Source organism: Corylus avellana, chromosome 4, assembly GCF_965113065.1.
Source record: "Corylus avellana chromosome 4, dhCorAvel1.hap1.2, whole genome shotgun sequence".
Classification (NCBI taxonomy): domain Eukaryota; kingdom Viridiplantae; phylum Streptophyta; class Magnoliopsida; order Fagales; family Betulaceae; genus Corylus; species Corylus avellana.
The window spans coordinates 7,683,661-7,821,680 of record NC_142493.1 but is presented as its reverse complement, the minus strand read 5'-3'; the positions used below and the strand labels follow the sequence as shown (position 1 = coordinate 7,821,680).

Sequence of the window (138,020 nt, the reverse complement as noted above, 5' to 3'; positions counted from 1 at the left end):
AAAACCTTTTCAAACACAAGGTTTTGATTAATTTTCTGCTTACTTTATTCATAACATAATGGCCTTTAAATAGGCAAGCTATTACAATATTTTCTAGGGCTTAGACATCAGCTCTTATTGGAATATAAAATAGGGTTGAGTCATCAAGACTCTTACATGGAATAAAAAAAAGACTAGCAAATAAAAATAAACACAATAAAATACTCTACCGAATCGTATATTTTAATATATCATAATATTAATAATTGTTCCACATAAACTCCATTCTTGTAACATTTATTTTCCCTTGAAGACGTCATTGTCCTCAAGGACGAAATTTGTAAAGCGTGATATAAAATCAGCCATTATCAAAGAACATCTCTTCTTCCACATGTTCTTGGTCAATTACTTTCAATCTCTCTCTTTGCTTATGGATTTGGCTCTGTTGCATGAACGGAGTTAGTTGTTGAAGATTTTCTAAAAGTTGTATCTTTTGGTATAATTCTGCCTTGAAGTCCGCCTGATGGTGTTGATGTTTGATTACATGAGCCACCTCCAATATCAGAAATACTTGTGGCAGATAACCTTCCACAAAATCCTAAGAAAGTGCCATGTTAATTTCCATGCCTATTTCGTTGTCTCCACCAGACATGTTACTTTCACCACTAGGCCTTGCAGAAGATTTGGATGAGAAATTTGCTGACCAAGAGCCTCTGTTTGATCTAGCTAAAGCCATTGTAAAATCTGGCTCGTTTGGATGGACATCATCAAAAATATGAGCTTGATCGTCATAACACATAGTCGTTTGCCGATTAATAGATGTTAACCGAAGTTGACTAGGCAAGTGGGTCTGTGTAGCTATGGCCAAGGAAGGTCGTGAAGGTGTCGAATGGGGTGGTGTTTGGGGTTGTTCGCAAAGAACTCCATCCAATTTGGCATTAGCTTCTTCCATCTTCATAATCATACATTTCACCATGTTTTGAAGTTGATCAATTTGTTGCTCCAAACGATCCATTATTTGATCTGTTATCAAACTTGGCTCTGATACCAATGTTTCATGAATACCTTTACATACACGCAACGGAATAGATTGTTAGCTTTTGAAGGAACTTAAATCTTTTAGATTTGTTGAAGCGAACCTAAAACCTTTTTAAGCACAAGGTTTGGATTAATTTTCTGCTTACTTTATTCATAACATAATGGCCTTTAAATATGAAAACTATTGCAATATTTTTTAGGGCTGAATCATCAGCTCTTATTGTAATATAAATTAGAGTTGAGTCATCAAGACTCTTACTTGAAATAAAATAAAGACAATATCAATATCAAATAAAAATAAACACTGTAAAATATTCTACCGTATCATATATTTTAATATTTTCTAGGACTGAATCATCAGCTCTTTTTGGAATATAAATTAGAGTTGAGTCATCAAGACTCTTACCTGGAATAAAATAAAAACAATATCAATATAAAATAAAAATAAACACAGTAAAATATTCTACCGTATCATATATTTTAATATTTTTAAAGGCTGAATCATCAGCTCTTATTGGAATATAAATTAGAGTTGAGTCATAGACTCTTACCTGGAATAAAATAAAGACAATATCAATATCAAATAAAAATAAACACAGTAAAATATTCTACCGTATTATATATTTTAATATATCATGATATTAATAATTGTTCCGCATAAACTTTGTTAGAATATACAGAAAATATATTATTTTTCGTATATTCGATAATTATGTTGATATCATATATTCTCTATTTATGGGCTAATTGTAATCAAATCAAGGGAATTTGATTACTATACATGTATTTAGACATTACCCTATAAATAGGAACCTTTGTGTTGTAAACAAAAAAATTAATGAGCACAATGTAAGACTTAGGGGTATTCTGAGTGGTGGATATAGGTGTCTAACACCAAATCACCCGTAAAGTTATTTGTGTTCTAACACTGGTATTAGAGCCCAGGTTTACCAACAAGTTTTGGCTCAACAGTCCACGAGAGAAACAGATTGTCGCTACTTCGACCCAGGGCTTGATGTGTGAGGGAAAGATTGTTGGGGTTATCTCACATTGGCTGAGGAAGGGGCTGGTGATCAGTTTATAAGTGTGAGGGAAAGCCTCAACTCTTGAACTAGCTTTTAGGGTTGAGAAAGGCCCAAGACCACCTAACACTTGGTATGAGAGCCACTTTCTTGTGGTCTTCAACGTCACTAACATTTTCGGGTATTCTCTCAAATAATCTCATTATTCCGCTACATCTATCTGCCATGCTCCTCCATGCGTCATCACGCGCGCCATGCGCCAGTTAGGTTTGGTGCGCCGATTTGATAACCGCCCAAGTTGGCTCATTTTCTTTTTAGTTTTGGCCCAAGTCCGCCCTGGCCCATTGTCGGCTCCTTTTTGAAGTTTGGCTCATTGTCAGCCCTGACCCGTTGTCGGCCGCTTTTGGATTTTGGCACATCGCTGGCTCCTTTTAAAGTTTGGCTCATTGTTAGTCTTGGCCCGTTGTCGGCCCCTTTTGGAGTTTGGCCCATTGTCAGCATTCACTAGGCACCTGCCACCACTAGCCGCCCACCAACCTCTATCTCCTCAAGTAGTTTCCACCATCTACGGCTCGTTCTCGGTCTCCGCCACCGCCGTCATCATTGTTTAGGATTTCAAACTCAAGGTTCAAGAATATTCCACATTGAGTTTGAGGGGAGATGTTAGAATATATTTTCTATATATTCCGTAATTATGTTGATATCATATATTATTTATTTATGAGCTGATTGTAATCAAATATTGAGATTGTAATAAAATCAATGAGATTTGATTACTATACTTGTACCTAAACATTACCATATAAATAGGGACCTTTGTATTGTAGACAAAAAAGTTAATGAGCACAATGTAACTCTTAAGAGTATTCCAAGTGATAGGCGTAGGTGTCTAACACCGAACCACCCATAAAGTTTTTTGTATTATTTCTTTCTCTTGCTTCCGATTATATTTTCGCATCTTCATTTTTTCAACAAACTTCATTCTCGTAACGCAAAACCCATCTTCTTTTCCCCTCTTTCTACATTTTCCATTTACAGAAATGCTTTATCACTAGAACACTTGCAAAAGATCTTTCTAAATTTGTCCTTCTTGTTATTGGGAGCAAGTGCAGTCTGGTTCTTTAATTTTTAGAAGATATTTTATTTCCTTCTATTCCTTTTTTTCAATAATTGACAAACTCTTTATCTATGTGAAAACAAAAAAAACAAAAAAAGCTAGAGAAATTCGCAGCATAATTTTTTGGAGAAACTTCATAAAGTTGTTTTAAATTTTCACTTATTTTGACATTACCTCTAAAGTTTAGTTCGACCAACCTTAAGAGTGGTTTCCGAACCACCCCAATTTTTTTTTTTTTTTTTTTTTTATTCATTTTTCATTTTACTTTTTACAATTTCATTAAAATATCAAAACATATTTTCATATATTTGTTTCTTCAATATTCACAATTTTAAAAACAATAAAAAAAAAATACAAAAAAAAATCACACACTTATCAAGCCTAACTCTACACAAAACTCCCTGAAAGGCTGAAAATACAATATTCAAAAAAAAGGCCGTGTACTTGTTTTCTTTTTTCCCGAGCTGTACTAATGGCTGTCTCCTTAATTATTAACCTTTTTTTTTAAGTGTCTAAGTGATATTTATTTATTTACAGTCCACAAAGCATTTTTTTTCAATGTATAAAATAATTGTTTACACAAAAAAGTAAATCCAAACAGAAAGATTTGGGGGTGATATGACTGGTACGAGGGTACAAACACGTCATAAGCATAAGAGCTATTTGCACGGAAATCAAACCCTCGCCATATAAAATAAATAAAATAAAATAAGTAATAACCCATAAAAAGCAGCCACTTTGGCACATTTTGCCGGAGGACCGGACTGGGAAGGAGAAAAAAAATTAAAAATCAATTCTACTATTTATTTTAAAATCCATTACAATATATATATATATATTTTTTCATAATATCATACTTTTTTTTATTATTCAAATAAAAAAAATTACTGTAAAACTTTTTATTTTTATTTTTTTATACAAAATATTCTTACTCTTTTCCTCAAATCAATCAAATTTACTACTGTTTCGACCCACTTCCTTAAGTTCACTCTTTTACCAAACATAGCCTTTGATTATCTATCGAACCCACTTAATCACAAATTCGCGAGTAATTTTAGGTGATTTACTTGTGTCTTACTTGTGTCTCACTAAAATTTATGTGACTAATAAAATTACTATTGGACTTGTGATTAATTATTATTAAATTTTGTTCAAAGGATAAATTTTATAGCAACATCATTCTTAGTGAGACACAAGTAGAACACAATACCACCTAAAATTACTTCAGATTCTCATTTAATTAATTAATTAATTTCCGACGCCAAACTTGTTTTCTCTTACATCTGTTCGCTCTATTTTGTACACTCTCTTTCTTCTCTTTTAAGAAAAAACCATTGGTGGCTTTGTGCCTGGTTCTGTGTGAGATGTCAACATCACTCCAAACCACGATAACCTTGAAAGAGAGAAAAGCAAACAAATTATTCTTCTTCTTCTTCACCTCCACAGTGCTTGTGCAAAGTAGGGTTTGTTTCAGATTCTTGGCTAAATTTGGCAAAATGCGGCTCTTTAATTATATGTACTCTTTTTTAGCAAAACCCATGTTTCTTTTTCCTTTTTCCTCCATTTTACATTTACAGAAATGCTTTATGATCACTAGAACACTTGCAGAATTCTGCAGAATCGAAAGATTTTTGTGTGTGAAGAGGGAGATTGAATTTTATCTTGTTTTTTTTTCTTCTTTTTTTGGGAGCAAGTGCAGTGTGATTCTTAAATTTTACAAGATCTTCTCTCTCTCTCTCTCTCTCTCTCTCTCTCTATAACTTTTTATTTTTTGTAGAAAACAACCGTGGACTGATAAATTGGCATGTTTGATGTAAAGGGTCGGACAATTTTTCCCAGAAAATGATGAGAAAGAAAATTCCTGATCAAGAAGATCTACAGGACAAGGGCTGAGCTCTAATGGCTCTCTGTCTTTTCCCAAGGTTTCTCTTTCTCTCTCTCTCTCACACATCTTTCTACTTATAGAAACAGGTTTTATATACATATAACAAAATATGTCATTGTGTATGCATTTAGATCGTTTTATTCATCCATTCTCCGATGGTTTCATCAGTTTGTGTGTGAGAGATAGAGATGGTACGGCCAGCTGCTAAAAAATAAAGAACCATTAAGCAACAAGCCTGATTGAAAGATATGTACGAGGGGAAAATGCAGTTTACCCCTGAAGTTTCAGGAGTTTTTCAATTTTAATCCCAAAGTTCAAAAATTGGTAATCTACTCCCCTGAAGTTTCAAAAATTGGCAATTTAAACTTTCTGTTACTAATTTCCGTTAAATTGGACGGAAATGTTTTTAAAAAAAGCCTGAGGGTAATGATGTAATTTCATAAATTTTCGTCCATTTAGACGGAAAAATTAAACGGAGGGTTTAAATTGCTAATTTTTGAAACTTAAGGGGTAGGGTAGATTGCAAATTTTTGAACTTTGGGGTTAAAATTGAAAAACTCCTGAAACTTCAGGAGAGCAAACTGCATTTTCCCCTATCTACTATGATGCATCAAATAATACAAGAAAAAGTACCAAAAAAAAAAAAAAAAAAGTGTAACAATTAATCTAGGAAAAACTCTAATTACATTTGCCCTATTGCTCTAAAAACATAATTGGAGCTCACTCCATTTATCTATAAAGTCTAATTTCACATAATAAGAATCAAACTGAGTATAATTTCACATAATAAGAATCAACCTGAGCCCTCACACTGACGCGCAATTTTTAACTCACCCACCCGTTCAATGTGTGACTAACTTTCTAGAGTTCACAACTTGTTAAGCTTTTAAGAAAATTGGTATTTTAACATGATATCATAATCAAATGTTATGAGTTTGAACCTTGTCTTAATCATTTACTCTCAATTTTAATAAATATTACACGTGTTTGGCCTCTCTCCAATTGAAAGGGAGTTTGAACCCACACATAAGAGGGAGTATTAAAGTAATGATTAAATGATTAAATATACATCTTTGTATAAGCTTAATCTTATAAAATAAGTGGTGATTGAACTCAACTTACAATTGCCTATTAGCTTATAATTATTATTTTTTTCCCCATGTCATAGACTTGCATTTACTTATTGTAAAACTTTAATTAGGTGTTTCAATTCTTGCTCTAATGCCTAGAGATCACTGTATTTTTGCATTTCCCCTTTGTTGACAGCATTGCTATAAAGAAGTCTTCATAAAATATATAGGGTATATTCAAACGAATGATGTGATGCAATAATTTAGGAACATATTCTGGGATTAAAATATTTGATTTAGAAGTGAAAAAAGCGTAATTTAGAGGACAAATCATTATCTTGAACCCACCGAACTGTGCCGTCTTATTGATATCCACAATTTATACGTATCCCATTATATTGTATTTTCTTGGCTAGGTTTGGTTTTGTTAATTCATTCTCCTTACCTGGTAAAATCAATCAACATTGTTGTATATACTGTTATTTGACTAACAAATAACACCTTTAGACTCGTAATGTCAATTTGCGGAGAAAATTCAAAGTGCGTACAATCTATGAAGTAGTTGAGATTATCAATATTATTTTTGTTTGAGAAGAAAGAACATAATTATTCTACTCTACATGATAGACCAGTAAGAACAGAAGTAATACAACCACATTGAGAATTAGTCAAATAATATATGCAAAATAGAGAGAATTAGTAGGTTGGTTGTTTATAAATTTATTGTCTTGTTTGGGAGAGAATTTGTTTAATAGGCCTTAATATTTAGTTGTTCGTAATGAGCAAACAGACCCAGAAGAAAACGAACCCACAACAAAGAAACAATCACGCAAGCAACCGCTAGCACCAACAAAGGAGATTCAAACCACCCAAACGGCTAGCATCACAAGGCAAGAAATCAATTACTTTTCACTAGCATGTCATCCACAAACACCTCCATATTCCTCCAGATTTGGTTTTTGAACATTCTGTTTATCAATCTTTGGTACTTAGTCCCTGCATTTCTGAGCTCGAATGACATGACTTTGAAGCAATTCAATCCATGATCAATTATAAACGAGGACTTTTCTCAATCAATTATAGATTTGATTTAGGTGCTCGAACGGGTATCGAACGGATGACTCAGGTTTTAGTATGGGACTTCTGGAGGAGTGGCATGTTTGGACGGCCTTCGAACGGAGCATCGAATGGATGCCTCTGGAATTACTATGGAGAGTTTCCGAAAGAGGCCCGTTCGGACAAGCTATTGAATGGTGGTCTCTGCGACTGCTTTGACAGCCCTTCTGCACGTCTCTGTGCTCTTGTCTTGACCCTCTGGGGTCCCTTCATGCTTACATCTACTTGGGTTTTCCTCATGAAGTCCCAAGCGCTCCAATCTACATCATCCTCCCTAGGTTGGAGAGAATTCGTCCTCAAATTCGTATCCTCATCCAAAGAGTCACATGTGAACAGAATGAGGTGCTTGACATTAAAGACATCAGATGTCTTATGTAGCTACGAAGCTTCAACCGATAGGCATTCAGATTAATTTTTTCATTAATCTCTACCAGACCAATCTTGTGGGCAGCCAGCTTGTTGTACTCACTGACAGGGAACCTATATTGAGTCAAGACAGCCCACACAAAATCCTCCTCAAATTATAGAGCACATCGCTTCTTGTCCTCATCCGCCTTATACTTCGCCCTTGACTCTTGTAAATTGTGGATGGTCAACTGGTGGCCTTCTTGTATCTAGGCAATTAAGTCCTCGACTTTAACATGTATTCTCTTCAAGTCAGGAATAGGTGCCAAATCCAATGGAGCACGAGTATTACTCCCATAAATGATGGTGAATGGGCTAAGGCCAATACTCCAGTTAGTTGACCGGCTAAAGATGAACTCGGCTTAGTATAGCTTTTGATCCCATGACTTAAGATACTCCCGCACCAAGCTCTGACGTAAGGCCCCCAATGAATGATTGACGACCTGCGTTTGTCCGTCCGTTTGTGGGTGGTAGGCGCTGCTGAAGTCGAGTCTTGTGTGAGACAATAGCCATAAACACCGTCAAAATTGACTAAGGAACCATGTGTCATGGTCGGAGACTATGGACAATGGCAACCCTTGGAGTCGGTATCGGAGGTCTTTTTGCATGCAATGAAATTAACCATCTTAGAGAATCTATCAACTACCACAAAGATTGAATCATTACTCTTTTGGGTCCTTGGTAAGCCCAACACGAAGTCCATGCTGACGTTGGTCCATGGCCCTTCGGAAATAGGAAGTGGCATATACAATCCGGCATAAGTAGCCGTCCCCTTGGATACTTGACATATCTGGCAGCTCTTCATACACTTCTCCACCTCCTTCCTCATACTTGGCCAATAGAACTGTTCCACCACTAGTTGGATCGTCTTATCCCATCCCATGTGACTTTCCTTGTGATGCTTGCAGATAATCTTCAACCGTAAATTGCCTTCGAGAATGCATAGTTGAGTGCTCTTGAAGACGAACCCATTATGCAGACCAAAGTCTCCCCTCACTCCAAAAGTCACATCACTAGCAATAAGACCAAAGAACGGGTCAATTAATAGACAATGAATCTTTTAAGAGCTCAAAACCAAGTACTTTCATGTTCATCGTGGTCAAGAGTGTGGTCTTCCCGCTGAGGGCGTCGGCCACCTTGTTCAAAGCCCCTGATTTGTGTTTGAATGTGAATGAGAATTTTTGATGGTATGCAGCCCACTTGGCATGTCGAGATGAAAGCTGATCTTGACTATTCAGATACTTCAATGTTTCATGGTCCGAGTACAAGATAAAGTCACTGTAGGCGAGGTACGATCTCCAATGCTTCAAAGACTGCAACAATGCATAAATTTCCACATCATAGTTGCTATAGTTGAGCCTTGAACCACTTAAATTTTCACTGAAGTGTGCCACCGGCTTTCCTCATTGACTTAGTACCGCTCCAGTGCCTACCTTGGGCACGTCACAATGCAAATCAAACGGCAAGTTGAAGTCGGGAAGGACAAGCAATGAGGCTGTGGTTAGCTTGAGTTTGATCAACTCAAAGGCGATAGTAGCTGCGTCACTCCATGAGAACTTTCCTGCCTTCACACACTCCGTAATTGGCGCCATAATAGTGCTGAAATCATGAATAAAGCACCTGTAGAATGACACCAATCAATGGAAGCTTCGTACCCCATGTAGAGTAGTGGGAATTGGCCATTGTCTGACAACCTCCACTTTCGACTCATCCACTGCCAACCCATCCTTCGACACCACCTAACCAAGAAAGAGAATAGAGTCTGTCATGAAGGAACACTTGGCCAGTGTAGCAAAGAACTTCTCCTTGCGCAACATAAGGAGTACTTCCCGTACATGTCGAAGGTGTACCTCATTGTCGGAGCTGTAGATGAGGATGTCGTCGAAATAGACTACTACAAACTTCCCGACGAAAGGGTGAAAAACCTGGTTCATCACCCACACCAGTAGTAAAGCCTACAACCATTCACCATGTTCTCTCACTTGCCATGTTATTAGGCTGACCATCCATCAGATTGATGTTCATAATGCATTCTTGCATGGATGCCTCCCCGAAGATGTGTACATGACCTAGCTTCACGGCTTCATCCATCCTTAGTTTCTTCATCATGTATGCAAGTTACACAAGACACTATATGGTTTAAAACAAGCCCCATGTGCTTGGTACTCGAACTTAGTGATCACCTATTGGAGCTTGGATTTTTTGGCTCATGCTTTGACTCTTCCTTGCTCATTTGTTGCACAAATCAACACACTACCTATGTGACACCGAATAAAATCAAGATTGTTCTGATAGCGTAGGACAATAAGCAGAAGCTATAGATCGAAGACTATAAAGAGAACGCAGGAAGAGAGAAAATAACGACTAGGGATGATAAATGACTTAGTCACACACAAAAGAGAGAGAGAGAGAGAGAATAAGTCTTAAAGACTTAAATTTTATTGATACTCCTAAATTTAATTAAGAAATAACTCCTAAATTTAATTAAGAAATAACACAAAGCATATATGTTAAGTTTTGAGTGCTCTCTAAGCAAAACACTTGCAAAAAAAGAAAAAAAAAAAAGAGGAAAATACAAAAATAACCCTGAAACATGGAGACAAAGAAAAATACTTGTTGACAAAGAAAAAAGATATAATTATAAAAATAATCCCAAAAACTTATGCATGATTCTTGCCATTCTTTTGCTAATCTTTTTTGTCAAGATATTATTCCCCACCCATTTTCAAGCTATTGGGGTAACTGAAATCCACTATCTTCTATGGTCTGCTACTCTGTCGATCTCCATCTCAGACCCTTCAAGTATACTTTGATGTCAATTCGGCCGGCAGCCAAGATGACCAAAAATCAACAGCGCTAGCTGAATCTTTCTTGGCCCCAATCTCATATCTCGATTCTCATACAAAAAACAAACAATAGCCTGCTTTAGTAGTGAATTTGATTATGGCACCCTTGTTGTTATTGTTACTTAACACATCTGGCTTCAATCCATACTTCTGTTGGAAACTAAACAAATCAAAACGCAAGAGAGTTTTTTCTAAATGGTAGAAGTTATTAAGTTCTTTTAATTAATAAGGGCTTTTAATTTTTCTAAACTCATGTGTTTATTTAATTCTCAACTGAAGTCTTTTGGAGATGAGTTTTTGTTATTTATTACAATAAATAAGGAGAAGTAAAAGCCTTGTAAGTTAGTCTTTGAATGCCTCTATTTATAGGCTTCGTAAGATGTATTTTCGATATACAAGTGAAATACGAAGAAGATTTCCTCCACTCTTCTCTAGTCTAATTTTGCTATTTGTCTTTAGTAATAAAAGAGAGAGAGAGAGAGAGAAATAGAAAGGTAACTAGTTTGTAAACTAGTATTTTTTTTTTCCCTTCAAATTGGTATCAGAGCCCAGTTGTGCCAATTCCCATTTTGTCCTTTCTAGAAATGGGTTCCAACATAGTCCAGCAACAAATCCCTAGATTATCAAAAGATAACTATGGGTCATGGTCTATCCAAATGAGAGCCCTGTTTGGGTTTCAAGATCTGTGGGAAGTCATTACCGACGGATTTTCGGAACCCACTGAGGAGGAGGAAGCTGAATACACAGCAGATGAGAAGAAGACTCTTAAGGAACAAAGGAAGAAGGATAAAAAGGCCTTGTTTCTACTCTATCAAGCATTGGACGAGTCTACCTTCGAGAAAGTTGCCGAAGCAATGACAAGTAAACAAGCATGGGAGATTCTAGCTTCCATCTTCAAAGGAGACGAACGGGTAAAACGGGTCCGTCTCCAATCATTACGTGGCGAGTTTGAGGCTCTTCACATGAAGGATGGAGAATCGGTGTCCGATTATTTCTCACGATTGCTGGTAATCGTGAATGGTTTGAAAAGAAACAATGAGAAGGTCGATGACATCCGAGTCGTCGAAAAGGTACTTCGAACCCTTTCCTCTAAATTTGAACATGTAGTTGTAGCTATCGAAGAGTCTAAGGACTTGGAGAAGCTAACAATTGAGGAGTTGTTGGGTACATTACAAGTACATGAGCAAAGGATGCAGAAGAATGCTAGTTCTAGTGTATTAGAACAAGCACTAGAGTCAAAACTGACTCTAAATGATCAAGGCAAACTCAGCTCCTACTGTGGTCGTGGTAGAGGCCGAGGGCGTGGTATTTTCCAACAACCACGTCAAAGTCAACAGGAGACTCAAAGCTTCAGAGGTCGAGGACGAGGAGGCTATCGAGGAAGAGGAAGATCCACATATGGATGTGGAAACTCCAAGAATATCCAATGCTACAACTGCAAGAAGTTTGGACACTATGCCTCGGATTGTTGGCACAAAGATGATGAACAAGCAAATGTTGCAGAAGCAACACATGAGGTTCGTAGTGATTCTATTTTACTTCTCGCTCATGATGTTTCAGATTCGCAAGATGAGGTTTGGTACCTCGATTCTGGTGCAAGCAATCATATTTGTGGGAAGAAAGATCTGTTCGTTGAACTCACAGAAGGAGTTCGTGGAAAAGTGAACTTGGGAGACTCCACCAAACTCTCAGTTGAAGGCAAAGGGAAGATAAAAATCTATCAAAATGATGGTAAGAAAGGGTACATTTCTGATGTTTATTATGTGCCTAACATGAAAAGCAATATTCTTAGTATTGGGCAGTTGCTCGAGAAGGGGTACACCATACATATGGAGAACTACTCTCTCATTTTGAGAGATACGCGTGGAGGAATTGTGGCTCGTGTTCCAATGACCAAGAATCGCATGTTCCCGTTACATCTTAACACAAAGTCTGAGAAGTGCTTCTATGGACTCAAGGAAAGTGAGTCATGGAAGTGGCATCTTCGCTTTGGCCATCTACATTTCAGCAGTCTAAAGCTATTATCTTCATTTGGCATGGTGCATGGGTTACCAGTGATCAAGCCACCAAGCAACGTTTGTGAAGGATGTATACTTGGCAAGCAGGCACGACTTCCTTTTCCCAGCAGCAAATCTTGGAGAGCAACATCACCATTGCAACTGGTTCATACCGACATATGTGGACCAATAGAGCCCATGTCTTTGGGAGGTAATAGATACTTTATTACCTTCATCGATGACTTTAGCAGAAAACTTTGGGTATATTTTCTTAAAGAAAAATCAGCTGCCTTTATTGTATTCAAGAACTTCAAAGCCCTTGTTGAAAATCAAAGTGGCCATAAGCTTGTAACTCTTCGTTCTGACCGAGGTGGAGAATACACCTCAAAAGAATTTGATAAGTATTGCAGGGAACAAGGCATAAAACATCAGTTGACTACTGCTTACACACCACAGCAAAACGGGATTGCCGAAAGAAAGAATCGTACCATTCTTAATATGACCAGAACTATGCTCAAGGAGAAAGGGCTGCCAAAACAATTCTGGGCAGAAGCTGTGGCGTGCTCATCTTATCTACTCAACCGATGTCCTACCAAAAGTGTCAAGAATATGACACCTCAAGAGGCATGGAGCGGCCACAAGCCAAGTGTTGCACACCTAAGAATCTTTGGGTGTGTTGCATATTCTCAAGTTCCCCAATCCAAGAGGAAGAAGCTTGATGATTATGGTGAAAAATGTATCTTTCTCGGATATAGTGAAGAGTCGAAAGCATACAAGCTCTACAACCCACTAACAAAGAAATTAGTGGTTAGTAGAGACATTATCTTTGATGAAGAAAGTGTGTGGAGCTGGAGCGATGAAGAGAAGGCCAAAGAACAACAAGTGTTAGAGGAGCCTGAAGAGCTCTCAACAGAAGCTCCACCAAGTACCCCACCATCTTCTCAGCCTACCACACCGTCCGCAGCACAGAGGAACTCTACATCTTCTATGGGAGGTAGCAGCAGCAGATCCTCCACAAATCAAAGTAAGATGAGAAGTCTCAGGGAAATCTATGAGCAAACAGAAGATGGAGAGACTAATCTTTTCTGCCTATATGCTAATCATGAGCCTCTTACCTTTCAAGAAGCCATTGAAGAAGATTGTTGGAGATCCGCAATGGAGGAGGAGATACATGCTATTCAAAAGAATGACACTTGGGAGTTGACAACACTCTCATCAAAGCATAAGGCTATTGGTGTCAAGTGGGTGTACAAGATCAAACGCACTGCAGAAGGTGAAGTTTCTCGATACAAGGCAAGACTTGTAGCTAAAGGCTACAAACAAAAGTATGGCATCGACTATGAAGAGGTCTTTGAACCAGTTGCGAGACTTGACACAGTAAGATTGTTGATCGCACTTGCGGCTCATCACAATTGGAAGATATACCAACTTGATGTCAAGTTAGCTTTTCTTAATGGCATCCTTGAAGAAGAGGTGTATGTACAACAACCGGAAGGCTTCATAATGGAAGGAGAAGAAAGCAAGGTGTACCGCCTTAAAAAGGCATTATATGGCTTAAAGCAGGCACCAAGAGCTTGGAACGCACGCATTGATAATTACCTTCATCATAATGGCTTCACGAAATGTCCATATGAGCATGCTGTTTATATGAAGAAAAACCATCGTGGTGAATTTCTAATCATTGCCTATATGTTGATGATCTATTATATACAGGAAATAGTTGTGAAATGTTCAAGGAATTCAAGCAATCAATGTTTAAGGAGTTTGAGATGACAGACAACGGGTTGATGTCCTACTTCCTTGGTATTGAAGTGAAGCAACAACAGGGTGGAATTTTCATATCCCAAAAGAAGTATATGAAGGATATTTTAGAGAAATTCAAGATGGATGGCTGCAACTCTGTGAATACCCCAGTTGAAACAAGCATAAAGCTGTCAAAAGAAGGAGATGGTCGAGTTATTGAACCAACTCTTTACAAGAGTTTGGTTGGAAGTCTGAGGTACTTGACGATCACAAGGCCAAATATTGTCTATGGAGTTGGACTTGTGAGTCGATACATGGAGACACCAATGGAGACTCATTGGTTAGCTGCAAAAAGGATTCTAAGGTACATCAAAGGCACTCTGAATCTTGGTTTATTCTATGCTTATGGTGGTGAAGCGAAATTAGTTGGTTATTCAGATAGTGATTGGGGATGTGACCAAGATGAAAGGAAAAGTACTACTGGGTATGTGTTCTATCTTAGTTCTATAGCATTTTCTTGGACATCCAAGAAACAAGGAATTGTAGCCTTGTCTACCTGTGAGGCGGAGTATGTGGCGGCTTCGTCTACTGTTTGTGAAGCTATATGGCTAAGGAATCTCTTGAAGGAACTGGAACATCCACAAGAAGAACCGACTGTGATTTATGTGGATAACCAATCAGCTATAAAGTTAGCAAAGAATCCAGTGCAACATGGGAGGAGTAAACACATTGACACTAGGTTCCACTTTCTTAGAGACCATGTCAAGCGGAAGACAATAGAGCTCCAGTATTGTCACACCACTGAACAAGTAGCAGATATATTTACTAAGCCATTATCAGGTGCAATTTTCATGAGGCTAAGAGACATGCTTGGCATGAGGAGGTTTTGATTTGAGGGGGCGTGTTGGAAACTAAACAAATCAAAACGCAAGAGAGTTTTTTCTAAATGGTAGAAGTTATTAAGTTCTTTTAATTAATAAGGGCTTTTAATTTTTCTAAACTCATGTGTTTATTTAATTCTCAACTGAAGTCTTTTGGAGATGAGTTTTTGTTATTTATTACAATAAATAAGGAGAAGTAAAAGCCTTGTAAGTTAGTCTTTGAATGCCTCTATTTATAGGCTTCGTAAGATGTATTTTCGATATACAAGTGAAATACGAAGAAGATTTCCTCCACTCTTCTCTAGTCTAATGATGTACAAATTTAATTGTACTCGCAAGTGCACGAGTCGTGTGCAATATAGCGTGTGTGCAAGTGCGAGGTCGATCCACAGGGATTTGTGTTGTGTAAACCAATTTCTATTTAAACCAACTCTATTTTAACCTAGTTCCGAATTTTGTGATTTTTGTCGTGCAAAATAAAACATAAACTAAAGAAAATAAAAAATAATCAAAAGATAAATGACTAAGGTTTTAGAATTCACCTCACCAAATCAAAGCATACATTCTTATGTTTTCATTCATGCATCCGACAAACAATTAAACCCCATATATATGTTCTATTGTTTTTTTATAAACCAATTGAATCATTCGATGAATCCATCTCTATTACAAATCACAACGAATATCCAATTGAGATCAAATCATCCATTGTATCCGTAAATCACAATGGATATAAGTCTCAATCAAATCATTCGATGTATCCGTTGGATGAAACACAACGAATATCCAACATTTTTACGATTTATAAACAACAATCAATCACAATTTTGTCACACAATTGAACTGAAACGAACATACATTACATTAAACGACGGATTTGTACGAACGAAACATAAAAATATAAAACTAATCAATGGTGAGGCTTCATCTTCAACCTTAGTTGAAGAATTAGCCTCTCATGACAAAAGAAATCATAAAGAAACTAAATTACTTCATTAAAATTAAAAACTTACAAAAGAATTCGAGTTCCAAGCTACAAAAACCCAGAAAACACGGAAAGCGACCAAGAACGGCGCCCCCGGCGCGTCTTCGTCTCATCCCCTCAATTGTGAGGCTTAGAGGTCTATTTATAGGGCTTAAGAGAGTCCTAGAAGCCCTAGTAATCCTAGGAATTTCGGAGATTTAAGTCCAAGCCCAATTAGGTTAAAGAAAACCTAAGCCCAAATCGGAATAGGATTCGCCCAGAATTGCGGTCCTATCTTTCCAATGCCGCTTGAATCACCTCAATCGGATATCTGAGCTGAAAGTTATGGCCAAAATACCGAGACGTATTCAGAATCCAATTTTGCATCCAATCCGATTTGACTTCAAATTGAGAAATTCCGAATTAATCCTTTCCTTTATTTGATTAAACTTTAACCATGATTGGTTAAGCTTAACCATATCTTCTAGATCTTCCCAATTTGCCCTTTAAGCTTGAAATTTTTCCAGAAACGCTTTATTTTCTTCCAAAAGCCTATAAAACAAAGAAAATACAAAAAGGAAGTAAAATGGCCTAATTAACCAAAACTAAAGGATTAAAACATGCAAGTTAAGGGCTGAAAATATGAATATTCTAGCACTTATCATCTAATTTTGCTATTTGTCTTTAGTAATAAAAGAGAGAGAGAGAGAGAGAGAGAGAAATAGAAAGGTAACTAGTTTGTAAACTAGTATTTTTTTATCCTTCAACTTCGAGATCTTGGCATTTTTCTCCCCCCTCCTCCCACCTTATGCTATGATGATATCGGTGCCACATATTTGATAGCAAATCTATTCTTCCATGCACATACCAAGCACATAGAAATAAACTTTCATTTTGTTTGTGACAAGGTTGCCTCCAAAACCTTGGTCATACACTTCATTTCCAACAAAAATAATGTGGTTGACATCTTCACTAAACCGGATGTGTCTTCTCATTTCTTTCTCATGCGTACCAAGCTCAATGTCATCTGCCACTTTTCTTGTTTGTGGGGATCACTCAAGCAACGGCTAGAACCAACAAAAGAAACTCGACGGCTAGCACATCTTGACCTAAATCAATTATGTATTCTCTTACCGTTTTGTAATCACAACCAACTTGTATAAATTAACTGTAAATCAATAACAATAGTGTGCAACAAAATAAGTTGAAATCCGTGGTTCTATAGTTGGATAGCATATACAGTCTCCTAAAGCAGAAAAGAAAAAGAAAAAAATTGATCTCCTTCACAATCTGCGTAAGTTTGTTTAGTGCTTCTAGTGTTTTTTTTTTTTCAATATCTCCTACATCAGCACTGTAGGGAAGATCCTACTTTAATTGAATGGCATCATCACTATATCTAAAGAAAAAGAAAAACCCTTTTGCTCTATTTTATGTCCAGCACACTCGATTACACTGGAATCCAAGCTGCATTCGTCACCCACATTAAAGGAAGATTCTTCACGCACTTCAAATATTGGACAAAACAATTACTAACACTTTAATTCGTAGAATTAGGGTGTGTATAGAATTTACAACTAAAGTCTGGTTCTAACAGTTTCTACCTTTTTTATTTTGTCATTGCAAATGATCCATGAAAGAGAGTGCAGTATCATCAATTACTGAGGCTTTCATGGGTGGTACTGTAGGAGATTGTGGAAAATAAGTAATCCAGTATTTGGCTTCCCTTTTTCTGCTTTTTCTGCTTTTTCTTTCATTTGCTCTAGAAATAGATGATTGTTAGAGTAGAAATTAACCTAACTCTGTATAAGTTACAATTCTGGTGACTTTTCCCAGTAATTCCTAAGTTTATTATATATGTTGAATCAATAATAGTGGTCAAATAATTAAAATCAAATTGGTTCGAGCACCATAATTGTTTAGATTCCATGATAACTTCATGCAACTAGCAGGATGTTCCAACCTATGCATCTAGACACTTTATAAAGCCTCCGACCCCATGCAATTGATATGTAGATAACCTACTGGAGTGACAGTCATATGGCTAATATTTACAATTCTTCTCTACCAAAGAGATAAATATATCTTCTCATGCTTTTGTTTTGTCAATGCCCCTCTAGTCGCATGCATATTCACTTACTAGTCATGCATATAGCTTTGAAAGTGTAAATTGTTTCCTCTTATCGAGTTGCAGGTTTGTTGGTAGTGATCATTGGTTGCAAAGATAATGCACATGAAATATACAAAGTTACTCCAATATTTGATTAATGTAAAGCCCACTCTTATGCTGGAAGACTTTGGTTGATTACTGAAATTCTTTCTTCCATGCAAGTGTTCAAGGCTTCCCTTTTTATTCTTACCAAAGGAGTTATTAGTCAAGTAGATCGAGTAGATCGAGTAGATCCTCAAGTCTTTTTTATGGAAAGGAGGTTGAGATTAATTGCCTTCCCAAGAAAGAGGGTGGTCTGGGTGCTAAAAACATGAAGTTGTAGAATAAATTGAAAATGTTGAAACATTTGTGGCTTTGCTCCAATAGTGGTAGCTCTATCTGGTCCAGTTGGGTTAATTCAAATCTTCTCAGAAATAAAAGTTTCGAGAAAGTCATGCTACTAGGGAATTGTTCTTGGTCTTGGAGAAAGATTTTGGATCTAAAATGCATTATTTGGGATAAGGTGTATTGGTTGATGGCCTCTAGTTGAATCTTCTTGTATTTACGCAGGCACAGGAGAGTTTGCGGGACCATGGCCTTGAGGTGTTTGTGTTTGTTGAATCTTTTTGTCTTTGTTAGTTTCTCTAATAAATTCTTATATATTTGTAAATAAACTACCAAGCTAAGCAGAGTGGAAATATGCAAGTTTTTTTTTTTAAAAAAAAAAAAAAAAAAAAAAAAAAAATTGGCGCTGCATTCTCTGGAAATTTTTTCTTCTAGTTTGTGGCAAATCTCTTCATCATCTTTTGTATTTTTGCCATTATTTTGAATCTTCTTAGTATTTATTTTTATATGTGAATATATCCAATTTTGCATATATAAATCTTCACAGGATCATTTGTTCATTATTATGTTCTGCCTTAAATAAGAGATTCAAGTATCCCCATGCATGGTAATCCTTCCCTGTGTATTAGAAAAAGGAAAAAAAAAGGTAAGAGATTCAAGGTGCATGGCAATATCAAAAAGAAAGAAAGCAAGGGATTTGGTACACTGAATTTGATGAATTTGATTTTTTTTTTTTTTTTTTTTTAATGCTTCCTGTAGTAACTACGTAGTCAAAAAGTTTAATTAAGCTACTGCATTTGTGCTAACTTCCACTTTTTCGGCTTTCTGCAGAGGATCTCTATATCCACCAGGCACAAAAGCACACGATAATTGGTACTTTTCTCCTATTACCTTTCTCAATTGCCATAAAAATATCTTCCCATGAAAAGTGTTAAATTGCCTTAACATATGTGGGGAAGGTGCATCATTTCCTGCATGGTTGATGATTGAAGTGAACAATGCCTAGCTCCAATGATACTCACATTCTAAAGGCCCATCTCCGCAATCTTCGACCGCCATCAACTCTAGTCACCACCGCCGGCCGCCACTAACTTCAATGAGTTTCTAGCCTGAACAAATTCAAACTCAAGATTCCACAAATCTCTACCTTAAGTTTGAGGAGGGATGTTATAATATATTGTGGAAGTTACAAGAATTTATTTTAAATGTGGGAGTTACCTAAAATTTATTCTACATGGGAGGGTTACTTAGCATTTATAATGTAATTGAGAGTTATATGTGTGAGATTAATATTGGAAGTTAGAAGGATCCTTTGTAGTCTATAAATACCTATATAAGCAAGTCATTTATATGTTGTGAATAAGAGCAACAATGTAGTTCTTATGGCTTTATCCTGTAGATTACGTGATTCTAATGCCTATTAATAGAGTAATACTAGAAGTCACTCACTATGACGGACCTATACCACATGTTTATAGAGACCATAGCATCTGAAGCATTGTGATTGTGCTCAAGAAAACTCTATACTATGCAAAACAATTGCTTTTCTCATATATTCTTTAGTCTTTCATCTGTTCCCCACACTTCCAATTAAAGACATTCATATCCCTCCTCACTCAACCTACAAACCCTAAACTTTTTTTTTTTTAGGTGGGTTAAAACCCTGATTTATTCTTTTGTTCAATGTCATAATGTACCCCAAAATGTAGGTTTTGGCATGTATGGTACTTGGAATTGATGTGTAATAGATTATATATTATATGCACAGGAATTTATGTGGTTTCTTTTATGTTGATTGGGGAAGACTATCAGGTAAAAATTTATTAACAAAAAATGCAGTACATTAAAAGTCAAAACTTAATAAATCCAGTCTCTAACAAAGAGTTAATTTTATACCTACTGGCTACTGTGAGCCTAACCGTGATTAATGAGATTTTTTTTTTTTTTTTTTTTGTAGGTGATTAATGAAATTTCTTGCATTGTGCTCCTTTCTCTCTTTTTCTAATTTTCTATAGTAGGGTTGTTGTAAGAGCTTTTTCATACTCACAAAACAAAAATAAATATCAGTACTGTACAATAGTTTTTTGAAGTCTTCTCAACAAATTGAAAGTAGATTAGGATTGCATTTAGTGCTTTGACTTTTGTGGCTCTCCCTTGTTGATTAGGTGCGTAACACATCCAAAATCTTAAATTTCCCTCTTGCAGGCCGAAATAAGATTCAATCTATTTTCACCAAAATTAGGTGTTCCAATTATGTGCAAATCACAGAAAAGTGCCCCCATCTAGCTACTTAGTGAACTACATAAATAGTATTCTAATTTTTTTTTTTCCTGATTAAGGGAGCCACAAATCCCAGAAAAAGTGTTAGAAAGGGAAAATAAATCTGGCTCACCTATTCTTCTAATAGATCACAAAAAGATGAATCCTAGAGCTAAATATTTGGGGCTTCCATTGTTTATCAACCAAAACAAGAAGTCTTTTGAAGAAATTAATGCTAAGATTCTAAATAATGTCGGAATGGAGGGTCAAAACCCTTTTACAAGTATAGTAGTCAGAACTACATTAATAAAATTAGTCACACCTGCATTCCCTAGCTTCACAATGTCAATGTTCTTCTTACCTAAATCATTTTATCATCAAATTTGCTCCATTTTCAGGAGGTTTTGGTGGGGATTTTTAGGGGGGGGGGGGGGGGGGGGAAACACAATCTCATTCCAATGGCTTGGAGTAGAATCTATCTCCAAATTCTATAGGAGGCCTAGGAATGAGATCTATGGTAAGCTAAAATAAAGCATTGCTTGCAAAACTTGAATAGAAATGTTGAAGGGAAAAGGTCTTCATGGGATCAATGCTCTTAAGAACAAATATATTAAGAATTCCAATTTGTTGGCTGGCAAACCTTCTCTACAAGCTTCTTGGTTGTGGAAAGGTGTAATGCTTGATAAATAATTAACCGGTAACTATTCCACAGCATGCCTCCCCGTCGAATAGCACAAGAGATAAGGCCAAAGGATCATCAAGCCCTCATCATAGAGATTACAATGAAAGACTTTTCTAATGTATCAAAATAACTACTATCCATCCACAATATTGACAATACCAGAGCAAAGCTAAGAAACATCATAACATAGTGATAATCATCAAACGTCTGGATGCATGACCAATCATCAAATCAAATACTAAATTATTACAAGCCAAAACTAAAATCACAACCATAGTCCTAAGATAACCGAATCTATCGTGTCCTCAAACGGTTACAATAAAACTGATAGTACTCCCAAGGAAATCCCAATAACGTATCATGTAGAAGACTCTCAAAATCGAGCCACAAATTGCCACTTTAGAGTGGGTCTAACTCCCCAAAAATTAGTTTAGAGAGGCGGTCCAAAGCTAGCCTCATTTCCGGATCTCCAACATCAATCATTTATGGTTTAACAACTATAAAACACAAATGTTTAAGAGGTGGAAAAGATAAAGTGTAAGTCAACGACTTAGTGAGTAAGGATGCACAAGAAACTCATGATATCATATGAATTGAACTTAGTTTGTATATAAAAAGATTGATAAATCATAGGCAATAGTATGCAACATTGTTCCAACAATTATAACTCACGTGGATGTAATATAGATTTAAGATACATGCATGATAATCAAGTGAACATCCCATAGCCGTACTCTATATGATCTACCCGAAATATTAATCCCTTTTCAGGAGGGTTGACGTTATTCCGAGGGACTTATAGTATAACACCGATGCCCTGAATGTTGCCATATATTATCCATCATTAGTAGCTCGACCAGGTTCGACCTAGATGACCCACACTAGTAATGAAGTAAATCTATAGTGACCCCCCAAAGAAACATAGTTATATTGACCACACTATAAACCATTGGTACCAAGGCAATTGTAAACTGTAAATTGTGGACCATAGGGTATATAGCTTATATAATGGTAAGCTCATGGCCTCTATCCGTACATGGAGTGCCATGTCATATGATGCAATTTAGTCATTATCTTTTATATGAATGCATGTTTTCATAAAGAACTTACATGATGTAGTATTCCATTTTTCAAACACCTATTTACACTAAAATGGAGTTGACATTATCACAAAATCATATTTTATTTGAGTTGTAAGCGTGCATGTATGATACATAAAGTAATCATGTTATAAAATAATTACAATAACAAGTATCCGTCTGAGTTTTACTCACATGGGTCGTAAGACTCCTTCAAATAAACTCTCATATATTCATCATCCTCAAAATTTGTGAAATGATCTAATATAAGAAATTAATATAAGCTAAAATACTTTTAAACCTAATCTAGAGACAAAATGGTCATTCTAATTACACATCAAACATTTGTTGGTCTGGCAGAGACTTCCATTTCTAATAGCTAGGTCTTAGCTTAAACTATTCTAAAACAACTTATAGCTCTAATATGCTTCTTAACATTGTCCTAATTACAAATATAACATTCATACGCATTAATGCTAACCCATCTACATCAAACTTCTAACCCATCATGAAACCAGCCAAAAAACAATGTCTAAGCATATATATCAACATTGAATCCCCTGAATATTAAGCTAATCACAAAGGAGTAACTAAATATCACATGGTAATTGAAATCCATTATCCATCTAACCATTAACTATTATTAAACTCATAATACCCAACTTAAAAGCATAAATCTACAAACCTATATATAAATATACCATTATAAAGCTAATATAGAAAATAAACAGAAAGAAAACATGCTCATAACAATATTAGAAACGAGATAATAGTAGGAGATTACCTCTCTTGAAGGTAAACCTCTAGATCCTCACTCTTACTCATTCTATCTCCTCTCTCTCTCTCTCTTTCTCTATCTCTCTCTCTCTCTCTCTCTCTTTGGTTTTCAGAGGTTAGGGACAATGAAATGAGGGTTAAAGATTATAAGGATGAGTTTATACTTGTACCAAATACGAACGAAATGACTGAGATGTCAAATTTTAATTGCATGCAATAGTCATCGAACGTTAGGTTCTCGCATCAAACTTTTGGATGCAAGGGTTGCATCAATTAATTAATGGCCCTCATCGAACGTTCAATGCAACCTAAATCTACTAAGTGCAAAAATATCCCACTTCTCCTAATTAGCACCAACTCCAAACATCCTAAATTGTAATTAGAACACTCTTAACTCTAATTATTGGTCTGGTTGTTACAAAAGGCATCATCAAGGATAATCAACTGGTAAAAACAAGTGTTTGCTATTCAATTGGGGATGGGAAAAAGTAAGCATCTGGTCTACCCTTGGATCGCTTCCTAGGTTTCAAACTAGCTCCCAACCCTTCTTGAAAATTTATTCCTCAAATTAAGGTTTCTTATCTTATAATTCCTAAAAGTAGAAGTTGGGACATCTGATGTAGATCGGCAAGCCTTGTCTAAAGCTTGTTTGGACAGGCCTAAACCCAAGAGCCCCGTCGAAAGTCCTCATCTGGAGACCGTCCGGATGCCTATGTTAGTTTGGTGTTCTTTATGTTTTTGGTCTATGGCCGTCCGAACAGCTTTAAGTTTCGTCTAGACGAGCCATCATGGAATTGCTTTCTTTTAGGGTTTTATGTCAGCTCCCGTTCGGACGACCTTAAGTTCTATTCGGCCAGGTGCCGTAGAAGTTCAATTTCGAGTCTATTTCATATTAATTTTAGGTTTAGGGTTTGGGGGTCTATAAATACATGTTTTATAGACCCTAGAACGCAATTGTTGTTTATGATTGAGTTTTGTTCAATAAGAAGCCTTAGAGTTTAGCGTTCTTCTATTTTTTCTTCAAAACTTAAAGAGCATCTAGCGTTTTAGAGAAGATTTCTTAGACCCTTTGATAGAATCAAGATCTAGAAATACATATCCATTCTTTATTGTTGTTATTTGCTGCAGTCCACGAAGTCACGCTGCATCAGTTGGTGTCAAAGCCCAAGTTACTTTCCATGAATGAGGAGGGGCAACCGTTGTGCAGACATGAACGAAGTGCACATGCGCATGGAGGTGGCGTGTAAGGAGAAACTGGCAATTCGTTTGCAGCACATGGAGGAGAGGTTTGGTGGTATAGCTGTGCAGAAGGGGGAGTGGGTGCGCACTCAATATAGAGTCCCTACCGATCACTTTGCCGACATGGGTGGTCCGAACATTCGTCGTCGTCAACCAAGACCACGGTACGCAGGGTCGGAAGACAAATTTATCGTTGAGAGTGAGCTTGTCAATCATTTTGCAAGGCATAGAGTGCGGAAGGAATTTCCTACGGCACAAGCTCATGCTATTACACAGGATGCAAGCGTCAAGCTCTACACCCCGAACTTCCAAAAGTTACTTGCGACCCAAAAAGCCCCCTACTAAAGAAGAGATAGAAAAATATGACAAAAAGAAGGTGCCTAGAGAGGTGGCAGAAGGGAGGAGTCAATCGGCAATTCTTTGGCAATCACACCTGGAGGAGATGATGGAGACCCTGAGGGGACATATACAGATCCTCACTAACCAAGTAAACAATATGCGTGGTCCTAACCTTCGTCGCTGACAACCAACTCCAAGTTTTTTGGATAGGGACAACGTGGTTATCCTTAGTAGGGTGTGATCTCAACGGCAGAAGGCATGGATGAGGCAGAGATTTCGCAAGAGGCCAACTTGATCGTTATTCGTGATCCTCAATTCTATCTACCAAATCCATATGATGTGGAAGAGGAAGGTGAATCTGTTGATGAGGAGTTCCAGGAATTTGAGGTCATTAATGAGGAGCCCAACCATGATGATGAAAATCTTTCACAAGGATTCGGGGATTAGGATTCTTCACCAATCTATGATGACGATCTTAGCGGTGACGATGAAGATCCTAAGGAAAGACCCTTGCCATCCGACCTAGAGGGAGAGTACGTAGAAGACTGGTTTCCTCCCATTTTTGGCGGCATCTACCCCGAGGAAGATGACCCCTTGGAAGAGGAAGGACCCACGAATGACATCGCAGAGGCAAAGTAAGAAGATGGTTTCCTCCCATGTTTAGTGGCCTCTACGCTGAAGAAGATGACCTATGGGAAGATGAAGGACCCACAGATGGTATCGCAGATTATAATGAGGTTGATGAAGACCTTCCAGGTGAAGTGCCTAATTTTAATGATGAAGAAGTAGGTTATGTTGATTTCCTTGGTGTAAATGATATTTTGTCGAATTCTCTTAACAATGATTGTGATGAGTTTTATGTGGTTGAGGAGAATTACATGTTCACAAGGGAGACAACGACTAACCTATTCTTGAGTATTTTCATGGCATGTGGAAGGGAAAAGATGTGAGGGAAGCACGACAACCCTAACATATTGCAAGGTGGCTTGTGGGGCCTTCAACATAATCATCATAATCTGCCGGTGATTAAGAGCATCACATTTCTTGTGGGGTGCTGCCTTGTCTTGACCTTGAGAATGGGAGAATGGAAAGAGTTGACAGGGCACCCGAAGAACCGTGAAAAGGTCTGTCCAAATTCGATGACAAATTCTCTCTAACCTGGTGAGAATGATGTAGATCGGCACGCCTCATCTGCAACCCATTCGGATGGGCCTAAACTTGAGAGCTATTGTAGAATTGCTTTCTTTTAGGGTTTTATGTTAGCTCCCGTCCGGGCGGCCTTAAGTTTCATCCAGACGGGCGCCGTAGAAGTTCAATAACAAGTCTATTTCGTATTAATGTTAGGTTTAGGGTTTGGGAGGCTATAAATACATGTTTTATAGACCCTAGAACACACTTGTTGTTTATGATTGAGTTTTGTTTAATAAGAAGCCTCAGAGTTTAGCATTCTTCTATTTCTCCTTTAAAACCTATAGAGTATCTAGCGTTTTAGAGAAGATTTCTTAGATAATTTGATAGAATCAAGATTTAGAAATACCTATCTGTTCTTTATTGTTGTTCTTTGTTGCAGCCCACAAAGTCACGCTGCATCAATATCAATAGATTATATCAGCTTGTTTATATTGATTCAGCAAGCCAAATTTAGAATCTTAATCTAAATCATTCACCCACATAAGACACTTGGATATGGACTCCAACACCTTCGGGTCAAATTTCTATCAAGTCTACTTGTAAGTTAGACTTGAATGAAACGCAATTTCAAATGGGCCTCTTCTACCTGAAGAATGGAAAAAAGTTGTTGAATCTCATAATACAACGTAGATTAAAGCATATGCTTTGGATGTAGCTTGGGGTATTCTCCCAATGAGAGAAAATGTTACCAAGTCTATTCAATTGAAAGAAAATGAAGTTTGGTTCTACCTACTTTGTAATAAAAATTTAGAAACTGCGTAGCACCTTTTTTTGGGGTTGTGATATTGCAGAGCCCCAAAATTTAATTAACTAGTAAAAGTTTAAGTACTACTAAATAAGCCCCTTGCCCGCTTCTCCAACTTTTGGACTTATCTATAGTGCACGTAGCTTGTCATCGATAGAATGGTACTCATGTCGTTTGAACACTAGAGTGTTTCAACTTATCCTACATGCATGGCTTAACGCCATAGTATTGTTCGAACAGTTACTTTATATCGTTTAGATGGTAGGGTTTCCTCTATATACCTTATGTGGCTTCCCACCTAACTGTTTGAATGGTTACTTTACATCGTCTGGACGGTAAGGTTTCCCTAAACCCATGTGGCATGCCGTTCGAACAGATTATCCTCACAATTAGAATGATCGTAAACAGGATTCACTAAGTGTTATCTAAACCAATTTTCCAAATTTCTACCTTTATTGTTGTTTCTTATTTATCTCTTAACCCTTATTAACGCGTTCTTAATCACAATTTAGAATGGAGTATTATAAATATTGTAAAGTTTCTCTCTATTAGTACTACTTGAATAAAGTTTATCATTAATGCTTCATATATATTTTTGGTCCTATTTCTTGTAATTGCCCCGTTCTTTATGATTTACAGCGTCATCGTTGTACCCTTTCCTCTTCCCATGTATTTCTCAGAAAAGGAAAAACAAAAAACAAAAGAAAACATCCTGAATGGAGGGTTGTGGGGAACATGATGGGTACGAGGGTACAAACATGTCATAATTTCTGTCTAGTGATGCAGCCTGGCATGTACGGAAAGCAAACCTCACCAAATAAAACAACCAATAAAAATCATGCACTTTAGTAGTATCTAATAAGCCACTAATAAATATATATGCCCATTAAGTTCCCTTCGCAATCTATCACCAAACTTCTGTCCAAAAGTTTCTAAAATTGCAGATAAGCCCTCGGCGTGCCCAAAAAAGGAACCTATGATTTTTCTTTGTTTAGGATTTTCTCCCAAAACATAAAAAGAGAAAAAGTTTTGTTCTGTCTATCTCATTCTCTTTCTCTCTCCCTATCTTAAAACTTTTGGTGGCAGGAGGCCATTGGTGGCCTTTGTATCTGGTTCTGTTTATGGTCCTGTGTGAGGTGTCGACAGACCTACAAGGCTACAAACGACAATAAAGAAAAGTAGACAACTAAGAAATTCAGGCCAATTCCTCTCCCTCCCACCACCCCCTTGCAATTTTCAATATCAATAAGCCCTGATTGGTAGGGTTCATTATTCTTCTTCTTCACCCCCACAGTGTTTCTGCAAACTAGGGTTGGTTAGAGATTCTTGGCTAAATTTGGAAAGTGCGGCTCTTTTTCCTTTTTTATGCAAAACCCATCTTTCTTTTTTCCTTTATTCATACTCTATATTAACATACCACTCTCTCTCTCTCTCCACATTTTCCATTTATAGAAGAATGGAGGAATATCTGCTAAATTAATTGATTGGTGTCGGAAGGGTAGGTTAAATTTTATCTTCTTTTTCTTTTTCTTTTTTTTGGATTTTGGAGAGAGCAAGTGCAGTTTGATTCTTCATTTTTAAAACATCTTTCTTCTATCTGTTATCCTCTCTACAACTCTTTGTGAAAACCTGGTTTCCTCTCACACTTCAATTTTGTGTAAAGGTTGATTATTATTATTATTTATTTTCTGATGTTTTGATTTTCTATATGATTCACATTAAATTAGCTTCTCCCTTTCTATATTTTTCATTAATAGGAGTTTGAATTTGTTCTCTCTGAGATACTGGTTTGATCTGATACTTTGATTGAAACTTTTGTGAAAGATAATTGTTCCTCTTTTCTACAAGTATAGTTTTCTGCATATCAGTTTGTAAAGCCATTTACTGATAATTTGGTTGGTTTGATGTAAAGGGTCGGATCATTTTTTCTCTCAAAAATGACGAGGAGGAAAATCCAGATAAAAAAAATTGACAACACAACTGCAAGGCAGGTGACTTTCTCTAAGAGGAGGAGGGGGCTGTTTAAGAAGGCTCTGGAGCTCTCAACTCTCTGTGATGCTGAAATTGCTCTCATTGTCTTCTCTTCTACTGGAAAGCTCTTTGACTACGCCAGCTCAAGGTTTCTCTCTCTCTCTCTCTCTCTCTCTCTCTCTCACAAACATCTTTCTACTTCGAGAAACATTTAGTTTTTCTACTTATAGTAAAATATGTCATTATTCATGCATTCTCCAATAGTTTTATCATTTCTTGAGAGCGAGATAGAGAATCTGAGAAATCCAACAGATCCTAATCAAAGTGTCTGAAAAAATGTACTAGGATACATCAGATAAAGAAAACAAAAGTACTTCAGGGTCTTTGGTTTCTGCAAAGCACAATTTTCAACTTTCACGCCAGAGAAATAGAGAAGTTAATATCACCTTCAAGGGTTTTATGTGTCGCCGCTACCTATTTGCCAGTTCACTGTATTTTTCTATTTTTGCACTTCCTCCTAGTTTTTCTACTACTGATATGTTAACAGCATTTCTGTAAGGATGTCTTCATAAAATATAGCTTATACCCAAATGAATGATAGGGTGGATTAATTTAGGAACATATTTTGGGATTAAAGCACATGAATTATATGATGCACTGATTTCGGAACATACTTTAGAAGACAAATTGTTATCATGAAGCCACGAAATTGTGCTGTCTTCTTACAGTGTCGTGTGATTTCATTCTCCTCCTCCTAATGTTGACAGCATTTCTACAAAGGATGTCTCCTGTGATTCCATACCCAAATGAATGAAACAATTGATGTACAAGTGCAAAGCATTTAGGAACATACTTTGGGACTGGATTATAACATTTGACTTAGAAGACAAATTGTCATCATAAATTACAGCCACAGAATTGTGTTGTCTTGTTGATATCCTCAGTTTACACATGTCCTATTGCATTGTAATTAGCTTCTTCTTCAGGCTTGATCTTTTTCCTGTTTATATTTTATAGTCATAGCTACATGTTAATATCAACTTGGTATAGTAGACTTGCATTGTGAATGTATGGAGAAAGTTCAAAGTGTCTGCAATGATTAATGAACGAATTAGTTGAGATTATTAATTCTTGATTGAGAAGAAAGAACCACATTATTCCACTTTACTATGAATCATGATGAACCACCAATAACGTAATTAGTAAAATGTACAACAAATGAGTCCAATACTACTTGCAAAATTAAGAATTTCTAAGTTAGTTGTTTAGAATTTTATTGTAGAGCAGAAAATTAAGCTAATCTCCCTCACAATTTACGCTAGATTGGTTCTATGATAGATGCATATCATCACTGTAGGAAAATCCTACGCTAATTGAATGGCATCATCACTAGTATATTATCTTAATTAAGAACAAAGGAACTCCTATTATATCTGCTTTCTGTGTACATTAAGATATCATCAAAGTAAACAATTAAAAATAATCCATAAAAGGTTTAAAGACATGAGTCATAAGGCACATAAAAGTACAAGAACCATTTAAAAGTTTGAATTATGTAATCATGATCCACTGGTTTCCCCCATCTCCAGTCTTGGAAGTGGTATTCTACTCTTCCTCTAGTCTCATTCGAATTTGATGATACCTGCTTCGAAGATCAATCTTGGAAAAAAAAAAAAAAAAATAGTTGTACCATGCATTAATTGGTAAAGAAGATCCTCAAGTTGTAGAATAGGAAACCACAACTTCATATTAACTTTATTCACTGCTCTACTGTCAACACACATGCCAAGAACAATCACTTTTTGACACAAGAAGGGCTGGAACAACAACCCCTTAGCAATAAACTCACTTTTGTCCTCAACAAACCCTTAACAATAAGTTCATCTACTTGCCTATGCTACTCTTTTTTCTCCTAAGGATTCATTGTTTGATCACGTGCACTCTCCATTCTATTAGCCCCTAAAACCACCCTCACTCTATCTTTCACAAAAGAATAAGTATTTTTAATAAAAATAAAAATAAAAAATAAATTTTTTTGCAAAACTCAAAACATGCCTTTTACATGCTACATCATGGAACCCTTTGTAAGCAAGGCTAAAAGACCAAAATAACCCCTTAAAATAACTAAAAATGCATGAAAAAACACTATATAGCTGTCATCAATTTTTGTCGACTTTCGTTTGAATGAGATACAAAATTTGGGCTCCGTTGGAACAGGCTTGAGGACCGTTTGGACAAGATTGTCAAAGCTTGACCTCTAACAACTCGGACACTCCCATGTCAAATGGGGTGGTGTTTGCATGTTTAAATGTAGTCAAATAGTTATCAAATATTCTGATGTTCTTTTGATTTCAATGAGAATGACAAAATTTCTTATCAAAGTGATTTTGTTTAAATTATGGAATGATAGGCTTATTTGCGCTATATATGGCAAGATTTGATCTATATTTGGTAGAATTTATCTCCCCAAGGTTAAATCCAAGCTAGTAATCTAGCACATCTGATTGCGAAAAGACATAGTGTTGTTTAGCCTTTTGAGGATTAGATACTCGAAATGAACGAAAATTACCAGCAAAAGTGACACACATAATACCACAAACTAGCAAATGGGAGATCGTACCTCATGGTAATTGGTTAAGTCGAGAAATTGTATAATTTTCAGATGATAATTAAGAAAAAAGGTTATGCAAAGTGTCATAGTGTAGAATGACCGAAAAGTTAATTAACTGGTAATTAACTTGATGTGGTACAAATGGTCAACTACCACTAATTGTCCGATAGAGTCCGACCTCGGGTAATCCACACAATTAGCGGTGCTATAGGGAGTGACCACAATCCGTACATGGTTGCATAATTGGTCACTTTCAACCATTGGATTAAGGCAAATAGCATTAAAATAAACATGAACCATAAGGTCAAGCCCATGTACTAATATACACATGCTCCATATTCTTTAATCATTTTTCAATGGTAGCCATGTCATACGATGGAATTAATAATTTCTTATCATTGCATGAATTTACAAACCACACAATCAATCATTTAGTTTCTTAAATATTCCATTTGCACAAAACATAGAGCTCACAACATTTTTTCAAAGCATTTCATGTGAGTGTAAGGAGTAGAGATTTTTGGCTGCCAAGAGTTAGCCAAGTGAGAATTTTTTATTTTTTATTTTTATTTATGATTTTTTAATTGAAGAGGAAAGAGGTTACAAGGGGGATTATGGATGATCGAATTTGAGGCATTAGCACTAAATTTGAGGCATTAGCACCAAATTTAGGATGACCGAATCCCTTTAGGGTGATACCATCCCTAAAGGGTTAACCTTCCACTTCTAGGTTTTAGTTTTGAATCCAAAAACGAGTTTTGAGGCATTAAAACCCAAATATTAGATCATGAAAATTTAGCTAACAGAGAAAAAAAAAAAAGAAAAAAAAAAAAGAGAATTTTGATTTCCGTTTATTATTATTATTATTATTATTATTTTATTTTTTAGAGGCAGCCACGCGTTGGACGATGCTTGGGTGCCTCAATTTGGCAGCCGCATAGACAGACTCGAGTGTAAGATATGCAAATTTGATATTAAAATACACATGCAACAGTCGATAAATAGTTTTCATGTGAGCTTTACTCACCTTGGTCATACGGGTTCTCTTGCTACACTTCTTCAAACTCACCAACTTCGTCATTTGTGAAATACCCTAACATTAGAAGGGTCTATTGAGATCAAACCTTAACCCTAGACCTTCAAATGGCCAAATCACACTTTCTGGTTGAGCGGTGGTGATCAATTAGTACTCTTGTAGAGGAGATTGATCACTGAACAATGATTGATCAGCGTTGCTCAGTACTTTATCCTTGCTTGAACAGTGATGAACAATGATCGATCATGACACTAGCCATCTTCATCAATCTCCAAAAAACTCATTTTTAGCTTCGATGACGCCTCTAAAGGCCCTAAAACTCAAAAAGTTCACCCCTTTAACACATCTAACACCTTTAAACCCCTAAATTCGTAACATTTACGCATTAAAACTACAAAGTTAACAACTTTATAAACACACAATCAACAACCACTCAAAAGCTTCAGTGGATAGTCCATATATATCTACCTCTCACATAGCCTACTCTCGGATTAAAACCTACTAGTCTCATATATTCATTCCTTGGGGGTCAAGTAGAAACTAATAAGGAGTAAATCTCCTTTTATTTTCTAGTGCAATAAGGAAAGTAAATCTCCAAGTCCTAGGTCGATTCTAATTCCATACAACTCAGAGTCCAATATGGAAAAGTTCTTAGTATGGAATAAAATAGAATCCTAGTGTAATGACCCCGATGGGCAAATCAATTAATTAGTAATTGACCACATGGTTCATCTCCCAGCTCTATCTCTCGCGAGACAAGACTCAGGGATTTTAACTTTTCTCTTCGAAACGAGAAAATCTCAGCGGAAGACTTTCGAAAACTATAGGAAATAGAGAGCAATAAATTTAACATCCACACAACATGTACCAGAGTAAATATAAATCCTCACAATATAAAGATAACCATCAATGGTACCAATCATTAGACCATCATCAAAATAGGATAACAAACCATAACATAATCTCATAACATTGTTCCAACAAAAGATTAACATATCAAATCCTAGATCTAAGCTTAAGTAGGGCTAACGAGATTATAATCTCGATCATATCATCACGGGTAGTTCCTCCATCCTTCCACATAGACTTCAACCAAATTGGGTTCATGTCCTCAAAAATAACCCGAATCAAGTCCTGAGCTACCACCCAAGTCGGCTCCGACGGCATCCTCTTCTAAGGTAGCTAAACCGCGCAGATATTTGTAATGATAGGGGAAAACATAAATAAAAAGGGGGGTAAATCTAAGACTTAGTGAATATTAACACAAATAATGTCCATGCCAGTTTAGTAATGAACTCCATTTTCATAAGGCAAGAAACAGTTCCATATGACAGTTTTTTTTATCAAAAATGTGGTATAGATATATGATATATGCATATGATATAGAGTGACAGTCATAGTTCAACAATATGGTTTACTTGAGATATTACCCATTCCCAATAGGGTTGGTGTTGTCCCGATGGACCTGTAATACAATGCCGGTGCCCCAGCCATTGTACGCTATCGGACATAACACTAGTGGCATGACCGAGTCCGACCTCGGGTGGCCTACACTGCTAATGATGTCCGTTCTGTAGTAACCTAGCCATTTGGGAATGGCTGCACCAAGTCACAAAACTATTGGATTTAAAGCCCACATAACACTCATACATTTGACCATAAAGCTAACATGTATAGTAAGCCCATGGCCATTATACCGCATATACCAGTGTACCATATTATACGATAAAAATTATGTTGTTCGTATTTTACAAGCATGTTTTTACAAGTCTCACTTTCTTAACATATTCAGCACAATGTTTTTCTCAAAATGCTAGAGTTCATGTGCAGCAAGTATAAATGTGAGAGATGCAAATATGCATGTTTTTGGTACATAAAATAGTTGTGCAGTGCATAGAAAATAACAATGAGCATTATGAGTTAAAACTCATGTGGGCCGTTTAATGTCTCTGAGTATTCCAAATGATTCGGGTTCTCCAAATCTATGAAAAATCTTCTATTAGTCCTATTTCTATCAAAACGACTCTAAAACAAGAAAATAGGAGCTATTGATCTTCTGGTTATAATAAAGTCCCCTGTCACACTCTGGACCATACGTCCGGGATCGGGACCTTACGTCCTCTATGATATCTCGGATCGTACGTCCGGTCGTGAGACCGTACGTCCGCTTCGAGGTTTTTAGGGAGAACCTCATTTTGTCCACTCGTCCTCCTATTCTCTAGAACCAAATTCGAAGACTATCAAAGGACTTCCTAAGGTCTCCTAACTCAAAACAAAGTCTCCAAGCAAACGAAATCATGCTAAGATAAAACAACGCCATTATAACAAGATTTAAAGCATAACTAAAGCTAAAGCTAAACTAACAACTCAAACAACAACTAAGGCAATGTTTATGCAGCATAACAACGTAAAACCGAGCTAGGCTTAAGAGCGTTACCTCCTGGAAGCGAAACTTCAAGAACTTCCCTTCCCTTAGCACCAAATGCTCACAATCTCACAAAACACTCACAAAAGGGTTTCTAGCAGCCTAGGGGGGAGAGAGAGGTGTGAAAAACTAAAGGAGTAGGGGGTATTTATAACTGAGGGGCTCTACCAACTCTCCAGAAAAGCACCGGACGTCCGCCAACCCTAGCGTATGTCCAATACTATTTCCAGAGCGGTCTAAAGGCTACCTCGTACGTCCAGGTATTATCCAAAGGGTATTCCAAAAAGTAGCGTACGTCCGTGTGGTCCTGCGTATGTCCGTGTACTATTTGCAGAGCGTACGTACGGTGGCCCCCCCACATACGTCCGCACTACAAAAAGAAGCGTATGTCCACTAACCCTAGCCTACGTCCGGTTCAAAAGTCCAAATTACCCTTCTAGTGTCCTTAGTGACCCAAAGCCCAAATTATCCCCCTAACTAAGCTACCTAAGCTTAGTTAATTATTTGGGTCACTACATCTTCCCCTCCTTATAAAAATTTCGTCCTTGAAATTTCTAGTCATAATACCAAAATATCAGCACTTAAAAGAGGAGTAAAATGTTACCTTTCGTCCATAGAGTCATCAGTATCGTGCTCAATAGGTTCTTGGGCTATCTTCTCCCATCCATTAACTGGCACTACATCGTCCACAAACATCTGCAAAAAATCACCTTGTAAATCATCATGCGCGTCATACTCAATGTTGCCAGCGCTATACCAATTCTCATCAATCTCAACTCCTAAGTCCATCAGCTTACAGAAAGAGTAATTCCACATTCAGTTTGGGTCGATTGGTATAGGTGCCATAATCTTGTAGTGAAAAGCAACTCTTTCTTAGTCAACTATTCCATTATCCAAAACAGAATTAGGCATACTGTCCAAGTATAATCTTTGAAGAAAAGAGTCATACACAATCATTCAAACAAATGCGAATTGCGACTCCGCATGTCTTACTCTACCTCCCATGATGCTTCCTCGACTCCATGGTTATGCCACAATACTTTAACAATAGGAATCGTCTTGATACGTAGCACTTGCTCCTTCTTATCCACGATCTTCACTAGTTCTTCGACATACGTCAATCCCTCCTGGATTCCTAGTGGCTCGTACTCCACAATCGCGTTGGGATCAACGATGTACTTCCTTAACATTGAGAAGTGAAAAACGTTATGCGTTCCGACCAAATCTGGGGGTAAGGGGACTCGATATGCCACTCCCGATCCTCTGGGTGATTTCAAACGGTCCAATAAATCAAGGACTGAGCTTCCCTTTCTTCCCAAATCGCATCACTCCCCTCATGGGTGATATCTTGAGGAATACAAGATCCCCCACATCAAATTCCAATGGCTGTCTCCGATTATCAGCGTAACTCTTCTGCCGACTCTAAGCTACACTCATCCTTTCCTTGATGATGAGTACATTGTCACGAGTGTCCTAGATCAACTCCAGCCCCAACGTCTGCCTCTCACCGACGTTGTCCCAATACAAGGGTGACTGACACTTATGTCGAGAAAGTGCTTCATAAGGCGGCATTCCAATAGTCGCCTGGTAGCTGTTGTTGTAGGCAAACTCGATCAAAGGTAGATACTAGACCCAATTATCTTTGAAATCCAACACGCAAGCTCGCAACATATCTTCCAAAATCTGGTTAGTTCGCTTCGACTGACCATCTGTTTGCGGATGGAAGGCGATACTAAACTTCAACTCCATCCCCTTCTTGTTCTACAGGCTTTGCCAAAATCTTGAAGTAAAGCGAGAATCTCTATCTGAAATGATCGCCCATGGCACTCCATGCAAACAGACTATATTCTAAACATATAGTTTGGCCAACTTATCCATCAAATCCTTAACTTTCATGGGAATGAAGTGAGCATTCTTTGTGAGACGATCAACTACTACCCAGATGGAATCTTCTCCAGTGGGTGCCATGGGTAACCCCAAAATAAAATCTATAGCAATCTCATTCCACTTCCACTTCGGTATAAGTAAGGGCTTGAGCATTCATGCTGGTCTCTGATGCTTTGCTTTCACTTGTTGACAGGTTGAGCACTGTTCCACAAACCTTGCAATATCCCACTTCATATTGTTCCACCAATATGATCCCTTCACGTCCTGGTACATCTTAGTACCACCAGGATGTATAGTGTACAGGAAACGATGAGCCTCGCTCATTATCTCCTTCCTCAATCCTCCGCTCTTTGGTACACACACTTGCTTAAAATGGGTAAGCAACCCATCATCTTTGAGACAAAACTCCCTTTCATTTCCTTCTTCAAGCAACTGCTTGATCTTAGTGCACTTAGGGTCCTCCAACTGAGCGGCTTGATCCTTGCAAGCAATTCTGACTGAACCATCAGGTTAGCCAGGTGTACGGGTGCACCTTCGTCTACTACTTCCAATCCCATCCCAGCGAACTCCCTGATCAACTGGGGTTGAGAAATCCCAATAACGGCAAGCTCCACCGTTGATTTCCTGCTCAATGCATCTGCCACTACGTTAGCCTGGCCAGGATGATAATTGATCTCACAATCATAATCCTTAATCAGCTTCAACCACCTTCTGTGCCTCATGTTGAGCTCTTTCTGGGTAAAGAAGTACTTCAAGCTCTTGTGGTCACACTTCTCGCCATACAAGTAAGGGTCTCCAAATCTTTAGAACAAACACAACTGCTGCCAACTCCAAGTCGTGTGTAGGATAGTTCTACTCGTAAGTCTTCAGCTGACGTGAAGCATAGGCAATAAGCATAAGCACACACCTTAAACCCTTCTTAGAGGCGTCGCTATACACTACGAAATTGCCAGATCTCATAGGCAATGCCAACACAGGAGTAGTTATCAAGCGTTTCTTCAGCTCCTAAAAACTCTTCTCACACTCGTCCATCCAAACATAGAGAGCATTCTTCTTGGTCAAAGTAGTAAGTGGTGCCGATAGCTTCGAGAAATCCTTAATGAAATGTTGGTAGTAACTAGTGAGTCCTAAGAAACTTCGGATCTCGAACACGCTGATTGGCCTAGTCCACTCCACTACTACCTTTACCTTCTCCGGGTCAACCGCTACACCCTATCCAGAAATCATGTGCCCAAGGAAAGACACGATATCCAGCCAAAACTCGTACTTCTCGAGTTTAGCATAGAGTTGCTCCCCTCGAAGCCTTTCCAATGCTTTCCGTAGATGCTCCTCATGCTCCTCCGGTGTCTTAGAGTAGATCAAAATGTCGTGAATAAAGACCACAGTGAATTGATCCAGATAGTCATGAAATACTCTATTCATCGTGTCCATGAAGACAGCGGGCGCATTAGTTAGTCTGAAATACATAACTAAGAAATCATAATGTCCGTAATGAGTCCTGAAGGTCGTTTTAGGAATGTCCTCTTCCTTCACCCTCACTTGGTGATAGCCTGAGCGCAGATCGATCTTAGAAAACATGCGCTCTCCTTGCAACTGATCCAACAAATCGTCAATCCTTGGCAAAGGATATCTGTTCTTGATCGTCACCTTTTTCAACTCGCGATAGTCGATGCACATCCTCATTGACCCGTCTTTCTTCTTCACGAACAACACCGGCTCTCCCGACGGTGATGAACTAGGGTGGATAAATCCTTTATCTAGAAGCTCTTAAAGCTGTTCCTTTAGCTCTTTCAATTCTGACGGTGCCATCCTATACGGTGCCTTCGATATAGGATTAGTGCCTGGCACGCACTCAATCCCAAACTCCACTTCCTTCAGTGGTGGCAACCCAGAATAGTCTGTTGAAAAGACATCTGGATAATCTCGCACCACAGGAATGTCTTGCAGGCCCTTCTTCCCTTCCTTAACTGGGGTAACGACGAATGCCAAAACGCTTGTCCTCCTCTGAGAATAAGCTTTCGGGCCCGAACAGCCAAAATCGTTGGAGGTAAAGACCTCACTCGCGATCCAATGTACGTCACTTCTCCTTCTCCCCACGGCCTAAGCGTAACTTGCTTCCGAGCGTAGTCGATAAGTGGAAATTGACCCCATGGTTCGTCTCCCAGCCCTATCCCTCAGGGGAAAAGACTCAGAGATTTCAACCTTTCTCGTCAAAAAGTGAAAATCTCAGCGGAAGACTTTCGAAAACTATAAGAAATAAAGAGCAATAAATTTAACATTCACACAACATGTACTAGAGTAAATATAAATCCTCATAATATAAAGTAACCATCAACGGTACTCGTCATCAGACCGTTATCAAAATAGGATTACAAACCATAACATAATGTCATAACATTGTTCCAACAAAAGATCAACATATCAAATCCTAGATCTAAGCTTAAGTATGGCTAACGAGATTAAAATATCATCGATCATATCATCACGAGCAGTTCCTCCATCCTTCCACATAGACTTCAACCAAACCGGGTCCATGTCCTAAAAAATGATCCGAATCAAGTCCTGAACTATCATCCAAGTCGGCTCCGAAGGTATCCTCTTCTAGGGTAGCTAAACTGCGCAGATATTCATAATGATAGGGGAAAACATAAATAAAAAGGGCGATAAGTCTAAGAATTAGTGAATATTAATGCAAATAATGCCCATGCCAGTTTAGTAATGAACTCCATTTTCATAAGGCAAGAAACAGTTCCATATGATAGTTTTTATCAAGAATGTGGTATAGATATATGATATATGCATATGATATAGAGTGACAGTCATGGTTCAACTGTATGGTCTACTCGAGATATTACCCATTTTCAGCAGGGTTGGTGTTGTCCCGAGGGACTTGTAATATAATGCCAGTGCCCCAGCCATTGTACACTATCATACATAACACTAGTGGCACGACCAAGTCCGACCTCAGGTGGCCCACACTGTTAATGATGTTTATTCTGTAGTAACCTAGCCATTTGGAAATGGTTGCAGGTCACAAAATCATTGGATCCAAAGCCCACATAACACTCATACATTTGACCATAAAGCTAACATTTATAGTAAGCCCATGGCCATTATACCGCACATACCGGTGTACCATTTCATATGATGCAAATTATCTTGTCTATATTTTACATGCATGCTTTTACAAGTCTCATTTTCTTAACATATTCAGCACAACATTTTTCGCAAAATGCTAGAGTTCATGTGCAGCAACTATAAATGTGAGAGTTGCAAATATGCATGTTTTTGGTACACAAAATAGTCGTGGAGTGCATAGAAAATAACAATGAGCATTATGTGAGTTAAAATCACCTGGGCCGTATAACGTCTCCGAGTATTCCAAATGATCTGGGTTCTCCAAATCTGTGGAAAACCTTCTATTAGTCCTATTTTTATCAAAACGAGTCTAAAAAAAAAAAAAAATAGGAGCTATCGGACGGTTGGTTAAAGTAAAGTCCACTATCACACTCTGGACCGTATGTCGGGGATCAGGACCGTACGTCCTCTGTGATATCTTGGACCGTACGTCCGCTTCGAGGTTTTCATGGAGAACCTCATTTTGTCCACTCGTCCTCCTATTCTTCATAACCAAATTCTAAGGCTATCAAAGGACTTCCTAAGGTCTCCTAACTCAAAACAACGTTTCCAAGTAAACAAAATCTTGCTAAGTCAAGACAACACCATTCTAACAAGATTTAAAGCATAACTAAAGCTAAAGCTAAACTAACAACTCAAACAACAACTAAGACAATGTTTAAGCAGCATAACGATGTAAAATCCAGCAAGGCTTAAGGGCGTAACCTCCTTGAAGCAAAACTTTAAGAACTTCCCTTCTGTTAGCACCAAACGCTCACAATCTCACAAAACACTCACAAAAGGGTTTCTTGCAGCCTGGTGGCGAGAGAGAGGTGAAAAACTGAAGGGGTAGGGGGTATTTATAGCTGAGGGGCTCTACCAACTCTCCAAAAAAGCAGTGGACATCCGCCAACCCTAGCGTACGTCTGGTACTATTTCTAGAGGGGTCCAAAGCCTGCCTCATACATTCAGGTATTATCCAAAGGGTATTCCAAAAAGTAGCGTACGTCTGTGTGGTCCTGTGTACGTCTGTGTACTATTTGCAGAGTGTATGTACGGTGGTCCCCCCACATACGTCCGCACTACAAAAAGAAGCGTACATCCACTAACCCTAGCGTACGTCCGGTCCAAAAGTCCAGATTACCCTTCTAGTGTCCTAAGTGACCCAAAGCCCAAATTATCCCCATAACTAAGCTACCTAAGCTTAGTTAATTATTTGGGTCACTACACCTAGTCCTAGTCAAATTAGGTCTTCTATTTTTCTATGTAACTATTCTTCTATTTAAAGGAGAAACTATCAATAAACAAGTATGAGTTGAATATTATTTTAAGTTACAGTATACTGTGTTTTTGAGGTCATGTCTCCCTCGAAGAGTCATCGGAGGTTACAGCTCTCTCGAACAAGCCAATCTATCCCTTTCCATGCTTTGTTATTAGTTGGATCGCATCAAGTGGTATCAAAGCTTGGGTGGAGGTTTGCTTTCCCTATAATGAAACCACTCAAAACTTCTTAAATTGTGCTATGCTATGTGTTACATTGAAATTTTGGGTTACTTGTGATTTTGGGTTCTAGTGAAACTATGGGTACGTGAGACCAAAGAGGTGTGCGCTACATGGGATTTCCAAATCATTGGTGGAGACAACTATAGAAGTTCAAAGCAATTGCATCAATTTCTACCAAGCTACCAAGCTTTACGCAATACTGCACCTTGCTCCATTCTCTCGAAGCTTTTTAGTAACCGCAACGTCCAACAACAACTTGGGGTCTAACCACAATTTTCTCCAAGCCACACGGTGTCCACACTGCTTACATGGATTTTTCTGTGACTCGACATCCCGTTACAAGACAATTTTTGCACAATCAGCAACAAGAAGAGATGGACGACCGAGTGACCTAGCTCAAACAATTCGTGCAATCTTTATCTAAGGGTTAAGATCAAATTTTAACCCGATTGAAAGAACTCTTTGAGGAGCTATCTGTCCAAAAGAAGTTTCGAGGTGAAGAAGGTGAAATGTCGCAGGCAAAAAATCGTGAGACTGAGGGAGAAAACTCTCACATCAACATTGGAGAACGGCCACAACCCTTTACTTACCGACATGTCAAATTGGATTTTCCCAGGTTCAATGGAGAAGACCCAACCATTTGGGTTTGTAGAGCTGAACAATTTTTCAGGTTCCATAGGATTCAAGAAGAAGAAAAGACACCAATAGCTTCTTTTCACCTAGAAGGAGAAGCATAGTTGTGGTACCAAATTTTGCGTGAGAAGAGTGGGAGATAACTTGGGTAGAATTTAAGGAGGGCTTATTTGTTCGCTTTGAGCCAAATCAGTTCTATGGTCCATTTGGGGAATTGACAAAATTGCAACAAGAATGGAGTATCAAGGATTACCAAGACAAATTTGTATCCTTACTCTCCAAATTAGGTATGTTATCCCCAATTCAACAAGTAAGTGGTTTTGTTAGCAGGGTGGAAGAATCCATAAAAGCAAAGGTACTAGCAAGTATGCCGAATAATCTCTCTTCAACTATTAGTTTGGCAAGAGTCTATGAAGGTAGGAATGAAGCCTTAAAGAGGACAGCCTCAAATGAATTGTAGGAACCATAGAATAACCATCTCCAACCGTGACTAGCTTTGCCCATCAAGAAATTAATGGCTGACGAATTACGAAAGAAGCGGGAAAAAGGGCCATGTTTCAAATGCGATGATAATACAGCCCGGGTCATCGCTGCAAACATCTCTTTGTGATAGATGTGTGTTTAGGGGAGTATGATGATGGAGCTGAAGAGGGCAAAGAATACATCTTGCAGCAATTTCGGCCTTTAGGACAAGGGCTTATTAGGGGAGGGAAATGATATATTCATTACTTAGGGGTAAAGTAGAAACTAATAAGGAGTAAATCTCCATTTATTTTCTACATTTACTTTCTAGTCTAATAAGGAATATATTTTCCAAGTGCATTAAGGAGAGTAAATCTCCAAGTCCTAGGTCGATTCCGATTCTATACAAATCAGAGTCCAATATGGAAAGGTCTTAGTATGGAATAAAATAGAATCTTGGTCCTAGTCAAAATAGGTCTTCTATAACTATTCTTCTATTTAAAGGAGAAACTATCAATAAACAACTATGAGTTGAATATTATTTTAGAATACAGTTTACTGTGTTTTGGAGGTCAATGCTCTCTCGAAGTATTCATTAGAGGCTATGGCTCCCTCGAACGAACCGATCCATCCCTTTCCATGTCTGATTAAAACAACAAACAACCTAAAGCTAAGGCTTTTCTTAAATGCTTTCTCATTATTTTATTAAACAATGCTTAAAACACTTAAAATGAACTTAACACACAACTAACTATGGGAAAGACAATGAATAATAGCAAGAGATTACAAGGCTAGAACAAGAATTTTTACGTCGTGGCGCTTTGATATCACAAAATTTACCTCGAAATTACAACCTCTCTCTCTCTCTCTCTCTCTCCCTCCTAAGCCCTCTAAAACCGTAGCTGACCAAATGGTTGTCAGGGTTGGCCTAAGAGTGAATTTATAGCCTAAGCATTGCGTCCGCAAGTCTTGGACGTATTTAAATCGCAAACCGGCTTACATGATCGATCACTAGAATTTCTGGCACTTGTTGAACGATCACTCTGGGCTGATTGATCACCTGGTCAAATGAGGCCTATTTTTCCTATTTTTCATGCCTAACTTTGTTTCTTATTAACCCTTAAGTCATAATTAAGGATTTCTTAACCTTAGTTTAGACTGGGCTGTTATATATGAGAAGCTAAATTTACACACACTAGAATTCACAACTCTTCTATAAATCCTATAAAACTCTAAAAATTATAGGGAATAGGGGAAAATTACTCTCAAGGATAACATCAATTAGGAGGGCAAGTTGTCCTTATTATCCTTAAATAGAAGTTAGGGATGTAACCTTGAAAGAAAAATTTCAAAACTAGCCTATAATTTAAAGAATTCAAACTCACTCAAGCTAATTATTGTATGAGTCTTGAGCAAAGTTTTTGTTCTGCGATTAATTGCAATGTCACTCGAGCAAAATTTGAGCAAATCATCAAGGGAACTTTATATTTGTCTCCCTTAGCATCTTGGTTGAGCAACTATCGAGCGACACTAGAGCAAAAATTTTATTGCAATTTTGCTCGAGTGACTTTCGAGCGAGAGTTAAGCAAACTCTTGCGTAGTTGCAAAATCACAAGTACCCTCTTCTAAAGTATTCTTCCTCTACTAAAAGCCCACCATGTAGCTATGGGCAACTTGGTATACTTCATCCACATAGATTTGGAGAGAATTTGTCCACGAATTCACATCTTTGTCTGAAGAATCGCCACCAAAAGGAACTAGGTGTTTGACATTAAAAGCTTCATATTTTCTTATATGACTCAAAAGCTTTAACTTGTCGGCATTATGGTTAATCGTATCAATGATTTCCAGTGGAGCAATCTTCCCTGTAGCTAGCTTGGTATACTATCCCACTAGAAATTAATCCTTGGTCAACACAGCCCACATCAAATTCTATCGTCCAATGCTTCTTATCCGCACTCAGCTTAGACTTAAGAGAGGAATCTTACAGATGCTAGATAGTGGCCTTATGAACCTTTTGGATCTGATAAATTAAATCTTTTGCTTTGGCACTAACTTGCTTGATATTTTAAGATTTAGGATTTGCATGAAAAGAGAACAGAAGAAGAGGGTCAATATTCACATAGCCTCCTTCCTCTCACACTATATATACTGTAACTTTGAAAACAAAGACCAAAATACCCATATAACATATTAACCCTAATACTTTCCTCTAACACTCCCCCTCAAGCTAGAGCATATATATCATATGAGCCCAACTTGGAATAGATAAACTCTAACTTCTTTCGACACAAGGATTTTGTAAACATATTAGCTAGCTAGTCTCCAGACTTCACGAATGGTGCAAATATATCTCTATTGAGTATCTTCTCTTGAACAAAGTGACAATCGACCTCAATATGCTTTGTTTTTTCATGAAAGACAGATTTAGACGCAATATGTATAGCATCTTGATTATCACAAAATAACGGGAATGGAAAGGGAGTGGCAAATCCAATCTCCTGGAGAAAATGTTGTAACCACATCAATTCACTAGCAGTATTAGACATTGCCCTGTATTCTGCCTCAGTGTTCGACCATGCCACCACCGTCTGTTTCTTACTTTTCCAAGTCACCAGATTACTATCCAAGAATGTACAATATCCTGAAGTAGATTGCCTATTTGAGGGAGAACTTGCGCAATCTGCATCAGTAAACCCTTCTACCCGGAGGTGTCCATATGGTCTATATAATATCCCAAGGCCAGGAGCTCTTTTCAAATATCGAATAATATGAGTTACAGCTTCCCAATGTGAAACCCTAGGAGCCTCCAAGAATTGACTAACAACGCTAACTGCATATGAGATGTTTGGCCTAGTAATAGTAAGATAATTCAACTTTCCAACTAAATGACGATACTTACTAGGATCTTCAAATAATTCTCCTTCATCCTTTAGTAATTTCTGAATAGGATCCATTGGAATGTCAATAGGACGAGCACCCAAAAGACTTGTCTCTTCTAACAAATCAAGTACATATTTTCTTTGAGATAAATTGATACATGTTCGGGATCTGGCAACTTCAATCCCCCAGAAATATCTTAGTTTTCCCAAATCTTTTGTATGAAACTTCTGCTATAAAAACAGTTTTAATCGAGCAATGCCTCCTAAATCATCACATGTAGTAATTACAATGTCATCCACATATACCACAAGAAGAGTGTAGCCAGCACTTGTATGCAAGTGAAATTTTGAATGATCTGTCTGACAGCGCTGAAGACCAAACTCCATAACTACCTTAGAGAACTTCCCAAACCATGCCCGTGGAGATTGCTTGAGACCATACAAAGCCTTTTTTAGCTTAAAAACACAACTCCGATACTCCCCCTTGAGCAACAAACCTAGGTGGTTACTCCATATAAACTTCCTCATGTAAAACTCCATGTAAAAAGGCATTTTTGACATCCAACTGAAATAAGGGCCAATCAAGATTAGCAGCCAAAGAAATAAGAATATGAACGGAAGAGATTTTAGCAACCGGAGAAAACGTCTCATCATAATCAATACCATATGTTTGTGTATAACCCTTAGCAACCAACGAGCTTTCAACCGTTAAACAGATCCATCAAGATTAAACTTAACTGTGTATACCCATTTGCCACTGTAGTTTTGTATATTGGACAGAATAGAATAATGGAATAGAGGAGGCTGTCAATCTTGACCTCGCCACACTCCCCTCATACTGTATATATGTATAAACCAACATAGAGTACAAAGACCAAAATACCCATACAATATATTTTTCTAACACTCCCCCTCAAGCTTGAGCATATATATCATATAAGTCCAGCTTGGAACAAATAAACTCTGACTGCTTTCGGCACAAGGGTTTTGTAAACATATCAGCTAACTGATCTCTAGACTTCACGGACGGTGTAGAGATATCGCCATTGAGTATCTTATCTCGAACAAAGTGAAAATCAACCTCAATATGCTTGGTTCTTTCGTGAAAGACAAAGTTAGATGCAATATGTATTGCAGCTTGATTATCACAAAATAATGGGATAGGAGTAGGAGCGGCAAATCCGATCTCTTGGAGAAAGCGTTGTAACCATGTCAATTCACTAGTAGTGTTAGACATTGCCCTGTATTATGCCTCAGCACTGGACCGTGCCACTACCGTCTGTTTCTTGCTTTTCCAAGTTACTAGATTACCACCCAAGAAAGTACAATATCCTGTAGTAGATCGCCTATCTGAGGGAGAACCAACCTAATCTGCATCAATAAACCGTTCTACCCGAAGGTGTCCATTCGGTCTATACAATATCCCAAGGCCAAGAGCTCTTTTCAAATATCGAATAATACGAGTAATAGCTTGCCAATGTGAAACCCTAGGAGCCTCCAAAAACTGACTGACAACACCAACCGCATATGAGATGTCTGGTCTAGTAATTGTCAGGTAATTCAACTTTCCAACTAAACAATGATGCCTACCAGGATCTTCAAACAATTCCCCTTCATCTTTTACTAATTTCTTATTAGGATCCATTGGAGTGTCAACAGTCAACAGGATGAGCACCCAGAAGACCCGTCTCTTCTAACAAATCAAGTACATATTTTCTTTGGGATAAATTGATACCTGTTTGGGATCTAGCAACTTCAATCCCAAAAAAATATCTTAGTTTTCCCAAATCTTTTGTCTGAAACTTCTGTTGTAAAAACAATTTCAAATGAGCAATTCCTCCTGAATTATTACTTGTAATCACGATGTCATCCACATGTACCACAAGGAGAATATGACCAGCACTTGTATGCAAGTGAAATACTGAATGATCTGTCTGACATTGCTAAAGATCAAACTCCATAACTGCCGCTGAGAACTTCCCAAACCATGCCTGTGAAGATTGCTTGAGACCGTACAAAGCCTTTTTTAATTTACAGACACAACCCTGATACTCCCCTTGAGCAGTAAACCCAGGTGGTTGCTCCATATAAACTTCCTCATGCAAATCCCTATGTAAATAGGCATTTTTGACATCCAATTGAAATAAGGGCCAAGCGAAATTAGCAGCCAAAGAAATAAGAATATGGACGGAGAGATTTTGGCAACTGGAGAAAATGTCTCATCATAATCAATACCATATGTCTGTGTATAACCCTTAGCAACCAAACGAGCTTTCAACCGTTCAACTGAACCATAAGGATTAAACTTAACCATGTAAACCCATTTGCAACCAATAGGCTTCTTAGCAGGTGGTAATCGAACAAGCTCCCACATACCATTTTGATGCAAGGCCTTCATTTCTAATTCCATAGCTTGCCTCCAACCAGAGTCAGATAAAGCATCATGCATTGTCTTTAGGGTGGAAACAGTAGAAAGATAGGAAATAAAGCAAGAATAGGAAAGAGACAAAGAACTAATAGATACAAACTGACTGATAGGATGTGCAGTAGTGCAAGAACGAGTACCTTTCCTTAGGGCAATGGGCAAGGAATCAGATGCAGGTGACAGCAGATCCGAAGATGGGATGGATGATGGTGGAAGTGCAGGAGCTAATGGACGTGGCCTACGTGTATAAGCCTGGAGAGGAGCAGAAGTGCATGGAGGCAACACGATAGACTCAGAGAGATATGGAACAGGCAAAGGAACAGACGTGACATTGGGCTCAAGGGTAGACGCTTCGAAAGACACATCAACAGGAAAATAGGCAAGAGACTCAACAAATATGACTGCCTCACTCCAAAAATGTTTGGGGACATGCATATGAAACAAGAGACAATGTGCAACATCCAATAAATGACGATTCTTACGTTCAACCACATCATTTTGTTGTGGAGTGTGAGCACATGAGTTTTGATGGATAATCCCTTTATCAGACAAATAAGTGGCAAAAGAACTAGATGTGTATTCTTTGGCATTATCAGAATGCAAGATAAAAATTTTCTGAGAAAATTGAGTCTTAAACATATTGCAAAATATTTGGAAGACAAAAAATAACTCAGAACGATTTTTCATTAAAAATAACCAAGTCATACGGGAAAAATCATCCACAAATGTTACAAAATAATGAAATTTATTGGACTCGATCTTCATAAGACCCCATACATCATAATGAACTAACTCAAATGGACAAGAAACTCGATTAACAACTCTTGACGAAAAAGAAACACGATGGTGTTTGCCAAGCTAACACGCTTCGCACGACACAAACAACTCATGACGAAGACTCTAGACTTGATGCTTCAACGTAGGAAGGGAAGGATGACCAAGGCGACAATGCTACTGAAGAGCTGAACTTGACGACTGCAAAGCACGAGAGGAAAATGAAGGTGAGAGATCCAGATAATATAGGCCACCAACTTCATGCCCAGTACCAATCATCCACTGTGTCTTGAGATCCTAAAAGATGCACAAAGAAGGATAAAACTAATAGAACAGTTAAGAGCTTTGGTAATTTTACTAATGGATAATAAATTAAACGGAAAATCGGGAACATATAGAACGGACAACAACTCAATATCTGGACTCAGATGTGTATGGCCAGAGCCAGCTACGGTAGAGGGGGAACCATTAGCTAGAGTGACACCGTGGGGTGTAGTAACAGGATGATAATCAGAGAGAGAAGTAGACGAACCAGTCATATGTTCACTGGTGCCAAAATCAATAATCCATGGGTCACAAGTGGAGGACAAGAGACAGTGAGATGCAGTACTTGATTGAGCAAGAGTAGCAATGGAAGTGGAGGTAGCTTGCTTATAAGCAAAAAATTAAGCATACTCATCTTTCGGAATGGAGATGAGATCATAATCTGGAGTAGAACTTGAACTAGCAGGTGGTCTAGAAATAGCTGGAGAATCCTCCAAAGAAACAGCCTGATTGGCAAAACTGGGTGGTTTGCCATCTAAATCCCAACAAGAATTCACCGAATGATTAGGACAGCCACAGTGAGTACATTTGCGATGCTTACGACTACCAAGTCAGCCACTGCCTCAAGAGTCATGGCCACCATGAAAACTATGGCCACCTTGACCACCACGATACCCACCAAAACTGCCACAGGTAGCAACAAAAGCAGCGCACTCACCAGTACACTCAGAACTCATCTGAGAGCCATGGTTAATAAGAGTAGCACACTGAATTCGATAAAAGACTTTTGGAAGTGAGAGAAGTTTAGAACCACCCAAAATCTGCCACGAACCAACTCAAACTCGGGCTTCAAGCCAAGAAGGAATCTAACCACATCCACATCTTGACGTTGCTTTTCCATTTTCTTCAAGTCCGTAGAGAGTGGTTGGTACAAGTTTCTTTCCTCACAAACCACAACATGGTTGTAGTACTCATCCACAGTTTGAGTACCTTGTTCAAGCCCAAAATATTGTTTACACACTTCATAAATACGAGTGATATTCCCAATTCCAGAGTACATGTGACTGAGATGATCCCAAATGTCCTTGGCAGTAGATAAGTAGATGCATGAGGATCCAATGTGAGGCTCAATACTGTTCAACATAAGAGATATAATTTGATTATCTTCTTGCTCCCAAAGGCTAGGAATATAGTCCTTAGGTATACCCGAGGTTAAGTGAGTAAACAAGCCCTTGCCGTTGAGAAAAAATTCAATAGACCTTGCCCAATAACTATAATTTTTCCCATTGAGCTTCACATAAGTCATAGGAGTATTAAGTAAGGTAGTCTCAGGTTTAGCAGCCATAATATCAATCAACAAAGGAGCAAAGACTCCACCACAGTAATACAACAAATAAGTAACGGGAACAACCATTCCAAACTAATTGAAAGACACCAATGCAACACTGCAACAATGCTAGAAAATGGCAAAAACCAGCTCAAACCAATGCCAATCAGTAAAATAGTGAGAAAGACAGAGGAACCAGTGTAAATACAGCGGAAAAAAAACTTCGCCGGAGAGTCACCGGAGACGGTCCACACTCACCGAAAACAGCAAACCACTCTGAAAATACCAAAACTGAACCCACAGAATGAATCGATGACAACAAGTAACCTTTTTTATTTTTTTTTTTGTTTTTTCAACTCAACATATATATGTTCCATTGGCAGAATTTTTTTCCAATGACCACCATGTACGCCGGCCACCTTGTGCATCACCAACCAGCACAGACCACGTCGAGACCCACACTCATACTTCCTGACAGAACACGCACCCAACACAGACGATGAAAAACTTGACAGCGGTGGTGACGACAACATCACACCCCTAAGGACAGTGATATCGACGCCATCTACCCCCGTTCGTGGACATGAAGCCCAAACATAATCATGTAGTTCTGGATAAAGAGCTGGGTATTCAACTGTTGTTTAAGAAAAGAGAAAAGAAAAAAGAAAAAAAAGAATGGAGTGGGTATGAGAGAATCGTTATTGCTCTGATACCATGCAGTTTTGTATATTGGACAGAATAGAATAATGGAATAGAGGAGGCTATCAATCTTGACCTCACCACACTCTCTTTATATATATATATATATATAAACCAACATAGAGTACAAAGACCAAAATACCCATGCAATATATTTTTCTAACAGCCACCAACAGTCTTCTTAGCAGGAAGTAATGGAACAAGCTCCCACGTGCCATTATAATGCAAGGCCTTCATTTCCAATTCCATAGCTTGCCTCCAACCAGAGTCAAATAAGGCATCCTGCACTGTCTTTGGAGTGGACACAGTAGAAAGATGGGAAATAAAGCAAGAATGGAAAGGAGATAAAGAACTAGTGGATACAAACTGACTGATACAATGTTGAGTAGTGCAAGAACGTTTACCTTTTCGGAGGGCAATGGGCAAGGAATCAGATGCAGGAGCTAGTGAATATGAAGACGGGAAGGATGATGGTGGAGGTGCAGGAGCTGATGGGCATGGCTGACGTGTGTAAACTTGGAGAGGAGTAGGTGAGAGTTGAGGCAACACGACAAACTCAGAGAGATATGGAATAGGCAGCAGAACAGACGTGACATTGGGCTCAAGGGTAGATGCTCAGAAAGACACATGAACAGGAAAATAAGAAAGAGACTCAACAAATGTGACATTGGCGCTAGTAAAGTAGCGGCGAAGAATAGGACTATAACAACGATTCTGAGCTGCGGAATAACCAAGGAAGACACATTTAGTAGAACGGTGATCAAGTTTATCATAACCAGGATCCAAATTATGAACATAGCACACACACCCAAAAACCTTTAGTGGTAAGACAAATGGGGGTGAAGATCAGTATAAGAGAGAATGAGGAGAAGCACCATCTAAGACCGAGGAGGGCATTCGATTAATAAGATAACAAGCAGTGAGAACAGCGTCACTCCAAAAATGTTTGGGGACATGCATATGAAATAAGAGACAACGTGCAACATCTAATAAATGATGATTCTTGCGTTCAGCCACACCATTTTGTTGTGGAGTGTGAGCACACGATGTTTAATGGATAATGCCTTTATTAGAAAAATAAGAGGCAAAAGCACAATATGTGTATTCTTTGGCATTATCAGAACACAAAATACGGATTTTCTGAGTAAATTGAGTCTTACTCATATTACGAAAAAATTGGAAAACAGAAAATAACTCTAAACGATTTTTCATTAAAAATAACCAAGTCATACAGGAAAAATCATCCACAAGGGTCACAAAATAATGAAATTTATTGTACGCAATATTCATAGGACCCCATACATCAGAATGAACTAACTCAAAAGGATGCGAAACTCGACTAAGAACTTTTGCCAGAAAAGAAACATGACGATGCTTACTAAGCTGACAAGCTTTGCAAGACACAGACAACTCTTGACGAAGACTCGAGACTTGATGCTTCAACATAGAAATGGAAAGATGAACAAGACAACAATGCCACTGAAGAGCTAAGGTTGATGACTGTAAAGCACGAGAGGAAAATGAAGGTGCAGGACCCAGATAATACAAGCCACCAACTTCATGCTCCATACCAATCATCCTTCTCGTCTTGAGATCCTAAAAAATGCACAAAGAATGGTAAAAAATGACAGAACAATTAAGAGCTTTGGTAATTTTACTAATGGATAATAAATTAAAAGGAAAACCAGGAACATGTAGAATAGAAAACAACTCAATATCTAGACTCAGATGTGTATGGCCAGAGCCGACTACTATGGAGATGGAACCATTAGCTAGGGTGACATTGTAAGGTGCATCAATAGGATGATAATCAGAGAGAGAAGTGGACGAACCAATCATATGTTCATTGGCGCCAAAATCAATAATCTAGGGGTCGCGAGTGGAGGATAAAAGACAGTGAGATGTAGTACCTGAGTGAGCAAGTGTAGTAGTGGAAGTGGAAGTGGCCCGCTTATGAGGATAAAACTGAGCATATTCATCTTTTGGAATGGAGATGAGATCATAATCTAGAGCAGGACTCGAACTAGTAGGTGGTCCGGAAATAGCAGGAGAATCCTACAAAGAAAAAGCCTGATCCGCATAACCAGACGGTTTGCCGTGTAAATCCCAACAAAAATCCACACAATGATTACTATGACCACAATCAGTACATTTGCGAGGCTCACGACTACCAGTTCAACCACCGTCTTGAGAATCACAGCCGCCACGAAAACCACAACCACCGCGACCGCCATGTCAGCCACGATAACTACCAAAGCTGGCACAGGTAGTAACAAAAGCTATGCGCTCACCAATACGCTCATAACTCAGCTGAGAGCCATGATCAGAAAGTGTAGCGCTCTGAATCCGAGAAAAAACCTCAAGAAGTGAGGGAAAGTCAGAACCACCCAAAAGCTGCGCACAAACCGATTCAAACTTAGTTTTCAAGCCAAGAAGAAACCGAACCACATCCACATCTTGACGTTGCTTTTCCATTTTCTGTAGGTCCGTCGAGAGTAGTTTGTACAAGTTTCTCTCCTTAAAGATGGCCACAACCTAATTGTAGTACTCATCCATAGTTTGAGCACCTTGTTCAAGCCCAAAATATTGTTTACGCACCTCATAAATCTGAGTGATATTTCTAGTACCAGAATACATATGACTAAGATGATCCCAAATATCCTTGTCAGTAGGCAGATAAATGCATGAGGATCCAATGTGAGACTCAATATTGTTCAACATAAAAGAGATAATTTGATTATCTTCTTGTTCCCAAAGGCTAGGAGCAGTGTCTTTAGGCATACCTGAAGTTGAGTAAACAAGCCCTTGCCTTTTAGAAAAACTTCATCAGACCATGCCCAATAAATATAATTCTTTCAATTCAGCATCACACGAGTCATTGGAGCATTAACTAAGTCTAAGGTTTAGCAGCCATAATCTCAACAACAAAGAAGCCAAAGACTCCACCACAGAAATACAACAAATAAGTAACTGTAACAATCACTCAAAACTAATCGAAAAACCCACTGCAACAATGCTGGAAAAAGGGCAAAAACCAGCTCAAACTAATGCCAATCAGTAAAATAATGAGAAAAATAGAGAAACTCGTAGGAATATGGCTAAAAAAACTAAACAGCAACCTTCGCCGGAAACAATTCAAACTCCCCAGAGGCTGGCAAACCACACAGGCAATACCAAAAACAGAAGCCAAACCAAACAGGAACCTCTACCAGAGACCTACAGGAGGCTCGCCAGAGTTTCGTCGGAGACTCGCCGGAAACACATTAAAACATGCCGATGTCCAACAGACCTCACCGGCGATACCAACAACCACGGCTACAGACCTAAGAGATGACCACAAGGTAGCAACTATTGAACATGCCGGTCACCACAACAGAACATGCCGGCAGCCGAATAGGTCACCAACCACCACAAAATATGCCTGCCAACCACCACAGAACTTGCTGGCCACCATCTACCCCCAATCACGATTCACGGGCATTAATCCCACTTCTCAGAATTCCACGATCAATAATACAGATAGGGAAGAAAAAAAAATGGAGGAAGAAGCAGGGTGGGAAGAGAGTAATAAGATGCATTAGTAGTTATGGCTTTGATACCATGCTATAGGATTTAGGGTTTGCATGAAAAGAGAACAGAAGAAGAGGCTCAATATTCACGTAGTGTCCTTCCTCTCATATATATATATATATATATATATATATATATATATATACAAAATACCCATATAGCATGTTAATCCTAATACTCTCCTCTAACACAAATCAGGGACACGAGCTAAGTCAAACAATGCATGAGGATTATATCCATTGATGACAAGGAACAAACTGAACCTAGTGCTCCTACTCGTAGAACTGTTATAAGCAAAATATCTTAAACCCCAAAAGACAATTCATGCTCACATTAGTCGAGGGCAAATCAATAATAGGAAATGGAATGTACAATCCTGCAGTAAGAGCAGTACTTTTGGACACCGGGTGAATCCGACAACCCTCAATAAATCTAACAACCTCCTTCCTCATGGTATGCCAATAATATTGATCTAGCACAAGTTTCTAGTCTTTTTACATCTCACATGGCCTTCATTATGCAGATCTTGAGTAATCTTCACACTAAGGCTACCACCCTCTTGAACACACAATTGATTGGCCTTCAAGAGAAAATCCTCATGCATGACATAATCATTCCATTGTCTTGTTGCCAAGTCACTCACAATAAGACCAAACTATATTATAATTGAGTTTAGAACCACTCAATTTCTCACTAAAATAAACCACAAGTGTGTTAGCCCTCACTTAAACCAGCTCTAATTCCAACCTTGGAAGCATCATAGTGTAACTCATAGCTGACAAACATTTGGCAATTAAAGTACACAAGCATTATTCAACTTCTCCTTTATTACTTAAATGTCAAAGTCACTTCAATTTTCCATGAGAACTTTCCATCTTTCATACAATCTGGGATCTATGCCATGATAGTTCTGAACTTGGGAATGAAATGTCAATAGAAGACACCAACCCCATGGAAACTGTGCACCTCAAGCATTGAAGTCAGTAATGGCCATTGCTTGACAACTGCCACCTTAAACTCATCTACTAAAAGCCTCCTTTTGGCACCGCATAAGAAAAGAACAATACATAATTAGTTATAAATGAACACTTGGCTATAGTGGAAAATAATTATTTTGTGCCTAAGGTTGTGAGTACCTCCTACAAATGGTAAAGACGTACATCAATGCTAGCGCTATATGTAACACCTCACTAAGTTAGAGTTAAAGACACATTAATTTATGCCTAAGTGTGTTTGTTTGAGTCGGATTAGTCTTAAATATCCATAGGGGGAGAGAATTGTATTTTTGGATACTTAAGGTTTTTATATGCAGCTTGTTCATATGGTTTGGTAACGGTGAACTACAAAAGTTGTTCGAACGATCCTTAGACAGTTCCAATGGTACACCTCAACAAAATGTTCAAATGGTATTATAAAACATCCGAATGATGACAGTCTGTATATAAATCAAATAGAGCCATTACAACATGAGTTCATGGAGGGAGGCCAATTTAAGGGTCTAGGACAAACCCTACATGCTTATTTTGCCTCCTTTAGCCACTAGATTCTAAAGAGAGACACGCACAGAGAAATTAGTGGTTTTTGGAGGTCTTGAGCTTTCTATCTTCAAGGAAGGCAACCCTTAGACCTTAAACTTGGACTCTATTGATTTCATTTCGTGGATTTATACGCGATTAACTTTTAATTTTTGTGTGTGTTTGTTGATATAAAGTTTAAGATAAGGTTTTATTGTGGAATAATGATGACTTTATGATTAGAGAGTTGGAGGTTTATGGATAATATGAACTATTTTGTTTTCCTTACTATTTAATAGTGGATCTCCTACTCTCTCTTTTTGATAAGTAATATTGTATATATCAAAAAAAAAGCGCAATGCGCCTCTAGGTACACAAGAAAGTATACATAGGTAGCCCAACTTAAAACCCAAAGACAAAACCTAAGAAGACCCAACCCAAAAACCCAACAAGTAACCACAGCCAAACGGAAAAACCTAAAAGAGAACCCAAAGACTAAAGCCCACACTAGCCCAGCACCAGCCCTAAAAGCCCAAAGCCCCTAATGCACCTTTGGAGGAAATGAAAATGCATTTTTGGTCCCAACACAACCCCGCCGGCGCTGGCACCTTTCCGGAGGAAGTCTCCCTCGAGCCTCATAATTGATGGAGCATTCTAAATTCTTGAGTTCCCTCTTCCCTTTGACTTTTTTTGGTCCCAACACAACCCCGCCGGCGCTGGCACCTTTCCGGAGGAAGTCTCCCTCGAGCCTCATAATTGATGGAGCATTCTAAATTCTTGAGTTCTCTCTTCCCTTTGACCTTTGGGGTATAGGGCTCCCGCTCCTCTTCAATATTCAAAAAAGGCTTCAAAAGACTTTTCTCGTCACCACTAGACAATCCCACAATGGAGGCGAATTTCACCGCATCTAGCACCACCTTCGAATAGTTCTCCACCCCCTTCTCCGCAGTTTCTACCACAACTTCGGCAAACAACTCCTTGTTCTTATGCAACTGCTTAGCAATCTTCTCCTTCACTCTCAAATCCAATTATGCCGCATGCTTCTTCGAAGAAGAACAGACTAGTGATTCTTCAATGACAAACTTAGAACTTTTAATTGACGATGAAGCCTCCTTCATCGCAGGCACAGAAGGAGAAGCATTTCTAGACCCTAAAAACCCCCGACGAAGCAACCATTTTTCCTATGCAAGGATACGATTAGCCTTAACAGGAGCTACCTCCAAAGGGATACAGACCACTGCCAGAGATGCTTGAGAGGCAGAGGCCTCCGCCAGATCGACAATAACCTTCACAGTGGCAACAGTGGAAACAGATACCCTAGACACAGTACTAACTGAAATATTCTGCCGACCCTGGGCTGTCTCCGGCAACATAGCAGCCTCCGACGACGAACCAAGCCCCAACATGCAACTATAAATAGGTATCCCATCACCGAAATAGCAACCCATCACCTTCTCCAATCAAACTTCCACAAAAGGCTCTGACTGCACCTCCACCATGGTCGTACACACGACGGCTGGGCCTAAAATCCTGATCGGAGAAGGAGAACCCACTCTCGAGCCTAAAAACCCCCGATTGATAAAACAATTCATCGGAGAAGAGATTTGATCAGTCTGAGCTTGAGTGTCCTCCGTTGTCGAGGAATAGATAGCCATAGTACTCGTCAAAGAGCTAGCCACTGCTAGAGATTCTAGTAACAAAGCAATCTCCGATGAGGAACCCAAATCATAAAAACACGCCGACTTCGACACAACCTGCAGACGCGAAGGAGACCTAGCCGGCGGCTCCACATATACTTTAGTGACCAAAGGAGCAATAATTGAAAAAGGCTTCTAAAAATTTGAGGACAGACCCAAACCCAGATCCAAACCCAGATCCGAATCCGGCGCCAAAAATTGATCCGAACCTGCTTCAAGGATAGACCCGAATTCTCGACCAAAGCTTGCTTTAGCTAGGCCCAACAAACCCAACCTTTTCCTCCTACCCTTGGGCTTCGAGGCTAACTCAACAAGGACATGGTCCAATTTAGATTGAATTTGCCCTAGATTCCTCAATAACCTAATAATACCAAAATAACCCTCCTCTTCTTTGACCTCAAAGACATAGCTACCGCCACCATGGGCCTAGGCATACTCTCCAACGTATAGCAATCCACGACAGATCGCAGCCCTTCTCCATCAGACCCCATCTCGTAACAAGAAGGCACCGGGAATAGATTGAGAAAACTTGAGGAGAGAACCTTCAATCCAATTGCTTTCACCTCGTCACTAGAAATAGATCGAAGGACATTGACGAACGACCTCCCGGAATTAGCATCTGGAGAAGGAGGATTCACAAGAATCCCCGCCGTAGATGGAACCCCAAGATCCTCCAACCCAATCTTCCTAATCTGAACTGCCAACAAATGCTGAAGTCCTGCAAATCGTCGCCACCCCCTCCCAAAACGACCCTCCGGAAGCCAAATGACTCCCTTGCGACCACCCTCAACAAAAATTGACATCTCCAAGAACCTTCCAGCCTTATTACCTCCCCTGTGGACCATTGTCACCTTATCTCCCTCACAGTAAGATTTGGCGATTTCTTCTTTCACCTGAGACTGAATCACCACCTCCACTGTATCCACCAACCACGAGGAACATTGGATGCTCGTGAAAATATACCCAACGACTCCTTTTCTCCTTTCCTCCATACGAAGGTTAGGACACCCATCTTTTGCCGAAAGGCAAAAAGTTTTAGCTTCAAAAGAGAAGTTGCGTTCCATGGAAACTCACTGGACCCTAGCATACAGCGCTTATTGCGCCGTCGCTACACATTTCCAAATATTGTTGATCTGAAAAATTTGAAACATTTCCTTCCAATCTGTTATTAAGAGGTTATAATAATAGAAAAGAAGGATTATAAAATGAGACATAAATGTCCAAGGATCTGCTACTCTTAGAGGTGTTGTTGAGTAGATCCTTTGTGCGTTTGAAATGTTGTAAAGGAAAGCTTTGTCTTTTAAAAGAAAGGTTGTATTTTTGGGTAAAATATTTAGGCTTTGGTGTTTGGGTTTCATCTTGAGGCATGATTTGTGCTTAAGGTGGTGAATTTAAGCTTTTTTAGTCTTTAGAAGGATTAAAAGTAGGGTCTCTTTGAGTTTGAGAAGTTTTGCTTAGAGAGCTTCCAATAGTATGAGCACTATTCAAATGATCAGACCATTCGAGCAGTCTGAGTATCAGTTGAACAATAAGACCATCCCAACAGTCCTTGTCTTGTTCCAACGGTTCGACTGGCAAACTGTTTAGAAGTCTAAGTTTTATATTTTTAATTGAGGTTCTAGTCCAGAAGTATGACTAAGTGAAATGACACTTAAGGGTCAAGTGGGGAGGGGTATTGATTGGGTTGGAAAAGCCGGGGATGCTGATGTGACAGTCCTGCAAGTCAAAGAACGTTCAGTGGTCTCGTGGCAAACATTCGGTGTACTATTGCATAGTGGTTCAAATGTTTGGTCATTGTCCAGTGGTTTAAAACTTGGTCAACGAATGTTCGGTGGTCAACCCGCGAAAGGTAGGTGTACTTTTGGACATATGCCTGAAAGCCTTGTTTGTACTTTCCCAATATACTATCAGCGAATGTCGGTGGTCCCCTAGTGAATGTTTGGTGGTTTCCAGCGAATGTTCAATGCTTCCCAGCGAATGTTGGGTCAAAACCATCGAATGTTCGGTCAAAACCAAAAGTCCAAAAATTCTTATTCCAACAAACCTTAATCAATGGGGTAAACCCTTAACCCTTCCACTTATGGAAAACATAACCTGGTAATTACTCGGAGTACTACATTATAACCTTGTGCTAATTTACCATTCCTAATTTGGATTGAAATCCTAATCATGTTAGGAATTGGAATCCTAGTTCGGGTAGGAATAGTAGTCAAACTAGGAAAACTAAATCCCGTCAAAGTTGTATTCAAAGTATAAATCCTATTTGAATTAGAAGTCCAAGTCCGGATAGAAATCCTAGTAATTCTAGGTATTTTAGTCCCAATAGGAATTCTAGTCAAACTAGGAACCCTAGTTCCTAGTAGATTCCATGTGTGACTATGAATCCTAGTTGGCTTGGCTTTTTGAATCTTAATCATATTAGGAATCAATATCTAACTAGGGTTTAGGTATTCTAGTCATATTAGAATGACTAAATCATTTTGTTGAGAGGTTTGCATGAAGAAAGTTTAGAGAAAAAAGGAGGCTATTCAATGATACGTAGCCTACCTCAAACATATTATTATATAGGCTTAAAGAATACATAAATGACTAAATTACCCTCAAATCCTAATACATTCTTCTAACACTCCTCCTCAAGCTAGAACATATATATCATATAAGCCCAGCTTGGAACAAATAAACTCAAACCGGTTATGACATAAAGACTTTGTAAACATATCAGCTAATTGGTCTCCAGACTTCACGAATACTGTAGATATATCTCCATTGAGTATCTTGTCTCGGATGTAATGACAATCAACCTCAATGTGTTTAGTCCTTTCATGAAAAACCGGGTTAGATGCAATATGTATAGCAGCCTGGTTATCACAAGATAATGGGATAGGAGTAGCAGTCGAGAAACCAAGCTCCTGAAGAAAATATTGTAACCATGTCAACTCAGTAGTCGTATGAGCCATTGCCCTGTACTCTGCTTCAACACTAGATCGTGCCACCACTATCTGTTTCTTACTCTTCCAAGTTACAAGATTACCACCGAAGAATGTGCAATATCCTGTAGTAGACCGTCTATCTGAAGGAGAACCTGCCCAATCTGCATCAGTAAAACCTTCTACCCTAAGATGTCCATTTGGTCTATACAATATTCCTAGACCAAGTTGTCTCTTTACATAACGAATAATCCGAGTAACAGCTTCCCAACGTGAAACCCGAGGAGCCTCCGAGAACTGACTGACAACACTAACAGCATATGAAATATCTGGCCTGGTAATAGTAAAATAGTTCAACTTCCCAACTAGATGACGATATTTGCTGGGATCTTTAAATAATTCACCTTAATCCTTTAGTAATTTCTTATTTGGATCCATTGGAACATCAACTGGTCGAGAACCCAAAAGACCTATCTCTTCTAATAAGTCAAGTGCATACTTTCTCTGGGATAAGTTGATACCTGTTCGAGATCTAGCAACTTCAATGCCTAGAAAATATCGAAGTTTGCCCAAATCCCTTCTATGAAATTGATCCTATAGGAATTGTTTTAATCGGGCAATGCCTCCTAAATCATCTCCAGTAATGACAATGTCATCTACATATACCACAAGGAGAATATAGCCAGCACTAGTATGTAAGTGGAATACTGAATGTTCTGTTTGACATCTCTGAAGACCAATCTTCAATATCGCTTCAGATAACTTTCCAAACCATGCCCGCGGTGATTGTTTGAGACCATGCAATGCCTTTCTTAATTTATAGACATAGCCCTGAGACTCCCCCTGAGCGACAAACCCAGGTGGTTGCTCCATGTAAACTTCCTCACTCAAGTCCCCATGTAGAAAGGCATTTTTGACATCCAATTGAAATAATGGCCAATCAAGATTAGTAGCCATGGAAATAAGAACACGAATAGATGAAATTTTGGCTACAGGAGAAAAAGTGTCATCGTAATCAATACCATACGTTTGCCTATATCCCTTAGCAACCAACTGAGCTTTCAATCTTTCAACCGAACCATCAGGATGAAACTTAACTGTGTAGACCCATTTGTAACCAACAGTTTTCTTATTAGGTGGTAAGGGAACAAGCTCCCATGTCCCATTGTGATGCAAAGCCTTCATTTCCAATTCCATAGCTTGCCTCCAACCAGAGTCAGATATTGCAGCTTGCACTATCTTAGGAATAGAAACACTAGAGAGATGGGAAATAAAGCAAGTAAGTGTAGGAGATAAAGAACTAGTGGAGATGAACTGACAAATAGGATGTTAGGTAGTATAAGAACGTGAACCTTTCCGTAGGGCAAGAGGCAAGTGGTCAGATGGATGTGGAGGCAACCCAGCTGGAGACGATAAGGATGATGATGGAGGTCCAGGAGTTGATGGTCGAAGTCGGCGTTGATAAACTTGGAGTGGAGCAACATGGCGGTGAGGCAACAAGACCGGAGGGGAAGGAGAGTCCGGTACAAAGAGAAGAGGAACAGGCAACGGAAGAGACTCGACATCAGGCTCAAGGGAAGAGTCACCCAAAGAGGTAGTAGCAGGAAAATAGGGGAAAGACTCAACAAATGTGACATCGGCACTAGTGAAGTAGCGTTGAAGAACCGGACTATAGCAACGGTATCCCTTTTGGGTTGTGGAATACCTAAGGAAGACACATTTAGTAGCACGAGGGTCAAGCTTATCAAATCCGGGACCCAAATTATGAACATAGCAGACACACCCAAAAACCTTCAATGGCAAGGAGAACGGGGATGAAGAAAGATATAAAAGAGAATAAGGAAAGGTACCATCTAAGACCGAGGAGGACATCCTATTAATTAAATAACAAGTAGTGAGGACAGCATCATTCCAAATTTGTTTGGGAACATGCATATGAATTAAGAGACAACGTGCGACATCCAATAAATGAAGATTTTTGTGTTTAGCCACACCATTTTGTTGTGGAGTCTGAGCACAGGATGTTTGATGGATAATACCTTTATCAGACAAATAAGAGGCAAAAGAATGAGATGTATATTCTTTAGCATTATCCAAACGCAAGATACGGATTTTCTGAGCAAATTGAGTCTTAATCATATTGCGGAAAATTTTGAAAATAGAAAATAACTCGGAACGATTTTTCATTAAAAATAACCATTTCATACGGTAAAAATCATCCACAAAGGTCACAAAATAGTGGAATTTATTGGCTGCGATATTAATTGGACCTCATACATCAGAATGAACTAACTCAAAAGCACTAGAAACCCTACTAACAACACCGGACGGAAACGAGACACGATGATGCTTACTAAGCTGACAAGCTTCGCGAGGCACAGACGCCTCATGACAAAGACTTGGGACTTGATGCTTCAAAGTAAAAAGGGAAGGATGACCAAGACGACAATGTCACTGAAGAGCGGAGGCCGACGACTGCAACGCACGAGAGGGAGGTGTAGATGCTAGATTGAGATAATATAAGCCATCAACTCCATGCCCCATACCAATCATCCTCCTCGTCTTGAGATCATGAAAAATGCACAGAGAAGGATAAAAACTAACTGAACAGTTAAGGGATTTTGTGATTTGACTAATAGATAACAAATTAAAAGGAAAACCAAGAACATATAAAACAGACAACAACTCAATGTCGGACTCAGATGGGTAATGCCTGAGCCGACCACTTTGGATAGGGAACCATTAGCTAGGGTGACACTTCTAGGTGATGCGACAGGATGATAATCAGAGAGGAAAGTAGACGAACCAATCATATTTTCATTGGTGTCAGAATCGATAACCCACGAGTTGCTAATGGAGGATAAAAAACAGTGAGATGCAGTACCTGACTGAGCAAGAGTAGCAGTGGAAAAGGAAGAAGCCTGCTTACGGGCTAAGAATTGAGCATACTCATCTTTTGGAATGGAGATGAGATCATTCTCAAGAGTTAAGCTTGAAGTAACAAGTGGTGCAGTCAGGGCTGGAGAATCCTCATGAGAAGCAACCTGATTGGCAAACCCAGATGGTGTGCCATGTAAGTCCCAACAAAACTCCACAGAATGATTAGTACGGCCACAATGAGTGCATTTGCGAGGCCTACAACCTCCAATGCGACCACCTCCCCGGAAATCACGTCCACCACGAAAACCACGACCACCTCGACTGCCACGCCCTCCCACAGGAACTACCATAACTACCACGGGCAGCAATAAATGCAGCACAATCACCATTACGTTCCGTTCTCAACAAAAAGGCATGATCAGAAATAGTAGCACGCTGAACCTGAGAAAAAACCTTAGAAAGCAATGGGAGATCAGAACCACCCAAAATCTGCGCACAAACAAGCGCATACTCAGGTTTCAAGTCGAGAAGAAACCGAACCACATCCACATCTTGACGTTGCTTTTCCACTTTCTTCAAGTTAATGGAGAGCGGCTGACACATGTCTCTTTCCCGACAGACGGCCACAACCTGATTGTAGTACTCATCTAAAGTTTGAGTACCTTGCTCAAGTCCAAAATATCGTTGACACACCTCATAAACTCGAGTGATGTTCCCAGTACCAGAGTACATATGCCGGAGATGATCCCAAATTGCTTTAGCAGTAGGAAGATAGAGACACGAGGATCCAATGTGAGGTTCAATACTATTCGACATAAGAGATATAATCTGATTGTCGGTCTGGTCCCAAAGGCTTTTGGAGCCATCTTCCGGAGGTTGCTCAGATTCCAAGTGAGAATATGGACCTTTCCCTCTCAAGTATACTTCCACAGATCGTGACCAATAACCATAATTTTTTCCATTAAGTTTCACAAGTGTCATAGTAGCCGGACCCATAGAAGCAGAAGTAATTAAATCGAAAGGAGGAGCCATTATAATGTGGTAACAAGATGCAAACAACTACACGATTCCACCAACCAACGAACTACCAAGTAGAATAGGGAAAAAAACCAAACACAAAACAGCCTCAACTCGAAGCAAAACTTGCTGACAATGATGAATGTCAACTAAAAAACAACTCAAACCATGGCAGAATCGATAAAACTCGTCAAAAACTGACCTGAACCGGCTTGAACCTGGCCTGAACCGATGGAAAATGGTCTGAACCGGACTGAACCGGCCAAAAAATGGACTGAACCAGGATAAACCGGCGGTAAAATGGGTCTCGACCAAGGAAAACCAAAATCTAGATAGCCTTATCCCAGTTTGAGGTTGGGATATCCTTATCCCGAATACGCAACAACAAGCACCTGAAGCCAAACACCCAGCTTCGTCTGTGAAAACATCCGGAACCGCGCCGGAGACTGCCAGACCTTGCCGACGACAACCAACCCATGCCAGCGACACCCAGATTATGCCAAAAAACTCTCAACTACAACAAACAAACCTCTGGAGACTGCCAGACCTCGCCGACGACAACCAACCCGTGCCGACGACACCCAGATTGTGCCAAAAAACTCCCAACTACAATTCGGCCACCGCAGAGAGTATCAATCACCACAGATAGCACCGACCGACGACGCCAACTAACCATTGAAGACGACTTAAGACCCATGGAGATGACGGTGAGATCACAACATCAGTGATGGGGAACCTAGCACCATCTTCCACCACGGGCTTGAAGCCCAACACTTCAACTACCTTCAATCAGTAATAATATAAATGGGAGAGGAGAAAAGAATAGAACCGGGAAAAGAAATAAAAGAAAGAAAAAGATTTGGGAGCGAGAAAAACAAGATATCAGGAAAAGGTATAAACCCTAGGCTCTGATACCATGTTGAGAGGTTTGCATGAAGAAAGTTTAGAGAAAAGAGGAGGCTGTTCAATGATACGTAGCCTACCTCAAACATATTATTATATAGGCGTAAAGAATGCATAAATGACTAAATTACCCTCAAACCCTAATACATTCTTCTAAAATCCATTTTAGGAATGAGTTTCCTAACGTGAACCTTATCCAATAAGACGTGGCAATCCTAATCATATTAGGTTTTATTTTTCCAATCAAATTGGAGTTATGTCTTGTCTTGGTTTTAGGAGTTAAAATCTCCACTAGAAAATTATCAAATCAGTAATCCTAAACCATCTAGTAGATAAATAAGGTCACGATCTAAAAACGATAACAAGTCCTATTCCAAGAAGGATATGGTTTAGGTCTAGGGTTTCTTGAAAACCCTATACATGCTTTTCTAGGGGAGATCACACCCCTCCCCATACTCCGTCATATGGTGGTGTGACAGCCCCTTGCGGCTGACCCACCACCACCCCACCCACGGGTCTAGCATATGGCTAGTGGCTCGAATGAGTGCAACCACAAGTTGGACGGCTACTTTCTACATAAGTTGGACGGCTAGTTGCTACATAAGTCTTACATGGTGGTCGAACCACCATGCACCCAATTGTAGTTTGCATGAAAGGTTTAGAGAAAAGGAGGAGGCACGTTACTATCATGTAGCCTACTCACACATCTTAATATATAGGTTTTGAGAAATATAATAATGACAAAATATCCACTAAACCTAATCACTTTTCTTATACTACCCTTTAAGCTGGAGGATATATATCATATAAGTTCATCTTGGAAGAAACAAGCAAATTAAAAATACTCTAATCCTCCCTCTCATGCTAGAACAGCTTAGAGCACAAAAAACAAATACTTATATAAAATAAAAAATAAAAATGCATTAAACCAACCCTAATCAAGCTAAAATTCCATAAAAAGCTAGCATCAAATGAAAATTCACCAAAACTTCAATGCCGGCTGAAAACTTGCCGGAAAAGTGAAATAAGTAGCCGAATCTCGCTGCAAAACACCAAGGCCAGTTGAATCTCACTGCAAAACGTAAACCACTGCAAAACACCATGGCCAGTTGGATTTTGTTCCAAAACACCAAGAGTTGATTGGAACCTATCACAAAGACACCAAGGACAGTTAGATCTCGACAACCAACTACTACAACTAATTAATGATCAATACAACCAACAATTAATGATCAATACAACAAGCAACAATGTTGGATTGATCATCAATACAACCAACAAGAATAACTTGTAAACACTAATTTAGTCTACTTGAGCAATAAACCCAATGGTTTCTCCACGTAGCCCAATCGAGCGATAAACCACTTGAACCAACTAAGAAATCACTTGAACTGGTTGAAAAACGACTGTATCAGCTAAAAAACTATCTGAACCAATTAATAAATACCATGAATTAGCCAAAGAATGTACTAAACTAAAAGGAAAAACATTGAACTGGTTTGAATATGCTTTGAACTAGAAAGAAAAAGAAAAAGAAAAAGAAAAAGAAAATAAAAAATTAAAAAAAATAAAAAAAAGCCCCACTGAAATTGTCAAAATACATTGAACTAGCCAAAGAAGTTACAAAACCAATTGAAAATATGATAAACTCGCTAGAATGGAAAGCTTCATTTAACGCCCCCTAAACTTTCATCACTTTAGCAATTACCCTCCTCCCCCCTCCCCCCCACCCCCAAAGTTCCAAAATTTTCAATTTAGTGTATCGAATTTCCAATTTTTTGCAATGTCACCCTTCTATTAGGATTTCTTGTTAAATCCTGTCAAAATTTCCAAAATAACCCTATTTTTAGTATAATAAATAAAATAAAAAATTGCAAATATTTAAAGCATTGGTTAGGATTTAACAGAGTTTGCAAAAATACTTATGTCCGAATCTTTGCATTTTTTTAATAAAAAAAAGGGTATGTAGGGAATTTTGTCTAGATTTGACGGATGTGGAACATTGCAAAAAATTGGAATTTTGATATCCTAAATTGAGAGTTTTTGAACTTTGGGGAAGAGGAGTAATTTCAAAACAAGTGGAAATTCGAGAGAGTTTTGTGAAGTTTTCCCTAATTATAACTTAAGATTGTTTTTATCCAGGATAACAAACATTGACTAGCCACCAACCAAGAACTAAACATGGGTCTTTGTCTCCATTGGCACGCTAGAAGCTTGCCAGCGACAATTAGACACGTCGGGAATGGTCAAAACTCGTTGGCGAAAGTTTAACCAAAACCTAGTTGGCGAAAGTCTAACCAAAACCTAGTTGTGAAAGTTTAACCAACGCCTAGTTGTGAAAGTGTAACCAACGCCTAGTTGTGAAAGTTTAACCAAAAGGAACAAAACTCAAGACTACAAACAAAATGGTTTAGACAATGACCCTAAACACGCTTTGATACCACACTCTATTATGTAGCCTACCTCATACATCTTATTATTTTGAGCAATATAACAATGACCAAAATACCCACAAACCCTAATAACTCTCACAAATGCTAATAACTCTTCTTACATGTCCAAACACCAGAAGATCCAATTCTTTGTGTTCAAGAATCCTGTAATATCAAATTTTGAATAAAGACAACATCAAAAGACTACATGCAAACATCAAAGGTATGTTTCAATTGAAGAACATGAACAAGAACATGTTGAATCCATCAAGAACATACCATAGTCATGTCATATGCTGATTTAATCATGTTATAACCACATTCCACAACCAATCAAACAACCTTTCTTTGTCAATCAAACAAAATTAAAACATTAGACATGATTTCATGTTGGAATAAATTAAAGCAACCTTAACACTAAAAGAATTACTTGAAGCCATGTCAAGAACCATTCAATAACGTGAATCTCATGTCAATATCATGTTAATACAATTCTAAACATGCTAATCAATTAAAAGAATGAACGTTCGTCATCAACAAAGCAAACAAGAATTGATAACATGAAAAATAGTTGCTAGAAAAAATTCCAACAACCTTGTTTTAATGCAATTATATGAAACATCATTCAAGCAAGAAACCAGCCTTATGTAATGATCAAATCAAGGTTTTAATATGTTTCCAAATATCCCAAAGGACCAAGAATCATGAGAAAGAAACACAAAGCTTGCTGGAAAACATTCTAGCAAGCACTATAGTGATCATATATCACTAGTTATAACGCTCCAGTGAAATCAATTAACTAGTAATTGGCTCCATGGTTCGCCTCTCAGGCTTATTCCACAAGGAACAAAATTCAAAGAGTTTGCAGCAGAAGACTTTTCACTTATAAACTGACATAGCTATAATCTAAACCCACAATCAATCAAACAACCAGAGTAAATCTAAAACATCACATAGATAAGTCTCTAAATGTTGCAATCAAAGACCAATTACCAAAATAGTTACAAACCAAGTCTAACTACCTTAAACATAATTAAAGCCTACATTTAACAAGATAAAGCATAAAGATTATCTTAATCATGTCCCGGTAGATGCCTTCATCAACATCCCACATGTACTTGAGCCACACAGAGTCTAAATCCTCAAAAATGATGTGGATCAAGTCCTCCACAATAACCTGATGCTTCTCGAGATCCATCTTTAGCTAAACTATCTATAACAATAGAGATATATATTGGTGGAAAAGATACAAGAGTAATTCCAACGACTTAGTGAGTATAAATGCACATAATGTACCTATCATTAGATGGTGAACTAAGTTATTTAAAAATCACATTCAATATTACGGGGTTACAGTTCAAAATATGATCATGAATGCAATACAGATATAGTACATGTTGTAATAAGAGAATTATGTCATAGTTCAACTCAATATAGTCTATCCAAGCCCTTAACCCTTTTCATAGGGTTGGTATTGCCTCAAGGAACCTGTTGAGAGGTTTTTATGAATAAAGTATAGAGAAAAGAGGAGGTTGTTCAAAGATACGTAGCCTACCTCAAACATATTATATATAAGCTTAGAGAATACATAAATGACCAAATTCCCCTCAAACCCTAATACATTCTTCTAACACTCCCCCTCAAGCTGGAGCATATATATCATATAAGCCCAGCTTGGAACAAATAAACTCTAACCGGTTACGACATAAAGACTTTGTAAACATATCAGCTAATTGGTCTCCAGATTTCACAAATACTGTAGATATGTCTCCATTGAGTATCTTGTCTCGGATGAAATGACAATCAACCTCAATGTGTTTAGTCCTTTCATGAAAAATCGGGTTAGATGCAATATGTATGGCAGCCTGGTTATCACAAGATAATGGGATAGGAGTAGTAGTCGAGAAGCCAATCTCCTGAAGGAAATGTTGTAACCATGTCAACTCAGTAGTCGAATGAGCCATTGCCCTGTACTCTGCTTCAGCACTAGATCGTGCCACCACAGTCTGTTTCTTACTCTTCCAAGTTACAAGATTACCACCAAAGAATGTGCAATACCCTGTAGTAGACCGTCTATCTGAAGGAGAACCTGCCCAATCTGCATCAGTAAAACCTTCTACCCTAAGATGTCCATTTGGTCTATACAATATTCCTAGACCAGGTTGTCTCTTTACATAACGAATAATCCGAGTAACAGCTTCCCAATGTGAAACCCGAGGAGCCTCCAAGAATTGACTGACAACACTAACGGCATATGAAATATCTAGCCTGGTGATAGTAAGATAGTTCAACTTCCCAACTAGACGACGGTATCTGCCGGGATCTTCAAATAATTCACCTTCATCCTTTAGTAATTTCTTATTTGGATCCATTGGAACATCAACTGGTCGAGAACCCAAAAGACCTGTCTCTTCTAATAAGTCAAGTGCATACTTTCTCTGGGACAAGTTGATACCTGTTCGAGATCTACCAACTTCAATGCCTAGAAAATATCGAAGTTTGCCCTAATCCTTTGTATGAAATTGATCCTATAGGAATTGTTTTAATCGGGCAATGCCTCTTGAATCATCCCCAGTAATGACAATGTCATCTACATAGACCACAAGGAGAATATAGCCAGCACTAGTATGTAAGTGGAATACTGAATGATCTGTCTGACATCTTTGCAGACCAAACTTCAGTACCGCTTCAGAGAACTTTCCAAACCATGCCCGCGGTGATTGCTTGAGACCATACAATGCCTTTCTTAATTTACAGACATAGCCTTGAGACTCCCCCTGAGCGACAAACCCAGGTGGTTGCTCCATATAAACTTCCTCACTCAAATCCCCATGGAGAAAGGCATTTTTGACATCCAATTGGAACAAGGGCCAATCAAGATTAGTAGCCATGGAAATAAGAACACGAATAGATGAAATTTTGGCTACAGGAGAAAAAGTGTCATCATAATCAATACCATACGTTTGCGTATAGCCCTTAGCAACCAACCGAGCTTTCAATCTTTCAACCGAACCATCAGGATGAAACTTAACTGTGTAGACCCATTTGCAACCCACAGTTTTCTTATTAGGTGGTAAGGGAACAAGCTCCCATGTCCCATTGTGATGCAAGGCCTTCATTTCCAATTCCATAGCTTGCCTCCAACCAGAGTCAGATATTGCAGCCTGCACTGTCTTAGGAATAGAAACAGTAGAGAGATGGGAAATAAAGCAAGAAAGTGTAGGAGATAAAGAACGAGTGGAGACAAACTGACTAATAGGATGTTGGGTAGTGCAAGAACGTGTACCTTTCCGTAGGGCAATAGGCAAGTGGTCGGATGGGTTTGGAGGCAGCGGATCTGGAGACGATAAGGATGATGATGGCGGTGCAGGAGCTGATGGTCGAAGTCGGCGTTGATAAACTTGGAGTGGAGCAGGTTGGCGGTGAGGTAGCGAGACCGGAGGAGAAGGAGAGACCGGCACAGAGAGAAGAGGAATAGGCAGCGGAAGAGACTCGACATCAGGCTCAAGGGAAGAGTCACCCAAAGAGGTAGTAGCAGGAAAATAGGGGAGAGACTCAACAAATGTGATATCGGCACTAGTGAAGTAGCGTCGAAGAACAGGACTATAGCAACGGTATCCCTTTTGGGTTGTGGAATACCCAAGGAAGACACATTTAGTAGCACGAGGGTCAAGCTTATCAAATCCGGGACCCAAATTATGAACATAGCAAACACACCCAAAAACCTTCAATGGCAAGGAGAACGGGGAGGAAGAAGGATATAAAAGAGAATGAGGAGAGGTACCATCTAAGACCGAGGAGGACATCCTATTAATTAAATAACAAGCGGTGAGGACAGCATCACTCCAAAATTGTTTGGGAACATGCATATGAATTAAGAGACAACGTGCGATTTCTAATAAATGATGATTTTTGCGTTTAGCCACACCATTTTGTTGTGGAGTGTGAGCACAGGATGTTTGATGGATAATGCCTTTATCAGACAAATAAGAGGCAAACGAATGAGATGTATATTCTTTAGCATTATCCGAACGCAAAATACGGATTTTCTGAGCAAATTGAGTCTTAATCATATTGCGAAAAAGTTGGAAAATAGAAAATAACTCTGAACGATTTTTCATTAAAAATAACCATGTCATACGGGAAAAATCATCCACAAAGGTCACAAAATAGTAGAATTTATTGGCTACGATATTAATTGGACCCCATACATCAGAATGAACTAACTCAAAAGCACTAGAAACCCTACTAACAACACGGGACGGAAACGAGACACGATGATGCTTACTAAGCTGACAAGCTTCGCAAGGCACAGACGTCTCATGACGAAGACTGGGAACTTGATGCTTCAATGTAGAAAGGGAAGGATGACCAAGACGACAATGCCACTGAAGAGCGGAGGCCGACGACTGCAACGCATGAGAGGAAATTGTAGGTGCTAGATCGAGATAATATAGGCCATCAACTTCATGCCCCATACCAATCATCCTCCTCATCTTGAGATCCTGAAAAATGCATAGAGAAGGATAAAAACTAACTGAACAGTTAAGGGATTTTGTGATTTGACTAATAGATAACAAATTAAAAGGAAAGCCAGGAACATGTAAAACAGATAACAACTCAATGTCAGGACTGAGATGGGTAGTGCCTGAGCCGACCACTTTGGATAGGGAACCATTAGCTAGGGTGACACTTCTAGGTGATGCAACCAGAAACCGGATAGCCTTATATCGGTTTAAGGTTGGGATATCCTTATCCCGAATACGCGACAGCAGGCACCTGGAGCCAAACACCCAATCTTCGTCTGTGAAAACCGCCGGAACCACGCCGGAGACTGCTAGACGTCGCCGGAACTGCGCCAGAGACAGCCAGACCTCGCCGACGACAACCAACCCGTGCCGGCGACACCCAGATCGTGCCGAAAAACAACCAACGACGACAAACACACCTCCGGAGACTGCCAGACGCCGGCGACAACCAACCCTTGCCCAGATCGTGCCGGAAAAACAACCAACTACAATCTCCGGCCACCGCAGAGAGTGGTAATCACCACAGACAGCACCGACCAACGACTCCAACCAATCATCGACGACGACTTAAGGCCCACGGAGATGACAGCGGTTCATACCATCGGCGATGGGGAACCTAGCGCCATCTTCCACCACGGGCTTGAAGCCCAGCACTTCAACTACCTTCGATCAGTAGCAATATAAATGGGAGAGGAGAAAAGAAGAGAACCGGGGGGAAAAAAAAAACGATTAAAATAAAAGAAAGAAAAAGATTTGGGAGAGAAGAACAAGATGTCAGGAAAAGGTATAAACCCTAGGCTCTGATACCATGTTGAGAGGTTTTTATGAATAAAGTATAGAGAAAAGAGGAGGCTGTTCAAAGATACGTAGCCTACCTCAAACATATTATATATAAGCTTAGAGAATACATAAATGACCAAATTGCCCTCAAACCCTAATACATTCTTCTAACAGAACCTATAATGCAATATCAGTGCCTCGTATATCATAATCATATCGTCCGCTCACTAGCTGTAACACTCCTGTCCTGTATTGGGAAGATGAGAAGCCTACATAAAGTAGGTCGTTTATAAAAATAATCATAGGTGGTAAGTCCCACATTGCCTAGTTAGTAGGTGAACTGGGCTTTATAATGAATTCTAGGGAAGCAAAAAATTGACTAGACCCTTTTGGGGTAATAGCGTAAATGTGGCTAGCGCTTTTTCCTGGGCCGTTACAAGTAGTTTCAGAGCCACCTAGTAACGCCAAGTCATATGGTACTGGAGCACTGCATGACGTGGCCCTGATGAGAACGTCAAGAATTTAAGAGGGGGAGTTTATAACACCTCAGTCCCATATTGAGAAGATGAGAAAAAGCCCACATAGAGTGGGTGGTTTATAAAGATAGTCATGGGTGCTAAGTCTCACATTGCCTAGTTCCTATGTGAAACTGGGCTTTATAATGAATTCTAGGGAAGCTCCAAATTGACTAGTCCTTTTGGGGTAATAGCGCAGATGTGGCTAGCGCTTTTCCTTGGGTCATTACACTAGTAGCCCGACCAAGTCTAACTTCGGGTGGCTCACTCTGCTAATGATGTTCGTCCATTGTAACTACTATACAAACATGGTTGCACCAGTCACAAACAACCATTGGATCGAAGACCAAACATAACCAATAAACATATTTTTGTCCATGGGGCTAACCCTTATAATTTTAGTAAGCCCTTGGCCGTTATCCCGCATGTACCGGTGTATCATGTGATTTCATTCTTTGTCTTTTACATGCATGATTTTACAAATCTCATCATTTTTATTATCTTGTTCAATTAGTATATGTTTTCATAAAATAGAGTTTCTAGTAGTTCAAAATGTATTTAATGAGAGTTGTAAACATGTATATTTGATATACATTTAATTTTAGTAGCTCCTACCTAAAATACTCTCGCCAGTGATTGATAAGTAATGTTGTATATGTCACAACGAATTATGACTTAGATCTTCTATGTGATAATCTCATTAACACACATAAACCATATTCAATGTACGTAAATTAGTGAATACATGTGCATAAATATCACACACATGTACATAATGATATGCCTAATTTTCTAATAAATTTCATAAAATAAACCACTTTATTAATAATTTGAAAATGTCATACAAAAAGAAATTGGCTTTTAGGCATTATACTTAACAACAGTTAGCTTGGAAATAGCAACAAATATGTCAATATGAGATGTACTTCTTCTATCACCAGCCCGAAGTTTCTTATCTATTATCTTTGACAAAAAAAAAAAAAAAAAAAAAATCTCTCATGTGAAAAATTAATTATATTAAATTTTAACAAAATTTAGTATTTCTTAGAAGTTCTTCATCTCTACTTTCATGTTATTCTAAGAAAAACAAAGAAGGAAGGAACTGAATCACTATTCATTTCTTGTTTGAAGTGTGCCGCAGGTAATTGACAGGAAAAATCTGCAATCAATGAAACTCGACAAAATCGACCAACCATCTTTGGAGCTACAGGTTAAATATATACTTTTTAGCGAGTAAATAATGCCCCTTTTGATATTAACTAGGATGGAATGACCATTATCATGTTTCTTAAGATAAGTGAATAAATATTTTAAAGGTGAAAAGATTTCAAACCTTTTGTTTTTTTTTCTGATGAATTAGTAGGAAAAAAAATGGCAGGAAAAAACTCATAGAATAAAAGGCAAGAGGGCAAAATCAAGGAATCCCCAACCAACCTTTACCAACAAGATGGTCACAAGCTCCTGAAAAATGCAAATGGCCAGAACGACAACATACAATTACTAGAGGATACAAACTGACTGATAGGATGTTTAGTAGTGCAAGAACGTGTACCTTTCCATAGGGCAATAGGCAAGGAATCAGATGAAGGTGACAGCGGATCCGAAGACTGGAGGAAGATGGTGGAGGTGCAGGAGCTGATGGGCTCAACCGACGTGTATAAACCTAGAGAGGAGCAAGTGAGCTTGGAGGCAACACGACACTCAAAGAGATATGGAACAGGCAGCGGAACAGACGTCACACCGGGCTCAAGGGTAGACGTGTCGAAAGACACATCAACACGAAAATAGGAAAGAGACTCAACAAATGTGACATCACCACTAGTAAAGTAGCGGCGAAGAACACGACTATAACAACGATATCCTTTCTGAGTTGCGGAATAACCAAGAATACACATTTAGTAGATCGAGTATGAAGTTATCATTACCAAGACCCAATTATGAACATAGCAAACATACCCAAAAACCTTTAGTGGTAAGGCAAACGGGGGTGAAGAATAGTATAAGAGAAAACTAGGAGAAGCACCATCTAAGAATGAGGAGGGCATCCGATTAATGACATAACAAACAGTGAAAACAGCGTCACTCCAAGAATGTTTGGGGACATGCATATGAAATAAAAGACACCATGCAACATCCAATAAATAACGATTCTTGCATTCAACCACGACATTTTCTTGTGGAGTGTGAGCACACAATATTTGCTGGATAATGCCTTTATTAAACAAATAATAGGCTAAAGAACTAGATGTGTATTTTTTGGTATCATCAGAACGTATAATATGGATTTTCTGAGTAAATTTAGTCTTAATCATATTACGAAAAATTTGGAAGAAAGAAAATAACTCTAAACGATTTTTCATTGAAAATAACCAAGTCATACAAGAAAAATCATCCACAAAGGTCACAAAATAATGAAATTTATTGGACGCGATATTCATAGGACCCCAAACATCAAAATGAACTAACTCAAAAGGATATGAAACCGACTAACAACTCTTGACGAAATAGAAACACAATGGTGCTTACCAAGACACGGACAACTCATGACTAAGACTTGGGAATTGATGCTTCAACATAGGAAGGGATGGATGACCAAGACGACAGTGCCATTGAAGAGCTGAGGTTGACGACTGTAAAGCACAAGGGGGAAATGAGGGTGCGAGATCCAGATAATACAAGCCACCAACTTCATGTCCTATACCAATCATCTTTCGCATCTTGAGATCCTGAAAAATGCACAAAGAAGGGTAAAAACTAACAGAACAATTAAGAGCTTTGGCAATTTTGCTAGTGGATAATAAATTGAAAGGAAAACTAAAAACATGTAGAACAAACAACACTTTAATATCTGGACTTAGATGTGTTTGGCCAAAGCCGGCTATGGTGGAGAGGGAACCATTAACTAGGGTGACATTGTGGGGTCTATCAACAGGATGATAATCAAAGAGAGAAGTAGACGAACCAGTCATATGTTCGTTGGCGCCAGAATCAATAATCCAGGGGTCGCGAGTGGAAGATAAAAGACAGTGAGATGCAATACCTGACTGAGCAAAAGTAGCAGTGGAAGTGGAAGTGACCCGCTTATGAGCCAAAAACTAAGCATACTCATCTTTCGGAATGGAGATGCGATCATAATCTGGAGTAGGACTTGAACTAGCAGGTGGTCTAGAAATAGCGGAAGAATCCTCCATAGAAAAAGCCTTATTGGCAAAACCACATGGTTTGCTGTGTAAATCCCTACAAAATCCACAGAATGATTATTACGACCACAATGAGTACATTTGTGAGGCTCACGACTACCAGTTCGACCACTGCCTCGAGACACCTCGACCGCCACTTCTGCCACGATAACTACCTGAGCTGCCACGGGTACTAACAAAAGCAGTGCGCTCACCAATACGCTCATAACTCAACTGAGAGCCATGATCAGAAATAGTAGCACGCTGAATCTGAGAAAAAACCTAAGTAAATTAGGGGAGGTTAGAACCACCCAAAATCTGCACATGAACCGACTCGAACTCGGGTTTCAGGCCAAGAAGAAACTGAACCACATCCACATCTTGACGTTGCTTTTCCATTTTCTGCACGTCTGTCGAGAGCAGTTGGTACAAGTTCGCCACAACTTGATTGTAGTACTCATCCACAATCTAAGCACCTTGTTCAATCCCAAAATATTGTTTACACACCTCATGATATTTCAAGTACCAAAATACATATGACTGAGATGATCCCAAATATCCTTGGTTATAGGGAAATAGATGCATGAGGATCCAATGTGAGACTCAATACTGTTAAACACAAGAGAGATAATTTGATTATCTTCTTGTTTCCAATGGCTAGGAGTAGTGCTTGTCAGCATACCCGAGGTCAAGTGAGTAAACAAGCAGTTACCTTACAGAAAAACTTCAACAGACCATGCCCAATAAATATAATTCTTTCCATTGAGCTTCATATGAGTCATTGGAGCATTAACTAAGGGAGTCTCAAGTTTAGTGTCCATAATCTCAACAACAAAGAAGCCAAGGACTCCACCACAACAATACAACAAATAAGTAACCTTAACAACCACTCAAAATAATGAGAAACCCAAGGCAACCATGCTGGAAAAAAGGGCAAAACTATCTCAAACCAACACAAATCAGCAAAATAATGATAAGGAGAGAGGAACCAGTAAAAATACGGTTGAAAAAACAAAGGGAACCATCGCCGGAGCTTCGCCGGAGAAAGATCAAACTCGCCGAAGACAAGCAGATCACACAAGCAATGCCAAAACCAGGAGCCACAGAAGCAATCCACTACCACAAATCAACTTTTTCAACAAGAACCTTTGCCGGAGACAGGCAGGCCACATCGGCAATACCAAAACCAGAAACCACAGAAGGAATCGACAACCACAGATCAACTTTTCAACAACAACTCAACATGCCACCGAAGCAAACTTTTCTACAATGACCACTGCAACTCGCTAGTCACCTTATACATCACCAACCACCACAGACAATGCCGACGACCACACCTATACACCTGACTAAAAAAAAAAAAAAAAAATTCTTTAAGGAAGAACATGCACCCCAACAGCCACGATACCGCCTGTTACACCCCAACGGCTGATGATGAGAAACTTGACGGCAACAATGACGACGATATCACACCCCTGATGATAGTGATATCGGTGCCATCTATCCCCATTCATGGGCATGAAGCCCAATTTTCAGAATGCCACAATTAGTAGAACAAATCAGAGAGAAAAGAAAAGAAGAAGAAAAAAATAGTGAAGGATAGGGTATTGATAATCAAATGCAGTCAAGAGGATGAGAGTTGTTATGGCTCTGATGCCATGTTAGAGGGGTTTAGGGTTTGCATGTAGAGAAAATGAAGAAGTGGCTATGTTTCACGTAGCCTCTCTCCTCTCATACTGCATATACATATAATGTAACGTAAAGTACAAAGACCAAAATACCCATATAACATATTAACCCTAATACACTCTTCTAATACCATAAGCCCTCCAAGTCCTTGGCAACCCCAAAATAAAATTCATGCTCACATTAGTCCAAGGCTAATTAGGAATTGGAAGCAAAGTGTACAATTCTACAGTAGAAGCAGTACCTTTCAACACCTTGCAAAATCTAACACTCATCAACAAATCTAGCAACCTTTTTCCTCATGCTAGGCCAATAATACTAATTTGACACAAGTTTCAGAGTCTTGTCAAGTCCAACATGGCTTTCATTGTGCAACTCTTGGATGATCTTCAAGCAAAGACTACCCTTTGGAACACAACTAATTTCCCTTGAATAGAAAATCATCATGCATGACATAATCATCTTGTTGTCTTGCTGCCATATCATTCACAATAGGACCAATATGGGTCAATGGATAAACTATGAATGAATCAAACGCAAGTAACTTAGCTCGCAGAGTGACCAATAAAGATGCCTTCCTGCTAAGCAAGTCTGCATCTTTGTTCAAAGCGTCATATTTTTCCTTGATAACAAAGGATAACTACCGAATATATGCCACCCAAAGTGCATGTCAAGATGAGAGTTTACCTTAACAATGTATGCGTTTCAAAGCCTCATGATCTAAATACAGGATGAACTCATTATATGCCAAATAAGAACTCCAATGCTTCAAGGCTTGGACCACTACGTAGAACTCCACGTCATAGGTACTATAATTTTTTCAGAGCCACATAATTTCTCACTGAAATAAGCCACATGACTATTGCTCTAGCTAAGAAAAGCCCCAATTTTATCCTTGGAAGTAAGCAGAAAATGTTACTCAAATGTCTGAGAAAAATCTAGTAAAGCAAGTACAAGAGTGACAGTCAACTTTTACTTGATTAACTCAAATCCCGATGTCGCCTCAACTGTCCACGAGAACTTTCTAGCTTTCATACAATTAGTGATCGGCGCCATAATAGTGCTGAAATTAGGAATGACATGTTGATAGAAAAACACCAACCCATGAAAATTGTGCACCTTATGCACGGAACTCAATAATGACGATCGCTTGACAGCTGCCACCATTGGCTTATCCATTCAATGTCTCCTTATGACACCACATAACCCAAGAACAAAACAAATTCTGTTATAAACGAACACTTGGCTTTGGCAACAAATAATTTTTCCACTTAGAAGATTGTGACCATTTCTCACAAATGCAAAAGATGCACGTCAATGAGAGCACTATAAATCAAAATATCATCAAAATAAACCACAATGAACCTAACAATGAATGGACAAAAGATCTGGTTCATTACACACATGAAAGTGCTAGGGGGGTTAGACAACCTAAATGGCAAATGGCATTACAAACAACTCATATAATCCCTCACAAGTCTTAAACATCATTTTCTACTTATTACATGGACAAATACGAATATGATGAAACCCAATCTTCAAATGGAACTTTGTAAACACAACGGCACCACACAACTAATCCAAGAAGTCATCCAACTAAGGTATAAGAAATATGTATCCATACACATCATCTATAACCCATCGTTATTTAGCGTAAGCAAAGCTGACACAGCATAGAGTAAGACTCTCCCTAATATGGTCTTTAGACAACAAGGCCTCCGCCTAACACCATGTTCCTTAGGGCTCTTGCAGTAATTTGGATTATTAGGCAGACTAGACCCAGACACCGAATCAATATGATGTTGTATATCCCTAAAAGGTGGCAACCCCATAGGAAACTTACCAGCAAACTCATCCAACAAACATCTTACACACATCCATAGTGACCACTTCACATCATACCCTATTCGTATATTTTGACCCAATAGAAAAGGCACTAAGCAACGTTTAGAGACAATTACGTCATTTTTTTCTTAAGCTAAGTCAATCTATAGGGACTAGAATGCTTCTGTCTCCAAACCCCAATTTCTAAATAGCCTCCTAAAAAATCACATTCTCATAGCTCCCTAAGTCAACTAGAAACCTGCACACCTTACCCTCAATAGTACAAGTAGTCTAGAAGATAATATTGCGGTGCTAGTCATCCTTCTTAGACTTGCAAGGTACAAAACACATTGTTCTCACAACTAACAAAGGACTCTCATCTGCTTGGACAAGTACCTCCTCACATTCTTTCCTAAAATCATAAGTAGGCCTTTGTTTAGTATCAACCAAATTATCATCAATAGGCTACTCAAATTCAATAAATAACCATTTACCATAGTAGACACCTTTCCTACAATCAACCATCCTATGTCCAAGCTCACCATATTTAAAACAACGTGGTTGGGCATTAGTTGAAGCCGCTCTATTAGGTTGAACAATCACTTGCCCCCTATTCTGTGCTGGTGGTGCAACAACGTTGCAATTAGTCGTTGTAGGGTCCGTGCAACTTCTTCCTCTACTATTCCATTCTACTATACTCAATGGTCTTCAAGACAAAGTTTTCTCCAAACGCAGAGCCCTTTGATGGGCCTTAGAGTGTCTCGATTAAAACAATGGACAATGGCAATCCATGAAGACGACAGACGTCTGAAAGTATAATTGAGCCACATTGACCACATCAAAAGTCTTCTTGCAAGCAATAAACTAGGACATCTTGGAAAACTGATTAACCACAACAAAGACAAAATCATTACCTTATTGTATCCTCGGCAACCCAAAATCGAAATTCATGCTCACGTTAGTTCACGTCTAATCCAAAATTGCAAGTAGCATATATGACCCAACATTAGTGGTTGTACAGTTGTACCCTTAGACACTTGGCAAATCTGGCATCCTTCCACAAACTTCGCTATCTCCTTCTACATGCTAGGCCAATAAAATTGATCCACTAATTTCAATGTCTTGTCATATCATGTAGCCTTCATTATGTAGTTCTTGAATAATCTTCGAGCAAAGATTGCCCTATGGAACACACAACTGATTTCCTTTGAAAGAAACCCATCTTGTAGGACATGATCATCCTGATGTCCTGCTGCCACATCACTCACAATTGGACCAAAATACAGGCCTATAGATAAAGAGTCTTTAAACAAGTAAAACCCAAGTAACGTACGTAGTCCTCATAGTAGTTAGCAAAGTTGCCTTCCAGCTAAGTGTATCTACAACTTTATTCAAAGCGCCAAATTTATGCTTGATAACAAAGGAGAATGGTTGAATATCTGCTGCCTAACTAGCATGTCTGAACAATAACTTATCTTGGCTCTAAAGATTCTTCAAAGCTTCATGGTTCGAGTACAAGATAAACTAGTTATATGCCAAGTAGGAACTCCAAAGCTTTAAGTGTTAGGACTCCACATCATAAGTGTTATAGTTAATCTTTGACCCACTCAACTTCTCACTAAAATAAGTCACCGACCTCCCACCTTGACTTAGAACTACTCCAATCCCAACATTTGAAGCATCACAATGCAACTCAAACAATGGTGAAAAGTCTAGTTATGTAAGAATAGGAACATTGGTCAACTTCTCCTTGATTACTTCAAATGTTATAGTTGCCTCATCATTCCAAGAGATTTTTTTCAGTTTTCATGCAATCTGTGATTGGTGCCATGATAGTGTTAAGTTATGAATGAAGTGCCAATAAAACAACGCCAACCCATGGAAACTCCACACCTCATGCAATGTACTAGGTAATGGCCATTGAGCACCTGACACAAATGCTGAAGATTCACATCAATGTCATCACTATAAATAATAATTTCATCAAAGTATACCACGACATACCTACCAATGAATATGCGGAAAATCTCATTCATCACCTTCATAAATGTGCTCTGGGCATTAAACAACCCGAACAACATTATCAACCATTCATACAACCCCTCATGCATCATAATGTTGTCTTCCATTCATCACTAGGTTGAATCCAAATTTGATCATATTTGTTCTTTAAGTCCAGCTTGGTAAACACCTAAGCACCACTCAATTGATCGAAAAAATCATCCAACTGAGGAATAGAAACCTTATACCTTACTGTGATTTTGTTGATGGCTCAGCTATCTACACATCCTCCAAGGCCCATCCTTCTTGGTTGTGAGTAAAACTGCCATAGCACATGAGCTAAGACTCTCCTCAATATGACTTTTAAAGAACAAGGCCTCAACCTGATGCCTCAACTCTAACTCCTTAGGACTCATGCGGTAATGAGGGCGTTTGGGAAGATTAGAACTTGGCACCAAGTCAATTTGATGTTGTATGTTTCTTAATGGTGGTAAACCCTCCGACAAATCCTCCAAAAACCCATTAAGGGTTTAGGCTCAACCTCCTTGCTTGGTAGGAATGCAAATTTAACATTATCAAATGTAAAGCTACACATGTTGTTCTTCCCATCATGTATAAATGCTCTATTGTATTGTCATGGTCTACCTAATAAAAGATGACAAGCATCCATGACCACCAAGTCATACCAAACCTTATTCCAATATTTGGAACCAATAGAAAATGATATTAAACAATGTTTAGGAATAGTTGCCTTGTTTCCTATCTTGAGCCACACCAAACAATAAGGACTAGGGTGCTTTTTTGTTTTCAAACCCCAATTTTTGCACAGCCTCCTCAAGCACTATATTCTCACAATTGCCCGAGCGAATCCCCTGGTACAAGTAGATTGGAAGATTTAAAACTCTGTTAAAGTATTAATCAAATAATTAAATTTATCATTTCCTATCAACTTAAGCTTTTGGAATAACTGATGATTTAACATAGTATCAGAGCAAAGATCTTGAGTTGAACCTTGACCCAACAATTTATCCACACTTCAATTAAAATAGTCCATGTGTTGTCTTGTCCCACATGAGGGGGGGGGGGGGGGGTGTGAAATTATTAATCAAATAATGAAATTTACCATTTACAATTAGCTTAAGCTGTTGAGATAACTAGTGATTTAAAAGCCTCCAATCTTCCTCTTCAGTCTTACAAGGTGTAAAGCATGCCCTCCACACCACCAATAAAGTACCCTCATCCCCCTGTAGAAGTTCCTCCTCAATCTCCTCTTCAACATCAAACTCAAGGCCTTGTTCCATATCAAGCAAGGCTTCATCCATTGACTCCCCGAACTCAATGAACAACCTTTTACCATACTGGTCACCCTTTCTACAATCTACCATTCTATGTCTCGGTTCATCACATTTAAAGCAAAATGGCAAGGCACTAGTCGAAGCCGCCTTGTTAGGTTGCGCGTTCAACTACCCTATAGTCTGCATAGGCGGTAGAACCGCACCATGTGTAGGGGGTGTAGGATTAGGGCAATTATTACCCCCATTGCTTCCTCCTACTAAACCAAATGGTCTCCTAGACAATGTCTTCTCTAGATCTAAAGCCCTTTGATGAGCTTCAAACACATATGAGGGATCAAAAAAATTCAAGGTACCTTGAAATTGCTGTCTCATACATCTAATATACCTTGAGACCAATTGATCAACCAACTTCTCCATATCCAAATAGGCCACCAACTTGTAGAACTATGCAGTGTCATCATCCATAGTTTGTGCACCTTGCCTAAGATTCTAAAGTGGTTGGCACATGGTTCTCACATAATTATGGGACAACAATGTGGCCTTCATATGCTTCAATAGTTTCTCCCAACTATTGATCTTTGTTTTTCCTTATCGCATTGTACTTTCCTTCAATTGTTTTCACTACGCAATGGCTCTTCCCCAAAATTTGGTTGCCACCAAAGGAACTCTTCTATCATCTTGCACTTCCTTGAAATCCAAGACTTCCTCCACAACGGCAACCCAATCCAAGAATTCTTTAGGTTGCAAACAACCTTGGAATTTTGGTGTCATTGCATGATTAACTAGTTAAGTTTGAACCCGGACTCCCATCTGCTAGCATTGCTTGTCTCATACATCTAATATACCTTGAGACCAATTGATCATCCAACTTCTCCATATCCAAACATGCCACCAACTTGTAAAACTCTACCATGTCATCATCCACAATTCGTGCTCCTTGCCTGAGATTCTGTAGTTGTTGGCACATGGTTCTCACATAATTATGGGGCAACAATGTGGCCTTCATATGCTTCAATAGTTTCTCCCTAGTATTGATCTTTGTTTTTTCTTATCGCACTGTCCTTTGCTTCAATTGTTTCCTCCATGCAATGGCTCTTCCCCAAAATTTGGTTGCCACCAAACGAACTCTTCTATCATCTTGCACTTCCTTGAAATCCAAGACTTCCTCCACAACGGCTACCCAAGCCAAGAATTATTCAAGTTGCAAACAACCTTGGAATTTTGGTATGTTAAGTTTGAACCCAAACTCCTATCTGCTAGCGTTGCTTCGCACAATGGGACACTCCCTCCTTGCTTTACGGCCCGCAAATAGGATTAACAAGTTCATCCTCAACGCCAAACTTGTCTTCCTCCGCAAAATGTAGCCTTGTTTGACAGCAATACCCCTTTACACCACTCAAGCCATAGCCCAAAATACCTAGTAATTGATCCTTAACAGTATCAATCGTACTACAAGTAATCCCAGACATACCTTTAAACTCAAGAAATCTTCCCTTTAGAGAAGATAATTACGTCATGCGCATAACAAATATTTGTGTGATGCTTCAAAAAAATTAGCTTCCTTTAATTACACTAAATGCAACTACAAATTAACACATTATCCACAATATATACCCTCTTTTGAGATTTTATATTATGAATAAAAATAAAAACCTTAAAAGTTTCTTCAAATAGTTGATTTATACCTTTAAACTTAAGGGTTTACCTTATTTACAATGCTTTTCAGCCTTATTTCCTTAACTTGTACGTAAATGTTAATGCAGGTAGCTGTATCATTGTCATAAGGAAACATGATTCAGGATTGTTTATTAAACCGTTATCTGAAATTTTCTTGAAACTTACATGTAAAAGAAATTGTGCCATAATATGAAAGCTAGATGCGCCTTCTGGAACAACTTTGAGAACAAGTTACTTGATATAGCAATCAAAGAATGATGACCCTACCATTTACAACATCCTTAAATATATACTGTTAGAATAAATAAATTATAAATATGTTCTTTCTCCATAGCATGTGTAAATAAATCTAACAATGTCATACCTTCAATATTCTCATGACAAGCTTTCAATATCTACCTCCATCAATCTCTTGTAGATATCCAAACATATAGAAGAAGACTGAAGAAGATTGTGTTTTATATGTGGAGAGAGACTATTACTCTCAATCCTAATTTTCACATAATGACCTAGTGAAGCCTAATGGGTAAACGTCACTTATATATAGGGTGAGAGTAAATGGTTTCCTCATGTGTCCACAAAATTGGCACATCCTATTATGGACCCAAAACAAACAAATGACTATGTTAGTCCACCCAAAAGGAATAAATATAACATATACAACATCCTTAAATATCTCTAATGGAACACAGGAAATGCCTACATAATTTAACAATTGTTTTATATATATATATATATATATATATATATATATATATATATAACCGGGGTATCTGGGGCTTTCTCCGTCTAGATCCCTGAGACACCATTCAAAGCAACTATTAAAATTGTTATATTAAAAGTGCTTGCAGATAGATCATATACTAAAAATCTTCATGAATGGCTACTCTTTGTGCCTTTTAGCTTGACAACAGTGCGTACACCTTGTTAAGCAATGAAATCGTCGAGAAGACTCATGAACTGAGGTATATTGTAACGACATTGCTATATCAAGTTGTTATAGTAATGACATGCAAGTTCCACACTAAATTAATGTATAAATGATTACACCAAACAGGCAGATGAAGGGAGAAGAGCTCCAAGGATTGAACATGGAAGAACTACAGAAACTAGAGCAACTTCTCAAAGTAGGCTTGAGCCGCGTTTCAAATACAAAGGTTTGTCTCTCTTTGTTGTCTCAATTTTCTGGCATTATATTATTGGAGCATTGAAATTTCTGAACTTGTCTCTTAACAAGAGAAGTTTTTACGTTTTTCAGGATGAAAGATTTGTAGAAAAGATCGGTGCCCTTGAGCAGAAGGTCATATGCCAAACTTTAAAATTTTTACGACATTCCATGCAATTATTATAATTTCAAAAAATATAGAATGTAAAAACATCTTCATGCTTTTATTTCTTAGGTGATGATATTCTTGAATGCGTAGTTGTGCACAATTACTTAATTTTAGATCTAAGTATTTGATAACTAGAAATTAATATGTTTATGCAAGTTCATAAAAATGATGGAGACAACTAATTTGTTTTCGTTTTGTCAAGGTCTTTGTATGTGCATTGGATTTTCTCCTTTTCTCACTAACAGAAACGTTTTTATGTCTTGGGGTTTTTCTAAAAAATGTTTTACCATTTGGGTTTCTATGTTGTTGGTTTTGTTCTCTTGTGATGTGTTGTAGGTGCCTGAGGTTGGCCCTACCTTCGCTTTTTTTGAGGTTGTAAGTTGTGTTAGTTGCTATCCCTTGAAATGCAGGGAGCTCAAATGATGGAGGATAACAAGAGACTAAAGCAGGTATCAGGTTGTGAATTTCGTTCTTTATCTTTGTTTCACTACTTTCTCAATTTATGAAAATGTCTCTTTTCAGCAGATGGAAAAGCAGTTTAACATTCTAACAAATGTAATTGAACAAGGTCACTCATCTGAGTCGACCACCAATATTTGCAGCTCAGCTGATCCTCCTCAAGGCCAAGACAACGACACTTCTCTCAAGTTGGGGTAAGTTTGCAACTTTTTTTTTTTTGGATGAATAACAATTTCATTCCACACAAAGAATTACAAAACTCACTCCAGCAAGACAAACCTAGCTGGAACCTAAAGCACAGTTGCTTAGCAACTAACAAATTTACAACAACTTTTTCCCAACTATAGACAGAAAACTCTGCTATATATATTGCTACTGCAACCTAAAAACAATGAAGCTGTGAAGAAACAGACCTCCACAAACAGCATGAAAACAACTTAGACAACATTTACATCAACAACCTCCAATACAAAGAAGCTAACAAAAACAACAACCAAAAACACAAAATGAGTAAAAGCCAAATCTCCACAGCCAACAAGAATCAACCTCCAATCAAAAGGAAGCCCTAAGTCAGGAAACTCGAAGGAATACCCTAATTGTCACAAATCTTGTCATTGGCTTCTGATTGCCAAACTTAACATTGTTCCTATGTTTTCAAATATTATAAACAGTAGCACCCAAAGCAAGTTTGCAAACCAAACTAGAAAGAATTTTCCCTTTCCAATCCTTCAAACGAACTCTCACAACCTCATCCCACCCAGTACAGAAAGAGCTTAAGGATTTTGTTTGCAACATTCCAACAATATTTTTGTTTTTCTGGTTTTCTGTTTATAATATGCAGTTAGAATATTAAGAATTCAATCCAGGGATATCTCCAATTAAATTTTAATATTTTGGGTGTGGTATCCCACATTGCCTAGGTGTAGAAAAAAGGATGTGCTTATATAGGAGCATGCTCTCTTTAAATGGTATGAAGCCTTTCGGGTTAAACCCAACAATAAACAATATGGGCTGACATCCCACATTGCCTGGACCTCTCCATTCCATTTGAAATGGAGGGGATCCATGGATGTCGAAAAGAGGATGTCCTTATTTATATAGGAGTATGTTGGTATGAGGCTTTTTGGGTAGACTCTATAACAAAACCATGCGAGATGAGGCCCAAAGCGGAGTAAGGCTGTTACATAGGGCCTTTCCCTCTCCCCCTTTCCGGTGAAAAATACCTCCCTCCCTATCTCTCTCTCTCTCTCTCTCCCTCTGCATTCTGCCAGCGTCTCCCTGGCCAGTTCACCTTCCCCTCTCCCTTTCCAGCCGGCGAAATCCCCTCTCTCTCTCTCTCTCATATTTACCTAAGCAAATAGTTTTAGTTTCAATACAACAACACATTTACCAAACAGATGGATCTGTCCTTGGGTTTAACTATTTAGTGTTATAACAATATATTCTTTTATTGTTTTGTTGGTATTAGCTGAGTAATTGTTAGTTGTAGTATGCTGTCTTGAATAGCTTGCTATTGTTGGTTTTTATATCTGTTGGTATTTGGAAAATGTAGTTTGTCCAAATGCTGAGTGGTTTGGATGTTGCAGGGTGTTTGATCTCAGAAGATTTAGATTTTGGTGTCTGTATAAATGTTGTTTTCTTTTGGTGGGAGTTGTTTGTGGCATATGAGGAGTTGTCTGTATCAATGATGCTTTGTTGGAATAGGAGGATCTTGTGGATTTCTGTTGGAGAGTGTTGTATTCTTTGTTTTGTTAATAAATATATATTCTTTTAACATTATCTAGAAATATAAGAATAATTATATGACATTAGTGGTTTCAGTGATATTGGTTTCAACTCATCAATAGCTTTGGTTGGTGACAAAATGCCAAGCAGGTTACCTTTCCCTGATTGATTTTGAAAGATAAAGAAGGTCAAGAGTACATGCGACGCATTTTCTCAATTGAAAAACAAGCATGTCTAAATAAAGCTCAGCTCACTGTTGTAGATAAAGACCGATTTGTATACGCTAGTTGATCAAAGAAAGTCCCACTTGTGTATATGGTGATCAGCTACAGATGCTGAATTATGTTTAGAATGTATGATAATGATAGAAATTCTTTGTGATAAATGGAGATTTGTTTACATTTGAAATTATTCAAATTATTCATAAAGAGTCTTGTACACAATCAAATCAAGTAATAATAGCAAAATGTAGCAGACCTTTAGGACAATTACCTAGTTGTGAACGGAGGTGTATAACACCGAACCGTCCAAAAGTCCTTTGTCTACATTGTCTCTCTTTCTTCCTCTTTTCTCTTTAATTTTCATTTAATTATGAGATTCTTCAGAGTCAAGGGCTAATTTGTTACCATGGATGAATAACATTTCTTGACCATTTCTAGTAATTTTACCACTTGTTCCAGATGAGCAAGGGCTAAAGTGAACCACGGCAAACCCATTTCAATCAAGGATTATACGTTAGAGACCCGATGTTGAGCAAGGGTAATATGCTCAACATGCCCAAATCGAATGGGGTTAATCATTCTTTGCCTTAAGTTGAGCAGGGTGGTGAGCTCAACAAACCCAATTCGCATGTGATTAACCTGTGGAGCCTTAGTTGAGCGGGGTAGTTTGCTCAACCTGGCCTTTTGATTGAATGGGGGAGAACACTCAACAAACCCAATCTATTTGGGGTTTAACATTCGAAGCCTTAGTTGAGCAGGGTGGTTTGCTTAATCATTTTGGTTAAGGCATTTCTCTGCTACCAGTTTAATGTTAAGGCAAAGTAGCAGAGCCTTAATTAGGGTATTTTCAAGTAATTAAGCGAAAACGCCAGAGATGTTATTTAGGCTAAATTAATATGACTCAAGATAATTAGAAGCATGTGAGAGGACCTTAAGCAAGTCTTTGATATAATTATTAAAATCACGTCTGGTATGGTTCATGCATGGTAAGTATTGATTTTATTTTTATTTATTTTTTTTTTTTTGACAGGATTCTATCAGGCAATCTAAGTTTAAAAATAAGGTTTTTTCTAAAAAGTTTTTTCTTGCAATCTTACCCATATGTTAGAGTATTTTTGTTAAATTCTAATGGAGGGGTGATAAATTCTCAAAATACCCCTGTATTTTTTTTTTTAAAAAAAAATTATTTATAATTAAAAGGTAATTTTATAATTTCATAAAGTTTACAGAGGTATAATAGTCATTTCACCATTTGATCGTCTAATTTAACCCAAAACCCTATAAAGAGGGGAATTTTAAAAGTTCAATACATTAAACTATTTCAGCTCGGAGTATATGAGCACATTCGAGTCTCCCGCTTAGAAACATACAAGCCCATCTAAATCATATTATCTTAGCTATGAGATTATATATATATATATATATATATATATATATATATATATATATATATATATATATCGACTAGAAACATGTACATACAATCTCATCTAAGTCATAGCATAATTGTCATATAAAGATTTATTACAGGTTTTCTGTTGCGTTGTTTTATTATGGATATAAAAGTGGTTAATTAAGCAAAAATTTCCACTTTCGCCCTTGAATTTATGGTGGGGCGTTACAATTATGAAAGAAAAATTACACAAGAATAAAGAGAAATGAAAAATATTCTTTTTTCAGTTCATGAAATGGCATGAACTTATAAAAAAACAATAATTTTTTTAAAAAAAATCCCCTAATAATTGATATTTTTTCTTAATTTCCACCATAGGCAATTGTATTGTTATGACTCTTGTGATGCAAAAGGCACTAAAAGACTTTCATTTTTAGGTGTTTTTTAGTTTTAGGTGAATATTATTTTAAAAAAATCCAGTAAAAAAATAAAGGTCAATTTATTTTTTACTTTTTAAAAAAATAATATGAAAAAAATACCTAGCATTCTCCATTTATGAACAAGAAGGACACTTTCAATCTTGACGGAGATTCCCTTGAGAGATGGACTCTCTAAATCTATGGGTATTATCACACGTGTATTGGTGCTAAAATTAGTACACAAAAATCTGTAATATCAATCAAGTAAAAAAAAAAAAAAAAGGATAATTATCAGAATTCTCTAAAATTTTAAAAATGTTTTTATTATAGAATTTTTGAAATCCTAATTATTTTTAATTAAATCATTTAAATTTTAGTAACTCATCATACACTTTAGTACAATATAATAAATGAAGAAAAAATTAATATATCCTATAATTATAATAAATACAAAAAAAAAAAAACCATAATATATATATATATATATATATATATATATATATATATATATGGTTCTTTTTTTGTTTAAAAAAATATTATAATGTGACATAAATTTTACATTTTGAAAAAAAAAAAAAATTCTATTTGAGTTGTTTATTAATATTTTATTTTAAAATTAAAAAAATAAAAATTAATTAATTAATTAACGAACATAGCGGTTAGTACTCTAAACTGAACCACATATCAACCTTAATCCACGAATGTGTGCTCTGTACGCCACGCGCTTAATGTAGCGTGAACGTAGCGGTACTCGCCAGTCTCGGTACTTCCCGCTAAAGACCTGTTCCAAATCTCACACTTTTGTCACATACAGAAAACCATCTCTCTCTCTCTCTCTCTCTCTCTCTCTTTGCAATTTTCTTTGTTTTTCTGAGAAAACTATTGATTTGACCAGCCATGGATGAAGAGTATGACGTGATTGTTCTTGGGACTGGTCTCAAGGAGTGCATCCTCAGTGGCCTTCTCTCTGTTGATGGACTCAAAGTAATGCATCTCTCTCTTTTAGTATTTCTCTCCCAATATTTAACTGCATTCCTTGTTTGTTTGTTTGTTTTTGGGTCAAAGATTTCTTGGATAGTACAATGTCATATGAAAAGAAGAGAAAAAACCAACAAATGTATCTTTTTTTTGTAATGTCCCATGAAACTCGAATGATTCATACTTGTACAATACTTAATGCACATGGCCATCAATTTCTATATATATAAAAGGTGGGGGCTATCCGCAGTATTGGGATTTACGGTAATTACCTGCTTAAATTGTTAGCAATTTGTGCAGATAATATGAGAGATCATATGTATTACTATCCAGCCATTTATCTGAGCATGTGGATCTTATATATGATCTCTCACATTACTTGCCAAATTGTTAGCAATTCGAAAAAAGAAAAAAATTAAAAATTAAAAATTGCCTGATCCTTATCCCGGCCTGCCCGTCTTCCTTGAGGGTGGCTTTAACTTCTGTAAATGCATGTGCATGTCGACATTAAATGAATGGAGGATCCACTGAAATTCTTAGGGAAATATTATTTTATTAGTAGTGAGACACATGGCAGAACAGTGACCCTTGGATGGAAGATAGACGGCTTAAATCTGAAATTTCAGAAACTGAAATTCCCTGGGAATTTCAATAGATCCTGATCCTTCCATTCCAATGGGACAACCAATCATCCCAAAGGCCAAAGGCCACAATGTCTTACTTTTTTCTGTGCAATCAATTTCTTCTACCAACAGAGATTTTCCAAATATCACATTTTTTTTTCCGGTAAAACTTGCTATGTGGTGCATTGGGACCAGGAAAAAAAAAAATTGTACGGATTAATTGGCACAAGATATGGGATTTAGTTTATTACTTGAATAAAATCAATGAATGCTAAGCTCCTAAATGTCAGATCTAATGTAAAACTGGCCTTTCGAGCATTCATCTCAAAGGCATTAAAAATTCTTTGAGGCTAAAGGAGTAAAGTATGGTCTTGTTACAGCTAGCTGAGGACCACCAAGGCAAAATCAAAGGGGTTAGGGGCACCGAATATATATATATCTTAAGTCATAGGGTGTGGGGTTTTCTATTTGTCTAGCACAAGAAATCAACAGCATCATATTGCTTCTCACACTACTTTCTGGTTGATTTTTATTATCTTACAAATATGTTTCCTTTTGTCTACCTCAATGCTCTTTTACCATGTTTCATGAAGTTATTAGAGTTATTGGCATCCTTGGTTTTGGTGCAACTTATATGCCCCATTTCCACTATAAGGGTGTACTTAAACTTAGTTTGTAACATTCCAGTTCCACATTGGAAAAGATGAATAGCTCACATTGAGTGAGCAGATTATAAAAACACTCATAGGTGCTAGGTCCCAAATTGGTTCCTTATTAGATGAGACCAGGATTTAAATGTCATTATAGGGAGCTCCAATTGTACTTTGCTAGTCCTTTTGGAGTGATAAAGTAGATGTGGCTAGCGTCCTTCCTATGTCATTTTTAATATCAAAGCAACCTAGTAACACCATGTGATACTGAAGCACTGAATGACCCGGGCTTGATGAAGACGTCAAAGATTTAAGGGGGGAGATTGTAACACCCCACTCTCACATTGGGAAGATGAATAACCCACATGAAGTGGGCGGATTATAAAGGCACTCATGGCTAGCGTCCTTCCTATGTCATTTTTAATATCAAAGCAACCTAATAACACTATGTGATACTGAAGCACTGAATGGCGCGGGCTTGATGAAGACGTCAAAGATTTAAGGGGGGAGATTGTAACACCCCAGTCTCACATTGAGAAGATAAATAACCCACATGAAGTGGACGGATTATAAAGGCACTCATGGTGCTAAGTCCCACATTGGTTTTTGACTAGGTGAGATATGGCTTTATAAGTAATTATAAGGAGCTCCAATTGTAACTTGACTAGTCCTTTTGGAGTGATAACGCAAATGTTACTAGTACTTGCCCTAAATCGTTACAAATAGTATCAGAGTAACATGGCAACACCAATTGGTACTAGAGCACTATATGACTTGGCCCTTACAAGAACATCAAAGATGTAAAGGGGAGAGATTATAACACCTTAGTCCCACATTGAGAAGCTAAATAGCCCACATAGAGTGGACAGATTATAAAGGCACTCATGAGTGCTAAGTCCCACATTAGTTTCTTATCAGATGAGAATGAGTTTTATAGTGATTCTAGGGAGCCTTAATTGTAACTTAACTAGTCCTTTTAGAGTGATAGCACATATGTGGCTAACGCTTTTTCTAAGTCGTTACAGACCATCTTAGGATTAGCTGCTGATTTTTGCTTTGATTCTCATTTTAATAATCTATTCTCTAGTTCTTCACTTTGTATTCATTGAAACAGGTATTGCATATGGACAGAAACGACCATTATGGAGGAGCCTCATCCTCTCTTAATCTTACACAGGTTAACTCTTGTTATACATACATTAATAACCTGTCCATATTTATCTGAATTTTTTTTCTCTGTTTTTCCTTGGTAAAACTTAGTTTTTCTGCTATGTAGCTTTGGAAGAGTTTAAGAGGAAATGACGAGCCTCCAGAAAGATTGGGCTCAAGCAGAGAGTACAATGTTGATATGATCCCTAAGGTACTTACAGTTTTATGTAATGACCTATTTATCAGATGATAATATAGTTCTAGTGTGGTATTTTTTTATGCTTTAAGTCGCATATTTTACCTAATGTTTCTCATATTGTTAAGGCAATGCAACATCTGGATGTTGTAACTTTATAATGTGTAAAATGTGCGCACAAAAAACACACATATTACTCATATATGGATTTCCTTGTAAAGTTCCCTCTTTATCCACTTTCTAGCTAGTTTAGAATATGATGTACCCTATTCATAAGTGAATTAAGGATGAAGTTATCATTTTGTTTTCTTTATAAAGGGTTTAAATTACGAATTAAGGATGAAGTTATCATTTTATCCACTTTATGAAGTTATCAATCTTCCCTAAGGCATTGCTGTGCCGATTTTTGCAGCAAGCAAGGCAGCGCATTGCTTTGAGTACTATTAATAGCAAAAAAGTGGCACTATTGTGCCTTGTTAACCTTTTTTTTCACCGTGCATTGCTTCCCGGCAAATTTCCCTTGAATTAAACACTTTCCCAAGGCAATGCTTTGTCTATTTTGAGGCAAGCAAGGCAGGGCATTGCTGAGTAATATTACTTGCAAGAAATAAGTGGCACTATTGTGATTTGTTTGCCTTTTTTAACATGCATTGCTGCCTTGCCAAACATTTCCCTTGAATGTGTCATCTTCTATAATCTGCTTTTGTATACTTTTGTAGTTCATGATGGCCAATGGTAAACTGGTCCGCATTCTCATCCACACAGATGTTACTAAGTATCTACACTTCAAGGCTGTAGATGGTAGTTTTGTGTACAATAAAGGAAAGGTATGAAGCATGTCTACAATTTAGGTTTTCTTTTATCTTTCAACTTTCTTTCTTTTTATTTTTTTGAATTTGGTCATTTATGATTGAACCTTTGTCTTTCAACATTTCAGTACTGCATATTCCTGTTCTAAATGAAAGCTTACAATAAAATATCATCCTGTTTAGATTTACAAAGTTCCAGCAAGTGATGTTGAAGCACTGAAATCATCACTGATGGGTCTGTTTGAGAAGCGTCGTGCGCGGAAGTTTTTCATTTTTGTCCAAGACTATGAAGATAATGATCCAAAATCTCATGAGGGGCTTGATTTGAACAAAGTTACAGCAAGGGAGCTTATCACGTATTATCTCATTTCCTTTTCTTTTAGATTACTTTCTATAAGAATACAGTTGACTTGAACTAGATAAATGTGGATAGTGCAGGTAAGACAGACTTAGCTTAATAATGATGGAAATTATAATTGTAATTGTAAGAAGAAAGTAACCAAAAATCAGCAGGGTATAATGGCTAATCCTGTTACATAATTTTAATTAAAATTGCTAATTCAACTTTTGTTGCACTCATAGAAGGTAGAAATGATTATGCATCTGATAATTTCTTTGGATATTTGCACTCTGAAACAACATCTCTGATCATGGTAACATGGCCATTTTTATTTCTTTATATCAAATTATCTATGGTTCTTAAGTAGTGCCTGAATTTGATTGTTTTGCTGATTCAACAATGTCTATTAAATATACCATAACTTGACATATGATAATTTGTTTCAATGTAGAAAATATGGGTTAGAAGATGATACAATTGACATTATTGGTCATGCATTGGCACTTCATATTGATGATAGTTACTTGGATCAGCCAGCTATGGATTTTGTGAAGAGAATGAAGGTGCAACTAATTTTCCACCACCATTTTTTTAGCATCTGCTGTTGTTGTTTCTACTGCATGCATCAAAAATTATATCTATTTCAGAGTAATATATGAAGATAGGATTTTACTTCCAATTATAGCAGTTTTTCCAAGGGGGTTCTTGAGCATTAATATCAACTGAAGTAGTCATAGAATAAACCTCTCATGTCTGTGCTTCTCACTAATATAAATTCTTGCTAGTAAACTTCTGCATAATCATAATACATCTTTATCTAATGTATAGTTGATTAACAATAATTATTTTTAAGTTCAGCAGCACTGACATTATTTTCCCTCTTTCTGTAAAGCTCTATGCAGAGTCTTTGGCACGTTTTCAAGGAAATTCTCCTTATATCTATCCAATGTATGGACTGGGAGAATTGCCTCAGGTTTGTTTTTCACCTGTAACATTGAGGAAATGTTCAGAGCTATTATAAGTTGCAATTATGATTTTTTTGTGTACTTATTGGCAGGCATTTGCACGTCTAAGTGCAGTTTATGGTGGTACTTACATGCTTAATAAGCCAGAATGCAAGGTAAAGTTGTCAAAATATGAGTCTCCTTTTACTGGTGTTATTGTAAGCTGTGCAAACCTTTCGAGGCTTTCACCTTGACATAAACTCAACAAAATTAGCTTGAGGCTGACCTTTTGAGAAAAGGAGTATGGCCCCAAAGCAAGGAACAAAGCAGCAAATTAAACCCAAGGGAACTTGTTTTTACTGTGGTTGCTTTGACTATTGTTGATTTATCATCTGTCCTCCTGCATGAGTGTTTCATACTTTTTATAGTTATCCTCTTTTCGTTCTTTTATATAAGAAAAATTATAAATTTTACATGACACAACTTCTTTAAGCATCCCCTATGAATCAGAGTATCAACCATCAAACCTCTATTCCAGAGACATCTTTTAGGTAAAGGGTCTCTAACATCTGTAGTAGCCAATTTCTGAGGCCTTGTACTTGCATGGAGTTCAATGTTCATTGCTTTTCACTTTTATTGCCATTCCCTAACTCTTTATAAATCCACAACTAAAATAGAGTCCGTTTTATATTCACTTTTGGTAATAGAGTTAACTTTCAATTACTATTCCACTTATTGGATGATAGGTGGAGTTTGACAATAATGGGAAAGCCTTTGGTGTGACTTCTGAAGGAGAAACTGCTAAATGCAAGAAAGTTGTTTGTGATCCATCATATTTGCCTGATAAGGTAACTTGTAACCAACTCATAAATAGTGCAGCTTTCTCCTGCTCAACTGGTTGATGTGCTGAAATGCAACCTTGCAGTTCAAGACTGAAACACCCAATTTATTTTTTACCACCATATGTGGCCTTCATCTGCCAATCTCTTTAAAATGAAACAGGTTAAAAAGGTGGGAAAGGTTGCCCGTGCTATATGTATAATGAGCCATCCTATTCCAGACACCAATGATTCTCACTCAGTCCAGGTCATCCTGCCACAGAAGCAACTCGGCCGCAAATCCGATATGTATGTGTGCTTAATTCTTTATTCCTTTTTGATGACGAAAACTATGTAACAGCCAGTTCACATTTTCCAGGTGTAATATAAGTGTAGTTCACTCTATCATCTTTAATAGTGTTATAGTTCCATTATGCAACATAGTTTTCTATGTTACTTATTAATGGAACCAAAGCATTGCGCATGTTTTTCACTGCTAAAATTGTCATAAGCATCTATTTTACATTTGCAATTTTTGTTGATGTCGTTTATTTTTAAGAAGACATGTTCCTGTTCCTCAGAGTCATCATATTGGAGTATTCCGTGGGAATTTTGAAGGATAAAATAAAATGCAGAGCCCTCTCTGACAGCCGATTATAGAGGCTTGTGTCCTTCAGAATGCAGTATCAAACCCAACACAGTACTATTATAATGCCCTTCACTTACTATTGCCAAATGAGATGATAAAATTTAAAAAAGGAAATTAGAAGTGTAACAACTTTTTTATCCTAGGTACCTTCAAAATGTAACTTCTAAATTTGTGGATGCAGGTACCTCTTCTGTTGCTCCTATGCTCACAATGTGGCTGCAAAAGGGAAGTTCATTGCTTTTGTTTCGACAGAAGCAGAAACTGACAAACCAGATGTGGAATTGAAGGCTGGCATTGACCTCCTTGGACCAGTGGAGGAAGTTTTCTATGACACTTATGATAGATTTGTTCCCACAAACAATCATGAAGTTGATAGTTGCTTCATATCTACTGTAAGTACACATAAATGCATCTCTTATACTTTGATTCTTCCAGAAAGGATTAACATCCCTTTCTTTGCAACCTGCTAATATCCCAACTGAAAAAGAAACTCAAAGCAATAGCAGATGATTTCTATTGTACTAATGTTTTATTATATTCAGAAATCAAGAACAGAAAAGAAATTATCAGCCAATTCACAGAAAAAAAAAAAAAAAAAATTCCTGTAGTTGGTTGAAGGCACAAAAGTATATATTGTTTGTGGTAATGGATCCAAACAAGGTGGATTGTATCTTCTTGATGACTTATATGTTTTGTTTGACAGTAACTATTTCTATTTGTTCAGAAACTTTTTTTTTTTTTTTTCTTTTTGTCTTTCATGGATATCTACACCTTGTAAAATTGCAATCCTAGGGTGGTCTTTGATGTTTCCTTTATGAAGGATTTGCAAAAAAATTGGTATATGCATATAAGTTGGGAATTTAGATTTACTGGTTGGCTTGTTGCACTTCTTGCAGAGCTATGATGCAACAAGTCACTTTGAGTCCACCGTCGATGATGTGATTCAATTGTACAGTAAGATTACTGGAAAGGTATGTTTTTTGTACAGAATGTGATGCTTTATATCTCCGTTTTTTCAATCCTCATTTCGTAGATCAAAAGTGTGATTTTAAACCAAATCGCAGAATATATATCATTTGGAAGTGCATATTAAAAAAAAAGGGGGAGGTGGGTTTTAAAAAATGCACGTTTTTAAAAGCTAAACTACGTTTTTAAAATGGCACATTTTAAAATCGCTATACTTAGTTTGCCATCTCACTTTCTGTATATTTCAGGCTCTTGATCTTTCCGTGGACCTAAGTTCTGCAAGTGCTTCTGCTGAGGAATGAAATTCTTCCATCTCATCTTAATGTTAGCGAAGCACTCCAATTGTCTCTTCAAATTTTCATCCATCTGTTGAAAATAAAAATAAAAACATGGCTGTTGTTTATTGGTTTTGTTATGCTCTAAAGCTGAGATTGGGAGCTTTTGTTCAACTAAGTTGTCCCTGAATCTTTTGAGTTTTTTGCTTATATGATACTAGAATGATAAAAAAGTGATTGAAACAGGTGCCTTATATCCAACCATAGCTGAGATTTGGCTTTTCATGGTTGGGCATATCTTCAATTTTGTGGCAAAAGATTCTTAGTTTAATATTTACAATGAGATAACAACTTGGTGAAATTGGCTTGTTCATCCAAAGGGAAACACCAGCATTCACATTGTTCAAGTTGATTGGTAGCTATGAAATTTAATTTCAAGTTTTTTACGAGAAAGAGTGTGAAATTAAATCTGAACCATTGAAAAAACTATCATACTGTAATTTTTTTACGGTGCCTAAACCAAATCCCCTGTGCCACTGAATACACACAAAATAGGATGAAAATGGAGGGGTTTTTGTCATCTCTACTTATTTTGCTTGATACCAAAAAGTTTCTCGTAATGTAGTAATCAAACTTTCCGCTTTAATGTTTTCTAACTGGTGTTCTTCATGCATGTTCACACCATTCTGTCTAGAAATCGTACTATAACTAGATGAGTAATTATATTCATCACCTCCTCCTCCCTCAAAACCTATATAGCATGGTCTTCTCAATCAAAAAGTTAATCTCGGTGTACTAAATGTTATAAAAGATTACGTCACATAAGCTTTAAGGGATCGAATAGAAAGATATATGCACTCGTCCTATTCATCTTATCCATTAAACTCCTGCCCTATTTTCTCATGGTTATATATATATATATATATATATGAGTTTAACTTCGGTTAGGAGTCTCCTTAAAAAACCACTTTTACATCCCCCAATCCCTAACTGACACCTAAGCAAAACTCAAAAAATGCACCAAAATAACATTAGTCCTAATGCAGATTGCTTTGAACAAAAAAAATAAAAATAAAAATAAAAGAAATGATGAAAGAGCTGGGCCAGACCACTTCGTGAACTTGGCCAAACCCACAACGTAGGTCTGCTGTGGGTTTCGCCGTGGGTCAACTCTCTTTAGTGCTGGTTTTCGGCCTTTAAGATGATAAAATCTCTAAAGGGTTAATGTTCCGCTTCTAGATTTTAGTTTTAAATTCAAAATCAAGTTTTGAAGCATTAAAAACTAGTCGAGGCATTAGAAATGAGTTTAGAGGTATAGAAACAGATTTTGAGCATTAGAAACGGGTTTTGAAGCGAATTTGAGGCAGGTCAAACCCGTGGGTCTGGTGTGGGTATCAGGAGTTGTGGCGTGGGTTTTCTTGGGTTCGCCGGGTATTTCTCATTTTGATTTGGTGTGGGTGAGCTCATTTTCATTTTTTGCATGTTTGTTAAATGAATGATGTGACAAATAGTGATTGGGTGCTGTAAAATGGGTGGTTTGCGGACCGACTAGACCATAGGAGCTCTCTCTCTCTCTCTCTCTCTCTCTCTCTCTATATATATATATATATATATATATATATATATATAACTCTTTTGTTTCTTTTCCTTTGTATTACTCACCCAAATAAAAAAATAATTAAAAAAAACAAAAAACAAAAAAAAAAAAAGAAAGAAGAAGAAGAAGAAGTAGAAGAAAAAGAAAAAGGCAGGCAAGAGAATCTAACATGCGTAATACGACGTCGCATCAATAGAGAGGACCTGGATATTTTTAGGTGGTATATGTATATTGGTTGGTTGGGAAAAGCAGAGTTTTGATCAGAGAAGAAGAGATGGGAGACGAGAGGGTAAAGACTGAGGCTTTGCAGATTATTGGAGCCTTCCAAGTGCTTCCCAGACTCGTTGTCTTCGATCTCGACTACACTCTCTGGCCTTTCTACTGGTATTTCTTCCTCTCTACTTTATATATTTATGTATATATTGTTCTTTTCTTTTCCTACATTTTCTCGGAGACCAAACGGTTTTTTGAGCCTTTGGGTCACCAAATTGGTATAGGTTTTTGTTCAAATCATAAGGGTTCTTTGTATTAGGAAGAAAAAAAAAAGGGAGAGAGAGAGAGATCAAGTGGTGGCCTTCTGATATATGGTCAAGATTGTTGATTGGGTTTGATGTATGGGGCATGGGGTCTTCTTCTCTAGATGTAGTTGAGTTGAAATATTGAACATTGAGTAGGAGAACAATGCTTGAAGAAAATGGCAGTTTTTTCTTTTTACCTGTTTGAGACCAAGAGTGGAGCAAATAGCACCATCAAATATTTTGATAGATGCTTTTAATTTAATTTCAAAAATTGAGGTGACTTACTGGTTTATATTGAATCATGAAGGGGAAGGAGCAGCACCATCTAATGGTCTCATTAGTAAATCAGGTTTGACAGGAACCATTTGATTAGAATGATATTCAACCATTCAATAATTGAATAATGTTTTCCGAGACTTTCCAAATGTTTAAATCATTTGAATTAACCTTTTATTGATATTGAATTGGTGGGATTAAGGGAATCTATAGTGGCCACGCAGCAAACCGGATTGCAAGTCGACATGATTGTTTCGAATTACAGTGTGGAGATAAGATCTAATTAGATTACTAAGCCAGGTTTATTTAGTCATTATTTTTTATCCATTCTTCACTTATCCCGTGTAATATTCTGGTAGTTTAGTTTGGCTTGTTTGCTCATGCATTGCTGTAGTAGGCACGTGTGCAATAAAAAAGTGCCTAATTTTTATGGCTTCTTTCTAATGAGTGGGAATCCATTTTCCGTGTGAAAGGAGCACTTTGCACGTTGTCCCGGGGATCTAGTTGGGGCAAAGCCACGGATATCCCGGTTATAAAAATAAAAAATAAAAAATAAAAAGATGGGTAATCCATTATCTAGAGATAAAAGGCAAAAGAATGTGCTACAGCATGTCAAGGATCAGTGGATGATGAAGACTAATGTGCTATGATGCGACTTGTATTGCATTTTCCATCGTTTGCATCTAATCTTTACATGCTAATGTTATTGCAACAATAGCAGCATTGATTATTCTCTCCCTACTGATGATTTTCTGATTTTAATTCATGTTCAATAAAGTCTTGTTGCTAGATCTACTAAAACCCATGTGAAAATTGAAAACGAATTAAGACTAGAATGAGTACAACCTATAACAAGTTTCTCCTGCAAAAGCTTAGATTCTTCTTTATCTTATGTCAATTTTCTTTTGGGTTTTTCAAGTGAATGTCGGTCCAAACGTGAAATGCCATCTTTGTATCCCCATGCTAAAGGCATACTATATGCGCTCAAGGACAAAGGGATTGATCTTGCTATTGCTTCTAGATCACCAACTGCAGATATAGCAAAGACATTTCTTGACAAATTAAGCATCAAGTCAATGTTTGTAGCCCAGGTGAGCAAGGAAAAGCAATGTTTTCTTCCCTTGAATGAAAGCTTTTATAATACTTACTGTATTCTTGTCACCCTTGTTTGCATATAAAATAAGAAGAGCCACAAAATGTTTTCTTTGTCTTAGTAAACACAGCATGAGCGGCAACATACAGGCTCTTTAGGGTATCTTAGTGAATAAACATTAGGAAGCTGTAGCATCTGCCAATAATGGTTCAAAGAATTATGCATGCTAAAAACTCTCCTTTCCTTTATGAATATGAAAGGTATATGTGCTATTTTTCCTAACTTATATAATGTTCAATTTGTTCACATGTGAATTCTTGTCATACTCCCTTGAACTTAAGGTGACTGAGCATTCACATCTGGCTCATCAAATTCCCTCTCCATTTTAGCTGAAAACATCAGTTTTTTTCTATTTTAGCTATCTACTTTTCCAAAATACCTATATCTCACTCTCTATTTTAGCTATCCACTTTCACCATTTCATTTAAATATTATTTCTTTTTCAAAGTATGTATATTCCAAAGTCGCGCATGTCTTATCTGGAGTCTTTTTCTGGAGAAGTGCTACACTTTTCAAATTTTTTCTCTAAAAGTTGATTCTTAAATGATGTGTCACTATCCAATGATATTTATTATTTTAAAAAATATATCACCAACTCATGAGATGGTAACACATCATTTGGGAACCAACTTTTTAAAAAAAAAAAATTGAAAAGTGTAGTATTTCTCCTTTTTTTGAGCTATAGTATGCATAACATTTGGTGAGCATTGTAGTAGTTTTCCAATTTTTGGGCTAAAATAATTAGTCAGATGCAACTACATTTTCACCCAATTTTGCATCCCGGCTAGCCAAAGTGTTAATGCTCAATCAGAGTAGGGAGGTTCCTTATCTGTATTTTACTATTTATTCAGCTTATTCAGGTGGCAGATACTTGCCTTAAATAGCTGGAGGAGCATAAATGCAAGAATCCTTTAAAGAGATGTGACTAGTTTGTATCTATTTTGTATGGGAAAAGCAGTTAGAAGTAATTCTTTTTTTATGTTGAACAGGAGATCTTTTCTAGTTGGACACACAAGACAGACCACATCCAGAGAATTCATTCAAGGACTGGGGTTCCCATTAACTCAATGCTGTTTTTTGATGATGAGAATAGGAACATTCAAGCGGTAAAAATGACATGCATAATCATTTTCTTATTATTATTATCAAAATTTCATTTTTCTCATTTGCTTGTGTAGTAGCTAGGCCTCTTCTTGAGTGTTTTTTTTTTTTTTTTGCCCCCCATTTGATTATATTTGTGATATCTAATTACAGGTCTCAAAAATGGGTGCAACAAGCATTTTGGTTGATAAGGGGATAAATCTCACAGCGTTACAAGAAGGGCTCACAAGATTCTCCGAAAATTGGAAAACAGTTGAGAAGAACAAGCAGAAATGGCTCAAAAAATTTTCTCAAAATCCAAATTCATCTGATCAAAATGAATAGAAAGGATTAATTTTTGCTTAATCTTGAACAAGAATTCTGTGTATTGAAAATGTTCCCAGCATTTCCATGGACTATTATTTGGAAACGGCACATATATTTATTTAAGATATGTTGTATAGATTACCTGAGGAGTGTTTTTCCCTCCTCTTTTTCCTTACCGTCGGAAGGGTTCGCCCCCCTATATTTATTGCTGTAGTATTATTCAGTCGGATCCATTCGGTCACATCCTCTCTCCCTTAAGTCACTCTCTCCTCTCTCCATTAATGGGATTATCCCAATTAATGTTGCAATTATTTTTTTAACTTGTTGACATTTAATTAGTATTCTACTATTTGGAATTGCTATCATTGTTACCGCTGGGGTTGTAATCATCGTTACTGTTGAAACTAAATGAAATGGCTATTGATTGGGTTAACGGTGGATGCAGGTTTTTTGGGTAGGGTCTAATTGGTGATGGGTTATCTGCAAAAATATAAGAGTGTCAAAGGATCTTTGGCCTTGGCCGAAGATGCTTCGATGCTTAAATTTGCATGTTTATTTAGAGTGAATTGAATAATGAACATGAGCTTTTTAGAGAAATCCACTCCCCTTCACTTGATGTGTTTTGTCTTTTTTATAGGGTTTTATGTAACCGCTTTTTCTATTGATGCTCCACGTTTATGTGATGAGTAATTAGAGTATCCAAAGATATCTAAATCTCAATATCTTGAAATGTGTATTTCTCTTATGAGAGATTCTGATTGACGTAGTTATTATTCATTCTTACATTCAATGTGAGATCTATCTCATGATATTAGTCTCATAAATCTTTAGATTTGTTTTCCTCATTTAGGAGAATTTTGATGGATATGGTTGTTATTCAGTTATCAGCTTATTTGAATGAGATTATTTGAGTGAGACTCATATTGTGGTTTATTCTCAACAATTACTCTCAATTCCCATGGCTGACTTATCCAGCTAGTCGGGCTTCAGGAATCTTTTATGAACTTGTGATGATAATTACCTTTGTCCTTCAATGCTGAGGGTGAAGTGTCAGCCGTCTAGTGTTTGTCGGGACCACGGTTGTTGGGGCTCCTAGCATGTGGCATAGGTCTTACCCCCAAGCTTGTGGCTCGGGTTCTGCTTTCTTGTTTGTGAGATTTCGAGCTTTAAGCCTTGTTGCAGGCCAACAGTGCCCCAATAGCAACAAACGGTCCCAGTTGATAAGAGTTGTACGTAGGCTTGACTTCCTCTCTAGCGGATTGTCCATTCAATAGTTGACACCTAGACAACTAAAAAGCGTCCCCACACATGTCAATCAATTTCTTGTGATACTAAAATAGGCTCATAGATGTGGTAGGCATCTATAACTTTGAACATCTCACAACAAATTTGCCCATTTCTGCCCATATGCAACTGTGTCTACTATCCTAGTAATTTTTCCAAACACATGTTCTTACACGTGAACCATACAGTAAACAATCAATGGACTCTTGCCAATTATCGAATCTAATGAAACAACAAAAGAATACAATCATCAATTCCTTGCCACAAGTTCTAGCTCAAACGGCAGGATGGTCCAAGGGCTGCTAATGCAAATGCCAGAAGCCTTTCAAGTTTATACTAATACATTGCTTCATCTTCATCCAGAGACCAATCCAAGTCCTACAAGTTTTAGCAATAAAAAGTCATTAGGGTAAGATTTGAATAAAATCAACAATCATAAACCAACTGAAGCCAAGAGCTAATTCAGAAACTGATCACTCAAATTATACACAATTAGAATAGTTGTCATTCTACTAACTTGTATGAATAATATTAAATCTAAATTAAAATAACTTTATATTCAAAAAATCTCTGGTCACATAACACATAATGGCATTCTGAAACATCACAGATTAATGAATTACCTTGTAGCATATTCTTCAGGACATAATTTGTTCTCCTAATTATAGCTGCCAGTGGTTGACCTCTTTCAGTGGTGATCTTTCATCACCGCCTACTTCTAGTTCTGGTTTCTTTGTTGTGCCAGAAATACAAGATTCTGCATTCTCTCTGGTAGAATCATAGAGCTCACTATGCATCACCAAACTCATTGCTCCTCCAGTCTCTTCCTCAGAATTCTGTGATATTCTTCCCAAAATTTTCATCAATTTCACATCCTCAGAAGAAAATTCACCAATCTCATCACAAATTTCCTGAATATGAACCAAAAGATCCTGCCCTTCCGTCAATAACTTCTTGGAGTCTTGAAGCAGAATTCCTTTTTCACAATCAAGCTCTTTAACTAAGCCCTCCATCTTCCTCTGCTCATCCATAAACTTTTCTGTTTCAAACTTGTTGGCTTCCAGTAATTCTTCAAGCTGTGCTGCCTGTCGTTTTGAATGAATCAAGGATTCCTCCTCAAATGCAAGTTTCTGCCGTAAATTACAGGCTTCTGTTTCTAAATTGGCAATTACCTTATTTTTCTCTTCAATCTCTACATTTATCAGATACTCAGCATTCTTTATAGCTTCACCAAGAACATAAATCTCGACCTGCTTTTCTGTGGCCTCTTGAAAACAGGAGATCACTGTACTCTTCATATCTTGCTCCAATGAAATAGCCAGTACTCGGAGATCTTTTATTCTCTGGTCTTTCTCATTCATAATCTGCAACAGCCTGCCTTTCTCTTGCTCAAAGGCTTTCTCTGCAGCCTGCCTTGCAAGAACTGCAGATTCTGCTTCTCTTCTCATGGACTCTTGCTTCAGGAAAGTAATATCTTTCTGAAAACTTTCTATGAAACTATCCTTCTCTTCAGCAATTAGGAGAATGCTGTCTTTCTCTTGTTCGAAAGCTTCCTTCATGGCTGCTAGAGAAACAATCTCTTGCTGCAGACCTTCAATTATATTCTCCTGCTCTTTGACAATGCAGAGAAGGCTTTCTTTCTCATTCTTAACTGTTTGAGAAAGCTTGGCTAGTTCGATAAGGGAAGTCTCCATTTGTTTACAGGTTTCCTGATTTTCGTCAAAGCAGGCTTTCAGGCTCTCAGCATTAGACTTCCACTTCTGTAATTCATATTCTACTCGACTGACTTCACAACTTTTTTCAGCCAACTCAAGATTCGCCTTTTCTAAAGCCTCAAAAACATCTCTTTTCTCATTTTGCAGCGCACTTTCCATCTGCAGAACTTGCTCTTTTAAGCTAAGTTGACATTCAGACGATTCCTTTAGCAATTTCTTATGTTGTTGAAGCTCATCCTCCTTGGCTGCCAGCATGCATTCCAAGGACTTGGCCCTCTTCCTTAAGGACGTCAATTCCTCATTTTCTTTCTGAAGATCAGAATAAGATTTAGGGGAATTTATATCTTCCTTCCCTTTGTTGCGCAGCTTCATTTCTGCTTTTGCATTAAATATTTCGGAGTAAGCCTCTGAAAATTCTGATTTTAAGACCATGCATACTATAGGAATTTCTTCATTTAAAGCCTCAATTGCAGAATGACAACTTTCAAGCTCCATCTGGAGCTCCTCTATTTGTTTTTCTTTACCCTCCAGTTCAAATTTATAACTATCTATTTCTTTGCTCATCTTTTCTATTTGAAAACACAATTTTGATTCTTTTGCTTTCAGATTTGTGGAACAATTGCTATGTACCTGCTCCAAGCCCCTGAGCTTGTTCCGCAGCTTTGTTAGTGAAGAAGTAGCTCCAGCATTTCTAATTTGAGCTTCCCGAAATTCTTTGAGAGATTCCTCAAGTTCTTGATTCTCCTGCTCGAGGTGAACAATTCTAAATTCCATTTCTTTTACAAATGTTTCTTTTCTTCCCAGTGAGTTTCTTAGCCTTCCAATCTCTTCATCTCTCGGAACAATCAAGTTCTGGATCTTTGAATTTTCTTCATCACATTGGGAAAAAACATTATTAAAACGTGAATTGAGTTCAGATACTTGAACCTCCAGAAACTTCCTCCTGCTTTCTTCAAGAGCTAAAGCTTGGTTGCACATCTCTAAACGCGTTTGAAGACCTTCTAAGATTCTAGTTTGAGAATCTAAGCTTGTCTGTAAGGATGAGATCTCTTCAAGCAATGCCGATTTCCCCCTTTCCCACTCCTCCTTACTCAAATGGAACAGGTCTTGGAGCCTTTTATGAGCTTCTTCAAGATGTTTAAACTGCTCGTTCCTCCATTTCAACTGATCCTGAACATCTCTATTTTCCTCCTCCAATTTCAGTATCACATCATCTCTCTGCCTCAGTTCTTTGGCTTTTTGAGCCCTTTGTTCTACTTCAAAACATTTCCTCTCTGCAACCATTAATAGACTTTTAAGGCCCTCGATCTCCTTATGACTTGCACAAACATTCTGCCCCAATTCTTTACTTCTAGCCGTCACTTCATTCAAAGCCAACACCAACTCTCTATTCTCTCCTTCCAACTTTTGCAATTTCTGGCCACAATCTGCTCGGAGTTTTTCATTCACAGAACTAAAATGCCTAAGAGAAATTTCTTTTTCATGCAAACTGGATTTGATGTCTTCATGAATCTGCCTTGCTTCTGATATCTCCTCAGACTTAGAATTTAGTTCTTGGGCTTGTTTCTCAATATGCTGCTTAGCTTCTTGATATTTGAGTAATTGCTCATTGTGGGCTCTTTTTAAGCTCTCAGAAAGTTCTGTTTTGATCTGGCACTCTGCCTTTAGTTTCACCATCTCTGCCTTGACTTCATTTAACTCCTTATAAATGCATTCCATTTCCCTTGCTTTTGAATATGGATTTCAAAGAACTCCTGAAAAAATTAGGCGATGAAAGTGAGTTACCACTCTGAATGTAAAACAACATAGAACAAAGGGAAATCGTGAGTGGAGGAGGAAAAAAGTCATGGATAATTGTAAACTAACAGAAACGGCACCCCTTATGCGTTAGGAAGTTCATAAAGGAAGGAACAAAAAGAAAAGAAATCGTTCTAAACACTTAAGCTCATAAAAAATTGCGAGTTCAATAATTTAATTAAATACTTCAACACTCCTCTGAACTCAAACCCCTCCTTAATAAGTGAAACCCAAGAGATAAAATGTTTAACTTAAATGGGAGTAAACTATGGAATCAAGGTTCGAACCCAAGACCTTTAGTATGATACCTTGGAACAGTATAACAAGAAAAGAGGACTGAGAAGAAGACGTCAGTGTTAAATTATCACTTATCCCACAAACTTAAGCTTATAAGAAAGAGTGAGGTCCAATACATAGAATATTTAATTGAAATAAGAAGTAAATTGTGGAGTCATGGTTCGAACCTAAGATCTCTAACTTTGATACTATTTTAAATCACCATTTATCCAAAAAGTTTAAGTTGATAGGAAATAGTTAATTAATATGTTAATTTATATTCTAACACTTTCCCTCTCATGCGAGGACAACACGTGCAATGTTTAAATGTTTAATCAATACATTTTAACGCTTTCCCTCACATATGGGCTCAAACTTTTAATTAATAAGCGAGACCCAACATTAAAAATATTTAATTGAAATAGGAGGTAAACTGTGGAGTCAAGGTTCAAACCTAGGACCTCTGGTTTTGATACCATGTTAAATCATTACTTATCCCAAAAGCTTAAGCTAATAGGAAGCATGGATAATATTTAATTGAAATAGACGGGGAATGACAGAGACGTAAGGCAAAATGTTTAGAACATAAATTAAATTATTAAATTAATCTAATCCTATAAGCTTAAGTTTTTGAGATAAATGGTTATTTAACATGGTATTAGAGCAAAGTTTCTTAATTTAAACCTTGTTCCCATCATTCACCTCTCATTTCAATTAAATATTTCACATGTCCTGCTCATGTATTATTTATAATTCACACACACTGTACAAGTACATAAATGCCCTCCAATATAATATTACACTTGGGAACAGCATGTCTCATTCCAATCTCTTTCTCACTTGTTTTTATCTTCCAAATAAGGTAACGGCAACAGTCCATGGTTCCTTCCATGCCATTCCCTCATATTTCCTCCCTCCAAAACACTATTAGAATTTTCAGTCAACTATCTCAATATACACTTCCTTCTTGATGGTTTCTGATGAAGTAATATAAACCAGATATAGATGAACATGAACGAAAACTAAACATCATAGTTTCTGCACAATACTTATTCGGTGCACCATTTGAACGCATATCCCACTTTCCAAAGCTGCACCAACATGCCAGAACAGTCTTCCATTTTTTTTTCCCCTTAATTAATTGCTCACCATGTATTTGTATATACGAGAGACTTATGGAATTATAACAAATTAAAAAAAAAAAACGAGATTCTACCGTGGATGTAGGCTCTTACAGTCTTTCCAAAGTATTTTAGGGTGGGGGGGGAAACCAAGCATGTACAATGAAGTACCATTCTAGTCTTTGAAATACACACACACATAAATCTACAACCACAACCATTTGAAATATGAAAAATAAAATTCAAGTCCCCATCCAATTCTATCTGCCCTTGCAAAATCAGATCTCAATTGGACAATTTGGACTCGCTGAAATTACCAATTCCAAAAATGGCTCATCTGAATTTGTTATCCTATCATATGAAGACCTAAACACTGTGCTCAAGAAATTTTTGATCAAGCTCAAAGGAAAATAAGAACTAAGAACAACAAATTTATATCACATATAAGAGCGTGAATATATAAATATTTTATTCTTTGCAGTTCTCCTTTTTCATTCTCTTTTTAAAAGTGAAAAAAAATAATAATAACTTGAAATTAAATTCTGAGGCAGTGAATTAGAAGCAGGCAAACGCGGCCTAAGATTTTAATGTGTAGATTATTGTAGTTTCCTAAAATTGCTCAGACACCAGACGGAAATCAGAGGAAATCGCATACAATCTGGATCTGAGATATTGACAGTTTTTCGAGACAAGGCAGTTGAAATATTCGAAGCAAACTTGTATAGTAACACAAAAACCATAGATTTATGCACAAAAAAGATTGATGAAGTAACGGAGAGAAACGTACCTGTGAGTGAAGCCGATCCAGTGGCACGCCGTTAAAGAGAGAGAGAGAGAGATTCTCACAGACAGGGTTCACTTCAGAGAGTGAAAACAAAGCTTTAGAGACAGAGAGGGAGAGGCGGGGTTGGTGAGCGGGAAGCGGGTTATGAACTTATGTGTTATTGTAGATTTGAATTCCGACGCGAGGGTAAAATTGGGAAATTTGCTTTGTATATCAGCCATACTCTCTCATGTTGATGCTTACAATTTCTGATCATTTTCATAAATGGTTTTTTTGGTTTAGGTGCTATAATTTAATAGTTTTTTAAATAGTTTAGATTTAATTTTTCTCTTTCTCATAAAAAATTTGAAATTAAATTTGATTTTTGTTATTTTTGTAAAGAGAATTTGAGAGTAGACTCACTTTTGGTGTGTTTTTTTAATTTTTTTTTTTTAATTAAAGGCATCTATGGTACCATGAACTTGTGGTATAACATGTTATTAAACAAATTATTTGGCTTCAAAAAAACGTGTTATCAAACAAATCATTTGGTTTCAAAAAGTATCGTAGATGGTATCTAGCTTCATCCGATAAACACAGTTCTTCCATCCATATTCTTTATAATAATTTAACAGTATCACGTCAAGTCCACTCACAATATAACAGTTGTCTCATATGCTTCATTAATATTGTTTTTTTAAAAAAATATTACAAAAAACAAAATAGGGTGGTTTCAACCATCTCTATAACCGATTTGAGAGTGACCAAACCACTCCCTAGCCATTTAAAGGTTGTTCAGCCACCCTTTTATGATTGCTAGCAGTTGATCCAAACCGAGCACAAAACGCATTTTTGCATTAACTGTACAAGTATACAGAATTATTAGACTCCTGCCAAGTATTCAATTCCAAGATGGCAACTGAGTGGCATTCACAAACAATGACACAAACTAGTGTGTACAACAAAAATACAAATTCAAAAGGACAGATTTCCCACACTTTGGCTTCCTTGCCTCTGGTAACCTCAATATCCTTGGCCTACTCATGCAAATCGTCTCACACCCTCTCCACAATAAGCAATTGTTCAAGCTCCTCTCTACGCCGCGCCAATTCCTGTGATTGTCAGCAAAGCAAGTTAACACAGCAAAGTTTCTGCACCAAATCAACATACATACAGCTGAAGGAAAAGAATTAACATCATTCCAAAACTACATTCAACTATGAGTGGCAATTCATGTTTGCATGTTAGGTTTAGGTCGTATTGATATATGGGTATAAAACTATATAGATCAACTCTAACCCAACTTATTTAATTAAAAATGTCAAATCTCTCATCCCTAGCCCATTAATTTTGTGTAGGGTTCTTGGATCATGTCGAAAATTACTAGTCTTAAATGTTGCATGTTGGGTTCATATTATTCTAAAACATAAATATAAGACTATATAGATCAACCATAACCCAACCCATCTAATTAAACGAGCACGATGTCTCGACCATACCCTGCCAATTTCGCGTTGAGTTCATAGGTCGTACAAAAAATTGTCAGCCCTATGTTCATCTGCCATCCACTCATTCTGCTAAGTGCTTCAAATCTAACTTGTGAAACTTTAAGCCTGTTTCACCAGTCAACAGGCCTTCAAAGGAATCGGCTATAGACACAGAAGGTGTAAAATCCAACCCTCCAGTGTTATCACCGTAAACAGCATAATGGAGCCCCCTCACTAATTACAGAAGCCTACTTATTACATATGATTTTTCATGAGGTCATTAACCTTCTAAAATGTACAATTTTAATGTGTTCCAACTGATAACACATTACAAATTTTAGAAAACAACCAAAGGGGGAATTAAATAGTGATTACTTTCCATCCATGTTTTCAATAAGATGATGAAAAGTAGAACTTGACGTAACCTGCAAAAATTTTTAGTAATAAACACAGCCTCTTTGGCACTACAATATATCCGGAACTACCTAAGAGATATTCCTTATTATTATACATAGGAGAAACCCACTTTGGTGGGACCAATGATAGGTAATGACCTTTCTAAGTACCACAAAGCATCTTGATGAGCTGACATAAACCAAATATAGTTAAAAGACTTCGTCCAACGCTTTCAGTAGGAAAAGTATTTTGGAAAAATGAACTAAATACCAGCCTCATAATTTGTAGACTCTCCTAAATCCTACCAATTGAAATCCAAGATTTAAGATATTGTCATCAATAGCAGGTTTAAAATTTTCAACTTGCAAGCTTAACTAGAAAGATGTGATAACACAAAAGCCTCATATTCCTTTTTTCCACTTTTCCAAATATAAATCTAAGTCATGAGTAAAACTTGATAAATTGATGTACACTGCAACATACAATTCATAAACAAAAAACAATCCTGAAAGGAAAAGTCCAACCAATAATGTTGTCTGATATCTCAGTCACTTATGGAACTATGGTAACATAATAGCTTACCTCCAGATCCTTCACTGCTTGGTCCCTTGAAATCTTTTTCTGCTGCCGAAAACGTTTAAGGCGTCCAATGCACAGAAGTCCCTTGAAATTGGGTCAGGTATCAAGAAATGAAATTGTTACCTTATAAAATTTAAAATAAAATAAAATAAATAAAAAATAAAAAATAAAAAGAAAAGGAAGCTAAACTACAAGATTTTCTGCAAAACTCAACTAAAACACTAGATCATAAAAGACAATAGGTTACATATAGGGCATAGAAATTGTTGTGACCTCATTGCTCAACAAACTCAGAAGATATAAGAAATAAAAGGAGACTGATATAGCTTATTGATTAGTCGACTACTTCTTTGACCTCAACCAGGAAAGGCATCATTGAATAATTGGAGCGACAATAAGTATGAGTCCTATTTGAATTGAGTAAGAAAAATAGTTTTATCAAGAGATGCAAACATTCAGTTTTACAAATTTGAACAGAATGAGTTGCTGCTCCATATATATGCCAGCTTGTTGGAAGAGGGGAAAAAACACACATACACTTATGCACATGTAACTCCTGAATTAAAAATATGTGCTTTTCATTATCTTACCGAAACTAAATACACTACACCACAACCAAGAAGCATATAACTTGATATGTTTTGAAGAAGAACAAGCTCCTTCCGCACCCCATAATAGTCAGGGAAAGCTCTTGTCATCACAGCAACACTGGAGAGAATGTTCATGAATTCAGAAATCAAATAAGATGTATTTTTCAGTCAGATTGTGTATAAAATGAATCTAAAAGTACTTTATAGAGAAAGTCTAATAATTTCTTGAGAGTTCTAATTATATATCCTGCTTATGTGGTTTGGTCATGTGTTAGTTATAAATGAGTTTGGCTGCATTACAGTCTTACAGACTAACCAACCAACCTAAGCTGCTCTTTTTGTCGCCGGCTCAAATCAAACACAACTCACCAGCCCAACTATTAAAGATAAAATTGTAGGGTTTGAAATAATGGCTGAGGTTTGGGTTAATTGGGCTTGGGAATCTAACAGTAATCAAGACATTGCGAAGGAGAGGGAATATACAGGCAGAAAACACGAAATTATTACTAAATTGTAGACATACAAGATCTGCAGCATACCCCTACCAGCCCAATACTCCAACACCTGCAAAAATGGTGACAGAAATATTAAATGAGATAATGAGATCAGTGATCTTTTTGATAAGTAAGATCAATTATCAAAATGATTACACGTATCTGGTCAGATATTTGGATTTCATAAAGGTCTATAAATAATAATCAGGCACATGCTTCGGCATATTAATTAAACAACAAAACATTGCTAGGTACTAGTAGGTGCATTCTACCGTTACTTATCCAAAAAAAAAAGGTAGGTGCATGTGAACGTTATGCTGTCAATGCTGACAAAAGCAACTAGAACCGAAATTAAAAAGGATAGTTGCCAGTTAATATTTTTATGTATACTACTTTTTTCATTTTATTGGTACAAGGATTATATTAGCATTTTTAACACAGCACCCTTCTTCCATCCTCTGAGGGAGTTGCCCCAGGCACAACAGATTACATAGGTGGCAACTTCCAATTGAGGAACATACAAATCAGTGATGATTATAATTATGATAATAACGGGTTGTTAAAATCGGGATCCTAGCTAAGATCGATGGGAAGGTTTCTATGATCAGATCAAGAATCGAATCAAGGACCATAAGATTTTACAAGCTATTAAAATGGCTAATAATAAAGAATTCTAAGTTTCTTGAATTACAGTGCCAAGTTTTCATTTCCACAAATCATATCATGTGGATATTTTGACTCTTTGGCATGCCTTACGCTGGAAGAGAACACCCTTGATTGAAGGTTGGTTTTGATACCTCACTAAAATAAAAGGAATCTTGATTAAACACGAGTAATATATTACTATAAGGAATCTCCCTTCCCCCTCTGCATATATATATATATATATATATAAGAATTAAGAAGAGCCTAATCATGCATAAGATAGATGCACTTAGAACAACGTTCAAACACACCACACTTCCCACCTGTCCTAAAACAATGAAGAGAAGGAAGAACTATGCTAACACCAGAAAATAAGTGCCAATAGTCCCAAATAAATAAATAAATAATAGTTTCAACATCAAATGAAAATGTTCCTATCACTCAACCACCATAAGATTACAATGTGAACATAATAAGATCAAAGCATTTCATAAAACCTAATAATACTGCAACGCGCAGTCGATCGGTAAGAAGAAATTACAATCTGAACTCTCAAACAGGTGAATTTCATGTCAAATTGAACTACCAACATGCCAATACTAGTTCAACCCAACCAATTACTATCTATCAAAGAATCACAAACCCATACTTCCTTCTATATGTGCAACAAGTACGTTAGGTTGTGTTTTTGTATTGGCAATTCATGTGTTAAAACATGGTTTTTGGGTTGTAATGTTTAGTGTTGAGTTAAGGGTTATGTGGCGTCCCACGTTGCCTGGGTGTGAGAAAGGGGATGTGCTTATATAGAGCATGCTCTCTCTAAATGGTATGAGGCCTTTTGGGTTAAACCCAATAATAAAAATGTGTGAGTTTGGCCAAAAACGGACAATATCATATCATTTAGGGCAAGGTATTGCATATGGTATCAGAGCCGAACTCAGCCTGAGATGGGGAGAACGTGCACAAGCCCATAAGAGTCGCCAACGAGAATGCTGGGTCCCAAGAGGGGGTGATTGTGGCGTCCCACATTACCTGGGTGTGAGAAAGGGAATGTGCTTATATAGAGCATGCTCTCTCTAAATGGTATAAGGCCTTGGGGTAAACCTAATAATAAAATCGTGCGGGCTTGGCCTAAAGCGGACAATATTATATCATTTAGGGTGGGGTGTTACAAGTTAAGTCGCTGTAAAAGTTGGTTTAAGACATGAAAAATTCAAGTTTATGAATGTTGTCCAGTAATGGCCTAGTCAGAGTAAAACGACAATATCTTTTGATTTTGGTATCAAATGACGGCAACCCTGGTGGCGTAGAAAGCCGATTCAAAGGGCTACAACTTTGTATTTCACGACCATTTTCTAATTCTAATGTTTACTGACTTAAAATGGGTTGTCAACAAAAGTCAAGAATTGAAGTTTGGAAGACTTTGATCAATAGCTCAATCAATCGAACCAGTCATCGTCTTAAGATTGAAACCTAAGAAGCTCAATCGAAGCTTGTTCAGCTGAGGTGATGAAATCGGCAATGAATCTATGAAACCTTGCATACGAACGAGAATTAGTTCCATTCGAAGGAGACAACCTCTGGCAATTTAATTGTTAGCCAACTTTGCTTTAAAACCTTTGTTTTCTCCCTACCCATATAAGCCTAATGACCTACAACTTTCATAAGACCTAGAGGCTATTTTGCATTGTTCTTAGAAACATTCCTAAACACCTTTTGAGCTAAACAGATTTGATTCCTCTGCTTGATTTTATCAACCAAATCACAGAAAACCTTCAACCACCAAAGTTTTGGGTTGCAACAGACAAGGTTTGTTTGTGATGGTGATCTATGTAGAAGAAGGCCAAAAGTCTTCACTGTGGTGGAAAGTGAATGCGTTGTTTGTCGAGGTTACAAATTGAGTCTTTGGAGTTACAAAGGTTTTATAAGTAAGATCAATCTGTAAATAAGTATTCTATGGTGGCTACTTTAGGGTTGGCTAGCCCTAGCGTGGTTTTACTTTTGAATAGTTCTTTAAAAAGTTTCCACTTCGTTACCAAAACCTGTGTTTTGTTTCATTTTATATTTTTGTGGTTTTGGTATTGATAACTATGGTAACTGGATTAATAATTGCCTTGGTAGTCTTGTGTTTAGCAACTTCAGGTCTCAATCAGAAATTTCATATTCAAAAACATCAAATTTGGTAATTAAATTAAAAAGGCAAATGCTCAACATCTCAAAAACCATGTTTAATCTTTTCCACTTCCAAGTGAAATTCAATTGTTCTGGCAGCTGTCCGCCCACCAAAAGGGTAAATTTAAACCATTGTAAAAGACGTCCAAAACAGTGGTCCATTGCCCATTGGTTTTCTTCATAACAATATGTGCGTACACATGTACACATATATTTTCCCTACTATAAGGAGAATTATCAATAAAAAAGTGCACACATAAAGGGAAGAGTTAAAGAAATGAAAGCCGAATCAAGAATTAAGGGTGAGAAATTGCTCCAAAGAACAACTACCAATAGAATTCAAACTCAAATTCAAATTCAAATTCGTTAAAACAACAATTCACAACGCAAATCAACAAAGCAAACCTGCCAGAACTTCAGTATGAATGCCCATTCCGTCTCAGCCAGAACCACAAAGCACGCAATCAGAACCGCGTAACACCGAAATATCCCATCGAATATCTACAATCACCACATAGCCACTCCAATTACACATACACGAAAATATACACATAAACACAGAGAGAGAGAGAGAGAGAGAGAGAGAGAGAGTACATCAGATCCATTCTCGAAGGATCGAATGGCGGACATAACATTGACTGCAATGCAGAGGAGGGCGACGGCGGCGGTGATGACGCTGAAACACCTACAGACCACCAGAAAAGGGTCATGCCTCGCTCTCACTCTGATGATGCCGCTCGAAGGTGCCCCCTCCTCCACACTCTCTTCCTCTCCGTCTCTCGACATTTCTCGCGCTGTCTCAGCTCCCTCAAAATCCTCTCATTCACGTTTCAGCGTTTTTTTTCTTTCTTTTTTTGTGTAGTCTCTAAAGCGGGATTCTACATTCTTCACCTGCTATTCAAGGAACTCAGTTGAGAACTGACACGTGCAAGTTAAGTACTTCTACGGACACGTGCCGGTGGAAGATTGTTTAGGGCAAGGGGTCAAAATTTACGGTTAGTTACAATAATATCTGAATTTTTTAATTAAAAATTCTATAAAAAGCTTCATAAAATTTTGATACGAGTTAATTACGTGGTAAAAAAAAAATTAAAGGAAAGTAAATATTAATTTTTTTTTTTTTTTACCGCTGCTTTATGTTGAAGGAAAGGTTGACTGGCCGTTGCACTTGGAGATCAGAAACACGAAACATCCATCACCTGTTGTCTTTTTGTGTGGAAGACACATGCATGTATGACAACCTAAGGGTACCTTTAAAAATCTCAGATCGGCTTGAGTTTATTGCCGGTTTTGGCGGGTACCTTTAATAAGTAAAGGGCTAGGGACGGAAACCAAAATTTTTATGGGGAGAAAGATTAAAATGATAAAAGATTTTTTGGGGTAAAAATTTAATTTTGAGAGGGTTCAACCTTATATATATATAAAAGATTTTTTGGGGTAAAAATTTAATTTTGAGAGGGTTCAACCTTTTATATATATATATATATATATATATATATATTTTGGAGACTGCCGAGGGCTAACTTCACCCTTGGTGCAGGGTTCGTTTCAATTAAATATTATACGTGTTATGCATTATCTATTAAAAAAGAGTTTGAACTCATAAGTGAGAGACAGTGTTAAAGTATTGATTAACTATTCATCTCAGTTTTAGTTTATACGCTAAATTGTAATTTAATATGATATTAGAATCAAATGTTCAAATCTTGACTCCATCATTTACTCTCATTTCAATAAATATTCCACGTGTTAAAGGTATTAGTTGGGTTTTGCCCAACTGTGTATACAAATGGTTACCAAAAGGTCTAGTGGAGTTATATAAGGTTGCTCAACAAGACGTTTCGTCTTTGCTATTTTGCATGGCAATGCACTTTGAACCTGTTCTCTTTCTCTCTAATTCTATCTTCTTCTTGTTTTTTAATCTTTATATTATTCATCTCATAAAATTAGGGATTTGGCTTGCATGCGATAGTTTTCGAAGTAGCTTTAAAATGCAAATAATATAAAATTCATTAAAACTTAAAAATCATAAAACAATAATAATTAAAATACTAAAAAACACTAAAAAAAAAAAAAGAGAGAGAGAACCAGACAGATTTCAGAGAGAGAGGGAGGCGGAGAGAGAGAACTGAGAGGCAGAGAGAGAAGAAGAGGTGGTGCCGTGGGCAGTGTTGAGCGGCTGTGATCAGCCCCATTCCGGCAGGAAATGACTGGATTTGCAGGCGTGCTCCAGTGAACTATTGCCGGAGCCCTCTAAACTCCAAACTCCATTTCAATTGGTATAAATTCTGGGTCCTATTTCATATGGGTATTGAATTTGGGGGTTTCTTTCTATTGATTTTCTGGATTTAGCTTGAGTTTGTGAATATTTTGTTTGGTTGCTGAGAAAATGTTGGGGAATGGAAAGAAAATGTGTTTTGGAAAGATTGAGAGTTTTTTTGGGGTCCTGCTCTTTGATTTTTGGGTAATTCTCAGTGTTAAGGAAGAATGAATTAGTGCTCAATTTTGGGTAATTCTCTGTGTTTTCCTCCAGTTTTCCACCAACCAAACGAAAAAACAGAGCATAACCAAAATCCGAACGACAAGAAAAAAAACCCAGATTACCTACATACCCAAAAGAGAAGAGAATAACCCTAGTGCAAATCTTGGTTACCCACATAATCCTGGACCTCCACCTAGGCATGGGGCTCTACCTGTCCTTCCAGCCTTGTAGAGCCACCTTCGTCGCCAGAAACCCCACCATTAAGGACACCTCGAAGAGCACGAGGTGAGGAGAGATCACGGTCCGCCATAGCTGGGGGATTGCGGAGGGACGAAAGTTCACTCTTCGGTAGAAATGGGGGCTAAAATGATTGGTGGGATTTGCCTACAGGACCTCCCCAAGGCCTTTGGGGGTGGCCGGACCACCCCCAATGGCCATGGGGTGCCCAAATGGGGTGGCCGGCCACCCCATTTGGGCAAGGGGTGGCTGGCCACCCCATTTGGGCAAGGGGTGGCTTTGGGTTTTATATATATATATATATATATATATATATATATATATATTTTTTTAGTTTTTTTTTTTTAAATATTTTTAGTTTTTTAATGATTGATTTTTTTTATAATTTATAATTTTTAATAATTTATTTATTATTTTTTAAAAGAAAACAACTTTTTAGTGCCCAAAACGTTTCCGTTTTGGGCAACCGCATGCATTTCACTACCTCATGCAAGCCGGATCCTAGAAAATTAGAGTAGTTTGCACTAAAGAACAATATTAAAAATACACGGACGAAACTCTTATATCCAAACCTTATTTATGGCATGTTTAACTACTACTTTAAACTTCAGTTAAACTATAAGTAGCAAAATTTATCACCCTTTTGACATGAACTACGTGTCAAATGGACACCATTTTAAGTACGGCTCGAGTATCTTCCATTAATTGCCCATATTTGCTCTAATTTCTCCTGCTTGATTTGATAACGTTAACAACTTGGAGCGCATCACCCTCCAGAACAATATATCTAAGACATGAGTCTCTACAGCCCTGCAATTGGTTCTAGAGTCTCCTCCCTAGTCAGACTTTTAACTGCTATCAGGTCTCCCTTATGATCCCTTATTATAGCTCCATAGCCGATTCCCCCCGTTAACCTTATCAAATAGTTGCATCTCAATTAACTTTATAGAAATCAATTGGTGATGTTTTTCCCATATGAGGTGGTGAATCATTCCATTCGCTTTTGGCAAATATCTTATTAGATCTTTTGTAAGACGTGGTGGTAGCCAGACATGAATGATATTATAGGGCTTCAAACTTACAAAACAACGTCAACTTTTCAATATATTAAAACCAGAAAGTTACGATACATCGTACGTGGTTCAAAAGGTGAGTTCAAGAAGGCATGGGAATGTTCCAATATTACCACTTGGAGCCTTCCCTTCCAATGAATTCTTGACACCTGTAGGCTGTATCTGATATTTCGAGTAAGGTTACAATCATAAGTTGTTTCATCATCAATCAATTTTGTAGTACGATAAGATAAGATCCAAAAACACATAAATAGTTTCCAAAAACAAAAACAAACAAAAAAAAAAAAACACTATTCAAGGAACTCAGTTGAGAACTGACACGTGTCAGACACGTGTCAGTTTGTGGACCTCTATGGACACGTGTCAGTGGAAGATCGTTAAGGGCAAGGAGTTGCGATGATATCTGAATTATCTAGTTAATATCATTTTTAAAAATTCAATAAAAAGCTTCATAAAATATTGATACGATTTAATTAATTTCTTGGCATAAAAGAACAAGAATTAATACTTTAAGATTAATCTTTTAAAGGTCGTAAAGTATTAGTTCTTGTTTTTTTACCGCTGCTTTGTGATGAAGAAAAGGTTGACTGGTTGTTGGATTTGGAGATTTATCAGAACCATTCATCACCCGTTGACTTTTTGTGTAGGAGACACCTGTATGGCAACCTAAGTTGGCAATGGTTGTATATACTTAGGGTATCCAATGTTTTTTTTTCCTCTTTTTTATTTTTTTAAAGTTGGTGTTCAATGTTTGATTGTATAGTTAGGCTGGTTATGGACCGTAGGGGTCGGAATTTGGTGGTTTCCGATTCCAACAGGCAACATAGTCGGAATCGAAAAATGCGAGCTACGTCAAATTCTTTACATAGTAAAAAATCTCAGGTCACGTAAAATTATCTTTCTTTTTCATTACTATATTTAGATTATGAAATTTTACATGTACCAAAGCCTTATAAAGGCACCACTACCGCCCACACGCGTTGCCTAGAGAAGCTGCCGGAATTTCGATCTCCGCCACGCGCCGCCACGTCTGATGGATCAGCCTTGTCCTCAGAACATTCAACAAATTTGCCACCGGCTGTCCTGGAACCGTCCGAAAATCCACCATCGGAGATCGGATGCACCACCACACACCTGTCGAAGCTCCTGTGTGTGGGCTTCACGCGCCAAGGCGTGGCCGCCAGTGAAGGCGCATGTAATACACACTCCAGTATCTCATTTTCTTTTCAGCAACCTCTCAGCGCGCCACCTCAACAGGCTTTCCAACCCCGTCCAAAACCAGTTTCTAAGCCGGGTCATCGGGTTTAAAACCGATCCCAAACCAAGTCAATCTCTCCAAACCGGTCCAAATTAGTCAACCTAGTCCACCGAGTTAGACCAGGTTCATATTATTTGCGGTCAGACCATATGCAATGGTCCATAAGTTTCGGCCAAAATTATGGCCCATATAATTTGCCCAAATCAAGCCTATAAGGCTCTAATCCAAGCTCAAGCCCAAGATTTTGGGTCCAATCCATTCCAATGGATTCAAAGCTCAAACACAACTAGGCTTCAGCCCAGTTGCCACCATCAGCCACTTTTGGCAGCTAGCCGCCGTCCTCCGCCACTGGCCGCCCCAACTCCGGCCACTACACTGCAACTTTCCCGGCAAAAAAAAAAAAAAAAATTCCTTTATATTTCCAACCTCAATTTTATACGTTGAGTTTGATGGGATATTAAAATATTTTATATATTATTCTAGGGTTTCTTGTCTTTCTTATTAGGGTTTATTCCCTACCTTAATTAGTTTAGGGTTACTTGCCTATCACTCGTAGCATCTCTATAAATAGAGGCATATGTATTTATTCATATAACACTACATTAATACAATGTAGTCTCTTGTTTGCTTCTGCTCTCTATTATTCTTCCGCTCTTTTATACCTCTCAATAATTTTAACATTGTACCAAAGCCTTCTAAAGGCACAACTACCGTTTTTCTTTAATCTTTTATTTTGTTTTCTTCTCAATGCATGGCTACCCCCACCGTCTTTAAAACAAACTCCTTCGTCAACCACTATATATATATATATATATATATATATATATATATATATATCATATTTCTTTTGATTATTTTCTGCTGATTTTGTTCACATATAACATCTTGTTACGTACACGGAACATCTTTCCTCTCTTCTCATGGATTACAAATTAAAATTCGGTATTTATGGATAATGTCTCTTTCTTTCTTCTCAATCACTCTTCCGTAATGTGTAACCGTTGAATTGAACATATGTTTCATTGTCGGAGTATGCTTATCGTCCAAGTTCAGACCAAAAGTAGCCGATATTGGCCAAAAGTAGCCGTTTTCCCATTACGGTCATAACAGCCAACATTCCAATTCTGGTCGTAAATGAGAGGTTATCAAGCCAACTTGTGTTGCCAACTGATTGGCCGCTGATAGGCCTCGACTTGGGGCTGGTAACATGATTTTCAATTCTCATTAAGTTGGGTGTGTAAAGTTTCATAATCTAAATATAGTAAAGAGAAAGAAAGACACAGAATTAGGGTAGTTTGACCAATGACCTACGTCCACACATTAAAACTTTTTCTTGGCTATGTCTTTCCAAGAATCTGAATGTTACATGTCTCTTTTACTTTTACATTAAACAACCATATTGTAACTATTGTTTATTGAATTCTTGTAACTCTTGTCTTAATACGCTCCCATAAACTCAATGGTAGGTCACGTACGTTGAGTTTAGAGTATTCACAATAGACTCTTCAAATAAAAGCTAAATTTGAGGTTTTATCAAATTTAGAGAGCCACTTTTAAAATGAGTCAAATATCAAACTCTTTATACCTTTTTCTACTCTAAGTACATTTTATTATTTTATTAGTTTTAAACCCAATCAAGAGAGAGGAGGGTAAAAAATAAGCTTAAAAAATTATATAACTTTAGTTTTTTGGCTCTCGGAATGTAGGGAGTATCTATGATAGGAGTTAAATATAAAGTAGAAAATGGAGCTTGTTAAATGGGTATTTTTATGAGTTTTGTTAGATTTTTTAGAGAAAAACTATATATAACGAGCTCATTTTGAATGCTCTAAAGTACTCATTTTGCTTAGGAAAAAACAAGGTCGCGCTTTGGACAACTATATGTTGAAGTTACATGCCAAACGGAAAATTTTTCGCAAACAAAATGCGCATCTCTTTGTATTTTGAAAGCTCCTGAATCTACTTCAACAATATATTTGAGATGAAATAACCAAATGATAACTAGATTCTCAAAAGAACCAAAAAGAAATTTTGAGATTGTAAATTTTTAAGCATAGTCAAGCATTTGATAAAAAATTGCGATTTGACTTTTGAATTTGTACTTTAACTTAAAGTCTTGCGTTTTTAAAAACACTAACTTACCTTCATTTTAAAAGTATAATTTATTTTTTATTTTCTATTTTCAATCCACAACTTTTAAAAAAACATATTCTCAAACAACACAATTTTTATGATTTTTAACTCGCAAAATCGCATTGCCAATTATTTGGAGTCATTAGAACTGGTAAGCAACTACCTGCCCATTTGCCCAGATTCAGAGAAGGTTGAAGGATATTTCGAGGGTCATGTCCTGTTTCTGTGTCTTCTACATTAGGAATTCAGATGGAGTTGAAGGGTCTCAAGACCGTCATATCCCTTCACGTCCCTTACTGGTCCATAGTGTGTTCCTTTTTTTTTTTTTTTTTTTTTTGAGCAAGTCCATAGTTTGTTCTATTTACAAAACTTTGCCTACTTTTGCTGCCTTCTTTGATTGTACCTGTTACTTTGATGGCCAAGTCATTTATTTAACAAATTCTCAATGTTTCTAAGAATAGCCTTGTCCGCTTTGTATTTTATTTTCATGTAATTTTTTTTTTTTTTTTTTTTCTTTTCTCGTAAAAAGAAATAAAAAAAGTAAAAATAAAAAATAAAAAAACAAAACACTACAACATGTCCATTTGCCGCACCCACAACCGCAACTCTGTAACCAACCACTTTGGATAATTTCCAATAGCCCACGCTTCAAAGTTTTTACTATTATAATTCAGAGAGACAAATCGTCTTCGTCGTCCGAGTCAAACTCATTCCATTTCCACCACCATTCTCTGCCTCTATCTCTGCGTGCAAGAACTAAAAAAAATAAATGGAGAAAAACCAGGAGGTTGAAACGAAAAATGGAGAAGGCGTGGAAGAAAGCAAGTCCCTGAAAGACGGTTCCATTTGTGGGTACGAGTCACTTCACTCTCTCCTGAGCGCAAACCTCAAGCCTGAGATCTTCCAGGTCATTAACTTCTTCTTTTTCCCCCCTTTTTTCACTTATTTTTTTTCTGGGTTTATCAGCTGGAGCTAAGTTTTCGATATATATGTATCTGGGTCATTGACTCAACGGGTTTGAATCTGATCCGAAACTTTGTTTGATCAATTTCGTTTTGTGAACTCTCTGTACTATTGCACTTACAGTGTGCTTCAGTGTTTTCAAACTTGGCGATTCCTTATATCAGCGACTAGTTTATTTGGAACGATTAAGAAAGTAATTGTTTTATTGAATGAACTGAAATAAGAAAGTATTGGTTTTATTGAATGAACTGAAATTCGTGGATTTGGTTGCAAACCCAGTATAAATTTGGAGTTTTTTAATAAATTTAGAATTTTGATTTGGAGGATTTGGTTTTTATATGTATCTGCAATTGTTGTGGCCGTGTAAACTGAACCCAGAAAGCAAAACTATTTGATTAAGGATTTGGTTCCTCTGCAGTGAAAATCGGCCCAGAAAGATCATGTGGGAAATAAGTCTTTCTAAATTTAGCACAAGGACTAGAAGCAACCATACTATGGATCATATCTGTTTAACCAACTGTAGAAAGACTCAGTTTTGTCCGACTAGTTTTGATGATCTGAGAAACCAACCATCTCAATGCTAACCTGGCTACCAGAATTCCAGAATTTATGGGACCTATAGTTAGCTGAGTGGAATTAAATATGGTCGACTATGTGGACATTTGTATATTAGTTCTTACATCCTTTTACTGTTAAACAATCACGAAAGTACCATCCATGCATGCATTTGAACTCAATTATCCACAATTTGTAGATCATAGTCGAATATTTGTGGTGTTGCATTGAGCATGTTGCCTGTAAGAGCTTTTCTGGCCTTTAGATTTGTCTACTCGCCAAATTGTAGAATTTAGGCCCAAGGAGCATAATTGGATAGCCGAAATATGCAAGTCTTCAATATGTATAGAGTAAAATGAAGTTTTTTTTTTTTTTTTTTTTTTTTTTTGGTGTAGCATACCTGTTTGACATGAGTACTTTGCTAGTGTTGAAAAGTCCATACAACAAAAGAATACATTAAGGAAGTAGTTTTAGCAAGAATTTGGGATTATTAATCTATTAAAAGTTCCATTCTCCATGTTTCATTCGCTTGTTGAATATATTTATCAGATATGAATCCATCGAAAACATTTTCACAGCAGTTTTCTTGTCGCATCACAGTGATTGAATATCCATATGATACATTGAAAAATATAAATGGAATGTAATTTTAGTTCATTCTTTGTTTTGTGTATTAATTTGTACTTGATCTTTTTCTTCTTTTTTTTCGGGGGTGGGGTGGGGGAGTTAAGTTAACCTGTTCTCCTTGCTTATGCACAACTTTAAAATTTCTGTAATTGTGATGGAAGTTGTGCATTCACCACATGTACACATTTTGGGATATTTTCTTAAAACTTTATTACTATTTTGCAGGAAGTCAGCCGCTTGCTACTTGGGCTTAACTGTGGAAGGGCAATTGATACGATAGTTCTCCCAGAATCCACTAAAGCTCTCTCTTCAGAACATGATTTTGACCTTCAGGTAGGCATTTGTCCTGCCTGTTGCTTTGGTGGTTCAGTTTTAGAATTTTTATTTAAGTATAATCCATCCGTCCTGCAGTTTTTGAAAGTTTACAAATCGCATGCATTTTAAGGAAACAAACACTGCTCAAATGGTCTTAGACGGGGCAAGAAATGTAGTTTCAAATTTTTAAAATAGGTCAAGTTAAAATTTGGGAAAATGTGGGTTCATAGGAAGATAAATGGATACACTTTCATTATTAGAAACTTTCATCTAGTTTGGGACAGACTAAAAAGGAGAACACATAATGTGGGATGAAGAAATATGATTTTGTTGTAAAATGTGGAGACAGGACTTTTTAGGAATTCTACATGCAACATATGCGTGTTATTAGTATCAGATGACAATCCTTAAATATTTGCTGTTACATTGTTGATGAATTTTCATATTAATCCTTTCAGGCTTTCTGCTTTCATGCTGACAAAGAATTACTGAGAGCACCTAGAGTTGTTAGGGTTGGTCTTATTCAAAACTCTATATCTCTTCCAACAACTGCCCCCTTTCTGGACCAAAAGAGGGCTATCTTTCAGAAACTAAAGCCAATCATCGAGGTGGCTGGTTCTTCAGGAGTCAACATAGTATGCCTGCAAGTAAGTTATGGCATGTGGCTCGAAATACTTTTATTGATTCACTTCCATCTCAAGTCTGAAATTGTAACATTTCTTTTAAAAAATTAATACAGGAAGCATGGATGATGCCATTTGCCTTTTGTACGCGAGAGAAGAGGTGGTGTGAATTTGCAGAGCCTGTTGATGGGGAATCAACACGATTTCTTCAGGATCTTGCACTTAAATTTAATATGGTCATTATAAGTTCAATTCTTGAGAGGGATGTCAATCATGGAGAGACTCTTTGGAACACTGCTGTTATAATTGGAAATCATGGCAACATAATTGGCAAGCATCGGAAAGTAAGCTAAATAATGTTTCTGCTGTTACAGTATCTTTATTTTTTATTTTTTGGAGGACATAATGGAATTAGCTTTTTTGGCAGAACCATATACCAAGAGTTGGAGACTTCAACGAGAGCACATATTATATGGAAGGCAACACAGGGCATCCTGTTTTTGAGACGGCTTATGGAAAGATCGGTGTTAATATCTGTTATGGGAGGCACCATCCTTTGAATTGGTTAGCTTTCGGCTTGAACGGTGCAGAAATTGTTTTCAACCCTTCTGCTACTGTTGGCGAACTCAGTGAACCAATGTGGCCCATCGAGGTCATTCTCTATCCATTTTCTTTATTATAAAAATTCACTTTCTTGTGATGGATTTCTCTCTTTTGAATCTTGATTTTGCTTCTGAGATGTTATGCTTTCTTTAAACTTTGGCACCTTGACATTAGGAATAACGATAGTTAAATAGTCTTCTTAGCAGTAAATAACATGATATATCAAAAGCTTCTTCATGTTGCAATTATATATTCTGATAATGGTATTGTAGATGTAACATAATTGACGAGTAATGTTATTTAATAGACTCTTGTACAACAGGATGACGTTACTGTAAAAATCATCCTTTGAATCAGGGTTTTTTTTTTTTTTACAAGCTCTTGCCTTGTCATTCAATTACATGGCAGTTGTACAGGAAACTATTTAATAGAATTACTTGAAATTGACATATTATCTTGTGCTTTTTTACAGGCCCGAAATGCTGCAATAGCAAACAGTTACTTTGTTGGGTCAATCAACCGAGTTGGGACTGAGATATTCCCCAATCCATTCACTTCGGGTGATGGAAAGCCACAACATGCAGATTTTGGGCACTTTTATGGATCCAGCCATTTTAGTGCCCCAGATGCTTCTTGCACTCCATCTCTTTCCCGCAATAGGGATGGCTTGTTGATCTCAGACATGGATCTTAACCTCTGCAGACAGCTAAAAGACAAGTGGGGCTTCCGAATGACTGCCCGGTATGAGGTGTATGCAGAGTTGCTTGCTAATTATTTGAAGCCAGATTTCAAGCCCCAAGTCATTTCTGACCCTTTGTTACATAAGAAGACTCTGTAAATTTCAGGTACTAGGAAGAGTTCATGTGCAAAGAAAAAAAAAATAGTTAAAAACTGTGTTGGAATAATACTTCAAGTTGAAGTTTTCTGTCAAAAATAAATGTACTCAGTGTTGACTTGAGAACTTTCATTGTTTTTAAGATTTAGTTGTACAGTTAGATAGCCAGTATTGCCTGGTGCTATTAAATAAATTCTCAGTTTAATATCAGTTTTTTTTTTTTTTTTACTAAAAAAAAAAAAAAAAAAAATTTTGATATTATCTGTGAAACAAAATCCAGTTTATGCTTTCCACTTTTTTTCATTTACCTAATTGGGTAGTTTGTCCATCTTTCTCACCTTTGAATTTAAGTTCCAGTTGAAGATACCTATATGCTTCTCTCTCTAGTTTTAGTGAGAGAAGCTCTCACTTTTTCTCAGAGAAAATTATCTGTCTCCCAATGAGACCTCCCCGGCTGGCTGCTTGCATGACTATGGACCTTGGTTGCGGCCTCCCTTCCTTCTCCCTTCCCTTTTTTGGTTCATTTCCTAATTTGTTGTACTTATTTTAGGCACAATATTTTTGTTTGGGCCCTATGTTGAGAAGTCTACCTCCTCTTGGTTTTTGCTTCCATGTAATCTTTTTTTTGTTTTTTTTTTTTTTTTGAATAGAAAAAAAAAAAGAAATGAAAAAGAAAATAAACAAAAAACTTCAGAAAACCTCCATAAACTTTCACTTGTTTAGACACTACTTCCAAAGTTTAAAAATTTTCAATTATGGGTATTGAATTCTTAATTTTTTTCAATTACCATATTCTTTTATTAGGATTTTTTGGTTAAATTTTGTCAAAATTTTCAAAATACCACGTGTTGTATTTAATGTGCAAAAAGTATATTGTTTCTCTATCCGCCCTAACAACTACTATAGTTTCTTATGGCAATTAATTTTTCTTTTTTTTTGAAAAAAAAAATCACATTAACCATTTATTTTGCTATAATGAAATTAAAAAAAAAATGGTAAAGTCCACTTAACCCATTCAAACTACCACCCCAATGACAATCTACCCCACAAACTATCAATTGGGACAATTTATCCCATAAACTACCAAAACAATGACGATGTACCTCCCAATGCTAGCAAAATGACGAAATTACCCTTATAAAATTTTCAATACAAAAATACACTTAAAAGTTTTTTAAAAAAATTAAATTGTAGTATCTTAGTTTTTATTTTAGTAAGGGTAATTTCATCATTTTGTTAAAATTGGGAGTACATTGTCATTGTTTTGGTAGTTTGAGGGGTAAATTGTCGCAATTGATAGTTTGGAGGGTAGATTGTCATTAGGTGATAGTTTGAGGGGGTTAAGTGGACTTTACCCTAAAAAAAATAACTTTTTTTTTTTTTTTTTTTTTTTTTTTTATCATTTTTGCTTTTAAATGCATTTTTTTTTCTTTTCATTTTGTTACAAAACATTAGTAGTAAAATAAAAAAAACACTTAAGACACATAGTACCAAACCGCTATATAAAGTTTTTCAGTGGTAAAATTTTAGAGAGTTTTATTTTCCTATGTAATCTCAAACATGCTCATTATTTAGTAAGTCCCTAGACTTTTTATTGTTTTCAAACAATACAATAGTCGAATAACACATCAATGAACTAATTCCCTAGTACTATTTCCTACAATTTCTCCTTTAAGGTTGGATTTTTGGATGGCAGTGAATTTGGGTTGACAAAAAGAAAGGAAGATTTAAAGGATAAGCATTAAATAAATGATAGTCATATAGGCTTCATAAAGGATAAATTTTTTATATTGTGTTATTAAATATTTATTTTAAATTTTAATTGTATTTTTTTTTATGTTATAAAAAATACAATATATAAAAAATAAATATTATTTTATTATTTTAATGTCGCCGCTACTAAAATCAATTCTTGGCTCCGCCACAGGGTGGGTGTATTGCCATCAACATTCAGTTATGAATGTGTTACATTTAGATTTTATTTATGTTTTTTTTAATATGCTTGTCGGATTTATAATTTATGGTAAAATGATTAGCAAGTGTGATTTGAATAATAGTGTCCAACTATAGATAATGTCTTTTTGTATTTATTACAAGCAAAAATTTGAACTTTAAGGCAAAAAATGCTTACAGAAATGATTGGTGTAAATATTTTGCCCATATTTCTCACATATTATCTTACAAATAAGCTATTAGATTTGTAGACTTATGTGGACTTCACATAATTAGTCAATGGTGGATCCCACGAATCTTATGTTTAATCTATTGAATTTGTAGGAGAAAATAGAAAACAAATATGGGCAAATTAATGACACCAATTATTTTTCAAATTGCTTATTACCTCATATACAGATAATGGATAATAACCGCATTTAATAATTGCGCGGATGGCATACCTAAAAGTAATAACTGCATTATTGCATCCACATCCGTATTTTTACCCCTAATTAACATCATTGGAGACGCATTTGTGTTGGTCATTTTTACAGGGAGAGAGAGAGAGAGAGGGGTTTGGACCTTTGAAAATGACATTCAATCTAAGTTATTAACATCTTGGTGATACATTTGCATTGGTCATTTTTACACAAAAGAGAGATCTAGAGAGAGGGATTGGTCACTTTACGTTATTAACATTTTTTTTTTCTTTTTCTAATTGAATAAGGAAAGAGTTACGGGGAAGGATTCATCCCACTTCTGATCCAAATGGAAAAAGAAGTGAGTGATCCTAAAAATGAAAATAGGGTGGGCTCCCCAACAATAGACTCAAAACAAACTAAAACAGCACAAAAATAATTACAATAGTTAAGAAATGAGACAAATAAATGACCTGGTCCTCTCAATGGGCCGCACAAGGTGTTTACATAAGCAAATGGACACAGATTAAGGCAAGCCTATTTAAATCCCCATTTGGAACTAGCAGCAACTACCGCGAAGAGGCTAAAGCCAAAAATGCACTGTCATAGTCCGATATAGGGGACTGCTGAAAAGAGAGAAACCACCATAAATTTGGTTATAAAAATCTCCACGAAATCATCAAACCACCGAAGCCCAAGGAGACAGCAACCCACAAAATCAACAAGCAGCAAACAACAATAAAAAGAGCTGTAAAATATGAGGAAAATAAAAATACATGGAATTATTTTTTTTTTATTATTATTTTTTTTAAAAAGTAGAAAAAGACCACTAAACAGTAGTTGGAATAGAGGATGGGGCGGATGGAGAGTGGCGGGAGAGCTTCTGGCAGTAGCTCGAAGTGCACGTGGCGCGCGTGTGATCCACGCTTAGGCACGTGACGACCACGCGGCGGTGCGTGGTGGCTGGAACAGGGTGATGAAGACTTCGACGGGAAGCTAGGAGGATGGGGAAGACCCTGGTGGGGTGCATTGAAGCTGTAGAGGAACGGAGGTCGACAAATCTGGCTGAGAGAAATTCGGAGCTGAGAACCACCGTAGAACCAAGAACGGTGTGACTGTAGGAGGTGGAGTGGACCGAAGTGGCAGAACGGCGACTGCTATTCAAGGAAAAAAAAAAAAAAAAAAAAAAAAAAGAAGAAATGGTGACGGAGGGGGGGGGGGGGGGAGGGAATGAAATGGCCGCTCTAGACGGAAGGGAAGAGGGGAAGAAGGAGAGAGGAAAGTCTCTCCCTCCTCCCCCGGAAAGAACAGCACAGAGGCGGAGGGAAAGCCTCACTAAGGAGGTGGAAATGCAGAAAAAGGGAGAGACTTCTCTCATAAGAGAGAAGAAAGCATTTTGACTTTAATCACGAACGTTATTAACATATTGGAGATCCGTTTGTGTTGACCATTTTTACACAAAAAGAGAGAGAGAGAGAGAGGGGTTTGGACCTTTGAAAATGACATTCAATTTAAGGCTCCGTTTGTTTTGCCGTAAAATGATTTACGAAAAATGTTTTACGTATTTACGGGTATTTGGCACTACGTAAAATAATAGTCAACGAAAAATATTTTTCCTTTGGCTGAAAATTCTTTTTTAATTTTACGAAAATGGTTTACGGTCAAAACCGTAAACCATTTTTCGACTTTGACCATCTCATTCTAGAATCGACGGACCATGCTAAGACCCATTGGGGACCTGCCCCGGACCTGACCGGGAGCCCGCCCGGGACCTCCCTAGGACCCTCCCGGGACTTGACCGAGACTCGCCCGGGACCTCGCTGAGACCTGATCGGGACCCGCCAGGGACTTGCCTGGGACCTGATCGAGACCTGACCGGGACTCACCTGGGACCTACCCGGCACCTCGCCGGGACTTGACCGGGACCCCGCGACTGGGACTCGCCTAAGACCCAATTGGACCTGCCTGGGACCCGCACAAGACCTGCTTGAAACCCTCCTAGGACCTGACCAAAACCCGCTCGGGACCTGCCCGAGACCTATATACCTGGGACCTGATCGAGACCTGCTCGGACCCAACCGGGACCTGCCGACCCCGCCTAGGACCTGACCGGACCTGCCTGGGACCCGCACGAGACCTGACTGGGACCCGCTCGAGATTTGCCCTTGACCCGCCCGGGACCTATCCGGAACTTGACCGGAACCCGACCGGACCTGCTTGGAACCCACCCGAGACCCCGCCGGGACCTGCTTAGGACCCAACCGGGACTTGAACGGGACTTGATTGGGACCTCCCCGAAACTTGCTCGGGACTTGCTCAGTCGGGTCTCGGTCAAGTCTTAGCGGGGTCCCGAGCAGGTCCAGGGTGGGTCCTAGTCAAGTCCCGGTCAAGTCGGGGGCGGGTCCCGAGCAGGTCCGGTCGGGTCTTGGTTGGGTCCCGGGCGAGTCCCGATCAATTCCTAGGCAGCTCTCGGCAAGGTCCTCGGCAGGTATGTTTATATTTTATTTTTTAAATTATTGTATATTAGTATTTTTATGTTGTGAATATAAAAAATATTTGTGATTTTCCGTGTGTGTGCCAAACGCCAGAAAATGTTTTCATCGTAAAATATTTTTTTGTAAAATGACTTCCCTGAAAATATTTTACGACGAAAAATATTTTACGCCGAAATAAACAAAGCCTAAGTTATTAAACATCTTGGAGATCCATTTGTGTTGGTCATTTTTAGAGAGAGAGAGGTTTGATCACTTTACGTTATTAACATGTTGGAGATCCATTTGTGTTGATCATTTTTACACAAAAAGAGAGAGGGGTTTGGACCTTTGAAAATGACATTAATTTAAGTTATTCTTGTGTTGATCATTTTTAGAGAGAGAGAGAGAGAGAGCAATTTTGTCTGCACCTTAAAAAGGCATTTTCACGTTAGGTTATTAACATCATTAGAGACCCATTAATTTGTGTTGGACGTTGAAAATGTGTTTTTGACTTTAGGTTATGAATATCATTGGTTCACCCATTTCTCACCCGAGGAGAAAGATTCCCCTACCCCATAGAAAGAGAGAAGAATCCCCTCTCCTTCCCCTTTTGCGCAAAAGTAGTATAGAGAGAGAAAGAGAGAGGAAGAGAGAGACCAATTTTGTCTGGACTTTGAAAAATGCCTTTTCACTTTAGGTTATGAACATCATTGGAGACCCATTCGTGTTGGACCTTGAAAATGTTTTTTTGACTTTAATTAGGTTATGAACATCATAGATTCATAATTCACTTTAGGTTACGTACGTCATTTTAGAGAGGGAGAGAGAGATGTTTGGACCTTGAAAATGAGTTTTTCACTAATTAGGTTATTAACATCATAGATTCATACTTCACTTTAGGTTATAATTTATGGTAAAATGATTAGCAAGTGTGATTTGAATAATAGTGTTTAACTATAGATAATGTCTTTTTGTATTTATTAGAAGCAAAAATTTGAACTTTAAGGCCAAAAATGCTTACAAAAATGATTGGTGTTAATATTTTGCCCATATTTCTCTCATATTATCTCATAAATAAACTATTTTGTAGACTTATGTGGACTCCCCATAAATCAATGGTGGATCCCACAAATCTTATGTTTGATCTATTAAATTTGTTTAAAAATATGAAAAAAGAAAAGAAAAAATTATTGACACCAATCACTTTTCAAACTGCTTATTACCTCATATACAGATAATGGATAATAACCGCATTATAACTGCGCGGATGCGCATACCTAAAAGTAATAACCGCATTATGCAGATATTGCTAATAATCGCATTCACATCCGGATTTTTACCGGTAATTAGCATCATTGGAGTTGCATTAGTGTTGGTCATTTTTACGGGGAGAGAGAGAGAGAGAGAGAGAGGGGTTTGGACCTTTGAAAATGACATTCATTTTTTTTTTTTAATTAATTTTTATTTTATTTTATTTTAAGTTATTAACATCTTGGAGATCCATTTGTGTTGGTCATTTTTACACAAAAAGACAGAGAGAGAGGCCAGGTTTCGTCACTTTACGTTATTAACATCTTGGAGATCCATTTGTGTTGACCATTTTTACACAAAAAGAGAGAGCGGTTTGGACCTTTGAAAATGACATTCATTTTTTTTTTAATTAATTTTTATTTTATTTTATTTTAAGTTATTAACATCTTGGAGATCCATTTGTGTTGGTCATTTTTACACAAAAAAGACAGAGACAGAGGCCAGGTTTCGTCACTTTACGCTATTAACATCTTGGAGATCCATTTGTGTTGACCATTTTTACACAAAAAGAGAGAGGGGTTTGGACCTTCGAAAATGACATTCAATTTAAGTTATTAAACATCTTGGAGATCCATTTGTGTTGGTCATTTTTACAGAGAGAGAGAGTGGCTTGGACCTTTGAAAATGGCGTTCAATTTACGTTATTAACCTCTTGGAGATCCATTTGTGTTGGCCATTTTTACACACAGAGAGAGAGAGAGAGGGGTTTGGTCACTTTACGTTATTAACATCTTGGAGATCCATTTGTGTTGATCATTTTTACACAAAAAAGAGTGAGGGGTTTGGACCTTTGAAAATGATATCAATATCAAATATCTTGGAGACCCATTTGTGGTTGCATTTTTACATATAGAGAGGGGTTTGTGTTAGAGAATTTATTTCTTACATTGAAAAGGAAATATATTATATTGATAATGTATGTTATTTACCTTGTATAAGAGTGATTGTAATCATGTTTGATGGTAATCTGTGGATGTAGATCATTGACCAAACCACGTAAAATATCTTGTCTATTTTATTATTTCTGCATTTAATATTCATAGTATTATGATGGGAAAAATATAAAAAAGCCACCTAACCTAACAGTTATTTGCGATAGAGCCTCACAATGTTCAAAAGGTACTAAAGTAATCCATCAAACTACCAAAATATATCAAAAAGACCACTTATTTTTTATATTCCTATAATACCCTTATTCTTTTAACAAATAAAATAATAAAATAATTGTAAATAAAAAAACCAAACAATTTTTTAAAAATACAAAAAAAAAAAAAAAAAACCAAATGGGGGAATAAAACCAATTTTTTAACGGAATTTGACTCCAGAGACTAAATTGTTTTTTTTTTTTTTGGAATATCTCAAGAACCTTTGATTTTACGTTCATATGACATGAATCAATTTGTAATTTAGGCCAACTACAGTGACTAATTATTTATTTATTCCAAAAAGCCTTTTTTTTTTTGTACTTTTTAAAAATTGTTTGGTTTTTTTTTTTTTTTTTTACAATTAATTTATTATTTTATTTTTTAAAAAAATAGGGGTATAATAGAAATATAAAAAATTAAGTGGCATTTTTGATATATTTTGGTAGTTTGATGGGCTACTTTACTACCCTTTGAACATTATGAAGCTTTATCGCAAACGACTGTGAGTTTAGGGAGCTTTTTTATAGTTTTCCCTATTATGAATTTCTTCAGTTTGGACCTTTTACACAAAAGGAGAGAGAGAGAGAGAGAGGGGTTTGGTCACTTTATGTTATTAACATCTTGGAGACCCATTTGTATTGGTCATTTTTACATAGAGAGGGAGGGAGAGAGAGAGAGAGAGAGAGGGGTTTGGACCTTTGAAAATGGCATTCACTTTACGTTGTTAGCCTCTTGGAGAATATTTGTACGTGTTGGTCATTTTTCCACAAAAAGACAGAGAGAGAGGGGTTTGGTCACTTTACTTTATTAACATCTTGGAGATCCATTTGTGTTGATCATTTTTACACAAAAAGAGAGAGGGGTTTGATCCTTTGAAAATGACATTCACTTTACGTTATTAACATCTTCGAGACCCATTTGTGTTTGTCATTTTTACATAGAGAGAGAGAGAGAGAGAGAGAGAGAGGGGTTTGGACCTTTGAAAATGGTATTCACTTTACGTTGTTAACATCTTGGAGATCATTTGTGTTGGCCATTTTTCCACAAAAAGACAGAGAGAGAGGGGTTTGGTCACTTTACTTTATTAACATCTTGGAGATCCATTTGTGTTGGTCATTTTTTCACACACTGATAGAGACAGATTAGCATATCATTTTTAAATCATCTATATATACCTCCTACTATACATGACTTACATTCATTTACTGTCAATTTGTTCAACTCAGATTTAGAGAGCAGCTTCTGTATATCGCAAGGTTTTTTTTTTCTATCTTTTCTTTTTTGCGTGCTTTATATAATTATTTGATAATTTTGATTTTGGATATCTTGATAGGAAATTTTTTTCTTCTCAACTGAACTCTCACTTGCTCTTTAAACACATATCATTTTGATAGATCCAGGTAGAATAATTTTTTCCATACTAACTTTGAAAACAAAAAACTTTATCCATCTTGATTTATAATTTAAATTATCAAGATTGAATATCCATCGGTAACATTAAATTTTT

General features: G+C 37.4%; 6 protein-coding genes and 1 pseudogene across 19 annotated transcripts; 4 read left to right on the top strand and 3 right to left on the bottom strand.

Moving 5' to 3' along the window:
- Positions 1–27,942: 27,942 nt before the first annotated feature.
- On the top strand, positions 27,943–89,255 carry LOC132178529 (MADS-box protein JOINTLESS-like). Of its 12 annotated transcripts, none has more exons than XM_088515326.1 (10): positions 27,943–28,124; positions 28,318–28,363; positions 28,778–28,984; positions 74,777–74,855; positions 86,211–86,272; positions 86,365–86,464; positions 86,566–86,607; positions 87,052–87,090; positions 87,210–87,294; positions 88,687–88,935. In XM_088515326.1, the coding sequence occupies exons 3-10, from the start codon at positions 28,803–28,805 to the stop codon at positions 88,872–88,874; spliced, it is 777 nt and encodes a 258-aa protein (XP_088371452.1). In that variant the 5' UTR covers positions 27,943–28,124; positions 28,318–28,363; positions 28,778–28,802; the 3' UTR covers positions 88,875–88,935. The 12 variants fall into 12 exon arrangements, with proteins under 12 accessions (XP_088371452.1, XP_088371451.1, XP_088371461.1 ...); XM_088515325.1 differs by having other exon boundaries at positions 27,943–28,208; XM_088515335.1 differs by lacking the exon at positions 88,687–88,935 and adding an exon at positions 88,976–89,255 and having other exon boundaries at positions 27,943–28,363.
- Positions 69,434–70,295, bottom strand: LOC148586236 (secreted RxLR effector protein 161 pseudogene; annotated as a pseudogene).
- A 2,500-nt stretch (positions 89,256–91,755) lies between the features above and the next one.
- On the top strand, positions 91,756–99,550 carry LOC132179479 (guanosine nucleotide diphosphate dissociation inhibitor At5g09550). The gene is made up of 13 exons (XM_059592212.2): positions 91,756–91,842; positions 94,224–94,286; positions 94,386–94,469; positions 95,174–95,281; positions 95,447–95,619; positions 96,055–96,166; positions 96,496–96,576; positions 96,661–96,723; positions 97,294–97,395; positions 97,550–97,674; positions 98,196–98,406; positions 98,911–98,985; positions 99,229–99,550. The coding sequence occupies exons 1-13, from the start codon at positions 91,756–91,758 to the stop codon at positions 99,280–99,282; spliced, it is 1,338 nt and encodes a 445-aa protein (XP_059448195.1). The 3' UTR covers positions 99,283–99,550.
- Positions 99,551–101,089: 1,539 nt separating this feature from the next.
- Positions 101,090–104,429, top strand: LOC132178575 (Haloacid dehalogenase-like hydrolase (HAD) superfamily protein). The gene is made up of 4 exons (XM_059591018.1): positions 101,090–101,236; positions 102,566–102,737; positions 103,789–103,905; positions 104,054–104,429. Exons 1-4 carry the CDS (start codon positions 101,127–101,129, stop codon positions 104,222–104,224), a joined length of 570 nt encoding a protein of 189 aa, XP_059447001.1. The 5' UTR covers positions 101,090–101,126; the 3' UTR covers positions 104,225–104,429.
- A 666-nt stretch (positions 104,430–105,095) lies between these two features.
- On the bottom strand, positions 105,096–111,283 carry LOC132179314 (uncharacterized protein At4g38062). The gene is made up of 3 exons (XM_059592017.2): positions 111,187–111,283; positions 106,114–108,959; positions 105,096–105,868 (listed from the first exon to the last, which is right to left on the bottom strand). The coding sequence occupies exon 2, from the start codon at positions 108,922–108,924 to the stop codon at positions 106,153–106,155; it is 2,772 nt and encodes a 923-aa protein (XP_059448000.2). The 5' UTR covers positions 108,925–108,959; positions 111,187–111,283; the 3' UTR covers positions 105,096–105,868; positions 106,114–106,152.
- A 539-nt stretch (positions 111,284–111,822) lies between these two features.
- On the bottom strand, positions 111,823–118,395 carry LOC132177812 (vacuole protein). 2 transcript variants are annotated; one of them, XR_015911849.1, is made up of 7 exons: positions 118,120–118,395; positions 117,931–118,026; positions 114,738–114,778; positions 114,215–114,332; positions 113,628–113,708; positions 112,159–112,274; positions 111,823–112,023 (listed from the first exon to the last, which is right to left on the bottom strand). XR_015911849.1 is itself a non-coding variant. In XM_088515213.1 (6 exons), the coding sequence occupies exons 1-6, from the start codon at positions 118,309–118,311 to the stop codon at positions 112,218–112,220; spliced, it is 585 nt and encodes a 194-aa protein (XP_088371339.1). In that variant the 5' UTR covers positions 118,312–118,395; the 3' UTR covers positions 112,133–112,217. The 2 variants fall into 2 exon arrangements, 1 of the variants encoding a protein (XP_088371339.1); XM_088515213.1 differs by lacking the exon at positions 111,823–112,023 and having other exon boundaries at positions 112,133–112,274.
- Positions 118,396–125,379: 6,984 nt separating this feature from the next.
- On the top strand, positions 125,380–129,439 carry LOC132177846 (beta-ureidopropionase). 2 transcript variants are annotated; one of them, XM_059590317.2, is made up of 6 exons: positions 125,380–125,615; positions 127,079–127,186; positions 127,627–127,815; positions 127,908–128,135; positions 128,207–128,443; positions 128,867–129,439. In XM_059590317.2, the coding sequence occupies exons 1-6, from the start codon at positions 125,478–125,480 to the stop codon at positions 129,230–129,232; spliced, it is 1,266 nt and encodes a 421-aa protein (XP_059446300.1). In that variant the 5' UTR covers positions 125,380–125,477; the 3' UTR covers positions 129,233–129,439. The 2 variants fall into 2 exon arrangements, with proteins under 2 accessions (XP_059446300.1, XP_059446301.1); XM_059590318.2 differs by having other exon boundaries at positions 125,381–125,615; positions 128,219–128,443.
- Positions 129,440–138,020: the final 8,581 nt, after the last annotated feature.

Coding starts and splice junctions, on each gene's coding strand:
- LOC132178529 (XM_088515327.1), top strand. CDS start 28,803: ATGACGAGGAGGAAAATCCAGATAAAAAAAATTGACAACACAACTGCA. Junction 86,273..86,364: donor GAGAAGACTCATGAACTGAG/GTATATTGTAAC, acceptor TACACCAAACAG/GCAGATGAAGGGAGAAGAGC. Junction 86,608..87,051: donor TCGGTGCCCTTGAGCAGAAG/GTCATATGCCAA, acceptor CTTGAAATGCAG/GGAGCTCAAATGATGGAGGA.
- LOC132179479 (XM_059592212.2), top strand. CDS start 91,756: ATGGATGAAGAGTATGACGTGATTGTTCTTGGGACTGGTCTCAAGGAG. Junction 91,843..94,223: donor TCTCTGTTGATGGACTCAAA/GTAATGCATCTC, acceptor TCATTGAAACAG/GTATTGCATATGGACAGAAA. Junction 98,986..99,228: donor ACAGTAAGATTACTGGAAAG/GTATGTTTTTTG, acceptor TGTATATTTCAG/GCTCTTGATCTTTCCGTGGA.
- LOC132178575 (XM_059591018.1), top strand. CDS start 101,127: ATGGGAGACGAGAGGGTAAAGACTGAGGCTTTGCAGATTATTGGAGCC. Junction 101,237..102,565: donor ACTCTCTGGCCTTTCTACTG/GTATTTCTTCCT, acceptor GGGTTTTTCAAG/TGAATGTCGGTCCAAACGTG. Junction 102,738..103,788: donor AGTCAATGTTTGTAGCCCAG/GTGAGCAAGGAA, acceptor TATGTTGAACAG/GAGATCTTTTCTAGTTGGAC.
- LOC132179314 (XM_059592017.2), bottom strand. CDS start 108,924: ATGGAATGCATTTATAAGGAGTTAAATGAAGTCAAGGCAGAGATGGTG.
- LOC132177812 (XM_088515213.1), bottom strand. CDS start 118,311: ATGTCGAGAGACGGAGAGGAAGAGAGTGTGGAGGAGGGGGCACCTTCG. Junction 118,027..118,119: donor CCTTCGAGAATGGATCTGAT/GTACTCTCTCTC, acceptor TGGTGATTGTAG/ATATTCGATGGGATATTTCG. Junction 114,333..114,737: donor AGGGGTATGCTGCAGATCTT/GTATGTCTACAA, acceptor CATTCTCTCCAG/TGTTGCTGTGATGACAAGAG.
- LOC132177846 (XM_059590317.2), top strand. CDS start 125,478: ATGGAGAAAAACCAGGAGGTTGAAACGAAAAATGGAGAAGGCGTGGAA. Junction 127,187..127,626: donor AACATGATTTTGACCTTCAG/GTAGGCATTTGT, acceptor TAATCCTTTCAG/GCTTTCTGCTTTCATGCTGA. Junction 127,816..127,907: donor TCAACATAGTATGCCTGCAA/GTAAGTTATGGC, acceptor AAATTAATACAG/GAAGCATGGATGATGCCATT.